The 144,179-nt window shown below is 40.6% G+C and overlaps 4 protein-coding genes and 4 long non-coding RNA genes across 13 annotated transcripts in view; 6 read left to right on the plus strand and 2 right to left on the minus strand.

The window, feature by feature from the left end:
• The window catches only part of LOC309697814 (suppressor of tumorigenicity 14 protein homolog), a 25,809-nt gene extending 13,709 nt beyond the window's left edge, over positions 1–12,100 (plus strand). For 4 of the 5 annotated variants that reach the window (XM_082519991.1, XM_082519989.1, XM_082519988.1 and 1 more), the window contains 7 exons: positions 730–834; positions 5,298–5,402; positions 6,787–6,903; positions 6,991–7,174; positions 8,840–9,111; positions 9,337–9,473; positions 10,362–12,100. In XM_082519991.1, coding sequence (XP_082376117.1) covers positions 730–834; positions 5,298–5,402; positions 6,787–6,903; positions 6,991–7,174; positions 8,840–9,111; positions 9,337–9,473; positions 10,362–10,523 — 1,082 coding nt within the window. In that variant the 3' untranslated portion in view covers positions 10,524–12,100. The remainder of the gene's footprint in view (positions 1–729; positions 835–5,297; positions 5,403–6,786; positions 6,904–6,990; positions 7,175–8,839; positions 9,112–9,336; positions 9,474–10,361) is intronic. The other variant, XM_082519992.1, reaches the window with a different exon arrangement.
• A 9,482-nt stretch (positions 12,101–21,582) lies between these two features.
• On the plus strand, positions 21,583–63,003 carry LOC309697817 (suppressor of tumorigenicity 14 protein homolog). Its single transcript, XM_082519994.1, has 17 exons — positions 21,583–21,706; positions 38,982–39,108; positions 40,133–40,263; positions 41,241–41,311; positions 42,671–42,864; positions 45,659–45,694; positions 45,890–46,118; positions 47,420–47,556; positions 48,430–48,534; positions 48,861–48,965; positions 49,779–49,883; positions 51,145–51,249; positions 53,954–54,073; positions 54,152–54,335; positions 56,806–57,077; positions 59,725–59,861; positions 61,454–63,003. The coding sequence occupies exons 2-17, from the start codon at positions 39,024–39,026 to the stop codon at positions 61,613–61,615; spliced, it is 2,178 nt and encodes a 725-aa protein (XP_082376120.1). The 5' UTR covers positions 21,583–21,706; positions 38,982–39,023; the 3' UTR covers positions 61,616–63,003.
• A 1,294-nt stretch (positions 63,004–64,297) lies between these two features.
• On the plus strand, positions 64,298–82,622 carry LOC309697816 (suppressor of tumorigenicity 14 protein-like). Its single transcript, XM_082519993.1, has 19 exons — positions 64,298–64,691; positions 67,113–67,260; positions 69,551–69,681; positions 70,204–70,274; positions 70,547–70,740; positions 71,609–71,644; positions 71,796–72,024; positions 72,474–72,610; positions 73,315–73,412; positions 74,039–74,139; positions 76,242–76,375; positions 76,460–76,564; positions 76,688–76,795; positions 77,546–77,659; positions 77,799–77,924; positions 78,008–78,179; positions 79,187–79,458; positions 80,175–80,311; positions 81,058–82,622. The coding sequence occupies exons 1-19, from the start codon at positions 64,650–64,652 to the stop codon at positions 81,217–81,219; spliced, it is 2,517 nt and encodes an 838-aa protein (XP_082376119.1). The 5' UTR covers positions 64,298–64,649; the 3' UTR covers positions 81,220–82,622.
• Positions 82,623–94,211: 11,589 nt separating this feature from the next.
• On the plus strand, positions 94,212–97,153 carry LOC309697415. Its single transcript, XR_014273823.1, has 3 exons — positions 94,212–94,731; positions 95,808–96,104; positions 96,302–97,153. It is a non-coding gene; the product is annotated as an uncharacterized lncRNA (long non-coding RNA).
• Positions 97,154–106,888: 9,735 nt separating this feature from the next.
• LOC309696360 lies at positions 106,889–111,668 on the minus strand. Its single transcript, XR_014273441.1, has 3 exons — positions 111,301–111,668; positions 110,852–110,885; positions 106,889–108,346 (listed from the first exon to the last, which is right to left on the minus strand). It is a non-coding gene; the product is annotated as an uncharacterized lncRNA (long non-coding RNA).
• A 3,952-nt stretch (positions 111,669–115,620) lies between these two features.
• Positions 115,621–116,165, minus strand: LOC309696493. Its single transcript, XR_014273514.1, has 2 exons — positions 116,083–116,165; positions 115,621–116,031 (listed from the first exon to the last, which is right to left on the minus strand). It is a non-coding gene; the product is annotated as an uncharacterized lncRNA (long non-coding RNA).
• Positions 116,166–120,632: 4,467 nt separating this feature from the next.
• LOC309696323 (uncharacterized protein) lies at positions 120,633–124,034 on the plus strand. Of its 2 annotated transcripts, XM_082517511.1 has the most exons (3): positions 120,633–121,613; positions 121,712–121,916; positions 122,882–124,034. In XM_082517511.1, exon 3 carries the CDS (start codon positions 123,212–123,214, stop codon positions 123,905–123,907), a length of 696 nt encoding a protein of 231 aa, XP_082373637.1. In that variant the 5' UTR covers positions 120,633–121,613; positions 121,712–121,916; positions 122,882–123,211; the 3' UTR covers positions 123,908–124,034. The 2 variants fall into 2 exon arrangements, with proteins under 2 accessions (XP_082373637.1, XP_082373636.1); XM_082517510.1 differs by having other exon boundaries at positions 120,633–121,916.
• A 14,981-nt stretch (positions 124,035–139,015) lies between these two features.
• Positions 139,016–144,179, plus strand: part of LOC309697822 — a 6,662-nt gene continuing 1,498 nt past the window's right edge. The window contains exons 1-4 of the long non-coding RNA XR_014273924.1: positions 139,016–139,496; positions 139,600–139,971; positions 140,276–140,309; positions 142,800–144,179. The exon at positions 142,800–144,179 is cut by the window's right edge and continues 1,498 nt beyond it. This is a non-coding gene — a long non-coding RNA (uncharacterized lncRNA). The remainder of the gene's footprint in view (positions 139,497–139,599; positions 139,972–140,275; positions 140,310–142,799) is intronic.

Here is a 144,179-nt window from a genome sequence, read left to right on the forward strand (position 1 = left end):
GTTGTAATTTTATCAATAAAATACCTTTAAAAAATTCACAAAGGGAGCGAGGCTTGTGGCAATTGGTCAAAATAAGACCAGACAAGAAGGCGGATTTAGCAGCTTTCATAGACTTCTGATATTTTGATAAACAGTTTTGAAGGATTTTCAGTGGCACTTGAAGCTTCAGAGCACAGGTATTTTCATTCAGCCAGAGTTGATGTAAAGTGTGTGTGTGCGTGTGTGTGTGTGTGTGCGTGTGTGTGTGTGTGTGTGTGTGTGTGTGTGTGTGTGTGTGAATGAGGACCCCAAATGCAGACTGTCAGGCAGGGATTAAATTAAATTAACTCTTTATTGAAGGCAATCCAAACCCAAAAGGTAACAAAGGAAAGTATTGAAAACATTGAAAAACCAGGAAACACGAGGGAACCCAGCTGAAACTAATCAGGGAAACAAGACAAAATAAAACAGAACACTAAACACAGGTGACTAGGGTTGGCAAAATAAAGAAGGAAGCGATTAAACAAGGAAAAATCACAGAAAGAAGACTTCATAATACATGGTTCTTACTGGAGAAGCAGTGTTACTGAAAGACAGACTATCATAATCACAACTGGAGCCAAAGCAGAAACCTTGATAACAGCTAAGAAGAAAACTAAAGATAACCCTGCAAAAAATAGAATGCAGAAGTCTAAAATTCTGGTACCATGACATAAATAGATGACATGATTTTTGTTTTTGTCTTATTAGCTTGTCCAGGAAGGTTCCAGTGCAACAACACCCTGTGCATCAGCAAGATTTCTCAATGTGATGGCTGGAACGACTGTGGAGATAAGAGCGATGAGATCAACTGCAGTGAGTCCAGACACAAACACGGGTTTTCTTTGTGACTGTGCTTTGTGTGTGACGTGTCTTGGATACTAACAAAAAAAAGAAAAAGAAATCACTCGCAGTAAACCAAAATCATGGCTTTGTAATAGGTCGAGCATCTGTGGAGTATGGCGTTATTTCTGTGCCACTATTCAGAGCGTATATAAATATTTTTAAAAAAAATTGTATAAGTGTTGCACTTTGAGCAGACATTTATTTTGAGTGAAGAAATGAACACAGTTTATGTTGTGACCCAGAAAGAGTAATATTTCAAACTCCGCCACTCTGCGTTCCTCCACAACTGCCTCGTTTGAGCTTTGGACAAAATGCATTCTGGGATATTTGCCTGGGTTTAGCTACAGTGGCTAGTGAGCTGACTGGAGACCAAAACAGCCAATCAGAATTTTTTGCATCCAAGTCTGTGATTGGTTGGTTTTGTGGCACAAATATAACTGTCAGCCACTAGGTTGTGGCATTTCATGTATGCCCTGCCTGCTAGCGTAGGGTCTTCCCTGTTGTGGTAGACCCCAGTCTCTATCGATCTTGTGCTTAAAGCTTGTTCTTGTGCTGTGATCAGTGTCTCTGTGCTGTCGTTAGGTCCAGCTGTTGGGAAGATTTCTCAGCCACTTCTTCTGCTGTTGCTACATGCCATGCAGGGGCCCGTCCTTTCACGATGGTTCACTTTCTTGCTCCTCTTCTTTCTTGGGTTTCTGCTGCCTGCATTATTCATTAAGCACACGGGCAGTTGTGGCCACCAATGTGTGACACATTAATTCATAGGCTTTCTTCGTCAATCCAGGCAGTGCACAGGTTGAAAGGAAGTGAATGTGCTATCTGCAGATGGTGTTTTGCCCCTCTGGTGTTTCAGCCAATTCCTTTCTGGGCACTGCTCATTTTTGAGCCATGTGCTTGTTTATCCTAGCCAAATGGACAGGACCTTCCACATGGTGCTGCCAGAGGGGGATTGTCTGTAATGCAGTATTCAGATATTCTAGTAGAAGACCTCATAGAAAGTAATAGCAGTTGCTTCTTATGGACTCTTACAGATGTTGGAACAGTGAGCAACTATATGTTTGAGTGTAAGTGTAAATTGTGGCGTTAAATAATTCATAGGTCCCAAATCCTCATGTAATCTCTTTCATAGGGGTAACTGGTGTAGTAGCATTCTGATAATACCCTTTCTCATAGCTTGTCCACTGGAACCATAACCTGGTTCCAGTGGCCACTCATTAACATGCCGTGCCCCTCAACACCTGATGTGGATCTTGTTAATATAGGCAACGTCCGAGCGGGCATTGCTTCATTTATATATTTCTTTCTCATATACTGAAGTAGGCTTTGGATAGCTTTGGTATATGTAGCCTGGGGGCCTTAGCCTCTGACCACCACCTTAGACTGGTGGTGGTCAGAGGGCCCGGTGGCGCCAGTGTCCGGCAGCCTCGCCTCTGTCAGTGCGCCCCAGGGTGGCTGTGGCTACAATGTAGCTGCCATCACCAGTGTGTGAATGTGTGCGTGAATGGGTGGATGACTGGATATGTAAAGCGCTTTGGGGTCCTTAGGGACTAGTAAAAAAGCGCTATATAAATACAGGCCATTAGTGGTTGGGATTTAAACTCCTGATGTACTGCTCTGAAGACAATTAGTGTTACCACTGAACAGCACAAGATTTTGTCCCATGCTTATTAGGAATTCCTCATTCATGGCAAAAACAAAACAGGAGCACCAGAAGGTCAAAAGACAAAAAGAAAAACAAAACACGAGTCCAAAACCAAAAGAAAAGAAGCACACCAGAGCACAGGAAAACAGAGTCCAAAACAGAAGATGTCAGGGGGCCGGCCAGCACAGGAGTCAGTTCAGGGGGCCGACCATGTGGAAGGCAACGGTGACGACGACAGCACTGGTCCGGGGGCCGGCCGTGCGGAAGGCAACGGCGGCCACTCAGGCGATGGCGGACCGGGGGCCGGCCGTGCGGAAGGCAACGGCGGCCACTCAGGCGAAGAGGGTCTGGGGGCCGCCCACGACGGCGATGGCGCCTGGCCAGTGGCCTAGAAAGTGGCCGGTTAGCTGCAGACTCAAACGAGGCAGGACCAGGCGACGCTGAAGGCGAAGACACGGAGGCAGGACCAGGCGAGGCTGAAGACACGGAGGCTGGGCCAGACGAGGATGAAGACACAGAGGCTGGGCCAGGCGACGCTGAAGCAGAGGCTGCAGCTGGCGTGGATGATGAGGCTGCAGCTGGCGAGGCTGACGGCTCTGAAGCTGGACCAGACGAGGCTGACGGCTCTGAAGCTGGACCAGACGAGGCTGCAGGCGGCGGCGTGGAAGCCGGGGGCGCTGCAGACTGGACGGATCCCTTGGACCCTCCAGCGACGACAGGAGACGAAGGCCGGACGGGCCCCTCGGACCCTCCAGCAGAAGTCACTACTAAGCCAGCAGTCATGGAGGCCACTAGCTGACACAAAGGCGACTAGCAATGCACTGAGCACTGGCTCTGCCCAGGCAACGCTGACATGGTGCAGTTCTCAGGTGGCTGCTTAAACTTCAGGGGTCCAGAATGAGCTGGGGACTGAGACCTAGCCTCTGGGGAAGCCCTGGAGCGGCAAACTGTGCCAATGGCGGCTAAACTATGAAAAGCACCTTGAGTTGAAATTAGACTTTCTCCCTGCATGGAGTGAATGAGTGAAACTGGTAATACTGGAGCCTGAACTACAGGTGACACTGGAGGCACAGGGGCCTGAACTGAAGGTGACACTGGAGGCTCTGGAGACTGAACTTAAAGTGACACTGGTGACACTGGAGACAGAACTGAGAGTGGCTGCAGGGCAGCTAACTGAGCTGAGAGTGGCTGCTGAGCAGGTGATATGCTGTTCACAATATCATCTGCCGCACAGAACACCGCCCCTGAATGAACAGTCACACAGTCCGAAAACGGAAAAGAGTCCTCACTCACCACAGCCGGCGAATTAGAAGCCCGAACGTCCGGCTGTGGGGTGGCGCGCCGGCGGCGCGATCGGCGTTTCCTCCCCGCAGACGGCTCCAACGGGCCGGGCAAGATCACATCCGGCGAGTTGGGCAGCGAGGCAGGAGTGGCTGAGAGAAGGTGAGGTGTGTGCCGGAGAAAAGCCTGCATGGTCAGAGGAAGCGATTTTAGAAGCAATGGCAGGCCGGAAAAGAGCCGTTGTAGCCGGTTTTCAACAGTGCGGCGAAGCTCGTACGGAGGATTCTCCAGCCACAGCCCGAGGAGGATCTCCACATTGTAGCTGATGTCATCCTGGAGCTCCTCGGACGGATTGAGTGCTGCAGGGTCCATGCTGGCTGGTTCGTACTGTCACGACCGCGGTGTGGCAGACGTGTGGAGTTGTAGAAATGACCCAAAAGGTGGCAGCTCTGGTGCAGGTGAGTATTTATTTGGGCGATCGTGACTCAAGAGTTGGGAGTTCGCCTTGTAATCGGAAGGTTGCCGGTTCGAGCCCCGGCTTGGACAGTTTCGGTCGTTGTGTCCTTGGGCAAGACACTTCACCCGTTGCCTACTGGTGGTGGTCAGAGGGCCCGGTGGCGCCAGTGTCCGGCAGCCTCGCCTCTGTCAGTGCGCTCCAGGGTGGCTGTGGTTACAATGTAGCTTGCCATCACCTGTGTGTGAATGGGTGGATATGTAAAGCGCTTTGGGGTCCTTAGGGACTAGTAAAGCGCTATATAAATACAGGCCATTTACCATTTACCATTTATTTAACAAAAGAAAATACAAACAGCAATGGCGTGGGTGAAGGTGAAACAGGAAAACCTAAACTGGGTAAAACTAACAAAACAAACCAGAAACGAAGATGCAGGGAGGTCTGGGGAAATACATACGGAGAGACCCAGGGAGACCGAGGGGAAACAACACAGACGAACCAGCAACTACTATGACAGAAGACACAACTTAAATACACTCAGAGAACACTGAGAAGCGCCTTGAGGCGACTTTTGTTGTGATTTGGCGCTATATAAATAAAATTGAATTGAATTGAATTGAACACAGGGAGATTACACACAGGTGGGGAACACAGCTGGGAGTGATTAACGTGACGAGACTAGGGAGGCAAACTGAAAACACTCACATAAGACGCAGACCTTCACAATAAAACAGGAAACACATACACGCAATGACATAACACACCAACTTAACACAGACTGGGGGACACAGAACATAGGAACATGAACCATGAAACAGAAGAGTACAACTACCCAAGGTAACCAAAACCACAGAATACTAATAAACTAAACATAAACACGGAGTCACAGACTCTGGACCATGACATGAGCAGAGAGGTGGAGATGCCAGGAGGAGGCCTGAACCCAAATCATTTTAAATAGAATTATTTATTTATTTTATAAATGTTTAATTACAGGATTGCAGCATTCTCTGAACTAGGCGAATAGATGAAGGGATTTTTTTTCTGTCTTGTCAGCTTGTCCGGGAAAGTTCAAGTGCAGCAACAACCGGTGCATCAAGAAGACTCTGCAGTGTAACGGCAGGGATGACTGTGGAGACAACAGTGATGAGCTCAACTGCAGTGAGTCCAAACCATCAAAGATCTCTTTGTGTAAAAGGAGTTAAAGAAGGTTTAGCAAAAAATGTGGATTAAATCTCAACTTGAATTGGTCTCAGAAGAGCTAAAAGCTACACAAAGCCTGTTTAAAAGAAGATGAAGTAAATATTCTGATAGAATCCTTCCCACCCCCCCAACTTTATCTATAGAACAGTTTTTTCTTTTCTTTATACAAAAGTCCCAGACATACAACTGATAGTTCATTTCACAAGCAACAACTGCATGTCAACACCCCGCCCACCTCCCTACCCCGCCACTTACCTACCTACCTCCCCATGTCAGGTTCAGGGCACGAACAGGACCCAAATGCAGGACTTTGTGGTTAGTGACAGTTAGTTTGTTTACTCACTATTCATTATAAATAATGTAACAGTTTCCAAAGACGTGACTTCTTCATGGTACTCCCGACTCCCGCACAGTGCTCGTGGTCCATGGTGTGAAAGATGAAAACCCAACACTCGATATTTACAATAATGCTCTTCTCCTGTGACACACTCCTTTTCAGGTTCCTAATAAAACAGGATATGATGATCAATTTAGCGTTCACACAGACAAGAGCAAAAGACAGGTTCATATCAGAGCCAGGGCTGTACTGACTAGGTCACTCAAAGATCCAGTGTCGATTGAAGCTCAGCCACACACTGTTAAGTTGTGGACCACTGACGAGGGTAATCATCAGGACCCGGCAAAGTTTGTAGACGACAGTTGTGCGTGTCTTCAGCGCAGGAATTCCTTCCGACTATACATACATTACACAAACATCACATGGGGAAGACAGGTCAGAGAGTTATAACAATGGAAAATGCACAACATGAAGAAAGACGAGGAGAAAAAAAAGAACTCCCCCAGACTGAGCTCCAACAGGGAGATCAGTTTGAGAATAGAAAAAAAAATCAACTCGGCACATGAATCATCACACAATATAGAAGACATAAGCTTAAGATCCCTTCCCAGACCCCTTAACGCCCACTCACACCCTGGGCCATATGACCTCAGGAAATCACATGATAGGGTGGGGCCAGGTTTCACAATGAGCTCACTCGAAACCCTGGCTGATTGTGACCCACACCCGTTTTCACACCTTGGCTCATGTGATTAGCTACAGGATCATCAGGGGGTCCTTTGTCCCTCTTTGGGGGAAACTCCCACTGGGTTTAAATCTGGGACTCTCCACCATTTGACCCTTAGAACTGAAGAAGCTTCTCAGATGAGAGGTGAAACATCTTCAAGCAACTTTTCTTTCCAAGCTCCTTAGACTACGATGACCTGGATGACTGAGAACCTTCACAGACATGTTAGATTAGAGTTTTCTTAGGGACTGATATCATGTGTGTCTCCTTTCATTTAGCTTCAGTGTGCTCAGCGTTCACCTTCCACTGCAGTAATGGACTCTGCATCAGTAAACTGAACCCAGAGTGTGATGGAGTGCAGGACTGTGAGGACGGCTCTGACGAGGCTAACTGTGGTACGTTTACCACACACACTCACCCACAGATGGTTGCAGTGTGACTTTTCTAGTTACTTGGACATTGAGATCTGTGTTTGCTTTCAGATTGCGGGACGAATCTGTACAGTAGCACTCGTATCGTGGGAGGTCAGTCAGCTAGTGTGGGTGAGTGGCCCTGGCAAGTGAGCCTCCACTTCAAGGGGCTAGGACACGTGTGTGGAGCCTCTGTGCTGAGTGACCGCTGGCTGCTGACTGCTGCCCACTGCGTCCAAGACACTACAGTTTACAAGTAGGAGCTCCTCCATCTGAAGTACTGAGTGTTTAGTAGTGTTCAGATGTTTGATCATTGATTGTACTTGGATCCATGATCAGACATCTAAAATTTTAAAACCTTGCCTGAGTCTCTCGTTCATAGTCATCTACTCTGGAATTTCTAGACAGCTTCCAGTGCAATGCTAGTTTTCTCTACCTGGGATTCCAGTTCTCACTCTTTGGTTGTGTCGTCTGAAATTCCATCTCAGACCCAAAATTTTAACCCCGAGCATCCAATGTGCCTCACTTTGGATGCTTTTTTTTCACAAAAACAAAAATGTTTTTTAATGATTGCCATTTAGACACACTGAACGAGATTCAGAAGATGACCTTGAATGACAGATCAGCTTAATTTATTTCAGGTAAGGTTTCAGTCTGTAGTCTGAGGCCAGTCACAGATCCTTTTATAACAATTCATGTGTGACAGACACTGTTAATATGGCCTTGAAAAGGGCTTTCACTGCCAATAAGTAGTGGACTATATTAAATAATATGTGGAGGTTATGTAACTCTATCCTAAGAACCCCATTATGTTTTTGAATTATTAGTTATTATTGTATACTTTCTCTAAATGGCATTCCTATGGCTTCCTGTGAGGAATCTTGGAATTTTTCACCACCATGTGTACTTCAATGTGTATGTTAAACAGAAATGTAGGAGTGCTTTCTTGCAGTAGTAGCTCTACAATTAGAAATATCCTGCCTGAGAGTGATGCTAAAAAAAATAGCCTATGCATTTATTAATTCTAGGCTGGACTACTGTAGGTCGTTATTATCTGGCGGTACTAAAAACTTCCTGTAAAGCCTTCAGTTGATCATAAAAACTGCAGCAAGAGCACTGACAGGGAGTAGAGAGCATCTCTTTCTTGTACTGGCTTCTCCTTATTGGCTCCCTGTTAAATCCAAAATCAAAATTAAAACCCTTCTAATCACACACAAGGTCAATTCAACTTTCATTTCAATTTCATTTTATTTATATAGCGGGGAAATAGAACAACAATTGCCTAAAGTCTTGAACAATCAGGTACCTAAGTCTTGTACTCCTGGCTTACCTTTGTTCCCAGGATATTTAAAAGTAGAATGGGAGTCAGAGCCTTTTAGCCACCTCTTATGTGGGAACCAACTCCCAATTTGGATTCAGGAGACAAACTCTGTACTTTTAAGACAGTAAAAAACCAAACAAACAAACAAATTTACTCTGAGTTTGGAACAGTTCAAAACATTGTTTTAACGTTTGCATACTTTGACAGTTTTACAGTGTCAACAGAATTCGGAAAGTATTTAAACTAATTATACAAAAGTGACTTATTACAGGCAAAAGGTAGTTTATTGTGCCATCATTAAATACTAAGAAAAACAAGAGGCTATGCAAGTCTCTCCTCAATCCTTTTAATGCTTTGTTTAAAACCACGTAAAAGTAAAGATGCCTTTAAATATAAGTAGAAATAAATTTAAAATGATCTATTTATTAATTTACATGATTAGCCATTCAGTAAAAGGACTAGCTGTTAGAATCCCTGACAGTTAGTCTTTTCACTGAATGGCTAATAATCATTGATCTAATTCAGTATTTTATTTTAAATTCAATTCCAGATTTGAGGTTAAAGAAGTTGTTTACAGCCTTGTCTGTTTTATTGATACAGGCTCTCTCACGCTGACCAATGGGAGGCCTTTTTAGGCCTCCATGTGCAGAACCAGACCAATGAGTGGACAGTAAAGAGGGGTGTGAAGCAGATCATCGCTCACAGGTACTACAACAGATACACTGAAGACAATGACATCGCTCTGATGGAGCTGGACACCAGAGTCAGCCTAACCCAGCACATCAGACCCATCTGCCTGCCTTCCTCCACCTACTACTTCCACTCAGACCAAGAGGCTTGGATCACCGGCTGGGGGACTACCCTGCAGGGAGGTGAGCTGATAATAAAGAAGTACTGAAACACTGCCCGTCTCAAAGCTCTTTCCACACTGGAAGTGATGAGTTTGAATAAAATAATGAGAAAGACAAACATTTGAGTAGTTAGTGGGAGCAGATCTGTGGAGGTAGTTTGGTTTAATATAAACTTTTACAAACAGAATCTATTTTTTTTGTTATTCATCCACAAGCTCTACATGATTTGATCTTGTTGTCTCTCAGGTGTCTCAGCGAGTGTCCTCCAGATGGCGGAAATTCTGATCTTCAGCAGTCGGTTGTGTAATCTCCTCCTGTATTACAGGGTCACAGATAACATGTTATGTGCCGGATTCCTTTCAGGAGGCGTGGATACCTGTCAGGTACAAACCATTCACACATGCTTGCAATCTGGTTGTTAGCACCTTTTCTTTAGTGCCTACTCTGATCGACTGGCCACGACTCGACTCGACTCAGATCGACTGATTTGATTGTAGAAATTATTGTAGTTGATTTGTAGAAATTTCCTTTGTTGCCAGTGTTGTGCCAAAAAGTGATTTCCAATGGTTGTCTGTGGGTTTTTCTTTTTTACGTCTGATATATTTACTTATATCAGTAAAAAGACTGTCGTGAAAAAGATTTATGACAGGGTTACATATAAAACAAAGAAATTGTCTGTTTTTGAAATATCTTCATAATATTCATAATATTCTTCAAATATCTTCTCTTTTTATTTGTACCCATATTCTCATCAATCCAGGTCTTTTTTGATCACTTCAAGTAAGCTTAAAATACATTTTTAATGTCAATGTTAATTTTACCTGGATAATTAAAGCATATATAAAAGTCACTTTCTGGCTAATTGATATTCTTCATGAGAGATGTGATTGACCTATTTTTGACAGATTTTAGGTCAACAAGTTATTTATAAGACCTTAAATTCCTGCAAACACCAGAAATCACTTTTTGGCAAAGACAGCAGTAAAGCTGTCGTACACATTGCAAGGCAGTTTGAGCTCTTGTTGGCAGCTTCATCTGATTTCCAAAATCAGCGATATGATTATTCGGATCAGAAAATCGAGCCTGGTTCAAGAAAAGAAATTCCACAAATCCTTCCAGCAAAATAACATCAGTTTTTAGTGTGTAAAAGCCTTCAGAAATTCACATGGTTTGTATTGTGATGCTTGTTGGGATTCAGTCGGAGATATTTCTCAGTAAATTAAGTGAGCTGAATGTCAAGTTCTGCTGTGACTCTTCTTTCTAACTCTCAGGGTGACTCTGGCGGGCCCCTGTCTGTCGCCAACTCCCATGGGCGTTTTTTCCTGGCAGGCGTGACGAGCTGGGGCAAAGGCTGTGCTCTAAGTTTCAGACCTGGTGTCTACACCCGAGTTACCAAATACCGCAGCTGGATAAAAGAGAAAAGTGGAGTGTAGCAGCAGGAAGGTGAACAGTTCTCCGGATTATGGATATTTTTGTTGGAAATCGAACCAGATGTTGACATTTTGAACCCCAGCTTTGTTTATTGTTTGCATGAAAAGTGCTAAGGAGCAATCACAAAGACGTAAAAGAGAGCTCAATAAAATCAGCCTTTCAATTATCTATTGAAAACTAAAACACATTATTATAAAACCCCAAGTTGAAATGTTTTATTCTGCCATTTACTTCAAAGTTTACTATGTAAATACTCTGCATTTTCATTAGTTTGGAAGTTTAACCTAACCTAACCCTGATCCAAGTTTAGCCAGGAATTTAATAAATAGATCCAGTAAACTTTTTGTTATTCAATATGAAACTAAATCATCATAATACACCATGTACTGCCTGAAACTAAATTGCTTTTAGCAGGAAACCACAATTTGTTCACAGGTTTACATTAGCAAGTGAACTTAGATAGACTATAGATTAATAAGTGTTCTATACTGGTCAATCATACGTGTGTGTGTGTGGGTGGGTGGGGGGGCTCCAGATATTCCCTTACTCTCAGTGTACAGAACACAGTTGACAGCAACAGTACTGACAACCTGACATCAAAATGTCACAGACAATAAAAACACATATAGCACATTTATGGTGCAGAGATTCTCGATTATTTATCGAATACATATGCCTAAACGCAAATCTAAAATATGCATAACTAGTTCATATATATACAGTATGTGTAAGGTATGTATGTATGGATGCTTGTGAACTTTCTGTTTTATTTTATGCCATGTCAGCTCAGTCCCTGCTGCCACCTCCTCTCCTATCAGCTGCTCCGATCGGCCATCCTGGCGTGCACTGCTCTGTAGCAGGGAGGAGCTGGATCAGGCTGTGAGGAGGGCGTGATGGCTCTGCAGTGATATTTCCTGCTTCCTGATACTGGATTTGTAAAAATCTTGAATCGAGAGCGAGTCAGCACAAATTATTTTTTCTGCAGACATCACAGTGCATTGCAGTGTTTTTTTTCCTGCTTGGTGGCTGATCTAAAGTATACAGTGATAGATGAGCACACTGGGTTACTGCATAAAAACTCCTGAGGCAGCTGGCACAAGAAGTACTGCTGGGCCTTTGAGATTCTGCATCTCAGAAGTCTGAACGTTTTCCAGAATTATATTTTTTAAAATTATATGAAACAGCAACATAGTTTTAGCTTGCTCAAAAAATGTATTGTACTTAGTTTGTTTTCTTTACATGAGATAAAATGTCAAAGTGTTGTTTGATGCCATCACTGTTCCTTTTAATGAAGTTAAAATATGTTTAATATATGTTCACTCTTGTTACTAAGACTTGAATCATGCTGTTTGGTCAGTTTGTCATTTATCATGATTTTAATTACTTGTGACGATTTAAAGATTTCATATTTTGGTTATTGATTAATTATTGTTCTACGCTTGCTAACTTGCTAAGCTGATTAAGTGGTTGATTGAATATCTTAAATAAGCCACAACAAACTTGCAGATGATGTATTGTGAATGTCTTTGAAACATGTCATCTTAATCAATCATAATGTGTTTACACTGTTTCAATAAAAATCTTTACCAGTCAAACTATTTTCAGCTGAAACTGTCAGAAGGGTTTTTTATTTACTTTAAAAGGATTTTAGTGGGCGCAGAATCAAATAATAGACACGGACATGAATATTGTAAACTCAAGCTCTTTTAATTTATGGAAAAAAACAACATTTAAACTACATTCCGATTCAAAACAGGGAAACAAAAATAATATCCCTGGACAAAACTGGGCAGACTTAAAAATTAAGTGTTATTTTAAGTACTTTAAGTACATTTTTTGTTACTATGTGACCTCCAAGTGAGAACAGTCACTCACATGGGACAGAAGTGGTGGGACTAATCAAATACTTGCGGGCCAGTACAGACAGCTGTGGGTGGGTCCCTGCTCACCTGGACCCTCACTGCAGCAGGCAGTCGTCTAGCTGATGGTGGATTCTGCTCTGCACAAGCTCAGGGCTCAGTTATACAGGGCTTCCTCATCTGAATCAGAGAGGATGAGGCTCCTTGTCTTTGGCTCCTTTGTGGTGGCATCTTTACACTGTACCTGCAGCAGGGCCTCAAGGCTGGTATAAACCTCTTTTCACTCTCCCCTTGCAAGACACTTTAATATAAGGGGCTACGGCTCCTTCAAATCTGTTTCGGTCTTTCCTATACAACTTACCATTCATTTCAGATTCATTATTCTCAAAGGCAGCTTCTAAATGTGTCTCAGAAATATTAACATGAGCTACTGAAAAATCTGTTCTGGAGAATCTGGGAGTAGTATAGTATATAGAAGTATAGAGTCGGCCATTTACAAACAGACAATCATAAAAGCTACAAATGACAAAATTACTGACGTCTGACGGTTTGACAATTAATTTATCATATTTAAGGACGGCAATATCACCTCTGCCTCTGGCCACTCTCAGCTGTGGTAACAGTAATTTTCTCTTCTTCCTGATGGACTCTGAAACATCTTCATTGATGTAAAGACTGTAAAGCTTTCTTTCGAATGAGAGGATTAATTGTCTCTTTTTACATCTGTCCACAGTCTGCCAGCTCGTCCATTCTACTTGTATGGACCGACTCTGTGAGCGCGTTCAATTTCAGTGCTGTCACTGGCCAGGCCCAGCTTCTTCTTCTGCAAGTGTCGGACTTTATCCTCCGATGTTTCCCAAGTTTCTGCTTTTTCTTCTATTAATCCTCCGCTACGTCCTCCATCCATCCTCCTCAACTGATTTTCTAAACAATCCATCTTGGTTGTTAACTCTTTGTTTTTCTCGTGCATGCTGCTGACCGCTGATTCAAACTCGTTCAGTTTGCTTTTCACACGCTTCTCTTCAGTTTGCAGCTCATCAACAGCACCATCATTCCTTCAGAATGCTGTCCAACCTCTTGTTAGTTCTATCTATGATTTGAATTTGACAAATGGCTTGAAGCTATCTTGCTGTTGATGAGTCAGATCCTCACGTTGCTGTTCCAGCATAGCTTTTAGCGTGCAAACACTGACATAGCTGTCATCCTCTACCGTTAGCCCCTTAGCGGTGTGGAGCAGGGAAATTATTTTACTGCTATTGTTAAATAATCATCATCATTACCATTGTATTAATAATATAATCTGCAGCATTGATATTGTATTCAGAGGTTTAAACAGTGTGTCTTTCAGAAAGACTAAGTTGCAGGCAGGAGTTGACAGGAAGTTGCAGAGAGTTTGTAGAACTGAAAGCAGAGTCTAAGTTATTCTGAGTAGCAGGTTAGACGAGGCTATTTGAATTACAAAGCTTATTCAAATTGTCTGTTATACTTTTATATTCTTTTACTAAGCTTTTAGTAGAGGTTCTTGATTAAAACATTTATTCAACATAGTACATGTAGTTTCAGTTAGGTTATTACACATAAGGATGAGCCTCTGGTCTGGTAAAAGGTCAGAAGTGCAACGGGTGAGATGAGAGAGCATGTAGGGTCAACACATACACACACACACATTAGTAGACTCATTTATAGGTGAGAGGTTGGTCATGTTTGTCTCTGGAAAGAGGAACAGCGTCTGGCAGGATGTGGGGCTCGTGTTCCAGACGAGACGAAGACATCCATCCATCCATCCATCCATCCATCCATCCATCCATCCATCCATCCATCCATCCATCCATCCATCTTCATCCGCTTTGTCCGGGGCCGGGTCGCGGGGGCAGCAGCCTAAGCAAAGAGGCCCAGACCTCCCTCTCCCCAGCCACCTCCTCAAGCTTATCCGGGGGAACACCAAGGCGTTCCCAGGCCAGCCGAGAGATATAATCTCTCCAGCGTGTCCTGGGTCTGCCCCGGGGCCTCCTCCCGGTGGGACATGCCTGGAACACCTCACCCAGGAGGCGCCCAGGGGGCATCCTTGTCAGATGCCCGAACCACCTCAGCTGGCTCCTTTCGATGTGGAGCAGCAGCTGCTCTACTCTGAGCCCCTCCCGGTTGGCCGAACTTCTCACCCTATCTCTAAGGGAGAGGCCAGCCACCCTTCGGAGGAAGCTCATTTCTGCCACTTGTATCCGCGATCTCGGTCTTTCGGTCACTACCCACAGCTCGTGGCCATAGGTGAGGGTAGGGACGTAGATCGACCGGTAAATTGAGAGCTTCGCTTTTACACTCAGCTCCCTCTTCACCACGACGGACCGGTGCAGCGTCCGCATTACTGCAGCTGCAGCCCCAATCCGTCTGTCAATCTCCGGCTCCCTTCTCCCATCACTCGCGAACAAGACCCCGAGATACTTGAACTCCTCCACTTGGGGCAGGAACTCATCCCCGACCCGGAGTGGGCACTCCACCCTTTTCCGGCTGAGAACCATGGCCTCAGATTTGGAGGTGCTGATCCTCATTCCCGCTGCTTCACACTCGGCTGCGAACCGTTCCAGTGCGAGCTGGAGGCCCTCACCCGATGCAGCCAACAGAACCACATCATCTGCAAAAATCAGAGACGAAGACAACGTTCCTTTAAACTGTGTTAAAAGTCATTGTGGTTTTGATTTGACGTGTGTATATATTCTGTCTGTGACATATGAAGGGGCGTCGTTAATTTAAACCCTGATGCTATAAAAATCTGTGTATGCTTTGATTAAGTCGAAGATCAAGTGCTGTCTGCGTACAGAATGGTCTTCCCACGCGTGTATTCATTAAAATCAATTGTTTGACCAAGATCTTCTGGACCATGGTTGTTTGTACTCTCCTTCCTCAATATTTGAACCTTAACAGCGGCCTTCGGGGGCATAGTTGTTAGACAGTTTCGCCTCCCTACCAAGATCTCTGTTTCAATCCCAAATTGTGGAATGCTGCAACGTGTTTTGCATTTAGATGGTACTGTAAGGTTGAAGTGCTTCGGTTGTATGCAAGCTCCATTTTGCACAATTTGCACAAAACCACGCTTTTATCAAGGCTTTGGTCAGGTAGTCTTTTGAAATGAAATTTGCCTCAGATCAGTTCAAGCAACATGCTTTCTCCTGATTCTTTGTAGCTCTGATGTGTGCATCAGTGTAATCAGTATACCAGGAAATCTTGCATTGACAAAAGTTCCCCTTTGCTTGGAATGCAAAGTGCAATTAAATTTTTTCAAATTAATTAATCGCAATTAACGCATTAAATTCCCAACCCTAGTATTTAATAAAAATAAGATTAAAACAAAAATTGTATTGTTCATACATAAAAGTGATTGTTCAGTTTCAGTATTTCTTTTTCTTTAAAAAATTGAAAATGTCTCATTTTGATGAAAATTAATTCAAAATTTAATTAAATTTTTCAATTTTATTTATAAACATTATAACATAAAATGAATTCGTCGTTCATTTAAATTGTCTTCAGTGATTTTAATGTATGCGGTTGTCAGAATGAGGACACTGCATACTTCCTGTGGGAGCAGAGGATTCAGCTGAAATGAGTGTAAGAAAGTACTACTTTGTTTTGCTTTCAGTTAACTCTCCTTCTTTGGTTTCATGTGGTTAGGCAGTGGACTCACAACCACTGTTGGGTAAGTTACTTTAAATTAGTAACTTAGTTACATTACCAGTTACTTCCATCAAAAGTAACTCAGTTACTTCAAGTTACTCGTTACTTTCAAAGTAACTAGTTACTAGGGAAAGTAACTTTGGTTTTACTCAGACTTCTCTTGTTAATGTGTTGCTTCCATAACTTTTCCAGTCTTCTAGCTTGCTTACTTGCCACAGTGCACTGTGCCACCTACCAATAGAAAGGAAAAGATAATGTGCATATTTCCACGAGAGAAATCCCACGCCTGGACCGTCATTTACTGCTGCCATGATTCTAGCCTACGTCACAGCGTCATGTGCACTTTTTACATCCAACACAAAAACTGCAGTCGTGGTGCTTTGATTGTACTCAGAACTCAGAAATTCTGCCGTCTGAATAGGAAGATGTAGGTAACACCAGACTGCAGATGAGCTGCTTACAGGGCTGGACTGGGACAAAAAAATAAATAAATCGGCCCGGGCATTTTGACTAGAGACCGTCCCGCCATTATAGGAAAAATCATAAAGCTTTTGAATGAAAACAAACACTGTTGTGACAGTGATGTGCACTGTTCTGATGGTATATATGCATCAATCTATCAATCGTTTGTTGTAAGATTCAGATAATTATTTATTAAAAGTGAGACATTTTAAATGAGAATAAGAAAGAAAAGTATTTCTTTGTGCCCCCCTCTCCCTGTTAATGTCCTACCTGCCCCCCTGGCAACACTTTGCTAGACCCGTCCCTGCACAGTTACCAGCTGTCAGCTACACAGAAAAGGATCCTGGTGTTATTTGTCTCTCAGAAACAGTTCATAACTTCAACTCATTCATGTCACCTAAAAGGTAAACCTGTTTCTCCATCACAGCTCTGATGATCCAGTAAGGACATCTCCTGGTTTCATCTTCATGTTTCCCTCTCACCACATATCCAAACCATATCATGACCAGCAGCTTTACAGCTGTGGCTCCAGCAAACATCAGCTGATACTAGAAGTTAATATTAAATAAATTCTAACAACAGCTGATCATGCTTAAACGTGCTGCTGTTGTTTAGTGCGACATCCACTGGGCGATAAACAAACAAGAGAGAAAAGCCGATCAGCTGATCATTGATCAGTTTTCATGATTGAAGTAGAAACGGGAGAGGGAGGGGAGAGGATGAGAGAAGAAGAGGCAGCTGTGCAGCAAAGATGCAGAATAAATCCAGCTTTGTGTCTTTTTCATTGTAGCTGAAGTCCGGGACAAACTGTGTTCCTTTTCACCTCAATATGAAACGAAAATATTTTCTCTGAATACGAGACGACTCAGTTTTTTAGGGGACGGTTGGAAACTCTAATAATTAACCTTATGAACAAAATAAAGTTTAACATCAGTAACATAGCACCCACCCAGCTGTATAGAAACTCCGTCATGCTAGCTAGTAAAGAAAAGTCAGCATAACGAAAATAAACTCCACCTAAACTTGGTTTATATCTGACCCAGATAGACTGCAGGTCATAACTTCTTACCTGAAGTTCAGTTCACCTGACACTCGGACCGGCGGCCGCTTCGGGTCTCTCCTCCTGCCTCCCCTTTCCCTCATCCACCTGCTGGCCTCCACCACTTGCTAATGTTACTGAATCTGTGGAAGCTCCACGATAGCCACCACACGAAGCAACGAATAACGAGCCTATCTAAATCCCAGTAACGACTAACGCGTTCCTGATTTTGGCATAATAACTAGTTACTGTGCTCGTTACCACAATAATAACGTAGTTACTGTAACGCGTTACTTAATAACGCGTTAGTCCCAACACAGCTCACAACAGTAACCATCATCACTGCAGAAGACGCCAGCTCAAGAGGAAGACAAGCACGTGAATAGCTTAAGTGCTTTCATAAACCATAGTAATATTAACATAAAGTGTAGTATGATAATATTACTAATGAAATGTTATAATAAAGATAACCTCACATTCACATAAACAGTTTAACCTGCTAGTAAGTGGTGTCAGTGTCTTCATCACAGTATGTGGGACACAGTTGGTGACAGAGAGCGGTACAGTACATGCTTCCTGTCTCGTGGTTGCACTGCACTACAGACTAGTCAAAAGTCATCAGTGTCTGAACATGGCCAGTAAACAGTTTAGTAATGCTGGTATCATTTACAAACTGGGAGGGGAAGTTTGTAGTGACCAACATCACTGTCTCCTCCAGTGGTGATAGGCCGAGTGTTCAGATGTAATTTAATACTATTACTTGAGTACTTTCCTGTGCAAAATGAATATGTTTGTATTTTAAGCATCTCTGTGTTGTTCTACTTTTAACTTGTACTCTGGATGGCTGTACTGTATTTGGAGGCCAGTATTTTACTTTGCTTTAGTTCAAAGCTTTGATTACTTACTATTTTACATATTTCATAATGGGTAAAATTATTGAAATCATCTCTAGCTGATAGACATAAAAATCTATTGCATAATATTCTGCCTTTTCTTATTGCTTAAAGTGAATTATGACTTTTAATAAATACTTAGCAGGTAATAAATAAATTATTTAATAAATAAAAGCAGGTAAAATTAGTTATTCAATTAAAAAACATGTTTAAACTCTTGTTCAACCCATTTTAATTCATCTACATAAAAGAACAAATCTTCACTTGATCCTGAAAATCATGTTGGTGTTTCTACATAAATGGTCCACACTGTTTCCACACTGCTTTATTCTTTTCTTTTTTCTTTCTTTTTTCTTTTTTTTAATTCGGATGGCCCATTTAAAAAAAACAAAACATTGATATATCTCTGACCTACATAATGAGTGAGTCACTTTGATGGATTTAGCAGAAATGACAAATGTGTCAAGTACTGGTAAGGTGCTGGTGTGGTTCCCATGAGTTTGGTTGAAGGCAAATGAGCTATAATGCAGATCAAACCACAAGCAACTGCAATGGAAATTCAAAGAAAAAGAAAACTGGTTTCATGCTGGAAACCACAGTTGTTCACAGGTGTCAGGCTGCAGGCTATTTGTTTCCTCAGTAAATTCTCACCTTTTATTAAACATGCAGTCACAACGAATCATGTAGTGATCCAGTCTGTTAAAATACCGCCATCTATTCTCTGCATCATGTCCCATCATGTCTTATTTGAAAATGATTTTGTGTGGATGTGCAGACCACCGTTCCCTGTTTATATATGACTCGGCCTGCGGTTGTCCTATTTCTCTGCATGGGATGAATCTATCAGAGGTTCTGGAATTACACATGTTTAGAATTTTCAAGTCTCTCTATTTTCTTTTTATTATATATTATATCGTGGCTCAAGAGTTGGGAGTTCGCCTTGTAATCGGAAGGTTGCCGGTTCCAGCCCCGGCTTGGACAGTCTCGGTCGTTGTGTCCTTGGGCAAGACACTTCACCCGTTGCCTACTGGTGGTGGTCAGAGGGCCCGGTGGCGCCAGTGTCCGGCAGCCTCGCCTCTGTCAGTGCGCCCCAGGGTGGCTGTGGCTATAATGTAGCTGCCATCACCAGTGTGTGTGTGTGAATGGGTGGATGACTGGATATGTAAAGCGCTTTGGGGTCCTTTGGGACTAGTAAAGCGCTATATAAATACAGGCCATTTACCATATGAAATTTTATCGGTCTGCTGTGGTCTGTATCTAAGGTAATCAATGGACACAGTTGATGAGGTAACATTTACTTCTCAAACTCTGTTTGATAATGAGGATGACGACCATTATAGATATAATTAGGCAAAGAAAAGGGAAATTAACTTTTTCAGTTATATACATAGATATATAAAACAAATACCAAAAATTCAGTAGATGTAAAAGCCAAATCTTTGTCTCGGTCAATGTAACAGTGAGAGCTGGGGGTGTGTGACTGGGAGGAACTGCTGGGCCAATCTAAACCCAAGTGGTGTTCTGTTATTAGATTTGTTAGACTGTGCTAATCATGATTTATGCAAATGTCAGCATAAATGCACTTGGCTACAGGACATCAAAGGTTGTAGTGAGGCTTTACTTTGAGCAGAGGCTCAGTCCAACAAACAGCATTCCAACACTAAGTGTGAGCGGGTCATGTTCTTCATCTCCATTTCTCTGGCTGCTGTACTGAGTTGTGGCCTTTAGTGAGTTGGAATGTTTTTGGATGTTTTATACCTCATGAAGGTGAGTTGGAACAAAACACTGAGACTCATAAAATAGTGATAAGTAAGTCAATGTGCAGAGTTTTTTTCTTCCTATGCATCTCTCACACATTCAGGAGTGCAGAGATTTTGAATCGGTTGTCCTCTTCACTTATTTAAATAGTTAAGACAAATTCACAACAACAGTCAACTGATGTGTTTTATATTGTAAGGCAAAGACCAACGATAATGCAGAGAAAACCACAACAATCAGTCGACCCCATGAGCAAACACTTGGTGACAGTGTCAGTAAAAATCATCCATTTTAACAGAAGGAACCTTCGGCGAAACCAGGCTCAGAGAGGCGCAACCATCTGCTCTGATGGGTGAGGGGTGAGGGGAGGAAGAAAGGACAAAAGCAACACACCCAGAGATCAAAATTATTTTTAATCATTATCAATGATTAATTATTTAATACAAACTGCATCATAGTAAGCCACCAGCAGCCTAGGTCTATTGCAGCAGAACTAAGAGAGGGTTAATGGACACCTGATCCAGGCCTGACTATAAGATTTATCAAAAAGGAAAGTTTGAAGCCTAATTTTAAATGTAGAGATCCAAGGTCTCCCGAATCCAAACTGGAAGCTGGTTCCACAGAAGAGGGGCCTGAAAACTGAAGGCTCTCCCTCCCACTCTACTTTTAAATACTCTAGGAACAACAAGTTCAACAAGATAATACAGGAGATATAATAATGGATTGGATTTATACAGCGCTTTTCAAGGCACCCAAAGCGCTTTACAATTCCACTATTCATTCACTCTCGCATTTACACTGGTGGAGGAAAGCTACGGTTGTAGCCACAGCTACCCTGGGGCAGACTGACAGAAGCGGCCCCTTTCGGCCCGCCAGTAGGCGGTAGGGTAAAGTGTCTTGCCCAAGGACACAACGACCAGGACAGAGAGCCTCTGTTGGGAAGCGCATCTGTAACCTTCCGGTTACAGATGCGCTTCCCAACCCCCTGAGCCACGGTCGCCCACATATGGGATATATGCTCTCTCTCTGTGGTCCCTGTCAGGACTCTTGCTGCAGCATTTTGGATCAGACTTTACTGTATCTGGACGGTTTCACTGATATTTGCATTGATTTGTTTCTTTCTCCCTTCATGTAGTTATTTTTATTTTCTCTCTTCCACACCAAACATGAACACCAAGTCTTAAGTCTCACACCAGTACTACAGACAACAGTAAATGAATGCACATCTCACTACGATTCATGTTTCGTGTTTTGTTTTTTTTGTTTGTTAGTTTTTTACACTCTAGCAGTGGTGGGTGGTGAGAATGTGTCAACTGAAGTCACACCCCGAAGAAAGACTTGGTTTCCTGTTGGTTCAGATGTATCAGGATCAAAGTGACTTAGTTCTGTAGATTACAACCTGCCATATGTGCAGAGTTTTAAACATCTGCTGAAGTTTTCTAAAACAAGGAGCTACATCTACACCTGTCAGCCACACAAACACCTCTGAGCTGTAAAATAAGTCAAAGGTGAGTTGTTGATGTTTTTGTCTCAATGCATACAATTATATTCATTTTGTACATGCAGTCAACTAATCTGATGTTTAACATGATTAAACCTGCTAATGTTCTTCAGCAATCTATTCTGACTCTCTCTGAATGGTACAGTTACCTTTAAAGTATTTTCATGACTTGGTGCCTCTTGTACCTTTGACTGATGGTTCTAATGTACCTGTTGGTCTTTGAATGATGTGTCAAAACAGTAAAACAGTATATGGTGCACAAATGAAACTGAAGCGCTACAGAGGTCAACAGGCACAAGATTTGAAAAAAAGGTGTTATGGTGGTGCAGTGGTTAGCACTAGGGCTGGGTATCGTCACTGATTTCTAGAATCGATTCAATTCCGATTCACAAGGTCCCAAATCGATTCGATCCATGATTCGATTTAATTCGATTCGATTCGATTCGATTTAAATCTGGGAAATTTTGACAGTCAGAAGTATAATTCAGATCAGAACATTTACATATTTTTGTATCTATAAAAAGGAAGCTGACACTCTCAAGACTTTATCCAAGGTGTGAGCATCACAGCAGATGCCTTTGTGTCAAAGTAGCTGAAGATAAAACACAGAAAAACATGAAGGTGGTTTTCCTTGCCTGGGATTTTATAAAAATATTCTGCAGTACATCAAAAACGAAAGAAAACCATTAATTAATGAACATTGCCTCTGACGTTACAGCGGTTTTATTAGACACACGGCTAAGCATTTTGCATTTTGAATAATATTAAAAAGTTTAAATTTGTTCAGTATTGAACAGCAGAAATGAGGTTTTCTTTTCGGAAGAATGTAAAAGGGAAAAAAACAGCGGCCGACAGCGCTGTAAACAACGGTAGACTTGTGCGTAACAAGCAAGCGAATAATGAAGAAAGCGAAACTGTTCGAGAGAGGGGGGGGGGGAGGGAGAGAGGGAGAGAGAGAGAGCTGCGCATCGCAATGGAAGCAAAACAGTAAAAGAGTGAATTCATGACGATGTTTATGTGAAGCGTTTGGATCTTCTTTAGCTGCTGATTCGGTCAATATTGTTTGGAGAGAGATCAAACTAACAGCTTTAGAATCAGCGCATAAGGGGCGTGAACACAAAGCGCGGACCCGGATCAGCGAGCTGTCGGCTTTCAGCCCCGACTGTGAGAAAGGCGACATCTAACTGATTCTGATCCGCGGGTCGCGCTGTGTGTTTAAGTCTATGTGCAGAATCCCTGTACCTGCTCTCATTTACTGTTTGGTGGTTCTTGAAATTTTGTGAGATGTCACCAGAGATTCTGGCATTTCGGACAAAATAAATTTATATTAAAAAATCGATTCAGGATTTTAATGAATCGATTTTACGTTATCCAAGCCAGAATCGATTTTAATCGATGAATCGATTATAAAAACCCACCCCTAGTTAGCACCGCTGCCTCATATTAACAAGGTTACTAGTTAAACTAGTGATTCTAAATCAGCTTTGGCTGTAAAATGTTCTAGAAGCATAAACATAAAAGAGCTTCATGAAGGTATTGTTAAAACTGCTCTGAGTGGGCAGTAAAGCTAGAGAAATATTCTGTATTTATGCTATATATACAAATGAGTATATTAAAGTTTCACCTGCATGGACAATCACCCACAATGTAGCTCATTCTGAGATTAAAACTAGACCATTCAACAGGGGGAAATTATGACGACCGCCGAGCAGCCATTTGCCCCCCTCCCCCAGTTTGTGATTTGAAAGCACAAACTAGTTTTCAAAGTGTTAATTAATACTGAACTTATATTTATTGTTATAAATGGAAAGTAATAGGATGTTTTTGACGATACAGCAGTGAGAGGTTCAGAACGTTCATGCCACTTTTCATTTTTGATAAAAATATATTTAAATCATTGTGGCTGCTATGTTGTCATGTCTTTAGTAAAACAGGACTTGATGTGGTCTTTTTCCAATAACAAGTGTTGTAAATTCTAAAAGATAGACGTTCCCTCCTCTGAAACATTAAGGACTCACATTAACATCCTTTTAATAATGTCAGATAGCTTGTTCTAAATGTATCCACAGTCCTAAATTTGCTATAGATACTTATGAGGGAATTCTTGGCACAGGTCAGAATTGACCTAAACTGTGCAATATTGTGTATAGGCAGAAAATATGAACTGTATGTAAGTTTCAAACAAAAGCTTTGTGAGCCTCTGCACCATGCATGCCTTCATTCCCTCAAATCCTAAATTCGGACATCCAATTAAGGCGAGCAGCATGTTCTATTCAAATAAATTGCTACAGGTATAAAACGAAGTGTAATTTAGTGCAGTAATTACTCCTGGCTCATAATTTTTTGTATGACAGATTTATACTAAATTATGTTAACTCTGGTTTACTGTATAATACTTTCCTGCTTTGTTTATTGTACATTTAAAATGCTGTAAAAAATATAAAAAAGCCGAAATTATTGGCTTTTTTGACATGCCTGTATTTAGAATCTTTTATGAAACAGTTCCTACGTGTATACAGGAAGGCTCATAATGTGTTGAATTAAGACACTAATTTTGTAGTTTTGCCTCTGTACACCACCTCAGCAGATTTTAAATGAAGCAGTTAAGATGTGATTAAAGTAAAAATAAGCTTAAATTCAAAAGCTTTTAATAAATACAAGTTCTTAGTAAATTATAAGGAATAACAACCATTTTTATAAACAGAGTAACAAAATTAACAAACATAGTTTTTAAATATAAGCATTGTTTTTAATACTTGGATGAATATCATTTTCAGTCGATGACTTCCTGAAGTCTAGAAGCCATGAATATCACAAAACAGGCCTACGCCTTGATTTAAAAATGAGGATAATATATTATTAAAAAAACAAACAACAATAGTAGCTGAATTAAAAGGTTTGAGCACCACGGTCAACTGCCAATATCTAGAGTATCAATGTAAATATTACAAAACGCATTAAACTTTCTAAATTCAGTCAGTTATGGGATGTTTCATACATGCTACCCTGAAAATGGTGTAACCGGCACCTGCTCAACTTCCCTGTTTGATTAAACCACACAGCAGGAGTGGGCATCCTCTCTAATCAAGGCTTTCCACGTCAATGTGCAAAAGGATTGAAACACTTCCTAATACAGAACACTACCCAGCTAACAGGGGAGCACTGAGGGAACATTGTCCCACGTTACATTCAGGTAAATTTTCAATTAAAAAAACAGACGTTCTGAGAAATTTCACCGTTTACAGCGCTTCTCCCACTCACACACTGTAAAAAAAGTCAGTAAAATATACAGCAAAACACCGTCAAATTCCAACGGTAATGGAGCGTAAAATCAAAAACTTCCTTTTACTGTATTAAATAGATTGAATAACCGTTAATTGTGAGACTGGATAAAACTTTGTTTTTTACTGTAATAAAATGTTGAAATTATAAATATTTTCTGTGAAAACAAATAAATATGCATACATTTTACAATTACATATTGTAATGTTGAAAATGTCTGAAAAACTTAGATTTTATGGTATTATTTGAGTAAAACTACATCTTTTGGGGTTGTGCACATTGGAATTCACAGTATAAAGCTGTAGATTTTTAAGCAAACAAAAACATTCATTTTTACAGAAACAAGATGTTAAAAAATTAGGGTCCACCGTAATAATACAACCAGTACATACCATTAAAAAAAAAGCAAATATCAGCAGTGAAAGACAATAAAACTGATAATATTTTTTTATTTTAAAATTCAGATACTGATATACAGATTAAAAGTTAGGCCTGCAGTATATCATTGTTAACCTTCTGATAAAAAAAATCAACAGCAAAAGAAGATGTTAAAAATAAAGTTTATGGTTGTGAATAAAATTGATTTCAATAATCTTTTTTAATTATTATTTTAAAACAACTTTATGTTGTTGTGTTTCACGCCATATTATCAGACCACCTTAAGTGGGTCGGCCTTAAATTTTGAATTTGTGTGATCGCTGTTGATTGGTAGCTAAACTGCTGGTAAACTGTGTACAGACGTTTTACGTTCGAATTGCAGAGAAAAAAAATCTGGTAGCAACATTGTGCAGTATGAGCGAACCATTTCACCAAAAAAAGGGGAAGCAAGGTAAGACGTGGCTGCAGCGGTCTGCAGACGTGACTTCTGATCAAATTCGAACCTCCTAAAGAAACAAAGAGCGACGTTACATTGCGGGATGACGTCACCTGAAAATGACCAATAGCGCGGCGCGCTGCTGAGCTGTGTGCCAACCGCTCTTTTTTTCATGCAGGAGACTCAAGTTGGCTTCGCTAACGGACACAGTTTTGAACTCGTATATTAGCGCCATTTATTGCTGCTTGGACCACAGCATCTTCGGAATTTGTAGACATCCTGGCAGCTTACAATTAGTTCGAGGTGAGGTGAGTACATGCAACTTCAAGTTATCTCTGTTATAAAAATCCACCAGCCCAGCGTTTATAGATAATTTTAGCAGTTCGTTTTTTATGAGTGAGGTTGTGAATTTAGTTAGCATTTGTGAGTTGAGTTAGCATTACTGTTGCGAGGGAAGCATTGCTCTGGATTAGTTTCTGTATATGGCGTGCTTAATTCGCTAGGGAGGAATTACCAAAGTACATGGAGTTATGTTAACGTGTAATTTCTGTGGTAAGGTAGTTCAGTCATCAAGGGGCTACGTGCTTCATTGTAAACTGCATCGGAATGAGCCACGTTGTTTCTTTCGGTGTATTGAAGCAGGCTGCAAGCAGACATACACCAGGTATGGCGCGTTTAAGGCTCATTTTTACCGAAGACACTGCCCCCACCCATGTCACTGGTGTGGTGGTGGTGGTTTCTTCGTTTACATGTGCAATGGCGATGTGTGAACGTCAGTGTCAGAACTCTAAAGAGTTAATAGCTCATCTGAAGAGCCATATTGTGGAAGGACACGTGGTCACTTGTCCAGTAAGAGGATGCACAAATACCTTTAGAGTTAAATCATCTTTTACTGCTCACATGTCACGTAAACACAGAGTTTTCAGACAGCAGCATTGGTGATTTATATAGAGAGTCTGCATGTCAATCATCATCTGTTCCAACCACATCAGATGACTTTGTACCCTTGATTTCCAAGCCTGCTGCACAGTCTATTACACATGAAGATAACATGGAAATGCCCCCTGAATTCTGTGATCTTTTTCTGAGAAACGTTTCACTATTCTACTTAAAATTGCAGGGTCAGTTTCTACTGCCTGCTTCAACCATACAGAACATTGTAGAGGAAATGCAGAACATGCATGAGTTGGGACAGACATACAGTTTGGGTAAACTTGCATCACTGTTAAAAGATGACACATCATTATCAGAGGAGGACATCAACAAAGTCTGTGAGTCTGTCAAAAGCTATGATCTTTTTTCTGCATGTCATACCGGGCCATTGAGGACAGTGCACTCCAGAGCTCAGATCTTTAAAAAAGCCTTCAACTATGCGGAACCAAAGAAAATATTTTTAGGGAGAGATGAAAACAGAAAAGATAGGTTTGCCTATTATGTGCCTTTAAGAGAGACTTTGAGATGTCTGCTAGAGTCTGATCTGTGGCAGAAATCAGAAGAGCCCTCTACTGAGCCTCCTGCTGATGTTCTGTGTGACATAAGTGATAGTAAGCTGTTTTAAATAAAATGATTTTTTTGGTCAAAACCCATTGACTTAATTGATTTCTATCCATTAACATCTTACATGAAGTATGGGTACCAAATGGTTCCACTGAAACACAGTGTGCTGTCACAATAATGGTGCTGTTAGTTTGGTACTTACGAAACACTGTATAAAAGTGTAGTATCAAGCAAGATCAGCTTCATATTTTAAGACCAAAGGTACCACTTGGTGTAAATTGACCTTTATTCACATTCTTTTATCAGACATCTTGGAAATGGGGGGCAGCATAAGGAGTTCCATTACTAAGGTGCTGCCGGACCTGTCTGCCTCAATCCTTGAAATTGTACTGGAGGCACTACAATCATTAGGAGTGGAGACATCTGAGAAACAAACCAGTAAGTATTATGATTTCATTGCACAATAGCCATGAAGGACTTTCTGTTTTTTCTATTATGCTTTGGCCAAGGTCCAAAAAGTACAATTAATCTATTGTTTGTGATATTGTTTTACAGCACCAAATATGGAAATTTCAAGCCAGGCCAGCATATCGTCTCCATCTGTTTTAAGGTTTAAGGGTGGTGGCACAGCTAAGACCCAAGAGTCTCTTTCAAGGTTAGTAAAGTAAACAGATTCAAGAAGATATTTTACACATTTCTTTGTCGTCTGTCTCTAAATCTTATTTTGTCTTTATTATGATTAAAAAGGTTTGTTTTGTTCCTGCCCTTTTCAGACACTGAATTTGAGCAGAAACCATAAGGATACTCAAAGGACCTGTGACTCTCAGGAAATGGTGAGATTTCAGGTCATAATCTTTTTTTTTTCCATTAAATTAATTTTCCTTTTTCCCTTTACAATATTGCTGTTTTGTTTTTGTAAACAGCATCAAATGAGAGAGACAGATGAAACAGTTTCAAGACAATGGCAGGAAAAAAATGCTGAAGATTGAAACAAACCTTGGCTGGAAATATTTGGTATGTGTTTTACCGTAAATCAAATTGTTGAAAAACATTCAGCTACACTGTAACACAGGGAAACTTGATTTGCACTTATTTTGTTACTTTAATTTCTTGTCTCATTATTTTTGTCAGTTATTATTGTTTATGGTGTATGCCCTTCTTGTTTTCCTTCTGAATGCAGAAGGTATCTAGCCAGTCCACAATGAAAGCTTCGTTGCACCCAATGAGTCTTCTGGCAGAAATGATGGCGGCTGTATTCTTTGGTTTCCCTAAACATCACACCCTGCCTGTTTATACGAGGCTCTTCAATTAAGTCTGCACCCAAAGATTCAATAAGAGGTAAGCAGTGGTATTATTCAAGTTTTGCTAAAGAAAGATGGACAGGAGACACTAATCTTAATCAGCCGAGCTCAGGTTCATGTCCAGGTGAGCAGTTTCATACGCTATAAAATGTAGATTGAATGATAGGTCTCATCACCATGCATTCAGCCATTAACTTCAAGTTCTATGATAAATCAATACGAAACTTAAATACGTTTTCCAACAAATTATGATTGTGATTAGGGCTGCGTTGTCTATGTATAACTTTTACATAAGTAGATTTAAAGTATAACTATTGCCAAAACGCAACCTGGGCTGTTTTTTTTTTTTTTTTTTTTTTTTTTTTACTGTATCGATTTTGATGTGCTCAAATTTATGCCCCGGCCCCCTAGTATTCCCATTCACTGGCTATTGACCACAAAACAAAATCACGGTCAATCTCAAAAACGGCTTGTTTGTTGTAATTATGCTTTTAGATATATGTTTGTCTCGTTTACAGTAAAAAAAAAAAAAAACTGAAAAAAACAGCCCAGGTTGCATTTTGACAATAGCTATCCTTTAAGAACTGTATATTTTACACTTAAGAAATCATTTATCATTAGATCTGGTTTTGGCAGCACGTTTTGTTCATTTCTGTGCATTTTGCTCAAGCACTGATCAAACTTTGTCCATTTTTTTTGCTGCAGAGGGGATCCTGCCAGTCCAAAGTGAACTCCTGATGGACATTGAAGTACTCCTGCAGAGCTTGTATCTTCAACACCATGCGCATTAGAAACTCCACCGAGTCCTTTCCTTCACCAAGGCAGGACCCAGTGACTCATTACTGTTGATAGGTCAGGGGCAGGTAATATTTTGTTTCATGTTTATTCATTCCTCCATGGATTACCAGCCATATATATGGACACATGCTGTATTCTCAAGATCTATGCTGTTTTGTAGGAATAGAGAAAATAATATGTTTAGTCTGTTTTCAAATGGTATGTCAAATTTTCTCATTGTTTATCAGTAATATTCTCTACCTTGGTTGTATATGAGCATCTTTAGATTTTTCTATATTTAGCGGTTGCAAATGTAAAATGTACGGTAAACCATTTATGTTCCTCATATTGTACTGTATTTTTAGCGGTAAAATACCGGCAGCTGTGGTTGCCAGGAATTTACCGTAAAATGTATCTGGTCAAAATAAAATGCTGTAATTTGTTATACAATTTCACTGTGTTTTTTACTGTCAAAGGTTTTAATAAGGTTTAACATATTTCTGTTATTTTTACAGTTATTTACAATAATAGGGTCTATCCTATTACTGTTAAATTAACAACAAATTACTGTAAATATTATTATATTATTACTTTTTTTTACTGCAAATATCTGTAAAAAGCTATGGAAAGTTGCATTTTTTACATTAAATTGCTGTATAATTGACAAATATATTTGGTTTTTTCTATCATGATTTTGGTAAAATAATACGTTGTCTACCTTAAAAATTAGGGTTACAAAACCAGTATACCGTATTGTCTTTTACAGATTCCACATTTTTTACACGGTATATTCCTGGCAACCACAGCTGCCGGTATTTTACCGTAAATTTGACAGATTTTTTTTTACAGTGCAGCCACCTTCCAGCTGTTTCTGCTCCCAGGAAATTTAGCTGTGTTAAGTTACCAGGATCACCATTACAGACTAAATGCCTTATCCAGGGGCGGATCTAGAGAAATTTTCTTAGGGTGGCATGAGGGTGCCAGCATCATGAGGGAAGTCAAATAGGGTGTCTTTTTTTTTCAAACACATATGCAGGTGGTTGCATATGGTTAAAATGATTCAATTACAGTAAGTATACACGTTTTTCATATAAATATAGTCTATAACTGAATTATTTTCTGTAGCCCATATAATTAAACACTTTAGTTACATAACACATGCAAATTTTGATTTTATGTACTGTATAGCCCAGCGGTCTCCAACCTTATTCGCGCCACGGACCGGTTCATGCCCGACAATATTTTCACGGACCAGCCTTTAAGGTGTCGCGGATAAATACAACAAAATAAAACTAGTTCCGGTACCGTAAAAAAGAAGATTTATTCACACGTGAAAAGACCCAGGAAAACCGAGTAAACGATAAAAACGATAACAAAATAACGCTGAAAACCGATAAAAACCCTGAAAACTATACATTTCACACCTGAGCCTCAACTCTCGCGGCCCGGTACCAAACGACTCACAGACCGGTACCGGTCCGAGGCCCGGGGGTTGGGGACCGCTGGTATAGCCTATATAATAAATGACTAAATATGTAGCCCAATAAGTATAAAATCCAGAAAGCAACAGAACATGGGGTGGTTGCTTTACAAACACAATTCTAACTTCAGTTTCACACTGTTTTTGTTAGAAAAAAAACAAATTGTACATGCTTAAATTTACACAAAATGTCAGAAATCTGCAGCGTCATGAACAAAAATCTAAACCTAACTTTTCATGACTAACTTTGTTAGGTTAACCCTCTGAGATACAAAATAACAAAATATAAATGGACATTTTTGACTCCTTTTGATTTTACATTTGTATTTCACCCTCAAATTGTTTCATTGTATTTATTTTTTTCCTGCCTTGTTTTCCTGCATCATTCTTTTCAGCTCAACCTCTTGTGTCTGAATTTAGTTGTTTTTTTCATTGACATACTGTATTAACACAACTGATCTGAAATCACACAAAAAACATAAAATCCTAGTAGTTATTTTTTTACTGTCAAAACCACAGACATGTTGAGTAAATAATTTTTATAACTTGAAATTAGAGATGGACCTATCCGATATTACGTATCGGTATCGGTCTGATACTGACCTAAATTACTGGATCGGATATCGGAGAAAAATAAAAAATGTAATCCGATCCATTAAATATCATGAAAGCACCTCACAAAACTTGCAACACGCTGTAACTCACCTCAGAACATTAGCATGTCGGAGCAGTATGCATCACGTGATAGAGCGGCTGTGGCATGCGGGACCTGTCAGTGGTCTGGATAGCATTTGGAGCAACCCGGCATTTCATCTCCGACAAAGTTATCCCAAGAGAAGTAAAGCAAGTGTGTAAGTCCATCTCTGAATGTTTGTAAAGCATTCCTGCGTTAAGCTTAACAAGCGATATATGGAGCGACTGCCTCTTCTTGCTGCTACTTCAATCATGAAACTGCTTAACGATCAGCTGATCAGCTTTTCTGTCGCGAGTCCGTGTCTCTAGTTTGCTTTTGGCCCACTTTGCACCAGAAAGAGGAAACCAGCGGATAAACAACAGCAGCACGTTTAAGCTTGATCAGCTGTTGTTAGAATTTATTTAATATTACTTTCTACTCGAGGATCTTTTTCTACGTAGCTGACGCTGGTAACTGTGCAGGGGCGGATCTAGCAAAGTTTAGCCAGGGGGGCCGATAGGGCATGAACAGGGAAAAGGGGGCACAAAGACATACTTTTCTTTCTTATTATCATTTAAAATGTCTAGCTTTTAATAAATAATTATCTTACACCCAAAGTTTTAATTTGATGTAAAATGAATAGAAGTCAATTACTGTATATAGTAACTATTAAGTCTAATATATATACCCTAGTAAGCTATAGTACTTTTTCCTTTGGGAAGGTACCATCTGTGCAGTCTGCAATTTTGTTGAAGAAAGATGTTGAATCTATTTAATATTTCTTGAAAAATAATTGATTTCTGTGCATTTTTTTTCACACTGCATCAAATTAAGGTTGATTACGTCGATTAAGCATCATGAGGTGGAGCGTGAGGGGTGGTTCCCTATTTTTTATTTATTTATTTTTGTTGTTGCTGGGAGTTGGAACCCTATTAGTTAGGTTGCTTAATATTTATGCTAAGTACTCTTTAAAATACCAGAATAGGGAGGATGGTGTAGGTCTAAGTTTATTAGATTGATCAGTATTGCTGTACTATGAAATTTTTTTTTTGCATACAGGTATAACAGAATAGCTTTAGTGTAGTTGTTGTTTTAAACTTGAGTATGAACTTATACAAAATGCAGCAAGATATTTAAAAAACAGTTTTGTTGATTAAAAAACACTATATCGGATTCATATCGGTATCGGCAGATATCCAAATTTATGATATCGGTATCGGACATAAAAAAGTGGTATCGTGCCATCTCTACTTGAAATGCAAATATAAATTGTACATTTTGAAAACTTGTGCACACATTTTGTAAACATATACAACTTTATCTGAAAATGCAGCCAATACAGCTGGCATTTTTAAAATTTGGCACAACCATTTAAAAATACTACTAAAACTAAAATGAGAGAACAATCAGGTGTCACAATAAGATGCCCCACAAACTACTTGTGCCAGTAAAAAAAATTGTCCGCCACAAGACAGAGGAGAACAGCACAAGGACAAACCTAACACTATGCAATAAATTCAGTTTTAGAATTTAGATTCACTGTAAACTGTAACTGCACTCAAAGTGTTAATGCTATCTTATTTTAACAAACAACACTGTCATATGCAAAACTAGGGTGGCACCCCATGCCACCCTTCTAGATCCGCCCCTGACCTTATCTAATACCTTAAAAACACGTGGTTTCACACATCTTGCTACATTTTTACAATTAATTTGTCATCTTAATTTGTTGATTATTGTTGCGGCAGACATTTGCACCTTTTGATTAATTTATTTATTAAACATTTTTTTCCTTTAGCAAGTTCCACTGTTGCATATGTGAGGCACTGTTTAAATTCTCTACAAGCACAAAGATTGTGGAGTACATACATCATTAAGCACTCTCAGCACACTACTCGCTTAACAAGTATGCTTCTCAGAAGTGGAAGAGAAGCTTAATTACAAAGAAAGAAAAGAAAGAAAACGGGATTTCCAACACTGTTCATACCAAATCAAAAACACTGCAGTTTCCTGCCTTCATGACACATTTACACAGTGAAATTTGTACTTCTGTGGTTCCTCTACATTGACTGGAGGAAGAACCTGAGCCGGGACAAATGATGGCAAAAGATGGCACTTGGAACAAAAAATAATGACGTCACAGTTACCTACAGTCACTTTGTGGTTAGCCAGAGAACCAACGTCATCTATAAGAAAGACAAAGGGAAATTTGTTGAAACGAAACATTTTTACAGAAAAGTAGTTTTATTATTTTCAGGTCATTAAAGTCTGTGGTTGAAACAGATATTTCTAATGTTTGTCAGTGACTCAATCCCAGCAGATTCATAAACCCTTTCTTAATAATATAGCTGCTTTATCCTGACTACCAGGAAAAAAAATGTTGTCCAATCAAAAAAAATTTAAATCCCCCAATGTTTGTAAGGTAATTAGAAGACTGAAAAAAATTTTTGGGAAAAAAAAGTTTACATTTTTTAGATATCACACGTCCACTGCAGAGGACATTGGAAGGCCGAACGTGTAAAAATGAACTTTGATGGCAAACATTTTCTTCAACTCTTCACCAAGGAGAAGTTTGAACTCAAGGAACTGTAGTGGTTTCTTCCCCCAAAACTGCAAGTCACTGCTATACTGAAGCCACGAGTTGGTGATTGCCAGATCAAAAAGTAGAAAACTGCACATACTGTCAATTTCTGAGTGTGAGAGACCATCCTGTAGAATCTCAACATTCAATATGGTCCACGTCACCTATATTGGTAGTGTACTCAGCAATTGCCAGTGGACTTGGCACATGGACAAACCTTTTGTTTTTCTTAGACCATCTTGTGCATCTGTCCTGAGGTTGATTGCCATAGGCAGAGGATGCCATGACAACTGTCCAACCACTTAATGACAGCAAGTTCAGGTCTGAGTACCATCCCTGATGCTCCTCCTTCTTTCTTCTTCAGGGGCTTATTCCCTATGATCTTCTTCATCAGACAACTCAAGATCTGGGTTTCCCTCATCAAACTGCAATAAGTTTCTTTCTGCTTCTAAAAAGGACTCCTTTTCTGGTCATTTAAAAAAACAGAACAAAATGGAAGAAATGACTACAAATGTCCACTATGGAGGCCATTTTTTAAACACTTCAATACTATACTAAAATGAAGTTAGAATTAAGCATACTATGTTTTAATGTGTTATTAAGAGACTTGTTTAAAATATGCTAACAACATTTATAGCTAAAAATTGCTCAATAAGAAGTTTTATGCACTTACTTTTCTTCTTCCCATAAAATGTGCTTGCAGCGATGGCTGCCATGTTGAAAAAACTAAAGTTCCCAAAGCTCCACCCCTTCACATTTGGTATCATTGGAAAGCCCTAAATGTCCTCTGTAGATACCAAAAGGAGGCGATTCTGTAGTATGCAGTGCATGGGAGATATTCAGGTTTAGAAAGGTGCTCTACAGAGGACAAATTTGCATTGCTGGTAGTCAGGAGAGGTTGGATGGTTTCCAGAGACGTGTCCCAATTCTATCCAACCGAACACAAACTCTAAATAAATGCAGGTGCAGTATTTTTATAGAATAAAGGAATGTATTTGTCAGTATCATATGTAGCACTGATCACATGACTAATCAGCCTATAATAGTTATTACGCAAAAACTATTTAAATGCACATGTCAGTAGCATAGTGTTGCTGTGACAATGAGGAAGAAGAGTAGCCCTTTATTTTCATTGTACATGTAAAACAAATTTATGGGTGCTCCGAGGGAACTGTGCAGGAATAAAACATAAATAGTAAGACAGAAATATATACAATCAAGACCAGTATATACAAACTAGAGCCTGCTGCTTAACTCAAAGAATGATTGAAATTTCCTACTCCAGGGTGGGTAGGAAGATATATTAAACACAGCAAACTATATCGCACAACATCCAGGTGCGAGTGGTTGCTGGATGAGAATGGTTGTAGCTGGATCTCTGCAGTGCTGCTCCCACACTGACAGAAGTAATGGACAAGTAGGATGTTCTGTGCTTCAAACGAAGAAATATTGAAATCTTTCAATCAAATGAGCCATTTTAAAACACAAGATTATTTCGTAGCATTATTACATTTATCTCTTATATTTGCATATTTATTTATTATTTTTTCTCTTTCAGTAAGTTTCCAGAATCATTTCAGTTTTTATTATTAAAAACATTTGACTTTAGTTTGCTTTTAGTTTTAGTATTAGTTATATTTTTCATACGTTTTGTTTTTTGTCAGAAGCAAATATCTGAGCTGATCTTGAGTAGTGGCCGTGCGCGGTCTCTTATCTGCATCTCTTTTTGGACCTCAGCTTCTTTCAGATCATCTGGCTCATTCTCAAACCCTCATAAACCGCATGCACTTATGCATGTGTTGTACTGCTCACTTTCCATGCTGTACTTTGTTTAGAAATTATTCTGGTGTTTCCACTTTGACTGTTTGTGGTTTACTGATATGCGTCACATTTTGTGAAATGCTTGAATTCAGATGCTGAGGTTTTGTGTGTTTCAGTTCAGTTGGTTTCTTGAGTTGGTCAGGTGTTTTCCAAAGACCTGATTACAGATTTATCCAGGTCTGTTGGTATGGATAGCAGTGGCCCTCTTTATTGAATGCAAAATTGATATAAAAAATCCACCGTATTACCAGGTGGACATACTAGCCTGTATTAGAGGTTCTGTACAAAGGACTTTTAGGTGACTGTTAAGATTTAGTGCTGTATGAATAACATTGAACCGAATATAACTGCACAGGCATTTAAAGGATGCATGTGGTTCCTCCTCTCAGCTGTTTATACACCAGGAAATAGTCTGTGCACAGTCTTATAGTCTTTCTCATAAAGGATTCCAATGAGTTGCCTGTTGTTGGCAGTCACCGATGAATATCACTATAGTTTACTTTAAAAATGACAATTTCCCAAATAGTTGTTAAACTTTTCCCCCATCTTGCTTAGTTGTAACAATTTTTTAGAATAGGTAAAAGAAAAATGGCTCATTTCTTCTACTTTCCATTCAAAAATGTGCAAATGATGGTTATGACATGAACCTTTCCTCTCTTGCTTCACAGGATTAAACAAAGGAGGTAAACTAATCCCTGTGTGTCACCATCCTGGGTTACTTGACCCAGTGTTTTGAGTTTTCTTGTTTTTTGATGTCATTTTGTATTATGTTTCATGTTTAAGTCCTCTTTGGTAGTCTTAAGTTCATTCTCTAGTGTCTAGGTCTCTAGTGCAGAGGGGGGAGGGGCCGTGGTTACGCTCGCAGTAGCACAGGAACAGAGTGGGAGTTAAAGAGAGAGAAAGAGAGCAGGGACAACAACGTCACATCAGAAGAGTATAGTAATCATCCACAACTATTTTCATTTGTGGATGATAAAGCATTCAGAAAGTTTATTCATGCAGTGAATCCTATGTATGCAATTCCAAGCAGGAAAACACTCTCCCAAAAAATCATCCCAGGCCTATGTGACAGAGAATGTGCATCTTCTTTGCATCTTTTCATTTATATTTTATTGTGTTGTGGTTTGCAGTGTTTTGTGTTGTTTTGAAGTTTGTACGTGCTTTGTCTGTAGGGGCCACCGTAAATATACTTGTATTTATTCACTCCACATAAAATGTAATAAATAAATTATAAAATACAAAAACCAAGTATTTACATTTCAACTTTTAACTATTTAAATTTTCAGCTTTTTCCTTTTAAACAAATTTAAAGTGAAACAACACAAAACACTGCAAACCACAACACAATTAAATATAAATTAAAGTGTGAGAGTGTTTTCCTGCTTGGAATTGCATACATAGGATTCACTGCATGAATAAACCTTCTGAATTCTTTATCATTTGCAACTGAAAATAATTGTGGATGATCAACATGGACGATTACTATACCTTTCTAATGTGACTATGTTGTCTCTGGTTGTTGTCCCTGGCTCTCTTTCTCTCTGTGCTTTGTCTCCAGGGGCCACCGTTTAGATTTATATGTTTGTTTTTACATTAGTAATAATAATGGATTGTATTCATAAAGCGCTTTTCGAGACCCTCAAAGTGCTTTACAATGCCACTATTCATTCACTCTCACATTCACACACTGGTGGAGGCAGCTACAGTTGCAGCCACAGCTGCCCTGGGGCAGACTGACAGAAGCGAGGCTGCCATATCGCGCCATCGACCCCTCTGGCAAACACCAGTAGGCGGCAGATAAAGTGTCTTGCCCAAGGACACAATGACCAAGACAGACAGAGCTGGGGATCGAACCAGCAACCTTCTGGTTACAAGATAAGCTTCCCAACCCGGAATTCCTTTTGTGCATTATTTCATATTGTTGTTGATAATAAATTAATTAAAGCAACAAAACAACCTGAAGAGCCGGTTGGGAGCCGAAAGAGCCGGCTCTCTAAAAAGAGCCTGAGTTCCCATCACTAGTTGTGTGTAATTTGCTCCAACTGTGTTCCCCATGAGTTTCCTGTTCCCTCGTCATTCCCTGTGTATTAAGGTCTTTTGTTTTCTTCTGTCCAGCGTTGCGATCTCCCTCATTCATGGCTGTGTGTTTCCCAGTGTGCCTCTTCATTTACTAGTTCACAGACATGCCCCAGTATAGTTTGGTATCATTTCCCTTGTGTCAGCAATAAAGCTGCTTTTGAGTTTACATTTCGCCTCCGTGAAGTCTGTGTTTGGGTCCTTTCCTGCCTGCGCACAGCCGTTCTGTGACACTGTGCTACTTGTGATGTCACATAAAACTGAATTACATTTCACTTCCTTTTCATAAAAGGTGTGATACCTCCTAATAAAGAATTGTTCAGCTGAAGGTTAATCCTTTTTGCTAAGCACAATATGAATATAAATCATATTAAAGGCAGAACTACAGTCAGTGGCATATGCAGACACTTTAGAACAAAGTGCATCGTTGTGGAGATGGCACCACCTGTGCTGTGATTTCTTCTACAGGCGTTATAAAGCACAGCACAGTGTCTCAGTCAACAAAGAACTAAATGCATCTGTGCTGGGCTGCAGTGGGTTCCTCTGCAAATGTTCTGAAAAGAAATGCAGACATGCAGCCCGACCCTATAGCTGTGTTAGACAGATATGTGTGCATAGTCTTGAAAACCTGTTAACATTCTGTCATCATTGATGCTACACTTTACTTCATCTAAAATTTCAAGGCACTCCTCAAATATCTTTTTCTTGTTGTTGTTGTGGTCAGTGTCCCTTTAAAGGCTTCCTTTCGTAGTTCATATTTGTCATAGCTTAAATGTTTTAATAGCCAAATCTTGTATGTGTTCCTTTAAATATCCTTGCAGCACTCTGTGGCTGATAAAGTCCTTGTGTGCCGTCTTCAGTTCTGCAGTGTCTGCGTGTCATTGTCTTCCTCATAATACCATTTTTTGTATTTCAGTGGAATATTTTTTAGTCTGTAACAACTGATAAACTCTAACAGTGGTCTCCCTCTCTGTCTACAGTTACATAAACTGTAACTGTTTACGTAACTTCATCTCTGCAGGATGAAGGTGTGGATAGGAGTCACCCTGCTGATAGCAGTCGCTATTCTGCTTGTGATGAGTCAACTGCTGCCCTGGCCCTTTCACTGTAAGCTGCCTTTATACAACATAATACAATACAACTTTATTTATATAGCACATTTAAAAAACCAACAGTACACCAACGCCCTTTACAATAGAAACAGGGAAATTAAGACATGATTAAATAAAATGCTCTTTAACAAAGTACCACATATCTCAGCAGGTTGAAGGCACTAATTACACTACAATAAAAGGGAATATAAGAACAAACTTACTAAGAACAGATATATATATATAACTAAAAGATAAGTAAATAGATAAAAATGGAGCCAAATATAAAATAAGGACACTAACTAGAATTTGAACTTTGCTGTTGTGTGCAGTCCTTTCAGATTCATTTTGCAGAGCTGGCATTTGTGACCCCATAACTAAAAAGTGACAGCAGTCAAGTCAGGTTAAGACCCAGCAATTCATTTTTGTCTTCTGTGTAGGACATGAATCCGAGACCTCTATGTCATTCACCTTTTACACAATCTATTTCAGTCCTATCGTACTGTCAAGAGGACATGCTGGGTTTTCTATCAATGCCACATTTGTGGGGGTTACAGAGAACATGAACCTTCTTTCCAGGATGATGGGAGAACTGTAAATAAAGGATGGCTCGTTCTGTAATCAGTCTACTGCTGACTATAAGCTAATGGCAAAACAATTCCCCACTGCAGCCAGTTTTGATAACACATTCATTTCTCTATTTGCTATATAATTGCAGTTCTTCAAACTATCACAAGTCATGATGGAGGCTGTGTTTCAATATTAAGTATTCTAATATTTGTGTATGTGCTGTATTATGGTCTGTGTGTTACTTTCCCACAAATATTTTGTATTAGTTCCTGTTAATATAAAGTGAAACTTGCTGCAGTTGAAGGTTTTGGTATAACTCGGGTAACTTTTCTGAAAAACATGCTTTCACAGCTAACTGTGACATTTTTTATCTAAGTGTTCAAAAATGAACTTTTTCAATTTAGTTGAGTAAATTTTGAAAAAATTCCAGGTTGTGTATAAAATATTTTAAACATTTTGTGTGTCTTTAGTACACAACAATGACACGGTGCAGAGAATTTACATCGGCTCCATGGGAATCAGCAACCAGCGATTCCTGCCAGAGCATGAAGACCCCAGCAGCTCAGAGTTTACTCAGCTGGCCGCTCAAGTCAGCCAACAGGTGAGACCTAACAGACTCACAGCATATATGCTTTATGACACGTTTTGGACTTTATGATGATTCCAGTTTTTATCTTGTGAAGAAAGAATTATTCAGGAAACAAAGAAGAGTAGTATGAAATATACACACCTGTCATAAAAGTGAGAAAGAGCAGCATCACAAAGTGCTTTAATGCAGACGGTTTCCTTTTCAGTGAGTTCTTTATATTTGACCATTTTGAACAACAGTGAGGAATTTCCAACTGAATTGACATTTTTATACCCAAATTTGAGGCAGCACACTGTCACAAGTCAGAAATTAATCAAGCATAACATTCAACCACTAAAACACCAACAAAAGTAAATAACAGTAATTTAGCATCTCAATGACATAAAAAATGGCATTAAGATGAAAAAATATAGAATTTTTGTCACAGAGCCTGCTGATACTGGTTGACTAACCATGGGGGAAACATAAAAAATAATTTGGGTAATTACCGATGCTGCTAATTCGGTAATTCGCATACAGTTTCATAAATTGGCCTGTAAAATCAACTCTAAGAAATTCAAAAAGTCTTGAATTCTAAGTCTCTGTTGTGACATTTGGGTCAGAATTTGGTGTAAAACAACAGGAAACCATGACTCCATCATCCCTTCTGTCAACACTTCAGGCTGCTGGTGCTATAATGATGTGGGGGATATTTTCTTGATACATCTTGGACCACTTCGTACCAACTGGACATCATTTAAACACCACAGCCTGTCTGAGGATTGTTACAGTCTCTTTATGACTACAGTGTACCTACCTTCTGATGCTTCCATAAAGATAACGCGCCATGCCATCCTGTCGATTTGGATCAAAATGACTGCTTGCTATGAATCTGTATTGTAATCTTGATGTTATCACAAACCTGTGGCTTCCTCTGTTGTGTGTTTCTGTCTTTGTTGAGGCAATTAAAGGAAGTCACTGCAATGATGTGTGACTTTTTTCTCTTTCAGCTCAAACTGATTTACTCCAAAAACTCAGTGCTGGCCAAATACTTCAACCGCAACTCCGTCCAGGCCTTCAGGTACTGTGAAACAGGAACTTGACTGTGCCTGTCAGTTGGCCATGGTGTCATGCTGACTGCTAAGTGTTGTGTGTTTGTCATTTGTTCACTGTGATCAGCTTATCTAGTTAAAGATGTTAGGGTGCTGAACTGTCAGTTCTTGAAGGTAATGTTTCCTAAGATGGATTAGAGTCAGTGCAACTCTGACATGTATCAAGATGTAATGGTTATGACTGCGCTTCCAGAACAGCTGGTCTGTTGCTTGCTCCTGATATCCAGTAGTTCGTTCTGACCAAAAGGTCAAAGGAAGGACAATCACTGCTGTGTGCCCGGGGCTCAGTAATGCTCAGAGGCATGCGTAGATACATTATACACAAAAGTATTGAGACATTAATACATTGCAGCTACAGGAGTGCCTTGGCCATGGAAACCTATGCCATGTAGCCCCACCCAGTTTCTGTGCTGGTTATACATGCAAAAGTTTATGAATCTGCAGATGATTTGATCTTCTTCCTCCTAGCATTATTGCCACTCTGCCGGATCCGCTTTTCTGCAAAGCCGCCTCCATTCAGCACGATCAAGGGCATCGTTCAGGTTGGCACCTATCTTCTTCACGTCATCTTTGATTCTGTCCATCCATCACCTTTTTAGTCTGCCCCTTGATCGCCGGCCTTGGGGGCTGAGTCGCAGTGCTGTTCTTGCCACTGAGTTTTTATCACTTCTGACCATGTGCCCATACCATTGCAGTCGCGCTCCTTGCATCTTCTCTGTGATCGGTGTGATGCCCAGCCGCTTTCGGATGCTGATGTTCATGATGTGGTCCCATCGTGTCAGGCCCAGGCACCATCGCAGCAACCGCATTTCCATTGTGGGAAGGGCCTGTTCGTGCGTTGCGGTTGCCGGCCAACATTCGGATCCATCAAGGGCCACAGGGCGCACTACACTCTTGTAGATATTTCACTTGAGGCAGTCGGGGATTCGTCGGTCACACAGAACACCAGTGACTTAGCGCCACTTCATCCAGGCCGCATTAATCCTGGCTTGTACTTCTGGCAGGATGCTGCCATCGTTGCTGATCATCGATCCGAGGTACTTGAAGTGAGACACCTTCGCCAGATCTTTTCCATCAACGCTGATGTTCCGGTTGGTTTGGGGGCCGGCTTCTAAGTACTCAGTCTTGTTGGTGTTCAACCTCAGCCCGTCACTCAGGTGTGTCTTCCATTGCTAAGTTTGGCATTGCAGCTCCATTCGGGATTTTGCAGAGTATGATTGGTTTTAATATGGTGGATTGGTTTGTACCTAAAATACTGAACTCTCTTGTTCAGTGGGGCACTTTAAAAATAAAGTCTGTATAAATCCTCTCTGTGTTTTGTGGAGCAGTGAGGGTGACAGCGGGGACAACAGCATTGTGGTGTATTATGAGTCGGAGTTTGATGTCCCCGTCCCTGAACGGACCACTGTGGATGAAGCCATTGAATCTCTGGAGCCTCCAGCAGAAAGTGAATGGAGCCAACAGGGACAAGGGCTGCTGAAACCCAGTGACACCCTGAACATCAGCAGCATCATCTCACAAGGTTTGACAGCTCACAGATTTATTAAGTTCAGTTTTCCACAGGTTTTTTCATCGTTTGTTACCAACTTTATTGCCAAACAAATCCTACATCTAGTGACTGAAAGAACAAGATCATACAAAGTGAGCTTCCTTCGAAGGGTGGCTGGCCTCTCCCTTGGTGATAGGGTGAGAAGTTCAGCCATCCGGGAGGGGCTCAGAGTAGAGCCGCTGCTGCTCCACATTGAAAGGAGCCAGCTGAGGTGGTTTAGGCATCTGAGAAGGATGCCTCCTGGGCGAGGTGCCCCGAACATGTCCGACGTGAAGGATGCCCCAGGGCAGACCCAGGACACGCTGGAGAGATTATATCTCTCGGCTGGCCTAGGAATGCCTTGGTGTTCCCCCGGATAAGTTGGAGGAGGTGGCTGGGGAGAGGGAGGTCTGGACTTCTCTGCTTAGGCTCCTGCCTCCACAACCCATTCCCGGATAAGCGGAAGAAGATGGATGGATGGATCCTACATCTTTTCAATAAATTTGCCATAATTGAGATAATGTGAAATCATTGAGAAATCCAAAACTGAGTAAGAAAGAATGCAATTGTTAAGAGAAAAAATGATCAAACACGATAATTGTTGTGCTTGTAATGCTTCATAAATATGAATCATAAGTATTATACTTACAAGCATCATTGGTATCTTTTGATAAGGAGAGTCTCAATGTAAGCACGGCAACCTACATCCATAGACCTTGAACAACAATACAGTCTTGTGTGCAAGATAGTGCTGTTCAATGTTGTTTTGGCTATTAAACTGTTTGGCACTGCATGTTTGAATGCAAAAGTGAGTTACTTCTCACAGCGTGCTCAGATCTGACAAGTGAAAATACACCAGGGAAGCTACATTCAGCATATGCAGTCCATATATTTTGATGACGATGAGCTGGGAAGCAAAATTCGCTTTCTTGCAAGAAGAATAATGGCCTACTAATGCCTCCTAGTAAATTAGTAAAACTACTAAATTTGATAGATGTAAAGTTTGACGCAAGCAACTACGTGGAAAAAAAAAGGAGACTGTGTACACTTTGCATGAAGCATGCTATATACTCAGTAAACTGCAATGTTTGTTTTGCACTTACAGCACTTAGGCAGTATGTGTGCCTTGAAGTTAATTGTGTTTAGTGGAGCCTCAGACAAGAGCACTCAGCGAGGACACTGTATTAACTTAATGGGGTGAGGTGGAAAGTTCTCACCCCTTGCATGGTTGTGAGAGTCAAGAAGGTTGTATGCAGTATTAGCAGGTGAAATACTCGCAGTGTCACATGGACTAGACAGCGCCATCTTTCCATCCACATTAGACTGTGATTTTACTACTTACACTTATAACTTCTGTCACAGTCAATGTCATCTGCCTCCCATTCTACTTTTAAATACTCTAGGAACAACAAGTAGGCCTGCAGAGCGAGAGCGAAGTGCTCTAATAGGGTGATATGGTACTACAAGGTCATTAAGATAAGATGGGGCCTGATTATTTAAGAGAGGATTTTCAATTTTATTCTAGATTTAACAAGGAGCTAATATAGGAGAAATCTGCTCTCTCTTTCTAGTCCCTGTCAGGACTCTTGCTGCAGCATTTTGGATTAGCTGAAGGCTTTTCAGGGAGTTTTTAGGACTTTCTGATTATAAGATGAAATCATCTGGCCTAGAAATAATAAATGCATGAACTAGTTTTTCAGTGTCACTTTGAGATTTAATGAATTAATAATAGAGATATTGTGCAAATAAAGGAGGCTTAGATATTTTTTGATATGCACATTGAAGGACATGTCCTGGTCAAAAAAGGTTCCTCACAGTGCTACTGGAGGCCAAAGTAATAGCATCCAGAGTAAGAATCTGCTTAGATACCATATTTCTAAGCTTTTCAGGGCCGAGTACAATAACCTCAGTTTGATCTGAATTAAGAAGCAGAAAGTTAGCGGCCATCCAGGTCTTTATGTCTTTAAGACATTCCTGCAGTTTAACTCATTGGTGTGTGTTATCTGGCTTCATGGACAGATAGAGCTGGGTGTCATCTGCATAGCAGTGTAAATGTATGCTATGTCTTCTATTGATGCTGCCTAAGGGAAGCATGTATAATGTAAACAGAATTGGTCCTAGCACTGAACCTTGTGGAACTCCATAATTAATTCAATTCAATTCAATTTTATTTATATAGCGCCAAATCACAACATAAGTCGCCTCAAGGCGCTTCATTAACCTCAGTGTGTGAAGAGGACTCTCCATTTACATGCACAAACTGGAGTCTATTAGATAGATATGATTCAAACCACTGCAGCACAGTACCTGTAATACCTACAGCATGTTCTAATCACGGTAATAATATTTTATGGTTAACAGTATTGAATGCTTCACTGAGGTCTAGCACAACCACACAGATGAGTCCACTGTCAGAGGCCATAAGAGGATGATTTGTAACCTTCACTAAAGCTGTTTCTGTGCTGTGATGAGCTCTGAAACCTGAAACTTTTCATTAACATTAATTAATGGTAGGACTTCCCTGAGCAGTCTTGTAGGAATGGGTATTGGAGGAAGTAATTACTGAAGTTAACTCAGAAAGATCAATTGAATAAAAAGACTCTAAATAATTACCAATGGTAGTGAAATTAGCTGTAGATAATGTTACATCTGTAAAATGGTTACAAGTTATTTATTTTTTCAAATGGCCACAATTTTAACAGGAGGAGAGAAGAAGCAGAGAGGTGTTTAGGACTGCAAAGTTTATTATCTATGTGATTTACTAATACATTTATCTTTGTGTTTACAGTTATAGATCCACGCTTGACCAGGTCCAAATTAACTAGTGAGTACTGGGTTTTCTTCAAGCATTTCTAAATGTAAAGCTTAAATTTTCTTAAAATAATTTAAAACAGATTTAAGTTGCCTCAAAATGTAAAAGAGTCTATTTATTTAGGTGAATACGTTACAAAGCATAAGACCTTCATATCCTGTTGCACAGTAACAATGATGCAATGTTACTTTGTTAACATATTTTTAGAGAGGAAGTTCTTCAACATCCATGTCAGGAATCGTGGAATTGTGCATTCTCCGGGGTTTCCAGACTATCCTTATCCTCCAAATGCCAACTTCCAGTGGAGGCTTCGGGCGGAACCCGGCCACCGAGTTAGGCTCGACTTTCACACTCTGATCTTGGAGGACGACTGTCAGCGCGACTTCATCAAAGCCTATGATTCGCTGGCTCCCATAGAGAAACATGCTCTGACAGAGTGAGACAAATAATCCCTCTCCCAGAATTTAAACTGTCAGTTATCTCAAAGTTTCTGTTTGTTGCCTGAGTAGACTGAATGTTTGGGTTTTTAGGTCAGAAAAAATAAGACATCCATCCATCCATCTTCATCCGCTTTGTCCGGGGCCGGGTCGCGGGGGCAGCAGCCTAAGCAAAGAGGCCCAGACCTCCCTCTCCCCAGCCACCTCCTCCAGCTTATCCGGGGGAATACCAAGGTGTTCCCAGGCCAGCCGAGAGATATAATCTCTCCAGCGTGTCCTGGGTCTGCCCCGGGGCCTCCTCCCGGTGGGACATGCCTGGAACACCTCACCAAGGAGGCGCCCAGGAGGCATCCTTGTCAGATGCCCGAACCACCTCAGCTGGCTCCTTTCGATGTGGAGCAGCAGCTGCTCTACTCTGAGCCCCTCCAGGATGGCCGAACTTCTCACCCTATCTCTAAGGGAGAGGCCAGCCACCCTTCGGAGGAAGCTCATTTCTGCCGCTTGTATCCGCGATCTCGTTCTTTCGGTCACTACCCACAGCTCGTGGCCATAGGTGAGGGTAGGGACGTAGATCGACCGGTAAATTGAGAGCTTCGCTTTTACACTCAGCTCCCTCTTCACCACGACGGACCGGTGCAGCGTCTGCATTACTGCAGCTGCAGCCCCAATCCGTCTGTCGATCTCCGGCTCCCTTCTCCCATCACTCGCGAACAAGACCCCGAGATACTTGAACTCCTCCACTTGGGGCAGGAACTCATCCCCGACCCGGAGTGGGCACTCCACCCTTTTCCGGCTAAATAAGACATTTAAAAATTTATGTATGTCCATCTTAACTGAAGGTCTTGCGTTTGGTGACCTCTGTGTGTTTGACGTTTCACCTTATTATAGGGATGCACAGATGTACCATGCAGGCCAGATGCATGAAACATGCACAAATTTTTTAATTGATGGAATTATAACATTCACAATGAAGTAGATGTGTTTGGAAATTAAATGCAAACTTCTTTAATTCCTGTTTAACTTACGTAAAAAGACAATTATAAAAAAACATAACAAAACCATGTATAAACCTTGTCTAAACTATATGGGATAGCTGTGTATTTTTAAAACACCAGTCTTTTACTATAAATTCCAGTGTATGTTCAAGAAGAGGAATTTTGTTCACACACATCCTTTATGCATCCTGCCCCAGGACTGTGGTATCTCTGCTGTGTGTTATCAGAAATAAAACAGGCTTTTCAGGCTTCTGTAAAGTTCCTCTTTAAAGGTTAACCTTTCTGTCTCTGTGTTCTTTTCTCAGACAGTGTGGGAATCCTCAAAAGTCATTGTCCTTCTTCTCTTCTGGAAATGTCATGTTACTGACGCTGGTCACAAATGAGAAGGAAAACTTCCCTGGTTTTGAAGCAAGCTACTCCCAGATTCCTTTGGCTAAACAAAGTAAATTCAGATACAATTTGTATTGTTTTGTTTGTTTTCTTTTTAAAAACAAATATTTTCACTGGGAATATGTGACGAAAATGCATATAACAACGGGTTCCATTTATATAGCGCTTTACAATTGCACTATTCATTCACACACCGGTGGCGGCAGCTAAAGTTGTAGCCACAGCTGCCCTGGGGCAGACTGACAGAAGCCAGGCTGCCATATCGCACCATCGGCCCCTCTGGCCATCACCAGTAGGCGGTAGGTGAAGTGTCTTACCCAAGGACACAACGACTGAGACTGTCCGAGCCGGGGCTCGAACTGGCAACCTTCCAATCACAAGACGAGCTGCCAACTCTTGAGCCACGATCGCCTGTATGCCACATATGTGAAATGTGAAAAGTACAGACAGTAATTTTTTGAAGGTATTTAGCAGAGTCTATAAGGAAACTTAAAGAAATCCAGATGCTTTTCTTTCCAAGCTCCGTAGACCAGAGAAAAGCAGATATTCATTTGTATCTAACACTGATCTGAGGTCTAGAAGGACAAGCACAGAGATGAGTCCATTCTCAGAGGCCATAAGAGGATGAGTTGTAACCTTCTTGCATTTGCGCAATATCTCTACAGTTAAATGTCCAGTCTGCTCACCTTGTGCTGTAATGCTATATAATGATCTTCAACAAAATCAACAAGCAACATGCTGACCACTAAGTTTAACTCAAACTCCTCTTAGGTGTCACCCAGCATTTCATTGTGGACTTCAACCCAACTGATTGCTAAGATATTTTTGTCTTTAAAAAAAAAAGTTTGACTGAAGGACTGCAGCAATTTCTAAAGTAGGTAGAAACCAGGTAAATAGATTAACTGATTTTTTTTTGTCTTATCAGCTTGTCCAGGAAGATTCCAGTGCAGCAATAACAAGTGCGTCAGCAAGAGTTTTCAATGTGACGGCTGGGACGATTGTGGTGACAACAGCGATGAAATCAACTGCAGTGAGTCCATCAAACTTCTCATTGTCTAAAGTCTAAAAAGAGTTAAAGAAGGTTTAGCACCAAATGTGGATTTGTTTTTTACTGAGATAAATGTGCATCTACAGTATAACGGTCACTGTCAAAAGCAAAAAACAACATAATGACTACTAAGTTTAAGTTTTGACTTGTTCCACATCTCAAGCAGGATTTCACTGATGAGTACTGACTTCAACCCAAGTGATCGCTAAGATGATTTTTTTTCTTTTTTAAATGAATGTTTACATGGAAAAAGTAACAGATTTTCTGAACCAGGTAAATAGATAAACTGATTTTTTTTGTCTTTTTAGATTGTACAGGAATGTTCCAGTGCAGCAATAGCAGGTGCGTCAGCAAGACTTCTCAATGTGACGGCTGGGACAATTGTGGGGACAACAGTGATGAAATCAACTGCAGTGAGTCCATCAAACTTCTCCTTTTGTGAAGTCTAAAAGGAAGGTTTAGCAGCAAATGTGGACTAAATCTCAACTAGAAATTGTTTAAGAAGAACTGGCAGTCACACTCAGTCTATCTAAGTCCGTTCTTTACTATCCCATCTTTTGGAGTGTCAGCTTAGGGTGGGATACTTCTAAGATACAATATAAAAAAAAGTCCATATAAACCAAAATAATGCCTGTGTCATGGGTTGGATCTCTATGGTGACAACACAGATAAAGAAAACTGTATCAAGACCAGCAGAAATTGAAACTATTCTGCTTTGGGCGATCGTCGCTCAAGAGTTGGCAGTTCGTTGGCTCGGACAGTCTCAGTCATTGTGTCCTTGGGTAAGACACTTCACCTACCACCTACTGGTGATGGCCAGAGGGGCCGATGGCGCAGTATGGCAGCCTCGCTTCTGTCAGTCTGCCCCAGGGCAGCTGTGGCTACAACTGTAGCTGCCTCCACCAGTGTGTGAATGAATAGTGCAATTGTAAAGCGCTTTGAGGGCCCCGAAAAGCGCTATATAAATGCAATCCATTATTTGTACTTACTGAGATAAATATATATGTAAAGTATAGTGGTCACCATCAAAAGCAACAAACAACATAATCAACACTTAGCTTAACTCATTCTATGTATAAACCAGGGTTTCACTGATGAGTAACGACTTCAACCCAAACGATCACTAAGATGATTTTTTTTCTTTTTTAAATAAGTGATTACACGAAAGACTAACGCATTTTCTGAACCAGGTAAATGGATAAACTGATTTTTGTTTGACTTTTCAGCTTGTACAGGAATGTTCCAGTGCAACAACAACAAGTGCGTCAGCAATACTTCTCACTGTAATGGCTGGGACGATTGTGGTGACAACAGCGATGAAATCAACTGCAGTGAGTTCATCAAACTTGTCTTTTTGTAAAGTTTAATCAATCAAGCCTTTTATTTGTTACATGCAATGTTTACACCTGCATCAAAATTGGATCCCACACACACACACACACACACACGCACAGACCCGTGACCAGTGTTGGTCAAGTTACTTGAAAAAAGTAATCAGTAACTAATTACTGATTACTTCCCCAAAAAGGTAATCCCGTTACTTTACTGATTACTTATTTTCAAAATTAATTAATTACTTAGTTACTTTTTAAAAACATGATTTACAACCTGAATAGGTGATAAAGCGATAGATCTTTCAGCCCAATTCTACTTTTTCTGCATAATCCATCATACAAAATGTAATCAAATGGAAAAGTCTCTTTTTTTTAAACTTGTTTTATTAGTTTTAATCTTTTTAAACTTTATGCATCAAGCAAAAATTAAATTATATGCAACATTCTCTGACTGGAAGAAATTAGTTTAACATTTAAACCTATTTTCTGCACATTCCAGCACATAAAATAAAATATTTTTGTGTTTACACTCAGTCTTTCAAATAGATGCAAGTAAAACACAGCAGAAAATAAATAAAGTCAAAGACTCAGCGGTCCTGTTGCTCTATTTTCACCTGTAAAGCAGGAGTGGGGTAGGCGGAGGTTTACCCTGGTGCAGGTGTGGAAGAATCCGCGAGTTTCTCTGTGAGTTTCCCATTACGTCGTAGCTACTCGGTGCTTGCTCGGAAGTTTAGGGGTTTTTTTCGCTGTAAAAAGAAGTTTTCTTCCCACACACAGCGGACACTAATGTTTTTGTCACTTTTTATGGAATCAAACTCAAAGTAAGGTCAGTACTTCCACGCTTTAAACGCTGCACGCTCATACTCTCTCTGCACTCGATATATGATCCATTGTTGATCTGCACACAGCTGTTGTCACCAACGTCGCACTCGCTTACGTCACTGTCACTGTTACAAGTAAGGCGTTACTGCCCATCTCTGCCCGTGACCATACATACATAGCAAAGACATGACGTGGGAAGACAGGTCAGAGACAGGTGGTAATTTGGAAAAAAAGATTGAAATGTACAATACAATGAGCAAGTGGAGGAGGGCAAAAAGAGACATCTACTCATACTGGGCTCCTTATGGGAGGTCAGCATGAGAGAGGAAAACAAAAACTTGATTTACTTGATCGACTTGATCTACATGTCTTGTAAGACTAACATATTTTCTGAATCAGGTAAATAGATGAACTGATTTTGTGTTTGTCTTATCAGCTTGTCCAGGAAAATTCCAGTGCAACAATAACAGGTGCGTCAGCAATACTTCTCAATGTGATAGCTGGGACGATTGTGGGGACAACAGCGATGAAATCAACTGCAGTAAGTCCATCAAACATCTCTTTGTCTAACGTTTAAAAAGAGTTAAAGTTAGCCCCTAATATTTAGTGCAAGAAATGACTGGTTTCACTGTAACTTCCACATGTATGCAATGCAGGGACTCCAGCAACACTTAAAGGGAAGAGGAACAACTTTTTTGACTGTCCAACACGTTTTGGCTTGTGGCCTTCATCAGGGTCAAAGTAACACATAGTAGAAGTTTGCTTAAATAAAAGGCAGGAAACTGAAAAAAAAATTAAATTAACCAATCACATCTTCATAGATAAACCAGCTGACATATAACAGGTTGGTATTGGTTAATTGGTTAAGTCACGCCCAAGTAAATACTGGACTAGATCCTTATAATTCTACAACTGTTTATAACTGTTTATAACTTGCATATTTCTGTATAGCTTTATATTTCATATGTATGTATAGTTTCATATTTATATCCTGTTCATAGCCTGTACATAGCTTGTATACCAACTACAGCCTGTACATACTTATAGTTATAGCATATTCATAACATACCTTCATACCGTGTACATTGTAACAAACCCATAACAGTCCCATTTCTGTAATATATCTATATACCTATATTATTGCTAATATATATTTTGTAATATATCTATATTATGGCTAATATGGATGGATGCAAACTGCATTTCGTTGCCTTGTACTGGTGACATGTGCAATGACAATAAAGTTGAATTCTATTCTATTCTATTCTATTCTATTGATGGGGGGAACACACATAATCTCCACCTGTCTTAAAAGCCAAAACGTGTTGGTCAGTCAATAAATTTGTTCCTCTTCCCTTTAAGTGTTGCTGGAGTCCCCGCATTGTGATTTTTTTTCATCCTCTCCATGCACCTTGGAAGCATGTGAAGTTGTGCCAGAAATTTTTGTTGTGATTTATTAACTTCCATATGTACTCAGAGCTTTCTGGAAATGAGAGCAGCCTAAGCTGTGGCATTGTAATGAAATTGGCTTTTTCAAAGGAGCTTTGGGTCAAAGGTCTGATAGAAAAAAACACTTTTCAAATAGTTTTTGAAAAGTGAAAAGTTTTGTTGGTGAATGGGCAATATTGATGCAAAAATAGGATCTGCATCTGTCGTGGAAAAGACGGGTGTCTGATGCAGTGTTTTTCAACCTTTTTTGAGTCACGGCACATTTTATAGATTAAAAATATCCCACGGCTCACCACCAACCAAACCAAAATGACACATTCTAGCCTAATACAGTACACATAATGGCAAGTTAGTCTCTTGATCTTTTTACACTGAGTGTGAAACCTGGGCCTGTTTAGCAGAACACAAAGATGACACTCTGGCAGGAATTGAAGAACGGCAAACATGAAGCTCTTCCTCAACAGCTCTTAATCGCACTCTGTTTTTAGTTTTTAGAAAGTCTGGCAATTGTGTTATCTGAGATCTCTCATAACACAAGTGCTATCTGAGAGCCTTGAGAGCTCTTTCAGACACCTTTGTGTTTTTTCTCATTAAAGTTACCTGTTTCTCAGCATGTTCACGCAGGCAAACAACATAGTCTGCGTCCTTGTTTTGAAGTGAGGGATGCTTTGTGTGCAGATGGTGTTTAACCTTGCTTAGGACCATGGCACTGTTTGAGAGCTTTTCCCCACACAAACATAATAGAATTGGTGCAGTTGGATCTCCAGTGAAAGTAAATCCAAACAAAAGATAACTTTCGCTGTACTGCCTCGAGCCCACCGATTTTTGCTTTCTTTTGACCACCACTCATACTCGGCTCTTCTGGACTAGAATGTTGTCCAGGCCCCAGTTTGGAGTCTACAATTTTTCCTTTCAAATATTTATTCAGCTTTGTTGTATGTCTTCCAACTGCCACGTACCACATGCATCACTAATTCTATTGTCTTAACTTAGCAAGCTCACTTTTCGCTACCCACTGCCACCTACTGACATGAAAGAGTAATTACTCTACCAGTCACTGCATTGAAAGCACAGATGCCCAACAATGATTTTAGTATTTGCTGTAATCATTAAATTGTATTTTTTGCACCAGTTAATTAAAATTAAATAATTTTAAATAAATAACACCAGAGCAAAATAATTGCTCTGGTGCAATTATTTTATAGGGCAGCACGGTGGCACGGTGGTTAGCACTGTTGTCGCACAGCAAGAAGGTCCTAAGTTCAATTCCACCATCAGGCCGGGGTCTTTCTGTGTGGAGTTTGCATGTTCTCCCCGTGTTTGCGTGGGTTCTCTCCAGGTACTCCGGCTTCCTCCCACTGTCCAAAGACATGCACTTAGTGGGGATAGGTTAATTGGTTAATCCAAATTGCCCATAGGTGTGACTGTGAATGTGAGTGCGAATGGTTGTCTGTCTCTGTGTGTTGGCCCTGCGACAGACTGGCGACCTGTCCAGGGTGTACCCTGCCTCTCGCCCTATGACAGCTGGGATAGGCTCCAGCGCCCCCCGCGACCCTGAAAAGGATAAGCGAATGGATGGATGGATGGATGGAACACCAGAGCAGTGGTTGGGAAACACTGGCCTGATGAATGTGAAGAATGACAAAACTTTAAGCTAATATAAATGATTTGGAGATACTAAAAATTAAGATTAGATTTCATGAAAAAAACATTTTAATTGATATTTTGACCTAAAAGATGCCTTTGTATTAGAATTTTCTTAGAGACTAATGTCATGTGTGTCTCCTTTCATTTAGCTTCAGTGGTGTGCTCAGCGTTCACCTTCCACTGCAGTAATGGACTCTGCATCAGTAAACTGAACCCAGAGTGTGATGGAGAGCAGGACTGTGAGGACGGCTCTGACGAGGCTAACTGTGGTACGTTTACCACACACTCACCCACAGATGGTTGCAGTGTGATTTTTCTAGTGTATTAAGATCTGTGTTTGCTTTCAGATTGCGGTACGAGTTTGTACAGTAGCACTCGTATTGTGGGGGGTCGGGGAGCTAATGTGGGCGAGTGGCCCTGGCAGGTGAGCCTCCACTTCAAGGGGCTAGGACACATGTGTGGAGCCTCTGTGCTGAGTGACCGCTGGCTGCTGACTGCTGCCCACTGCGTCCAAGACACTACAGTTTACAAGTAGGAGCTCTATTTTAAGTGATAAATATTGCTGCAAATGTTGTAAAGTGTAAGGATTTGAGAAAATTTGTCAAGGGCCAAATTGTGATGGCTAGGTGACTGCGTCAGAGCATCTCCAAAACTGTCTCTCCTGTAGTTCCCAGTCTGCAGTGGTCACTATGTACCTTGTGGCGGGGAGTGGTTTGTAGATGCCACGCAGGTGCGTCCATTGCGCCTGCAGCAGGAAACTCGCCACATACCTATAATGGTCCAAGGAAGGAACAGTGGGGGATTAACGATCTAGCATCTGTGGGATGTGCTGGACATAAATGTCCCACTTTGAAAAAACTTCAGTTGATCCAAAGTGCAGCAACGAAAGTACTGACAAGGAGTAGAAAAGAGAGAGCATGTTTCTCACTCATTGGATCCTTGTTAAATCCAGAATTAAATTTAAAATCTTTCTCATTACATAAAAGACCTTGAATAATGAGACCCCATCTAATGCCCATAGTATCATATCACTGCAATAGAGCACTTCATTCACAGACTGCAGGCTTACTCCTTTTTCCTAGAGTATTTAAAAGTGGCCCCGCCCCTCCCCGAGCCTTTTTCTGCCCGAGGTTTCTTCCTATTAAAATGGAGTTTTTCCTTACCATTGTCACCAAATGATATTGAGTTGTCTTACTGTTTGGGATTTTTTCTTGATTATTATTGGGTCTTTACCTCACAACGTGGTGCTCTGAAGCAACTGTTGTTGTGGTTTGGTTTTACAAATGTGTCACAGTTGAATTGAACTGAAAACTAGTAGCCACCTCACCTGCTCTTTCTTGTTGTAAATGTAAAACTTTTTGTCGCATCCAATGGAGCTGGCAGGACTCGAGACATGGGACTTGCTTCTTTCTTAAAACTTCAAAGGATTTATTTTACAGTCACTTAATCCAAAAAGCACAGACACAGGGGATTGTTATCCAAAGGCTCCGGGGACATAGAGGGAAGGCTCACACATCCAGTTCACAATAAAAGCTCTCTCTCAGACGTAGGAACACTCTCTCACTATACACCAGGGATGAGACACTGGGAAAGTCACTAACGAGGTAGGTCAACGATCCAGCAAAGAGGTCGCAGCAACAACTCGTCAGCACTAGGTGGGTGATGTTCCTCAGGTGTGCAGGGCGGGAACCCAGGCAGAGTACTCGCATGAATACAGACACCAAAACAAACAACAGAGTGAAAAGAGAAAGAGGCAGAGTGTGGCAAGATGCTTGGAGAGAAGGCGGGACCATAGCAGTGCACCCCACCTCCCCACCCCTTCTTCTTCTACCCTTAATGGGAACCTCCTGGAAGCCGCACATGCTCACAATGGAAGTCTGTAGGCATCACTTTATACAAGGTGGCAGCCTGGGGATGCTCCTCCAGTCTGTACCCCTCCCACTCCACAGGATATGGAAGGCCCCTCCCTCGGCACAAGGATTCAAATTCCTTTAAAGCAGGGGTTTCAAACTAAAATCAGCCGCGGGCCACTGCTGGCACCATCATCACATTGGAGGGCCACTTCAGTGTTCAAGTAGTACAAACAAACAAGAAAAGACTCACAAATATTTCCTAAAATGTAGTGTTTGTTTGATTTCAGGGCGCAATTTCAAATATTGTATAACAAAACAAAACTGCAACTGAAGCCTTTCATTAAACTACCAAATAAATAATTTGGTCCTCTCTTTCTGGCCAGACACATGTCAGCACTTCTACTATATTTGTTTGTATTTAACAAAATAAAAATGCAGACATAAGTGTACACATTCATTTTTGACAGCTAGTGAAAATAGTTTTCTTTTTGTTTGTACTCTTTTGTTACCTCGGCCACGTCTGCGGCTCTGAACCGTAGTAAAGGGACCTCTGGCTAATACTTCGGGTTCGTGTCGGGCTCGTAGCCGAAAACTAGCTTTACTGTCTGGTTCAAGTTTGCTAGCAAGAGACAGAGAGAGGTGTTGAAAGGCTGCTCCAACGGAGCTTATTGTTTCAGAGGAAAACACGAACACGGTGTACAGTCGAGTCTTAAAAGCTTACTTACAACTGGGCTCGTCAGGCTCTCTTTTTGGCTGCAGTGGTTATTATTATATTTACATGCTTCAAAAAATTCTTTGTGTCTAAAAATCTTTTTTTTTTTTGAAAGCAAGCTTTATGTCAGTTTACTATGAAGCTGCAACAGCTCCAAACATTGTTTTGGTGTTAAAAACTAAGAATTTAGTCAGTTAGTTACAGTGACAATTTTAGAAAGTAGAGACATCAACAAAATTACAAGAGAATTTAAATCAAACAAATGTGACCTAATGAAGGCAAAAGATAGTTTACTGCGTCATTATTAAATACTGCATGTCTTTTCTCAGCATTAATCCTTGTTTAATATTTTTGAACCATCTTCATTTGAAGTGTAATTACATTACAATTGCAATTAAAGCATTTGTTTACATCCCTGACTGTTTTCATGGTGCAGGCTGTCTCAGGCTCACAAATGGGAGGCTTTCCTGGGATTGCAAGTGCAGAACCAGACCAATGAGTGGACAGTAAAGAGGGGTGTGAAGCAGATCATCACTCACAGGTACTACAACAGATACACTGAAGACAGTGACATCGCGCTGATGGAGCTGGACACCAGAGTCAGCCTAACCCAGCACATCAGACCCATCTGCCTGCCTTCCTCCACCTACTTCTTCCCATCAGGCCAAGAGGCTTGGATCACCGGCTGGGGGACTACCCTGCAGGGAGGTGAGATGAGAATAAAGAAGTACTGAAACACTGTATCAAAGTTAATATCTTTCTACACTGGAAGGTGATGACAATGTAACACAGTAAGGGGAATTACTGAATAGATTATATTAATGGGCCAATAGGTTCAACTATAGGAGCACAGGGGTGTGTTTAAGAGAGACAGAGACAGGAATGTGACTGAAAAGAACCAGCTGCCTTTAGCGAACCATAAGTTTTGACAACCACAGGGATAAGGCACTTTACACAAGTGTGGAAAAAATTCAATTCAATTTGATTTACATAGCACCAAATCAAAATAAAAGTCTCCTCAAGGCGCTTCATAGGTAGAGAAAAAAACACAACAATCATATGACCCCCTATAAGCAAGCACTTTGGCGACAGTGGGAAGGAAAAACTCCCTTTTAACAGGAAGAAACCTCCAGCAGAACCAGGCTCAGGGAGGGGCGGGGCCATCTGCTGCGACAGTTGGGGTGAGAGAAGGAAGACAGGATAAAGACATGCTGTGGAAGAGAGACAGAGGTTAATAACAAGTGTGATTCAGCAAAGAGGTCTGTTAACACATAGTGAGTGAGAAAGGTGACTGGAAAGGAAAAACTCAATGCATCATGGGAATCCCCCAGCAGCCTACGTCTATTGCAGCATAACTAAGGGAGGATTCAGGGTCACCTGGTCCAGCCCTAACTATATGCTTTAGCAAAAAGGAAAGTTTGAAGCCTAATCTTGAAAGTAGAGATAGTGTCTGTCTCCCGAATCCAAACTGGAAGCTGGTTCCACAGAAGAGGGGCCTGAAAACTGAAGGCTCTGCCTCCCATTCTACTTTTAAATACTCTAGGAACAACAAGTAAGCCTGCAGTGTGAGAGCGAAGTGCTCTAATAGGGTGATATGGTACTACAAGGTCATTGAGATAAGATGGGGCCTGATTATTTAAGACCTTGTATGTGAGGAGCAGGATTTTGAATTCTGGATTTAACAGGAAGCCAATGAAGGGAAGCCAATACAGGAGAAATCTGCTCTCTCTTTCTAGTCCCTGTCAGGACTCTTGCTGCAGCATTTTGGATTAGCTGAAGGCTTTTCAGGGAGTTTTTAGGACTTCCTGATAATAATGAATTACAGTCGTCCAGCCTGGAAGTAATAAATGCATGAACTAGTTTTTCAGCGTCACTCTGAGACAGGATATTTCTAACTTTAGAGATGTTGCACAAATGGAAGAAAGCAGTCTTACATATTTGTTTAATATGTGCATTGAAGGACATGTCCTGGTCAAAAATGACTCCACGGTTCCTCACAGTGTTACTGGAGGCCAAGGTAATGCCATCCAGAGTAAGAATCTGGTTAGATACCATATTTCTAAGATTTTCAGGACCGAGTACAATAACCTCAGTTTGCTCTGAATTAAGAAGCAGAAAGTTAGCGGCCATGCAGGTCTTTATGTTTTTAGGACATTCCTGCAGTTTAACTCATTGGATAGATAGAGCTGGGTGTCATCTGCATAGCAGTGAAAATGTATGCTATGTCTTCTGATATTACCAAAGGGAAGCTTGTAAACAGAATTGGTCCTAGCACTGAACCCTGTGGAACTCCATAATTAACCTCAGTGTGTGAAGAGGACTCTCCATTTACATGCAAAAATTGGAGTCTATTAGATAGATATGATACAAACCACTGCAGCACAGTACCTGTAATACCTACAGCATGTTCTAATCGCTCTAATAGGATATTATGGTCGACAGTATCGAACGCTGCACTGAGGTCTAGCAGGACAAGCACAGAGATGAGTCCACTGTCAGAGGCCATAAGAAGATGATTTGTAACCTTCACTAAAGAAAGAAATGAAAAATAAACAAATAAAGGTAAAAGCACATAAAACTACTAATATAAAGACTTGGCCAAGTCTTAGCTCTCAGTTCTCAATGTTGGGTGCACCCTGGTAACCTGAATCCTAAACTGTTATAGAAAACAGATTTCTCAAATTCAGTGTCCATTCAAAGGAAGATCTCACACACCTTTCAAATGTGGAGAATATTTTCTTATTATTGACAGTCCCAAATAAAACTTGTCCAAGGGGTAGCCTATAGTCCAAAAATGCAACTGAGAAAATGTCAGTCAGTGGTCTTATGTATAACCAACTGTGTGTGAACATGTGGGTGATACAGGCCTACAATACCGTAAGGTGCATCAGATCCTCAAGTGGAAAACGATGGAAAATCCGTCAAGGTGGGAAGGCTTGTCATCTATCACTTGAGGAATCCACCTCAGGAGCAATACAGCATGCTAAAAAACCTGACCTAGCAACAGACAGGGTCAGAAGAGTAATTATTCTAGCTATAATCCACAACTTGAGCTTGTGTTGACATCATATTTGTTTTACAGCTGCCTATAAATGTGTTTGCCTAGCCTGTATTTCTTACTCAAAAGTGTGTACCACTGGAAGCAAGGTTTTCTTGACTTGAGTAAAGAATAGAGGGTAACCAAATGAGTTCAAGGTTTTAGCAACTTGTTAGAAGCTATGATTGATTATAAACCCCACTTTGAAATTAGGATTTATGTGCTGCCTTTAAAACAGCATAAACAGGATCAAACAGTAGTGAATTGCTTTGTCATTCATCAACAAGCTTTATAGAACACGACTTTGTTGTCTGTCAGGTGCCGCGACGGCCATCCTCCAGAAGGCGGAAGTTAAGATCATCAAAAGCTGGCTGTGTAATATTCTACTGAATTACAGGGTCACAGGTAACATGCTGTGTGCTGGAGTCCTTTCAGGAGGCGTGGACACCTGTAAGGTACAGATAATTCACACACACTCGTAATAGTGAGAGGAAAGGTGAAGTACTTTGCTGCTGTTTTGGTTTTTACAGCTGCATTTGTTTGATGAATTTACTAAACAAGGGTGCTTAGTTCAAAGAGGAACCTATAGACTGTATATAAAAGATGCATACAGCCACTTCACTGCCACCTACTGGTTTGTGAGCTACTCATCAGCCTCAGTGTTAGCTTCATAGCTCTATAATATGTGATTTTCTGGAGCCAAAAGTGACCATGTCTGGAAGAGTGTAGGAAGTGCATGAAGAGAGTAGGTAGTGCTAGCTTGGTTAGCAAGCTAAGTCCATAAGGCTCCACATAGCTACATGCTATGCTAAACAGGTTAAAAATAATATAGCAGAAGTGAAATGTATTGGGAGTGTGGTACCACACAGCTATATGATCACAGATGAGTCCATTTGATGATGTAGAGTCTATGCTGCCTGTGCTGTTAAGGGGGCCATGCCTAAAACTTTAAACCTTAAAAAAAACCCACTGGGTGAGTTATGCAGCTCACAATAGCTTCTGATTATTTTTAAGACCAGTCTGCAAAGGTAATTACTAATAAATGGTATAAAGGTTTTCGGCACCAGACGTTGCAACTTAAGGGAAACTTACACAGTAGAAGCAACCAATGTATGTATATGAAACATAATAAATGAATTTAGCCTTAACGGCAACTATTGTTATTTATTTATTTAATTTTAAGTTTTTTGTTTTTTAATTGTGATGCAGTTTACATCAGCAGTAGCTTATTATAGACACTACCAGCTGCAGTACTGTTCTGCTCGCAGGTTGAATCATCTGGAGAAAAACAGGAAACAGACCAGATGTGTTCATTGTTAAATGATAGCTATGCTTTCTTGAATCCTTTCTTCATGTGAGCTTCTGTGTCACAGTATCAGGGACATGACATGTATAAAGGGAATGAACTGATTAAACAGTGACCTCTAGTGTTTCTTATTCATATTACATCACATAGTCCTGGCACATTTTACAACAGATACAACTGGTTGGTTTTCAGTACAGTGGTCCCTCACCATAACGCGGTTCACCTTACGTGGCCTCGCTGTTTCGCTGATTTTTTTTTTTTACAGCGCATTGTGTTGTGTGTCCTGATTGGCCGTAGGCCACTGTCAATCAATCTCGTGCCGTGTCTCCTGTACAGTACAGAATGCGTTCAGCTGGTCAAATATACATAAGTCTTCAATCGCTAGCAGTGTGACTCTGAAGTGCTGTACTGTAAGTTTTCTACCCAACAAACACAACAATGTCGACGAAACGTTTTGCACCGTCAAAGGCACCTGTAGTAGCACCCAAAAGCTAAAGCTGACTATTATAATAATGTAGGATCTGTTGAATAATACAGTATAAAGTGCATTGGGGTGACTGTTGCTTCAGCACTGATTAAATACAGTAGCATTTTGTATAAACACATTGACAATATCAAAAAACAGAATATTAAGAATACAGTGGATTTCAAAATTGTTTGTAATGTGATGCTTCTTGGGACGCAGCTCAGTCGCAGATATTTCACAGCAATAGTTGATTGTAATGTTCTGCTCTCTCTCAGGGTGACTCCGGCGGGCCCCTGTCTGTCGCCAACTCCCGCGGGCGTTTTTTCCTGGCAGGTGTGACGAGCTGGGGCAAAGGCTGCGCTCGCATATACGCACCCGGCGTCTACACTCGGGTTACCAAATACCGCAGCTGGATAAAACAGAAGACTGGAGTGTAGAAGCTTATGGATTACACACATTCCTCCTGGAAATGGAACCAGATGTTGACATTTTTTGAACTTTTTTTTTAATGACCCTAATACCAAAAATGATGACATGCACATTTACAAGGCATCAAATGCAGTATTTTAACAGTTAAACTGTTACATTAAGATAAGATGCTCAGTTGAATGGCAGCATCTCTAATAAGATTTAAATATATTAACCTCAGCTGGCCTTTGATTTTGCAGATGTAAAAATTGCAAACAAATGTTTTATAAACTATAAATAATCCAGTATGCACAAATTCTAGAAAAAGCAGGACCAAAGTTATTATCAGGTTGCAACAGCTCAAAACATTGTTTTGGTATTAAAAATCTTTAAGGACTAACTCGACAGGCACAGAGACAATTTTACACCTCTGAGGCATCAACAGAGTTAGAAGAGGATTTAAATGAGTCATAGAAATGGGACTTAAAGGCAAAAGGTAGTTTATGCAGGCATGAATGCTCCTAGTGGGCGTTGTGTTGTGCAGGCTGCAACTCCCACTAGGAGCACTTAGAAATTCGTGCATGAGCAGCATGACTGAGCAGACATAGTGCGGTACTGTATCTTTTAAAAATATGTGAAAAACAGCAACATAGTTGTAGTTCGCTCAAAGTATATATCCTAGTTACTCAATTTAATCTCATATAAATAAACTAAATGTGGTGCTTATGTGTGTTAACCTAACTGAATTCAAAACATCTCCACCTCTCTGGGTAATATTGTCGCTGTATTTTTATTGTTTTTAAAAATAAAAAAATACATTTTTATGTTTTTTATGGATGACTTATGCTATTAGCATTGTATTTGATCTGATTGTAATTTTCATGATTTTAATCACAGAATGACTTCATAATGGCCTCCTTATATTGTTTAGTCATTAGTTATTGATCCACTCTTGCCACCTTGCTAAACTGATCGATTAAGTGGTTGATTGTTGTCTGGTTTGATCTGGCTTTTTCCAAGTTATGCACTTCACAGGTGATGTAGGCTGAACTTGAAACATGTAATTCTTTATCAATGTCTTTACACTCTTTGAGTAAAAATCTTTTTAAATATCACTGAAGAAGATATTTTCAGCCATACTTACCAGGTAGATCGGAAATAAGCGACTGTGAAATTGGACGGTCTAGCCTTCAGAATTACGTCACCGTCTGCTCCTTGCTGTCTAAAATATAACCGGACGCTGGCGTAAATTTTCGACCATCTCACACTTCTATTTGACGGGGGGACTGAAATTCGGGATTCTCCCGGAAAAATCGGGAGTTTTGGCATGTTTTCAGCTGCTCCCTTGTCACAAGGAGTCCCCACAGTGGACCACTCTGCATATCTGATAAATGAAGGATGCCTATACGAACCACAAATGCCCAGTTAATAATAATAATAATAATAATAAATATTATTATTATTATTATTATTATTATTATTATTATTATTATTATTAGTCAATATTTCATTTTCCAAACGGCTTGAAAAATGTTTCCATTTACAAACATGATGAAAATTATTTCATAATGTAAATAGAATAAGCAGTACAGTGATTTGTAATTAATGAGCATAATTTCAATAGATTAGCAGTTTAATTGGCCTCTTAATTAACTGAGGAATAGAGCAACATTTTCACCTGCAGATCGCTCTGTACTTGAGGAGGCAATATATAAATAACACAATCATTAAAATCACAGTTAAAAAAATAACTTCTCCGAATTACTTTTATTAATGGTTGCTTTAGGGTTATTGCATCAGTATATTAATATGATTTAGTCCCTTTTATAATTGGCTGAATAAATAACCCAACAATATGTTTTACATTTATTGATCAAATAAATGAATTTAGCTTTAATAGCAACTATTTTTTGATTTATTTAATTTTAAATGTCAGATTTTCCTTTTGGTTTTGAATCAAATATGGATTTTTTTGTTTTGTTTTTATTTTTATTGTGATGCAGTTTCCATCAGGAGTAGCTTAGACTCTACCAGCTGCAGTACTGTCCCGCTAACAGCTTTAAAGTAATCAGGTTTAATCATCTGGAGGCAAACGGGACACACACCAGATGTGTTCATTGTACAATGGCTACGACAGAATAAATGAAAAGGACAAAAATGCTTTCTTGACGTGATCATTTGTGTCACAGTATCAGGGACATGACCTGAATAAACACTGACCTCTAGTGTTCCTTATTCATATTACAACATTTTACTTGCTGTACATACAACTGGTTGGTTTTTAATACCTCATTTTGAAGTGAAATGCTGCGTGCACATGGGAGATCATCTGATTATTGGATTGAATTTAATGTAATATCATAATAACGCAGGATCTGTTGAATACTGCAGAATAAAGTGCATTGCTGTTTTAGCGCTGTATAAATAAGGTACACTGTACACACTGTATAAAAGATAAGATAAGATAAACCTTTATTAGTCCCACAACTGTGAAATGTGCTTGGTCACGGCAGAAAGCGGACGGCACAAAGTTAAGAGCAGCATAAAATAACAAAAACAATAGAATAGAATAAAATAAATACTATGTCAAAACTGCAATGAAGCCAGATACGAGGTGCATACGCTGATGAGTTTAGCCGCGGCTGATGGGAAGTCTGTAGATGAAGTAACAGGTGTGTGCTCCACCCGCAGCACACAGTCTCCTCCTCTCTGGCCCCCCCATTGATCTCCGCCCTGCCCTGTTTCCTCATTCTCGCTGTAGAACCCGCTCTGACACCGACCCAGAAACACCACCGACTCTGGCCAGGCTACAGCATCTTTAACTAACCTGTCAGAAAAAGACAAAAATCCAAAGAAGAAGAAGAAGAAGAAGAAGAAGACAGCTGTTTACGTTTCTGCTCAGCTGGGAAGAGAGAGCGAGAGAGAGAGGGAGAGAGAGAGAGACACCTGCCGCTGCTCACCTGTCGCCGCCATGACCGCGCTGCGATTTTAGTGTTGGACAAAAATCGATAAGCGACAAAAGAGGGAAAAAAAACGAAAGAAAAGAAAAAGTCAAAGGGACTAATGGATTCCCTGGATTCAGGACAAAAGTTCCGTCCCAAACCGGTAAGTCCAACACCTGTTATGGTAACCTCTCAGTGACGTCACACCAGGAACAGGTTTTAAAAAACATAAATATGATTGATTTATATCGGAATTATGAACGTACTGATATGCACAATGTGCAGAAGGATTTCTGGATTAGCTTTACAACATAGGCTGAACCTGTTCCCACGTCACACTGCGGGTTTTATTAGTTTAAGTGCGATCTGTTCGAGTAATGTGAGCACTGGTTTCTGTTGAACTCCACTGAAACCTGGCGCGCCTCTGGCATTGAACCTGCATATTTTCACTCTTTGAGGGTGGATTTTGGTTTTATTGATTAGTTGTTTAAATGACAGAACGGCGCCTGGTTCAGTTTTAATAATCAAAGAGCTGGAAACGACATCAGCGTTTGTTCTTTTCTGATTTCTGGTGTTTTATATGATAATGAGCTGATTAACATTTTCTGATCAAACATTTAACTTGAGAAACCGACATGGAGATGGATTGAAGCAATCAATCTCAAATTTCCACCCCAAAAGCAGTTATGTTCCAGTGCCTGATTAATGTGGCAACATTATACAGTTTCACTGTAAATGTGTTTGTATGTTTGTTAATGTGAAACCAGAAGTAGACTAAACACTGCTCAGGCATCGAAAGAATGTAGATGGTTTCACCTCCTCCACACCTGTCAGTAAATAATCTGTGGACACAGTTGAAGGTCCCCTGTGATCAGTGACCTGGGCACAAACAACCCCACTGTTAGGCACCCGGTCCAGGGTGTGCACCGTCAGGGTGTGCAACCTTACAACTCTTATCTCACCACCAGTGTTTCTGCAGGTGTGTGGACGTCAGTGGAGTGATTAGTATTTGGACTAGATTGGTTATTTCTTTGCCAGTTGTAACATTAAAAAAATAAGGCTCACAAAGTATTTTCCCCCATGAAAGTAGTAACTAATTAGTAAAGTAATACTGACCTTAACCTCTTTACCAAATGGCTTCAAAAATCCAGAATAGAGCTGGAGCTCATTCAAGAACCTGGTAGAAAAGCTGCGCAAAACTATACTGATATCAATTCTATCTTCTGAAGACAAACAGTGTTTGTTTGGTCAGTCATTCTGGATCTTCTATGTAAGCGTGTAATATCTAGTTTATTAAAGAGATTAATGTTAATCACACATTGTGGTTAGATGTGCACATTATGTCAGGGTTTGTGGAAGGGTTAGTTCACAGTTGCTAGTTGCATAGTTGCTTCACACAATTTTGCCTTTGAGACAAATGACTTTTTGGATTGTTTGAAGGGAGAGCATTTATGTCACACCCTATAATGAGGCACCAACCAGCTCTTTAAAGCACTGCATTAGAGATCTAATGGTGTGTCCAGGATACAACATGCTGGCATTTCATAACAGTCATAGAGACATTCCTGTGCAGCAACACCCTGCTTGACACAGCTGAACAGGTTTACAGTGCATTGGAAAACACACTGTGTCCTCATTTGCTGCCTTTACAGTCATAAGTACAACTAAAAACTGAAGGTAACACCTTTTCACAAATTTATCATCAACTTTGAACTAAAGTATCAGGTTGGGGCGATGTCCCTGGTGCTTACAGTCTGCTGTGCTCACTGTATATTCTGACTCCACTTTGTTGTAGCACTAGTTAATAGTTCTAGATGTTTTCTCCCATTCACACTGCTGGATCATTACATCTGTTATACAAAATCTGGTTTACCCTGTGGGGCTAGTTTTCTAGTTGTCATAATAGCTGTTTTTATAACTCCTCTTTTTGTTAACTTTAATACTTGAAATTAGGGATCAGATGGAGCACTCCATTTTGCTTGGTGCCTTTTACTGACTATTGTTAATGGACCAGTCAAGGGTGTAAGAGCTGGGATGGGCTCCAGCTGCCCGGAATAAGGATGAGCAAAAGAAGATGGCTGGATTCTCAGTCAGGCTGTGACATGGATATAATAACTTACTCAGGTCACTATGTTTCCCATTAAGTTAGGAGTCCACTCTGTGGTCCAATTTGGACATTTTAATCCTTAAAAACTGCAAACTGCTGGTTCAGGCTTCAAATCTCACAGTGAGTCTTCTACATTTTTATATAGAGTCTGTAGTGAATACAAACATGCTGAACAGCAGCATCTTCAAAAAGCTGGGGGACTGTTGAATTTAGACCGAGCGCTGTGCTGCTGTCACTGGAAAACACCATCCAATACTGCAGTCGAGTAAATAGCCCACAGTCTGCTGTCTACTAACCTGCTATTCCTACCTGATAACGTTGCACGCCAGACTGTGTAAAAAAACACACACAAAAAAACAAAGATAAAAAACAAACTTTGGCCTTGAACAAAACAAAAATGTTGAGGCCACTTTGAGATTTTGTACAGTCCTGAACCAATTGATAAACTTTGTCTTCTCCAACTATCTCTGTATGCAGGACAATGACGTTGAGGAAGCATTTCTGCAGGCTCCAGATCCCAAGGACGTGGAGAAGAAGTCATGCAACAAGAAGGGGGCAGGGATAGGAGTCGCCTTGGTGATTGGTGTTCTGGCTGTGATTGCATTGCTGGTCGGGCTGTTTTGCCGTAAGCTGACTTCATCAAACTACATTCAGCTAACCTGATGCTGGGGGTTGGATTTGAAAATACATATCTGAGCGCCTTGATGTCAGACAGGATATAAGATAAGAGAGAGAAGATAAGATAAGATAGAACTTTATTAATCCCTCGGGTGGGTTCCTCTGGGAAATTCAACTTCCAAAAAAAAGCACAGCAACGACCGAAGTTACAGTTACAGAATTGTTATATATATATATATACACACACACACACACACACACACACACACACACACACACATATATAAATACAGAGACAAATATAAATAAAATATACAAAGGGGATAAATAGAATAAATAGGAATAAAAATAAAAATACAAGTGAATTGCACATTTCAAGTATTGAGTCTATTGCACTGTTGACTATTTACAAAAAGTATTGCACAAGGTATTGTACAGTGAGGTGCAGAGGCACTACAGCTTAGTTGTTCCCCCCTCCTTTGTCCTCCTGTTTCCCCTCCCTCTCCCCTCCAGAGAGGAGTTAAACAGTCTGATGGCGTGTGGGACAAAGGAGTTTTTAAGTCTGTTAGTTCTTGTCTTGGGGAGAAGCAACCTGTCACTGAACAGACTCTTCTGGTTGTTTATGGCCGTGTGCAGAGGATGCCCAGCATTGTCCATAATGTCCATCAGTTTCTTTAATGTCCTTTTCTCTGCCACTGTCACCAGAGTGTCCAGCTTCATGCCGACCACAGAGCCAGCCCTCCTGATCAGTTTCTCCAGCCTGCATGAGTCCTTCTTTGCTGTGCTGCTCCCCCAGCACACCACAGCATAGAAAAGTACTCCAGCAACCACCGACTGGTAAAACATCCTCAGGAGCTTCCTGCAGATGTTAAAAGACCTCAGCCTCCTGAGGAAGTACAGTCGGCTTTGGGCTTTTTTATACAGGTGCTCTGTGTTGCATGACCAGTCCAGTTTATTGTCCACCCACAGCCCGAGGTACTTGTACTTGTTGACCACCTCCACCTCCTCCCCCTCTATCTGAACCGGCAGTGGACCTTCTCTGGACCTCCCGAAGTCCACAACCAGTTCCTTAGTCTTTGAGGTGTTGAGTTGCAGGTGGTTTGTGTGACTCCATGCGACAAAGTTCCTCACCAGACTTCTGTACTCCTCTTCCTGATCATCCCAGATACACCCCATGATGGCCGTGTCGTCTGCAAACTTCTGAATATGGCATAATTCAGAGTTGTAGCAGAAGTCAGAGGTGTACAGGGTGAAGAGAAGAGGGGACAGCACAGTTCCCTGTGGGGCTCCTGTGCTGCTGACCACAGTGTCAGACGTGATGTCCTTCAGCCTGACGTACTGTGGTCTGTCGGTGAGGTAGTCGGAGATCCAGGCCACCAGGCAGGGGTCCACCTCCATCCTGTTCAGTTTTTCCTGAAGCATACAGGGCCGGATGGTATTAAAGGCACTGGAAAAGTCAAGAAACAGTATCCTGACCGTGCCTTTTCCCCCATCCAGGTGTGAGTGGGCTCTGTGCAGGAGGTACAGGATGGCATCCTCCACTCCGACACCCGCCTTGCATGCAAACTGTAGTGGGTCCTGGGCATGTTGTACCTGTGGTCGGAGGAAGTTGAGGAAGAGCCGCTCTAGAGTCTTCATAAGATGTGACGTCAGTGCCACCGGTCGGAAGTCATTCAGCTCATTGGGCCAGTTCTTTTTGGGGACCGGGACGATGCAGGATGTCTTCCATAGGGCGGGCACTCTCCCCAGTCGCAGACTGAGGTTGAAGACTCGTTGTAGCGGCTCCCCAAGTTCAGCAGCACACGCCTTAAGCATCCTAGGACACACCTTGTCTGGCAGGTGTAAGGTCTAATTGAAACAGAGCAGCTACCTGGACTGGATTATCTCATTAATAGTGTTACGTCCTCGCTGCGTATGACTCTGGATACTATGGCTCCTATGAAAACAAAAGCTTCAAATTCAGAATAATTGACTCCCTGATATAAATCTCAATTACACAGCTTGATGCAGATAATGGAGAGGAAATGGTGTCTCGCTAATTTAGAAGATCTTCATTTATTGGAAAGAAGAGTTTGTCACTATAAAAATACCCTCGGCAAAGCCAGGACGTCTCACTAATGAGTGAAGAAACTACCCCAGCTTTCCTCTCACGACTGTAGCAGTGTTATTTGTCCTGTAAGAGAGAAAGGTCCAGTCCACAAGGGAAACTCACCCATAAAATTGTCATAACAATTATATACAGTTGTGATCAGAATGTTGTGTATAAAGATATTGGAAACATCTCTGTGTGTCTTCAGAGCCCCAGCATGTGAAAATGAAGAGAATTTATATCGGCTCCATGGAAATCAACAACAAGCAATTCCTGCCACAGTATGAGGAGCCTGGCAGTTCTGAGTTCACTAACCTGGCTGCTCAGGTCTGCAAACAGGTGAGACCTGACAGTTCCAAAGCATCATGGGAATTTTCCATATATGCGGTGTTATACATTCATCATGAGACCTTCAGGTTTGCTCTGTGATAGAAATAAATATTTAGAAGACATACAAGAACAATCTGAAATATAGATGCATGTATAGTGGTGTGTGTGTGTGTGTGTGTGTGTGTGTGTGTGTGTGTGTGTGTGTGTGTGTGTGTGTGTGTGTGTGTGTGTAATTGGTATCTTGGAGTGTAGCTGTCTTCATTCACCAGCATCCATTACACCCTCAACTTAGAAACACAAATTTCTAACATAGAACCCTCCAACAACTATCAGCACTATCAGTAGGCAGAGGTGATAGCACTCCTACACTTCCACTCTGCGTCACTACATGATTGTGTGCTGTGAGTCTGAGTTGTAACCTTGATGTTACTTCTAACCACTTCTGCTCTGTGTCTTCCTCTGTCACTTGTTTCTCTATTTGTTGAGGCCATAAAGGTAATAGGTGCCATAATGTGACCTTTTTCTCTTCAGCTCAAACTGATGTACTCCAAAAACTCATTGCTGGACAGATACTTCAACCATTCGTCCGTTCAGGCCTTCAGGTACTGTGAAAGAGACAGCGTGTACCAGCCAGCCACAACAATATCACCAGTGACGGGAAAAGTGAATATCAATGAAGATCTTTTAAGGGGTCAGAAATAAAGGCAATAAGTGCAGTCCATGCTCTGATAGTTCAGAGAGCAAATGGACCTACACAGTACTAATCTGATTGTTGTATTGAGGCGGCTGATTGGTACATAGCTGTAATGCGCAGTTGCTTCTCTGTTGCACTGAATGAAGCCTGTACAAATCCTCTGTGTGTCCTGTTGTGCAGTGAGGGCGACAGAGGGTCGAACACCATTGTGGCTTATTACGAATCAGAGTTTGATGTCCCCCCACCCCAGCAAGCCTCGCTGGATGAAGCCATCGACTCTATGCAGCCTCCAGCAGGAAGTCAGGAGGGCGGAAAAGGACGATTCCTGCTGAAACCCACAGACGCCCTGAGTGTCAACGACATCGTGACACAAGGTTTGACGGCTCACAGATTAGTTTTCTACAAGGTTGTTCATCCAAAACAATTTTCAAGCTTTTTTTTTTACATCAAATTATTATTAGCTTTGTATTCACTATGGGCACTTAACCACCAGCTGTTCTCCATATGTCTGTTCTTCATCTGCCTGCACTGAAAAGTAAAATCTACGCTCTGATATGACCCTTTAAACCTGGAGCACTGTGCTGTCTTTGACAACTCTTGGAAAAATTAGTTAATTAATTAAAAAAAAAATTTATTAAATTAATTTAAAAAGTATATTTAACTTACATGCAGACATTTTAACGATGAATGGTTCTTCTTCTAATGGTTAATGGATTCTTTAACTCAGCTCTTATCTTTTCTTATGGGGAAACATCTTCTAGAAGCTTCTTTGTCTCATACAAACATGATGCTGGACACTGTTAAAGACTGAGGAGCGAATAGATTCCTAAAGTGGTGAAACTGCATAAACCCTTGGAGGATATATAGTTATATGTAGTAAGAGTCATAGTCCTGGTGTATATGTATAATCATAACTATAACATTTGGTGACAGACAGGAGCTTACTTGTGTCTCACTGCGATTCACAAATGATCAAAAAACTGCAGCACTGCTGCTTGTACAGCAAAACTAAGCAGTAAGCTTTTGTTTCCAATGACGACAGTGAGACATCAAGACGTCCCGCTACGATACGTCTGTTCTCAAATATTGACGCTACATCTGCTCTGAATTCTTCCTCCAAGGTTTTGTTAAAAACATCGAGTAAAGTTTAATCAAAAACGCAAAAATGATTATTGTTGTTTTAATTAGTAACGAGGAACTGATATATGTGGTTTACTAACACATTTATCTTTGTGTTTACAGCTATAGATCCACGCTTGACCAAAACCAAGCTTTCAGGTATAAACCAGTTTCGTGGTGGGAACTTATTTTTTTTCTGTAATTCTCTATGTAAAGTTTGACTTGTTAAAATGTTCCAAAAAAATTAAAGTTGCTTGTTTCACAACTGGTATACTTCATCCAAAACATGTTCTTCTCGTCATATTTTCAGAGAGGAAAAGCATCGACATCCACATCGAAAACTCCGGGCACGTTGAGTCTCCGGGATTTCCAAACTCTCCGTACCCTTCAAACGCCTACCTGCAGTGGAAGTTTCGGGCAGACCCGCAACACCGAATCCAGCTCGACTTTGATGACTTGATCCTGGAGGACGACTGTCAGCGAGACTTCATCAAAATCTACGACTCGCTCGTCCCCATAGAGAAACGCGCTATGACAGAGTGAGACGAACGATCTCTTCCTAGAATTTAAAGTGTCAGCTATCTCAGAGAAAACAAGACAAAACAGGCTGATATTCTTATTCTGTGTTTTAATAGCTGCTCATTTTTAACACAAAGGGATGTTCAGACTAAAGTAACCGGGTTCCTGAATATTGTTTACCCTGAAACACTGGCTCAGGTTAAAAAATTGGCAGAGACTATGGAACGAATGTTAAGATATGGAGATATATATTTAGTTGTTTCAGAGTGACCATAATTGGACAGGATACGGAATGAGGAAATCAGAGGGACATGTCAGGCATACGCAGAGGAGGGAGAGGGCATGCCTCGTACAACACCAGTTTGTGTTGGGGAAAAGGCATTAAAACGTTTTTGTGCCGACACATGCGTTATGCACCCGGCCCCAGGAGCACTAAAGGTTTCTTTCTGTCTCTCCCTTGTCCGCTCAGACAGTGTGGATACCCTCACCAGCCGCTGTCCTTCATCTCCTCTGGAAACGTCATGCTGCTGATGCTGGTCACTAATGAGGAGAAAAACTTCCCCGGCTTCAGAGCAAACTACTCTCCGATTCCTCAGACTACACTAAGTAAATCAAACGTCTTCTGAACAGCTGTCAGCTCTTTGTGAAATATTTCCACAGGGCATGAAAGACTTGAAATGTGTGACTTAAATGTGTGTTGGGAAAAAATGCAACAGCAGCAGAAATCTTAAGACTGCCTAATGTTTCCAGCCCAGAGATTACAGTAATAATTTTTCAATCAGTACATAATAATAATAGTAATTGTGTTAAAGGCGGCACGGTGGTTAGCACTGTTGCCTCACAGCAAGAAGGTCCTGAGTTCAATTCCACCATCAGGCCGGGGTCTTTCTGTGTGGAGTTTGCATGTTCTCCCCGTGTTTGCGTGGGTTCCCTCCGGGTACTCCGGCTTCCTCCCACCGTCCAAAGACATGCAGCTTGTGGGGATAGGTTAATTGGTTAATCCAAATTGTCACTAGGTGTGAATGTGTGAATGAATGTGAGTGCGAATGGTTGTCTGTCCCTATGTGTTAGCCCTGCGACAGACTGGCGACCTGTCCAGGGTGTACCCCGCCTCTCGCCCTATGACAGCTGGGATAGGCTCCAGCGCCCCCCGCGACCCTGAAAAGGATAAGCGGAAATGAATGGATGGATGGATGGATGTGTTAAAGGTCAGATCTAAAGGATGCTATCTCGGCATAAACTTTATTAATTCTGCAGCTAAAGTCTTTGTAGATGATCTAACATGTCAGTATGAACTGTGCGTCCCTCAGACTGTGGCGGCACGCTGACTGGAGAGAAAGGCTCCATCTCTTCACCGTTCTTCCCGTCCAACTACCCTCCTCGCACCACATGTGTGTGGAACATCGAGGTGAGCCTTCATTTTACTGAGGCTTCTGCACAGCATCCTATTTGTTCCCACGACCGCACTCCAGCAGACTCATGGTAACAGACACCTGAACAACCAGCAAAGACCAGCAAACTGCCAAAACACCTGTTTTTATAGAGGCGCTCACTCTGGATGATGCTCAATTACTCGAGTACTCACTCTCTTAATAGGAGTGTACTTATTTTTCTATGCACTCTTGCATTTTGGCTTGATTATTGTTTAATTAATAATTTGCAGGACATTTAGTGATTGTATGCAACTTTAAATTCTGCCTCCAGGTGCAAATGCTTCACTGCCAACCTGAACACAAACTGAATTTCATTCCCTCCACTGAAATGACACTTTTCAGTTAGCTGACCTAGAACCAAACGAACTTTTCTCTTACACTGACCAACTGAGTCTTTAGCAAAACAATATAATTATTATTTATAAAGATAAACCCCATAGATGATGATGATGACGACAATGACATTTTTCCATCATTGCTCATTTTAAATTTATTAAAAGCACAAATCAGAAAATCTATTTATTGGACTTATTTTTATTAGTTGATCATGTTTTAAATATTTTACACTCCTGTTTCATTTGTTTTTTACTTTGTTTTTCAGGTTGCAAACAACAAATTTCTGAAGGTTCTGTTCAATAAGTTCTCGCTGGGAAATAAAACTGAAGGTTGCGGCCATGACTATGTTGAGATCAATGGTGAAAGGTCAGTAACGAGCAGTGTTATGCCTTTTAAAGAAAGGTTATTCTTAGTATACAGTGCTGTTAAAAGGTCTTACATTACCACCAATGTCCTTATATTTAGCTTGAAGAATGGGAAATAGCTGAAGTGAAATACATGGAAATACAGTATATAGCTAGGTTCACACTGCAGGTCTTCGTGCTCTATTCCGATTCTTTGATCAAATCTGATTTTTTGTCTGCTTCTTCACACTACAAATAAAATGTGACAGCAAACGCGCTCTAGTGTGAACCCTCAGAGAGCTCCGCATGCTCAAAAGAAGACGTCACACACAACGCGCTCTGTTTGGACCCAGACCAAACAGCATTGTGTGACTGATGACCCTTAATATAAAGACTTGTTTCGGATTTTACGTTTCCCAATTTTGCTTTAAGTTATAAAGTTATTTTGTTATTTACATATGGCCTAATAATGATCATTATTGCTGTTTTAGAGGAGCGCTGCTTCACAGGATAGCTGCAGATTTCTGTCAGAATCTGCAGATTATATACAAAGAAAATGTTCGCATTTCTCCAACGTTGTCTTCGCAACAATTTCACTGGATGGCCAGGAAGCGTTCACGATGTTTTCTCAGGTGCTGATAATTGGTGTCTGTCTTGTGTCGGTGACGTAAAAGACGGATTTAATGCGACACCACCTCCACAGGACAAGACTCAGCAGTCCATCTGCATCTAAAGGTCAAAGGTCACTCTTTTGAGGATGCCAATGTTCACATTTTGGACAGAGAGGACAGATGGTTTGAAAGAGGAGTGAAAGAAGCCATCTATGTCCACTGTGAGCGACCATCTTTGAACAGAGGCAGGGTTTACGACACCAACTGTCTGCAATCTATAATCCAGTTTTGAGATCCTTCCCAGACGCCTTAACGCCCACTCACATCCTGGGCCATCTGACCTCAGGAAATCACATGATAAGGTGGGGCCAGGTTTCACAATGAGCTCACCCGAAACTCTGGCTGATTGGGACCCACACTCGCTTTCACACCTTGGCTCAGGCGATTAGAGGATCATCAGGGGGTCCTTTTGTCCCTCTGTGGAGGGATACTCCCACTAGGTTTATATCTGGGACTCTCCACCATTTGACCTTAGAACTGAAGAAGCTTCTCGGATGAGAGGTGAAACGCCTTCAAGCAACTTAAAGAAGTCCAGACGCTTTTCTTTCCAAACTCCTTAGACAGATATGTATCGGATTCAGCACCACATACGAAAGTGACCCAGGTCGAATTTGAAAATCAGATTTGTGCCGTTCACGATGTCACACCATGATCGGGTATGGTCAAAAAAGTCGGATTTGACACGCTTTCGCCTGCAGTGTGAACGTAGCCTATGAGGCAAAAACCTGGAATGGCTACTTTTTATTCTTGGGCAAGTGTTTTTATCATTTCTTGAAGTCGTCTTCAGGAATAGTTCTCCAGGCTTCCTGAAGATCATTTCAGAGGTCTTTGGATACTTGCTGATTATTCTGATTTCTGTCCAAATGTTTACTGACTGTTGCAGTAATGTTGCTGCATGAGTTTGTTGCCTTGATGTTTGAATGGTTGATGAGTTAGTCATGATTAGTCACTTATGATTAATGAGTGGCTTAATAAACCAAAACATTTTGTCCCAATGGTCGGGTACAAGGACCGGACTGAGAATGACAGAAAAAGTAGATAAGTGTACTACTGTAAATGCTGTGTAGACAATCATACTGTCCAATACAATAATTACAGTTTTATAACTGTTTACAACTGTTTAACCATATGTATAACCTGTACATAGCTTGTACACTCACTACAGCTACAGCCGGTACATACTTAAAGTTATAGTATCTTCATAACATACCTTCATATGTGTAACATACCTATAATAGATCTATATCCTGTATTATATCTATATTATTGCAAAAGCCCTTTCTGGATGGATGCAAACTGCAATTTGTTGCCTCATACTTGTGACATGTGCAATGACAATAAAGTAGAATTCTGTGTGTGTGTGTGTGTGTGTGTGTGTGTGTGTGTGTGTGTGTGTGTGTGTGTGTGTAAAATATGTAACCTAGTTACATTGTTTTGTGTTTTTTTGTTATAGGCTGTGTGGCAGCGACTTGAAGAGCCCAGTGTTCACCATCAACAGCAACAAGATGACCATTACATTTAAGTCGGACTCCTCCTACGTTGATCAGGGCTTCACTGCTGAGTACGAGGCCTTCACCCCGAACAATCGTAAGGATACATGCTTAATTTAAGGACTGTAGCGTTCTCTGAAGCCGGCGAACAAATGAGGTAATATTATGTTTGTCCTATCAGCTTGTCCAGGAAGGTTCACGTGCAGCAACAACCTGTGCATCAATAACACTCTGCGGTGTGACGGCTGGGGCGACTGTGGAGATGACAGCGATGAGATCAACTGCAGTGAGTCCAAACCGTCAAACTTCTTTCTGTCTGAAAAGAATGAAATTAAAGGAGCACATCGAAAATGGTCTTTCACCTTTTCTGTCCCTAACAATGTTGGGTTCTCTTTGTGTGCCTCATTAGAGTGTGATGCGTCTCAGATACAGTGTAAAAATGGTCACTGTAAACCAAAATTTTGGCTGTGTGATGGGGTGGACGACTGTGGAGACAACACGGACGAAGAAAACTGTGGTGAGTGCAGCGAAACAATAAACTGGAGCTATTTCAGCGGTTGATGTTTATTTTAAACATCGCTTAAAGTTTATTGCACTAAAAACTCAGGCAGTGTTGTCAGTGACAGAGGATATCCCAAATATGCTCTTGTTAGATAAGTAGGTCTGACTGCATTTGCACTAGCCCCACCTGCCTGCCAATCAAATCCTTTATATTTGGGAGGGGCAGCCAATCAGAAGAAACCTGAGGAGATTAAAAAAAGGAGAATAAACTGAGGGTCTGCATTAAAAAAATGTATAAAGACATTCAAGTTGAGGGAAATAATAAAAGCCAAAAAGATGTCTTTTTTCAATAAGTACTGATACAAAGAATTAGTTGAAACTTCGCCAAAGCAACGGGCAAATTTTATCACTTTTCTCCATACATTTTAAAGTAATATGTGCATAAACAGTACTGTAATAAAAACTGGACTATAAATGCAAGGTGGCAGATAATGCAAGAGGTTGTTCTGCCGGTATAGCCAGTTTTGTTGAGGAATGTAGGAAGCCCAGCAGGCAAATCAGACCAGAGGGTTGTGCAATCACATTTCCATAAGAATCTGTTGACATGCAGAGGCAGTGTATGTGGAAGAAAGGTGGAAGACTAGCCTGTGTTTGTCTTTGTTGAAACTGACTCCTTTAAAAGAGCTCTGGAATTAAAATAGCAACAGGTCAAATTAAACACTCGAGTGGAGGGTAGTAAATAAGTGATTTTTCTCTTGTTTTACAGAAACATGCAAAGGGCAGTTTTCCTGCAAAAATGGCCGCTGTATTGCAGAGAATTTGAAGTGCAATGGAAAAGATGACTGCGGTGATGCGTCTGATGAGTCCAAATGTGAAAAATGTAAGAAGTAAAGTTCAAATAAGAACTTCTGAAAATGTATGGTTTTCATGAAAATCTTTAATCAAACAGCATTTTGAGGTAAAGGATACCTGTGGGTCAGAGTTGCTCACTGATACTGCACGTGTCTCTCGTCTTTCAGCTTTGGTGCTGCAGACATGCTCAGAGTTCACCTTCCAATGCAAAAACAAACTCTGCATCAGTAAAATGAACCCAGAGTGTGATGGAGTGCAGGACTGTACCGACGACTCTGATGAGGATAACTGTGGTAAGTTAACCACACACTTGCCTACAGATGGTTGTGGTATGGAGTTTAGTGGCGGTAACGCCTGCACATATGTGTGCTTTCAGAGTGCGGGATAAGGCCGTACCGCAGCTCTCGCATCGTGGGAGGACAAGCATCTCGGGAGGGCGAGTGGCCCTGGCAGGTCAGCCTCCACTTCAAGGGAATGGGACATGTGTGTGGAGCCTCTGTGCTGAGCAACCGCTGGCTGCTGACCGCCGCCCACTGCGTTCAGGACAAGTAGGAGCTCCTCTATCTGAAATGACGGGGCTGAGTGTTTACTGATATGAAGTGTGATTAAAAAGTTCCAGAAACAGACCGCAGAAAAACCAAAAACCTTATTTAAATTTTGCCCATCTCTCTCTCCTGTTCTCACCACTTACACTGAGTGCTCTCTATTTTTAATGTGGACGTCAGACTTGTGCAGACATCAGCTTTTGTTTCAGACCAAAATTCTCTGTTAAGCATCACCGTTGATGAGAATTCAATCTCCAACTATAACAGAGACATTTTGTCCTTAGAGGCTGAATTCAGACTTTCAAAGTGTGAATATGTGAATATGTTACAAGTGAGCAGCAAGACCAGCGGCCTGTGGAGCACTCATCATCCGTGGCACTTTGTACTGTGAATCCCTGTTTAGATTGTGAACACTGTGTCAGAGATGAACTTTAGGTAGAAACGACTGGGACTGTGGTTGTGCCGTCATCTGTCAGCTTAGAGTGCACTGAAAACACGAGAGCCTTACTGATACTGAATCAATCTTTGCTCACCACCAGTGCTGTTCACCACATTTGAGTCACTGTGACTTTTTCACCGCTGTTGAAATAAAGGACACTCCTTCAACTAGATTGCATACACTTTGTAGAGGCATGGGTATAAGTGGGGGACATGTGTAGAGTGATCGAAAACTATGAGATGCACTCAACTGTTTCTTTGCAGTTCAGAACCCAATAACTTCATATATATCACAGAAGCATGATTACAGACCGGCTGTTTCAGTATCACTAACTACAAAATAATGTCTTTTCCTGTATATTATACATCCTGCTCATTTGATCTCTAACTACTCCTCCCAAAACCAGACACAAGTCACATCCTTTCTAGTGGAGCTCTAGCTTTGAATTTTGTGTACCACAAATTTTACAGTTTTTTGTTTTTTTTAATGTACTTGTATATGCTTTTTAATGTAAAATCAGACAAATTACATAAATGAACTGAAAGAATTCCTTGGCTGTTTTTTCATGTAGATTCTCTCAGGCTAACCAATGGGAGGCTCTTCTGGGTCTTCACGAGCAGAGTCAGACCAGCAAGTGGACCATGAAGCGGGGCGTGAAGCGGATCATCGTTCACCCGGGCTACGACCTTGAGACCTACGATAATGATATCACTCTCATGGAACTGGACAACAGCGTCACGCTCAACCAGAACATCTGGCCCATCTGCCTGCCCTCCCCCGCGCATGACTTCCCAGTAGGAGAAGAGGCTTGGATCACTGGCTGGGGAGCTACCAGGGAGGGAGGTGAGATGATGAGAATGACGAGAACACAGCTTGTCTGAAACGTCCGAATATCCCACACTGGAAGTGTTGTGGAAGTTTTTAAATGTGTCTGCAATGAAACATTCCCACAAACAAACTTAACTGATCCCACAGATGTGTCTGCCCAGCCAGCCAGTGGATTCAACACTAAGCATTGTTCTGAAAGACCTAATAGTAAAGATAACAATGTTCCTCAACATAAAATTCACCCTACCACAGCACTTCACTCTCAGACTGCTGGTTCAAATGTGCGATATTTACATGTAAAATGAGATGCACAGCCTTCATTTTTCAGGCCCTCTTCCACGGACCTTTCAGTTTGCAGACACACTCTCTGCTTTTAAGATTAGGCTTAAAACGTTCCCTTTAGACAAAACTTAAAGTTAGAGAGAGAGCCTAAACTCTCCCTCACTGCAATAGGACTGCTGGGAGCTTCTCAAGTTGCCCTGTGTTTATACACCACTTTACATTTTACAGGTATAAGAGTATTTTTGTACCCTAAAAACTGTTAGCCGAAAATTTAACATGGCACGGTGCACAGTGTGTCCGTTAAAATGTTTTTGGGTAACTGGATAAGATGAATAAAAGAGGTGACTGATCTAAAAAACAAAAAAATAAACAACAAACTTTAAGCATCTGAAAGTCAGATCATGACAAAGAACCAGAGCGCTGTTAGAAGTAATTTTGCTGTCTATCAGGTTCCGGGGCGGCTGTACTGCAGAAGGCAGCAGTCCGGATCATCAACAGCACAGTGTGCAAGAGTCTCCTGACAGACCCGGTGACCGACAACATGCTGTGTGCTGGAGTCCTCAAAGGAGGCGTGGACGCCTGCCAGGTACAAACTCGAATGCTTGTAATAGACAGATGTTTTATTTAAAACAAATAAACTACATTTCTGTGTTTGTCACACTTTAATGTTTCAGATCAAACGAATTTGAATATTAGACAAGATAACACACAAAATGCAGTCTGTAAATAAAGGTGTTAATTATTAAGGGGAAAATCCAAACCTGCATGGCCCTGTGTGAAACAGTGAACCTAGTAACTGGTTGGGCCACCCATGGCAGCAGCAGCTGTAATCAAGCATTTGCAATTAATGGCAATCAAAGTAATTTACAGCGCTGTGGAGGAAACCTGGCTCTCTTATCTTTGCAGAATTGGGGTAATTCAGCTACACTGGAGGGTTTTCAAGTAGGAAATGCCTTTCTAAGGTCACGCCACAGCATGTCAGTCAGATTCATGTCAGGACTTTGACTACTCCACTCCACAGTCTTCACTTTGTTTGTCTTAAGACATTCAGAGGTGGACTTGCTGGTTTATCTTGGATCATTGTCCTGCAAAACCCAAAAGTACTGGTATAATGTTCCTTTTCTGAAATGCTGTTACTTTAACGCCAGATGTTATGGGACACAAAAAGTTCAGTTTATGTCTCATCAGTCCACAGAGTGTTTTTCCAAAAGTCCCAAAAAAGGGGATCATGTCGGTTATCGGGGATCGGTTAATATGTCCTTTTTTAATGCTTATTGGGACTCACAGAAAACCTTCAAGCTGAAAATAATCTCTCTCCTCTCTGATTCTCAGGGTGACTCTGGTGGACCCCTGTCTTTCACCAGCACCAAGGGGCGGGTCTTCCTGGCTGGTGTGACGAGCTGGGGCGAAGGCTGCGCTCGCAAGAACAAACCTGGCATCTATACCCAAGTTACCAAATATCGCAACTGGATAAAAGAAAATAGTGGAGTGTAGGAACAGGAACGTGCACAGGTTCTCTGGATTACGGGTGTTTCTCTTGGATTCACTGTGGAATGCGCAGCACCAAAACGGCTCTGCATGTATTTTCTCTGCAGCACATGCACAAAACTTTGCAACATCCAACATAAACTGTCTTGTTGAGAATTGCGAGTTCCTATCAGGACTTTACCCTTACATCAGAACATATCCATTCTCATCCACTGCCTGTTTTTATATGAACTGCCTTGTTGTTTCCAGAGTGTAAAAGCTGCACTTTCACCATGTTATTTTTGTAAGGATATTAATCACCCATCAGGTCTGCTCTTCTGTGCCCTGCTAATTTGCACTGCTTTTGGTAAATTGTGGTGGAAGTTTGTGATGCATCCTGGTCCCACATATGTTCTTTGTGAAGGTGAGCTGGCTTGTAAAAAATGGTGCTTGAAATATTCTCGGGGCTTAATAGGATATTCATAATGGAATATTGTGAATATTCATTGCTTACTTACATTCAAATTGCAAATATCTTCAAGGCTCAGGATTTCTATTTTAATTATAACAGAATTACAAATTTAACTGATTTAGTTGAACAGGATAAAGGCTTGAAGGTAAGGCCAAATCAGAAATATGATCTCATAATAAAAGGTTTACTTTGGGGGCTCAGGGTTTTTTGTCATTAGCTAACCCAGTTCTTCAAATTCATCTAGAAGTCTAATTTATTTATTAGGGAGAAAAAGTTCTCTGTTAATGTTAATTAACTTTTAAATTAACATTTGAAGTAAATATAATGAGAGGTGGCACTGGAATAGAATAGAATAGAATAGAATAGAATAGCACTTTACTGTACTGTACATGTATAACAAAATTATAGGTGCTCAATGCCAACTGTGCAGTTTAGAGCACTGTGCCGCTACATACGCCCGAATGCTTCGACATCTTGAACATAAAGAGGTTCTTCTACAGGTGGAGTTTATATTGCAGCTACACAACATTTAATTGAGGAATAAATTTAAAAATGTTCCAAATAAGCAGTAAAATGCTGTAAGTTTGGAATTCAGATGAAAACTTGAAAGATAAAACACAGCAAAAATAAATGCATTCAAAATTTTGAATGAGGGGATAAAAACTTTCATCTAAAAACTTTGATCTAAACAAAATGCTACATCCAGAGTCAGCTTTCTGGGAACTCTGATGTATTTGTGTATCAGAGGTGAGCTTTAACAGAAAAGGAGCTGACAGAACAAAACCTCCAAAATTCTCATTTTAAATGTTGTTTTTCTCTAGATTAGAGCAGTTAGTAATGTGAGATAGTAGAAGTTACCTTTAAAAACCTTTGTACTTGTCATTTTTGGGGGCATTTTATAAGTTTGTGTTGTTTTTTAAGGTTGTTAAAAATTAAAGCCTTTGTTGTCTTTCTTTAAGCAGCACTTCCCTAAAGAAGCTGATTTTGCCACAGTCTTATCTTTTGTATTTACACTCTTTGCTGTGACGTGTCTTTTGCTGGCTGTATTTATATATGCAGCGTATATATACATCTCAGTATAACAATAATAGTAATAACAATAACAATGATGATAGTAAAGAATATCACTTAGCAGCATTACTCCACAATGTAAATGCTCAGATGTGCCCACTCCAGATCGGGGATGAGTTCCTGCCCCAAGTGCAGGAGTTCAAGTATGTCGGGGTTTGTTCGCAAGTGATGGGAGAAGGGAGCCGGAGGTCGACAGATGGATTGGTGCTGCAGCCACAGTGATGCAGACGCTGCACCGGTCCGTCGTGGTGAAAAGAGAGCTGAGCGTAAAAGCGAAGCTCTCAATTTACCGGTCGATCTACGTTCCTCACCTATGGTCACGAGCTGTGGGTAGTGACCGAAAGGACGAGATCACGGATACAAACGGTGGAAATGAGCTTCCTCCGAAGGGTGGCTGGCCTCTCCCTTAGAGATAGGGAGAGAAGTTCCTCCACATCAAAAGGAGCCAGCTGAGGTGGTTCAGGCATCTGACAAGGACGCCTCCTGGCCGCCTCCTGGAGGTGTTCGAGCATGTCCCACCGAGAGGAGGCAAAATAACTGCCCATGAACTGAGAAAAGTCAAGCGTGCAGCTGCCAAGATGCCACTTGCCACCAGTTTGGCCATATTTCAGAGCTGCAACATCACTGGAGTGCCCAAAAGCACAAGGTGTGCAATACTCAGAGACATGGCCAAGGGAAGAAAGGCTGAAAGACGACCACCACTGAACAAGACACACAAGCTGAAACGTCAAGACTGGGCCAAGAAATATCTCAAGACTGGTTTTTCTAAGGTTTTATGGACTGATGAAATGAGAGTGAGTCTTGATGGGCCAGATGGATGGGCCCGTGGCTGGATTGGTAAAGGGCAGAGAGCTCCAGTCCCACTCAGACGCCAGCAAGGTGGAGGTGGAGTACTGGTTTGGGCTGGTATCATCATAGATGAGCTCGTGGGGCCTTTTCGGGTTGAGGATGGAGTCAAGCTCAACTCCCAGTCCTACTGCCAGTTTCTGGAAGACACCTTCTTCAAGCAGTGGTACAGGAAGAAGTCTGCATCCTTCAAGAAAAACATGATTTTCATGCAGGACAATGCTCCATCACACGCGTCCAAGTACTCCACAGCGTGGCTGGCAAGAAAGGGTATAAAAGAAGAAAAACTAATGACATGGCCACCTTGTTCACCTGATCTGAACCCCATTGAGAACCTGTGGTCCATCATCAAATGTGAGATTTACAAGGAGGGAAAACAGTACACCTCTCTGAACAGTGTCTGGGAGGCTGTGGTTGCTGCTGCACGCAATGTTGATGGTGAACAGATCAAAACACTGACAGAATCCATGGATGGCAGGCTTTTGAGTGTCCTTGCAAAGAACGGTGGCTATATTGGTCGCTGATTTGTTTTTGTTTTGTTTTTGAATGTCAGAAATGTATATCTGTGAATGTGGAGATGTTATATTGGTTTCACTGGTAAAAATAAATCATTGAAATGGGTATATATTTGTTTTTTGTTAAGTTGCCTAATAATTATGCACAGTAATAGTCACCTGCACACACAGATATCCCCCTAAAATAGCTCAAACTAAAAACAAACTAAAAACTACTTCCAAAAACATTCAGCTTTGATATTAATGAGTTTTTTGGGTTCATTGAGAACATGGTTGTTGTTCAATAATAACATTATTCCTCAAAAATACAACTTGCCTAATAATTCTGCACTCCCTGTAAAGGAGACTTTGATTAGCATTAGCAGATGATATGAAAGCAATCATCACTGACAAAGTACAGGGAGAAAGATGGAGAGAATGTGTTGGTGTTGCTGGAGGAATGACTGAAAACGCCAGTGAACCAAGACTCTCTGATCAGCAAAAAGAGAGAATTAGACAATGGCTAATGGAACAATAACAACAGGACCAAGACCATCAACAACAGCCAAGGCATGAGTTGCAGCACCTGGAAGGATGAGGAGCACAACCTGATGGAGGAGCAACTGGAGAGATAACTACAGCAACTGCAAGAGATGAAGCTTATGTGCTTAAGTTCAATAAAGAAGGTCTCTAGTCACTCATATGTCTGCTCCCCAGGTGTTTGCAGCTAGTCTAAGCTTTACATCAAGCTAAAAATAAACAACTGCTGAAGTAGCTGTTGGTTTCATTTAACATTTTCTGGTTCCTTTTCAGACTATTGGCTCTCTTTCTGCTCTTTGGTATCATTTCTGTGCCCTGTGGTCAATAATTTAATGGAAGAGACCTTCGAGCTCAGAGAGGAAACATTTGTATTACAAACTGACATTGGAACAGCAGGAAAGTGTTCTGAAAGGTAAGCTGAGGAAATATGCAGGTTGAGCAATGAAGTTGAGACCAAAATACGTGCTGAACAATGGGAAGAGTGTTTCGATGTTGCTGAGGAACTGATTAGAGCGGGTGCTACACCGAGGATTTCTGAATAAGGAGCACGAGCAGCAAAGAACCAGATTAAATAATCACACTGTTAGATGCTTCATTACATTATTAATAACCTCTAATCAAAGCTGTAATCAAAAATGATTTCTTTTTTTAACACTCATGTGAAAAATTCTAAAGTACACAGTTTTTTTTTCACTTCGGTGGCCTCAGAATCTCATCTCTGCTTTTTGCGGATGATGTGGTTCTGTTGGCTTCATCGGGTGAAGACCTCCAGCTCGCACTGGAACACTTCGCAGCCGAATGTGAAGCAGCGAGAATGAGGACCAGCACCTCCAAATCTGAGGCCATGGTGGAGGGTGGAGTGCCCACTCCGGGTCGGGGATGACTTCCTGCCCCAGGTGGAGGAGTTCAAGTATTTCGGGGTCTTGTTCGCGAGTGATGGGAGAAGGGTGCTGCGGCGGATTGGTGCTGCGGCCACAGTGATGCAGACACTGCACCGGTCCGTCGTGGTGAAGAGAGAGCTAAGTGTAAAAGCAAAGCTTTCAATTTACCGGTCGATCTACGTCCCTACCCTCACCTATGGCCACGAGCTGTGGGTAGTGACCGAAAGAACGAGATCGCGGATACAAGCGGTGGAAATGAGCTTCCTCCGAAGGGTGGCTGGCCTCTCCCTTAGAGATAGGGTGAGAAGTTCAGCCATCCGGGAGTGGCTCAGAGTAGAGCAGCTGCTGCTCCACATCGAAAGGAGCCAGCTGAGGTGGTTCGGGCATCTGACAAGGATGCCTCCTGGGCCCCGGGGCAGACCCAGGACACGCTGGACAGAGTATATCGCGTCCTGGGCCCCGGGGCAGACCCAGGACACGCTGGACAGAGTATATCGCTCGGCTGGCCTGGGAACGCTTTGGTGTTCCCCCGGATAAGCTGGAGGAGGTGGCTGGGGAGAGGGAGGTCTGGGCTTCTCTGATTGGGCTGCTGCCCCCACGACCCGGCCCCGGATAAGCGGAAGAAAATGGATGGATGGATGTTTTATAAAGAACAGAGAAAAAATGTGGTTGGTCTTGTTTTGTCAGCCTAAAAAAATTGTTTTTCTTTTGAAGAATAATATTTTTTCTTTCTTTTTCAATTTTAAGCTGTAATAAACTCACATGGGGATTGTTCATGTGTTTACTTTTAGGAAACAGCTGCCAATAATCATGCAGTAAAAATAAAAACTTCTCTACTTAGGCTGCTGCCCCCATGCCCTGGCCCCAGATAAAGCGGTAGAAGATGGTTGGATGGACATTTTTTTTCATTGTAATTATTCATTTTCTTTCATTTTGTTAATCGTGCATTTCAACCTTTGTATGTTCGATCAGTATACTCTGGTCCTAAAAGAAGAAGAAGAAAAGCTTAACACTATAAAACCCAACATATCAAATACTGGCCATTCATTTATATACATATAATATATATCATGTGATAAATTGAATTTGAATGGAAATTTACTGGTTTAATTAAAAAAAATTTAATCTTGAGCAAAAATTGTTGCATGAAAGAAATCCCCAAAAGGTCATTCTGTTCATCTGGACAGCTTTTTCAGGGGGTTTGATATGCAAATTGTCATGACCATTGATCAGTGTCTGTTGATCAATGGTCATGACAATTTGCATAATAATGACCAAGGAACTGACATTGCGCAAATGTACTGTTTATAAGGTTGGAGAGACCTGCCGTCAGCTGAGACTGAAGAAGTCACTTGAACGAGTGAAGAAATTTTCTCCCACTGATGAACAGAATTAACTTTGTAGATTTCCTTACCTGGATGATTGAGCATGCATACAGATTAATAAATAAATAAAAACATAATCTCATTCATTTCAGTCTTTAATTCATTTCAACAAATAATCAACACAGGTTTTATGGTAATTAGAATGCTGTAGTTTTGTAGTATTTAGAGGCAGTCCTATGTTACTCAATGATGTGCAGAATCATTTAAAGAATTAGATTACTGAACAGTTACAGTAATTACTCAGTAATGTGATTCAGACCACATAAATACGAAGGATGCAGGATAAACTACGTAGCAATGAAAGTTTATCTGCTTATAAATTCAGATCATTGCAGCTTTTATCTCTAAAAAAATGTCAGGATATTCAGTTCCTGGGGTTGCAGAGTTCACAGGATACTGCTGTGTAGCATCTTTTTGTCTATAATGCCTCCCTGAGGGTAAAAGCTCAAAGTGCAGGTAGTTATCATTCACAACTCAGGGAGGTTTCCCCTTTAGGTTTAAATTCACCAGCTGAGACCACATCTTACTTTTAGCTCTGACAGCATTGTGAGTAGATTATTGCAGATGGCTTGGGCATGAATTGAGGCTGCTTTGTTGCAAATATGGGGAAGGAGCGACAGAAGAAGAGATCAGAAGAAATTCTGATGAGAGGGGGGAACCTGAATAAGGTAGCGATGGGGCTGGACTGAACATAAGCTCTGGTGGTGAAGCATGCTGGGAGTTTCGAGGCTTGAGGTAATGGGCCTGCCAGCTCAGCTTGAGTTTATCATAAAAGCAGGAGATGGAGAGGGGGTTGACTTACTGTTTGTTTATTTCATTTGAACTGAACTGCTGTAACATGAATCCAGTTGAATTTCCACCTCAGCATGCATTCAAGTTGTACAGAGTCTTGCTAATGATCTACTAATTTTATTCAGGTGTGTTCAGGGATGCATGTAAAAGTTTCAGGACACCGGCCCTCGAGGACCGGAGTGTGACAACTGTGACAGATGATGCTGGTGAGAGCACATGAGAAATGAAGGGAGCATCTTGAGGAATTATGAGGGGAAGGATTTGGAACCAGTGGTTTGGGAGGATGAACTGCTGTTAAGTCAAATTGTTAAATGTGTCATTGTGGTGTTTAAATTTGTAAAGCCTTAGTTCACGCAGTAGGATCAAAGCCATCCCTTTGTCTTTGACCACCTCTCCAGCCACTCTGTGCTGGGGGAGGTTTTATTGTAGATGCATCCTATCTGAAAGATCTGTTTCTTCTGTTGTAAGCTTCCTGCTTTTATGACCCTTTTGGTGAGCAGGAGGTCACACAAACGCACCCCCATGACACACACGCATACACGTGCACACACATACACACACATAGTGCCTTGTCTTTGTAACCAAGGGGTTTTTTATGTAGGGTGGTGCTTACTTGTGTTGTATTGTGTGAACTGTAACTGTAATGGGAATAAAAGGCTACGAGGACAGCTGCTCGTTCAAGGATTTGGGCTAGAGACAGGTGATGAACATGGCTCCACTGCCTGGTTTTGACCAAAGCTTCCCTCGTTAGTGAGTTAAAGACCGGTTGAAGATGTTCTGTCTTAATTTCGCTCATCATGAGGAATAAGTCTCTAAACTAGCGGGGCCTGTGGAAACACAGACTCAGCAACTGCTGTAGCAAAGAGAGGCATGAATAGCATTTGACTGGAAAAAAAAGGCCTGAGCTGTAAACTTGGCCACATGTTACTGAGAGCTGCTCTGACTGTCCGGTGCCACAAAGGTTAGCTGCTGCTTTTTGTCAAGAAGGGAGCAGTAACAGAGAAACTGGCACCCTGGTGTAGTAATGAAACTACAATGAAACTAACTCAAACTAAACTGAATTAAAAAAAAAAAGTCTGATGGATTCATAATAGATGATATAGCAATTCTTAAAAAAAGGACTTTTATCAGTAGGTCATGAGCCCATAACTAGGATCGTTTCTATTCAGAAGCTTTGGCTGCAATAGCTGCTGTTTTCAATCTTTGTTTTTATCTCTTCATATTTACATAGTTTGATTTTCTTTGTTTTTCGTGTGAAAGCTCTCTTAGCTAGATTGGGAAGCCTTGGGTTGGTCATTGAGTTGATAACCACTTTTGTGCCACCACTTACACAGATTACACATAATGGGGTAACTTAACCCAGATGTGTAACGATATTATGTGTTGTGAGGCAACAGTGCTAACCACCGTACTGCGCTGCATACAGACGAGTGAGGGGAAATGTAAACAGCATGCACTGCAGAGCTGGAGAAGCTGGCACCTTCAAGATGAAAAGGTATTAAGCAAACCCGTGTGGTTTTAATGCCATTTCCTCCTTGCACAATAAGATGTAGAGTATGTGAACATAAAACGCCTCCCTCCCGTCTCTGTATCTGCACCATCTTCACAGCTAAATACTTTGTTATTTTCATGTATTCTGAAAGAATAGAGGGAACAATTTATGTGTGAATTTTAGTGTAAATATTCAGCATGTCCTGGTACTGGGTGAAATCTGTTATGTCAAATAATGCCTGCATCCTCCCAGTATACACAACGTGGCCTTTGCTGTCTGCAGTTCTGTTTTAGAGACCCATAAGAGCCATTTGAGAAGTTTAGTTACAGATTTCAGCTAACTGTGCTTTGTATTTTTTGTTCCGCCCTTTTCCTACTTACAAATTTGTTTTATTGTCAACTTGCTTCTGACTTTCACTTTCACTAACTCTTTAGGTTTATGCACTGAATAGTAGGAAATACTAGGAAAAAATTAGGAAACATTTTTAGATTGTGGTCCACTGAAAACTGACAGACCCACCTCAGCGACGCTGATGGGATGAGACCATCCTCAGTCATGTTGTAGCTTAACAGAAAATTAAAGCTTAGATACAGTTAAAGTGATGTAATCTATCTCAAGTCACCTCACTATTTTTCAGGATATTACTAGAAAATAAAAGGTGAAGGTCTGTGAACCTCTTAAGCCCCAACGCTCCCTGATACGGGTGCAAAAGGCAGGAGATCAGGTAGGCTTGGGGCATTAACCTGAAATTTATTGTGCTGACACACAAGAACAAGGTTTGGAATTCACTGATGGTCTTTTTAACATCCATGTTTGTTATTGTTTTTCAATCTGGAGGCTATTAAGGCTTAAACTTTAGCGTCAGACTTCACAACAACAGTTGCCTCAAGGCGCTTTATATTGTACAGTAGATCGTACAATAATACATCCAAAGATTTCGGTTTTGGTGAGTAAGGTATTAATATTTTATTAGATTGTTTCTGCACTGATGAACAGCTTGTTACCTAAGTCTTCTATCATTAGTTTGTAGCTTAGTACTGTAAAATGGTCACTTCCGGTTAAAATAAAAACAAAAAACAAAGAAATAACAAACAACTGGCAGTCACACCTGCTCTTAAATTAAGACCTGATAATGCCAAATCTAGCTGATTGTACAGTGAGCACATCCATCATTTAAATTAGTGTATAAAACATTAAACTAAAGGAAGCACAGGCATGATCACGAAGGAAAATTGTAGCAAAACTCTAATTTAATAGACAACAAGAAAACGTTTAAAGATTGAGATTTTATACATTAACAATAACTCAATGAAATGCAAATATGCTTTAAGAAAAAAAAAACAGGAAATCCACGGTTTCCTGTGCATATATGCTTCGAAGGTATATACTGTTGCTCTGAGCAGATGCAAGATGCAAACCTCAGCCACTTTACATAATCTGCTACACTGACTGCTGTTTTGGGTCATCTCCATGAACAAATATCAAGCCCATCTACTGCAGCCTTTGCCAGTTGTCCCATGATGAACAGCAGAGTACACCCTGGGCAGGTCTCCAGTGTATTACAGGGCTAACACAGGGAGACAGACAACCTTCATTCATGCTCACATCACAACTGCAGGAAATACATGAATTGCATGTCTCTGGTCTGCGGTAGGAAGCCAGAATCCACAGAGAGAACCTGCAGGGAACAGGGAGAACATGCAAAACCAGCCCATAGATTCAACCTTAGGACCTTCTTGCTGTGAGGCAACAGTGCTAACCACTGCACCACCATGTAATCCCATTTTATCCATAATTCAAATAATAGTAATAAGAATGGTAAAATGTATTACATATGTAATAATTTTAAGTTATTTTCATTTTTTATCATTGTATTTAAAAATAAAAAAAAACAATATTATTCTGATGATCAGAAATGTTGCACAGAGAGCTGATTTTTCAAGAATACCTCTTGACGTTCTCCAGAGGCCTGGTAATGAACTTGTCATGTGATTCAGCTGTGTTGACTCAGGGTGAGATCTAAAACCTGCAGGACACCGGCCCTTGAGGCCTGGAGTTCCCCACCCCCTGCACACTACATTGCCAAATGTATTCACTCAACCATCCAAACAACTCAATCCAGATGTTCCAATCACTTCCACAGCCACAGGTGTATAAAATCAAACACCCAGGCATGCAGAACATTTGTAAAAGACTGGTCACTCTCAGGAGCTCAGTGAACTCCAGTGTGGTACAGTGACAGGATACCACCTGTGCAACAAGTTCAGTCACGAAACTCTTAATGCTTTAGGATACCACCACAATTTGGACAATTTCCTGCTCGCAACTTTGCAGGAAAAGTTTGGGGATGGCTCCTTCCTGTTCCAACATGTCTGAGCACCAGTGCACAAAGCAAGCTCCATAAAGACATGGGTGAGCAAGTCTGGCCTTCACAGAGTCCTGCACAGAGCACCTCTGGGATCAGAGTGGAGACTGTGAGCCAGACCTTCTCGTCCAACATCAGTGTCTGCCCTCACAAATACGCTTTTAGAAGAACAGTCAAAAATTCCCATAAACACTCATACGCAGACAGACACTCACGGACTGGCGCTCTCTCACTGTCTGCGTTCTGTATTTATACAAGCTGGTTACACGTGTGTACAAAAATAACAAAGTTATTCCAAGAACTCAGAGCTGAGGTTGCCCTTTTCTACATCTGTATGTTCTCAGAATAGAGGAAGCTGTTAGTTGCTAAAATAAGTTTATCACTCAAAAGTTGTTATATGGCAGGTCACATAGACATGTGGTTTGCTTAGTGATCCTAAAAAGGGCACATTTCATGTAGCTGATCACACTATGTACAATTTTCTTTTAACACATATACTCGTCTGTCTGATGTTCTGTGGCATTTAGGGGTCAGTTAAGTCTGGCCTGACTTTGGTACCACAGCTTCTACAGAGTCAGTTGTGCATTGGTACCCTTTGAGAGCCACCCCACATCTAGACCGCTCTGAGAGCCAGTTGTTACATAAGAGATATCAGGGGAAATATATTGACTTTCTCACTGGGATAAAAGACCCAGTGTTATCTCATTTCTTTCTGATGCTAACGTATGCACCTTCAACCTACTTTCATTGCTCTAAACTCTGTATTTTCCTTGTTCTGCATTTCCTCAGTTCTGATGTATCTCCACGTCTCTGCTGCTGCTGAGTATCAGTTGAGTGGGATGAGACTGCACTTTGCTGCAGAAATGATATTAGCTGTTCCTGGTATTCAAAATGCAGTTATTAAATAGTGAGATACTTTGAGAGCACATAAAAATCAGATCCCAAATATCAAGTGGAGATAATTTATCTGAATTTCAGGAGTGGGATCACACCTCATACACTCCCCTTCCAGTCCTGGGTCTATATTTGCCGCCTGCACTGTGGTTAGTTGGAGCACTTGCCGTGACTTTGTTATCACCTTTGCTTGATGTGTTGATACACAGGTGAAAAAAAATACCTTTACAAATGTGCGACCAAGACAACAGAAAAGAAATTGGGCCTTGCTTCAGGTGTGTGGCAGCAAACCTGGAGACTCGGCTCCACCCGGGGACGGAAACCCAGTAGAATCCACCCTCCAAGCAACATGCAACTGAACACAGAGAGAAACAAAGACCTGCCCTGACCCTGACAAAGCCTAACTGAGCACCACTATTTTAATAATGACGTTGCAATGCAAAGAGAGAGCTAAAAAGAGCTGTGAACACAAACTATAACAAAACAAGCAGCTCTGCATTTCATTGTTATACAGAGATATGACAGTACATATAAACTAATTCGAAAACAGAAACTTTGTGGCATCTGTGGTGCAGATGTGGTTGTCACATCTGCACCACAGATGTGACAGTGTGATTAGTATCTGTTTACTATTGTGACAATAATTTTACTTTTTAGAATTTTGTGTTTGACAGCAAGACAGAAAGAGAACGTGAGAGGAAAGCAGGAAAAAACACATTTGTCTTTTCTATAGATTGTTCTCCTTCCTGTCACCCGGAGTCAGCCTCAGTACGCAATGCTGAAGGAACTTTTAGTTTAGTTTAGCTGAGAATGCACAGCAGAATGAAAGCTCGATCATATTGACTTCTCATTATATCATATCAGTGCTGTATAGTCACACCAGCACTTTTATTTGATGTTTTGCACCCTCTGCATGCTAAGTTACACACTGCACATTTTTTTAACTGAACCAAAGTCAAAGTGCAAACAGCATAGTATAAAAATAACTTCACAGACATGTTTTAAAGATGTTAAAGCCAAAATTCTCCTCCTGCAACTAGGTTAAAAAAAAAAGCAGAAAACAACAGGCTTTAGGTAGTAAGAAAAAACAAAAGATTCACAAAGCTGTGCACCTGTAACCATGAACACTTGTGGTTTATGTTCAAATTTGTTCTCAGCCCAAATAGTTCCTCCTGAATACAGTTTCACACTTCCTGTGTCTTCGTCTTTGTGCCATCTTCATTTCTTCTTCTGAAGTTTTAAGATTCACTCAAACAAATTAATTTGAATTCACTGAATTATTCCATGTGCTGGACCCTGATCTTCATCCTCTTTTGCCCTACAAGTTACAAAAGTTTTTTAAAAAGTCAGCTGTCAATCCCACATCATATGTCTTTGTTTGCATATTGTCTTAAATGATGACAATATTGTCTCCATAGCTTGGTTAGCAACACTTTTGTTTGATTTAACCAAAATCTTTCCAAGTGAAGATTCTTTCTACTGAGATTTGAAGGACTGGGTCAAATGTGAAAGTGGTCACAAAAACATGCATGTTTTTAAAAGGCTTTACATTGTGCTACATTTTGTTCACTCTTTGCAGCTGCAGTGTTATCTGGCTGATTTCTTCAATAGTTTGTAATTTAGAAGCTTTTTCTTTTTCTTTTTTTAAGAACAACATACAGAAGAAATATTCAGAGAAATAAGAAAAAATGCTGGAAGAACTTCTCAAGATCAAAGCCCAGGAAGATAAAAAAAAAAGAGGCTGCAGTTATTCTTCTGTGTACAGGAAGAGCACAGTTTCCTCTCAGAATATTTAGTTTAAGTTTCAGCTCTCAGCAGACGCCAACTTCAGCACCCAAGATGAAGACCTTCTTCCCAAAATTTGCCATCAAACAATACAGCACGTATGTCGCAATGATTGTGATTTTTGTTCACAATTATGTGCTTGACGAGGATTTAAACTGCACTTGCGATGCTGATATAACAACCTGCTCTTTCTACTTGGTTCTACCTTTTTTAATTTTATTTTCTTTACAACTCTGGACAGACGAGCCATTCAAGAGAGTCTGGAAATACACATGTCCTACATGCACATGTTGTTGTTGTTTTTGCAAATGCAGGTGCAAACTTTTCTTGGTTTTGTGTTTACAAATTATGAAGGCAGTTTGCATTGGTCTGCTTTGGGTATTGTCCGTGTTCATCGATGGAGACTGGTTTGTTTGCTGTTGCAATACGTATAAAGAACATCCACAGTTAGGCTGCAAAGACAAAGAAAACATTACAGCTGAGGAACGAGTCCTGATTGCGAAGCTGAAAAACAAATCCATGGTGAGTAAAGTTGTTGTTCTTCACACATCATACAGTACCACTCTGTGTTGCTCTCTCGACTTATTGTGTTTTTTTACTCCTTTATCTACGATAAAGCTGAATATCTGCAGATATAGGGAGTTTGTAATAAGTTTATTTCACTTAAATTTTAGATCTCTTTCACTAATTATACTTGTAAATTACAAGTATAAATGGATGGTATGGATGGTTATATCTGACCTTGAAGAGTCCAGTTACCAATACAGGAAGACTTTGCATCAGAGAGCTGCTGAAACCATCCAATGTTTGGAACAAAACAACCAAATGTTGATATGTTTTCACGTGACTCTACACACTACACTTAATGAGCTGTTTTCTGTATGATTTTCATATCATTGTGGTCCAAATCCCTGGTCCACCTTTCTTTACAACATTGCTTCAGTTCATTGAGGTTCACAGATATTTGTTGATGAACGGCTCTCTTCGGGCAGTTCAGTCAGGTTGAGGTCTGGAGTTTGACTGGGCCAGAGCAGCATGTTGGTTTTTTCTTTTTCAACCACTCTGCTGGAAATTTGCTGCTGTGCTTGGAATCTCTTTTCTGTTGTATGACTCAGTTGGGGCGAAGCTTTAGCTGTCAGCCAGACAGCCTCACATTAGGATACTTTAGCATACAGAGGAAATCACGGTTGCTAAACAGCCTCAAACCCTCACAACTCCACCACCATGCTTGGTAGTCGATTTCAGGTGTTCACCACCTAACCCTTGGGTCGCATTAATCCAAAGGATGTTGTTCCAGAAGTCTTCATCAGCTGATGAGGCTTTTGCACTCTAGTCTGTTCCACTTAATTTTTTTCTCTCTACTCTGACTTCACACCTACTTTATAGGAAGGGGTTAATTAGCAGATGCACACCAGATTTGCTGGTTTTTGTAACTGTACTGTCAATTGTCGATGAAACTGATGAGTTGAAAAGAAAAAAAGAACACAGACTGGATTCTTTCCAGATATCACCTGTTTAACTAAATACATGCCCTCTTTTACAGTTTTGTGATTTCAGAATATGAGTTTAAAATATAATCTTTGTTTCTTCTCCTTCAGCTTATTGGCTTGGGTGCACTCTTGGTTGGCTTTGTTTTTGTTACCTTTGTGTTACCACTTGGATGGAAGAAATGCTGTGAAGAGAGAGAGAATTGCCCAAGTTGCTGCGACAGAAAACTTCTCTACGACCAAATGATTTTGGAAGAGGAAGAAAATGTACTCACAGAGATGATAAGAAAAGCAGCAAAAGATAAGCTGACCGAAGAAATGCAGAAGAAACTTGGCAGTGGAACATGGGGGGAATGTTTTGATGTTGCTGAAAAGCTGATTGAAAACAAAACTCCACCAGGACAGAAGGTAATATCATGTTGCTCTATGAAGACTCCAGTGACTTTTTAAAAAAAACATGTAAACCACTTCAGTCCAGATGTGACTGAAGAACAAGTAAAATACATGATCCTCTGTTCTGTGCTGACTTTACTTTGTTTTTCTTTGTTTTCTATTCAAACTTAAGTAATCTAAGTTGTGTGTGTGTGTGTTTTAAATTTAAACAGGAGGACAAACTAATGGAGGAGTCTGATTCAGAAAAACGCACAACAGAAATGTGAGGAAATTATCGTCACTGCGACCGTCTTATCAGAATTCAGAAGTTTCATTTTCAGTTTATCAGAAAAAAAATATGTCTGTACGTCACAAGTGAAAGGAAACTATAGTAAGATTGTTATGTTATGCTTCTAAATACCATGTTATGGTGATACATGTATGTTTCATATATTTCAAAGTTTTTTTTTTTATGTCACATGAGGGTAGATTTTTAATGGTGCTATTTTTACGCTATGATATTGTTTGAATTTCACAAATGTGAGCATGTTATAAGGAGCTTCTACAGAAAGCCTTAGAGTCATTGTGCATCACTTGGTAGCTGACAGCTTGTCTCTATCTTGTAGCCTTTGGTTGGCTTGGGAACACTTTCCCTTTATATTTGGATCAGCTGTAGTCTTCACTCTCCCTCGTGGCCACTTTATCACTCTGTTAGTTTAGTTTAACTTTTGACCTGCTGGCTTCACACTGACGTTGGCTATTTTGTTTCTAGTTGCTTTATGTGTGACCGTCTCTTTAAGCTCAAATTTTACCAGTAGCCTATTAAAGACATTAATAAGATAGTTTTCACTGTTCCTGTAACATTTAATGCCACCTGTGTATAAACAACATGCTCAAAGAAGCTGTGAAGTTTCAGGTTTGACAGAAATCATAAAAATGAAGCTTTTGGGTCTAGAAAGAGAAAAACAGAGATTTGGATTTTAATGTGCTAAGCTGATATTTTAATAAATACTTTCAAATGAAATGCACAATTTGAACTGTAATATGTGTTTCAGTAAAAATGAATAAAAAAAACATGAGCTTTGCATTTTGTTATTTGTCGTTCCTTTTTTCCACTGAACATTTAGCTGTTTGTGCTGTTTGTGGTTTAATACGAGATCGGCGGTGACATTCTGCACCTCAAATGTTTTCATGCTTCAAGTTACAGGTAATGCTGAACTGTAACTGTTTCTGCTAATTGTGTTATCTGTATCTATAGGTTTCCAGAGGTTTTTAAGAGATGATTTCAGACCACATGAAGTCTGATGTTTTGGACACCAAAAGATTTCAATGGTTTTCAGCTATTATGTCAGTTATTTTTTTATTAAATGGTAGGAGGTCCTAACTGATGAATTCAATATTTAAGTATTTATCTAATCATCAGTTTAAAAAAAAAAGAATCTACTGACAGATCTCTTATTTTGGCGCCTCCTGGAGGACAAATGCTCAAAGTGCAAATATTCTTACCTCATCATCCAGGAAACTTTGGTCCATTTTGTATGTTTATATATATTTTTATTATTATTAATTGTCAAAAACAATTATTATGTATATTTAGCATATTCCTTCAGGTGTTGTGGCACACAGACTCACAAGGATGGCTTTTCAGTCTGCACTGCATCGAGAACAGATTCTGTAATGGCGATCACTGCATGGGCTCCTGAAAACCACTGAGTGTGAGTATATGAGATGGTGTCTCAGATACTGCAAGGTGGCCAGGTCCAAAATTTGATGTTTGGAGACAACATTATGATCTGTTGTTTGAGTGACAGCAGATGGAAGGGAAAATGGAGATGTGGGGCCATGTACTGCAGAGAAGAGGAATGAGAGTCAGTAGATGAAGACAGAAGATAAGTGTGTGAATGGGAGGGAGAGAGTGCACGTAGGGCGGAGTTGAGATGAGTGCAAGGAGTAATTTGTGAAAAGCAAAGTTTACAAGGTGGGAGTGAGACCTTGTATGTATGATGTGTGGTTTGTCTGTTTCCGGGACAAAAAGACAGGAGGTAGAGTTGGAGATGTTAAGATTTTCATTTGAAGTGACCAGAATCACTGGATTAGAAATGAATGGGTCAGAGGAACAGAGGACAAGTTAGAGAGGCAATGCTGGTGAGGTTTAGACATGTGGACAGGATTGATGGAAAGGTGGAAATATTGGACAAAGCCTTACAGCTCCATAAAACTTCATCATTCTGAGATGGACAGAGGTGGTCCTTGGTGGCGACTCTTGAAAGGAGCAAAAGAAGTCAAAATTCATAAAACCTTAGATATTAAAAAGGGTGTGCTTTTTTTTTTTTACCTTTGGCCTCCAAGGTATTACAAAAAGCCCCCCGAACATGACATGTGGACATCAGACTACTTCAAGATTTATATGTACACTGCCAGCCAAATGTTTGGACACACCTTCTCATTTAAAGGTTTTTCTTTATTTTTACTACTTCCTACATTGTTGATACATACTGAAGGCATTACATATATGAAGCAAGATATATGGAATTACTGTATGTAGCAATGAATAAATTGATAAATAACTCTAAATATGTCTTATATTTTAGATTCCTGAAAGAAGCCAGCATTTGCTTTGTTGACAGTGCTGCAAACTGGCCTTCTCTCAATGAGCTTCATGTTGTAGTCACCTGAAACGGTTTCCACTTGCCTTGTCAGGTTTTACATGTGAAATTTCTTTCTTTCCTAATGAGGTTTGAGACCATCAGTTGTGGAGTGCAGAAGTGCAGAGGATTAATTCATCCGAGTCACCAGCCTCAGAAATCGCAAGTTAACATCAGCTCTGATCAGAGCCCAGATAAATGCCACACAGAGGTCCAGTTATCAGAAATATCTCTACATCAACTGTTCAGAGGAGACTGTGTGAATCAGGCCTTTATGGTCAAAAACACCAAGCAGAAGTGATTTGTTTGGGGCAAGAAACAGAAGGAATGGACATTAGACCAGAGGAAATGTGTGCTTTGGTCTGATGAGTTCAAATCTGACATCTTTGGTTCCACCTGGCGTGTCTCTGTGTGATGCAGAAAAAGTAAAAAGATAGTCTTTTCATGCACAACCGTGAAGCATGGAGGAGGAGGTGCTTTGCTGAATTTATTCCAAACTGAAGGCACAGTTTGGAATAATAAACATTATTTATTTTTCAACAGCAAAATGAACCCAAACACACCTCCAGGCTGTGTAACGGCTATTTGACCGAGAAGGAGAGTGATGGAGTGCTGCACAGGATGGCCTGGCCTCCACAGTCACCTGGCCAAAAGCCAGTGGAGATGGTTTGGGATGAGATGGAGCGCAGAGTAAAGGCAAAAGGACCAACAAGTGCTCAGCATCTCTGGGAACTCATTCAAGACTGTTGGAAAACCATTTCAGGTGACGACCTCATGAAACTCAATGAGAGAAGCCCAAGAGTGAGCAAAGCAGTAATTAAAGCAAAGGGTTGATATTTTGAAGACTCTAAAATCTAAAACATGTTTTGAATTTAATTTTTCTATCAAAATATCAGATATGTTGAATGAAGAAATCACTTATATAAAATCCTTCTAATGAAGCAAACAACAACACATCATGCCAAAATCTTATTAAACAGCTGAGAAACAAAGTCTGCGATATCTATCAGTCTGGAAACGATTATAAAGCCCTTTCTCTGCCTCTGGGACCCCAGTGAACCATGGTGAGAGCTATTATCCACAATTAGAGAAAACTGGAACAGCAGTTAAACTTTCCATTAATAGTTGCTGACCAAAAGTACTTAAAGAATGAATAATGACTCATTAATGACTCATTCAGGAGGTCAAAAGAACCCAGAACAATAGAAGAACTGCAGGCCTCAGCACAAAAAACAAAATGGGCAAAATCTACACACATGCAAGGGTTCCAACATGAAAATGACTTCTGAGCAACAATAGTTTAATAATAGTTTAATAATTTATATAGCACATTTAATTACAGCAGGAGCATTGACCAAAGTGCTGAACAAGAATACAACATACATAATAAAATAACTTCGAGTATTGATAGCAAACACCAAATATGGATTAACAAATAACTCTCATGCTGTATTAAAAGCCGGTAAATAAAAATGTGTTTTAAGATAAGATTGAAAAGATTGACAGTAGGAGCCTGTCTGACGTATAGGGGCAAATTATTCCACAGCTTAGGTGCTGCGACTGCAAATGCTCGATCGCCTCTATGAACCAGCCTCGACCTTGGTACGGCTGAAAGCCAAAGATCACTTGATCTAAGAGATCTAAGGGGGTATAAGTCTGCAAGAGGTCAGACAAATACCCGGGAGCCTGTCCATTCAGGGCTTTGTAAGTCAACAATAAAATTTTAAAATTAATTCTGAAGTGGACAGGGAGCCAATGAAGACAGGCAAGCACCGGGGAAATGTGCTCACATCTTTTATTACGTGTCAGAAGACGAGCTGCAGCATTCTGGACTAACTGCAGCCTTGCCAGGCAAGTCTGGCTGACTCCAGCATATAAGGAGTTACAATAGTCCAGCTGGGATATAATAAAAGCATGAATCACCCGTTCAAAAATGATCTCACCTTAGATAAAAGCCTCGGTTTGAAGAAAGACCGCTGTACGACTGAGTTTATGTGTTTTTCAAAGGTGAAATTGCTGTCAAATATAACCCCCAAATTTTTGGCATGTGATTTGACAAAAGGTTCAAGACTGTGCAGGTTAAAATTAGAGGTGCTGGGATAGCCGCTTGGTCCAAACATTATCACTTCGGTTTTGTTCTCATTGAAGTTAAGGAAGTTAGAGGTCATCTAATGGGGAACACAAAAGCTTGTTTTGTATTTGCCAAAACTGTTCATGCTCAAACTCTCCAGTGTGGCTGAATTAATGCAATTCAGCAAAGAAGTCTATTGCGGCCACCGGTGGCACAAGCAGTCTTTTTCAGACAGAGCTAGGAGCATTTAGTTGGATTTCCACTGTCTACTATTAAAATTTGTTTAAGGATCTGAAACATTTAGGTGTGGCTGGCTGCCTCTATGTCACAGCTAAGAGTGGTTAAAGTATCAATATTTTATCATGGTTAGATTGACACTTTTAAATTTGTTTCAGTAACTATACTTCAAAGTACCGTTGAAAGTATTCTGGAGTCCAATAAGGGCTTTTTCAAAGTGGAATCAACAGAGCACCACTGTGATGTTGAACAGGAGATTCTCAACATCTCAACAAGTTCTGAAGGCAAAAGGCGCTCCAACATGATACTAGCAAGGTGCACCTAATAAAGTGTCAGGTAAATGTTTAATAAAAATGATAAAAATAATAGAAAATAAACAGATAACAGAGATACCAAATACAGCTGTAGGTATCTCAATATATTTGCTTGTATTTATACTTCGTATTTACACTTATTGAAAAAAATGCAAAAACTGATTAAAAAAACACCTGATCAATATGCAGCACACACTCCATATTTGATTATAAATACTAGGATCTATGACCAAATAACCACCCAAATGCCACAGGTTCCTATTTCAACCAATTCATCTGTCAGTGTAGCAAATACTAAATCTTCATATTTTTCTTTTCATCCATTCAACTTAAGAGTAAATGTGATCATAAATCCTTAATATAGGTTGTCAAAGGATCTTGCAAAGAAAAGCGTCTGGACTTCTGCCTTCTGAGGCCCTGGGACCATTTTTGTACATTTTAGTTTTTCGGTTACAAGCCATTTGCACTGTGTTGAATGGAATATAGCCAAATTCTCTAAAAAAAAGTTTGGCATAATTTCATTTCAAAATTCAAGTCTGACTTCCTTAAATTAGCTTCAGTGGCTAAGCTAACAATACACATCCTCTTAGAGCCCTAGGGGCCGTTTGCGGCCCCATTGACTTCCATTATAAACGCTATTTTTCACTGCAGAATTATTACCGTTAACGTCTTGGTGATTACTTAAGTTTCGGTTTCGTTTTGGACTAGGGGCCTTAGAATTGTAATTTTTTTATTTGTCCACCGGGTGGCGCCCTTGCTTCACATTTGACCCCTGCTGGAAAACAGCGGGCTGCTTAGACAGACCTGCGGGAAAGGAAGCCTCATTCCCGGCGTGCAGCAGCGGCTTCGCCCGCTGATCGGGCGGGACCATTTTCGGTCCCTAGGGCCATGAGAGGGTGCATTTTTTTTTTAGTCAACAGGAAATGACGTATTTGTTGTCACGTGGTATCGGACGTGTGTGCTGTAGAAAGGAGTCCCACGCAACATGCCCCGGTGATCGTCGCGACTTACCCCGGGAAGATGCACTCCTTTCGGCCTAGAGGAGCAGCATTGGCCGCCTGGGGACCATTTTCTGGTCCTGAAAAAAAAAAAAAAGTGGATCGAAATTAATGTTGGTGCCAATCTTTAGTCCATCTAAAGGCCTAATTATAATAACAATCAAATATTACTTCAAATGGGGGTTTTTTTGAAAATATTTTGTTTTTTTGTTTTTTGGGGCTAAAAAACAGGGCGCTCATGTAATACAACTGGGATTTAAAGGGTTAAAACAACGAAAATATAATTAAAGCTTTGTATGAATATTTCAGGGAGAGGTAGTTTTAAAAGACTGACCAATTTAAAGTGAAAAAAAATATGAATATATAAAGTTTTTATAGCACTTTTTGGGGAATTGTCCTTAGGCATAAAGGTGGATGCATTTTTTTAAAATCTGCTCCTGCAAAAAAAATAAAAGTGGATCGAAATGAATGTTGGTGCCAATCTTTGGTCCATTTAAGGCCTAATTATAATAACAAACAAATATTACTTCAAATGTTTTTTTTGGAAAATATTTAGTTTTTTTGTTTTTTGGGGCTAAAAAAACAGGGCGCTCATGTAATAAAACTGGGATTTAAAGGGTTAAAACAACGAAAATATAATTAAAACTTTATATGAATATTTCAGGGAGAAGTAGTTTTAAAAGACTGACCAATTTAAAGTGGAAAAAAATATGAATATATAATCTTTTTATTGCACTTTTGGGGCGGGACCATTTTTGGTCCCTAGGGCCTTAAAAGGATGCATTTTTAAGGGCCAGTCAGGATTAAGTTGCTTGAAGACGTTTCACCTCTCATCCGAGAAGGTCAAATGGTGGGGAGTCCCAGATTTAAACCTTGAAGGACATGTCCTGGTCAAAAATGACTCCAAGGTTCCTCACAGCATTACTGGAGGCCAAGGTAATGCCATCCAGAGTAAGAATCTGGTTAGATACAATATTTCTAAGATTTTCAGGGCCAAGTACAATAACCTCAGTTTGATCTGAATTAAGAAGCAGAAAATTAGCGGTAGAGTTGGATGTCTCGAGACCACTTTTATGTACCTGCAGGGGCGCACGTGTTCATGAAGTTTTTAATTTGAGGATCGATGAAAACGGAGTCACTTGGACAGGAGGACGTGATAATTTCACAGCAGTACAGGACTGAGGCTGAATTTTTAAATAGTCACCATGTTAACAAAACCTGTGATACTTAGATACAGGAAATAATTTTACTGCTTTAGTTTTAGAGGAAGGAAGCTTCACTCTCAGCACACAGGATGGTAAATAAACAAAAACAAAAAAAACCTCTTTCAATGTATTCGTCGTGACCCATCCTGGTAGGTATTGTCGTTTTTTTCATTACCAGTACCTCTCCTGTTGCAGCACCAAAACTTTCCGATGCACTGAAGCTATAGGTGTGCAGTTTTTAATATTTAATATTTTTCTTAATGCTGCTGACAAACACGACATTCCGAAGTGCTGCAAAACACGCTGGGACGCTTCTGTTGTTGTCAAGCGCGTTATCAGAGCCTTTTTTAATTGCTTTGCTGTGGGTTGCAGCTGTGTTAGTTCATGGTGTCTGGTACTTCTGCTGTAAGACTGACGAGAAAAACATCAACAACAGAGCAACTCAGGCTTGTTAAATTTGTCAGGCAACTGAAATTACAGCAATAAGCATCCTGAGCAACATCCATTATCATAGCATTTGTCTCAATACTGGCTAAATTATTACCATAATAAGCAGATGCATTTAGTGGAATTATTGAAACAACAAACAGATGAACAGCTGTTCTCTTTTTTTTTTCTAGGGCAGTGATCCGCCTGCACCCTTTACAATATACCAAGACCTGTCTTGGTTTAGTAACACGTCCATATCGAGTTGTGTATCTGGGTGTTGTAGTGTCTTTGTCAGGGGGCTCCACAGGCGGAGGCTGGGATACCACAGTGCTGTCATGACTGTTGACTGTCGGTTGAATGGACTCCTCTCTTCCTACACTGTTTCTGCCTTCGCGGTGGTGTTGGCGGTTACGATGATAAACTTGTCCTGTAACTGTGGTTATGTTGTAGCTTCTGAGCGTGTCGGCACAACGCGTGACCACAGCTGGTTTCTAGGAACCTTCTTGTTGAGGGAACTAGACCGGTGTGCCAGGATGTAGTTGAGGCAGAGGTCGGGCCGCCCTGTTGAAATAAGTCTGCTGGCGCTGCTGGCAGACTTCTCTCCTCTCACGTACTGTTTGCTGGCAAACTACTTGTGGTTCCAGCTGTTTTGGTGTTGCAGGGAGGATGGAGTGGAGTCTCTGGCTCATGAGTAGTTTTGCAGGCGACTTTAAGTTGTCCACAGGGGTGTTCCGATATTCCAATAGGCTCAAGTAAGGGTCCTTATGTTCAGCTTTGGCCTTGTGTTCTACGTTTTTTTTTCGGCTAGGCCGTTGCTCTATGGGTAATGGGGGCTAGTAGCGGTGTGGGTGAAACTCCATGTCTTTGCGAACTGTTGGAACTTACTTGAAGCCATGTGGTGTAGCTCTGGTCCCTGAGACACCCTTTTGTATTTTGGTTTGGGTTCTTGCTACAAACAACAAGACTATCTACTATTTAGCAGAGATCTGTGCTGTTTGTGCAACAACCACAGTCTGTGGATTCACTTTGCTAGCCTAGCTAACTTAGCATTCCACCCTCTCATCCAAAACAGTGACTTCTGTTGCCGGTCATCTTGTGAAGTATAAGTATTGTAAATAATGCTGTGAAAATAAATTGAAAAAGGAAACAGTTCAAATTTTGCTCATTCATTACAGGTACATATGTGTCCTACTGCTTGCCTGATTTTTATGTCAATACCTGCTATGTGAATGTTTTTTGTCCTCAATTGTAGTCAAGTTACCATTTTCTTTTGGACTGCAGAACCTGCCGCTCATTTCATAGTCTACAATATAACCAGAAGTAGAAATATAAATGTTCTGAGGCTGAATTTTAAAAGTATCACAAGAGAAATTTTACTTGAAAAACAGCATGCGTGTTTTCCCATGATTATAACTTTAGTGAACACAAGCTGCAGCTAACTACTCAGGATGAAGCATCACCTGAACAGAGTTAGTTTTGACAAAAGTAAGAACTAAATGTGAAGATTATTGGCCATTCAGACTAACAATTGTTATTTTCTTCTAAAATTCTACATTTAAATTAATTATTTCATTGAGCAGATGATACAAATAACCAACAAACTTGTAGTCAAGCTGAAAAAAAAATAAAAACAAATTTTTACGTTATGCACAAACTGTGTGTCACACAGTGGAAATTTGTGTTTTTATGTTTTATCGATCTGTGTATTGGTACATAGTGTTGATTTTATTTGCATGAATTTATTGTGAAATTTATATTGCATGTTTGTTTATTGATATTTATATTGCATGGTTTTATCCTCATCTTTATATAATATTATGTATTTTAGTGTTGTTGCACAATATTCTTCTAATCCACTGTGGACGAAGAGGACAATTGTAGGCACTTGTGAGGTGGGGGCGTTCCCCGAGGTGGCCTATCAGCCGCCAGATTGACCTTTTAAAGGGGATAGTGAGCGCAGAGACAAGAGGAGCGACGCACGAAAGGTGAGCAGGAGATAAAGAAACGCGTGTAAGCCCGCACATGTGTTGGAGGAACTGCTGCCTGACTGTGGGGGGCCACGAGTCGTTCGGCGATCCAGTCCCAATGGCAGGAACAACAACAGTGAGTGGCGATGGCCGCAATTCACAGCAGGGCAGGGGTGCCCCTCTGCCTGCATCTGGCTGTGCTACGAGGGAGGCCGTGTTCAGGTGTGGAGTGGGGCGGGACTGCAGTGACGCGCTGTCAGGAGGAGACATGTCTGCGACAGCAGCCCCCTCCTTGTTCTTCTGGCCGGCGTGGTTTCCACCCCAAAGAGAAATTCCTGTCCTGTTTCAGAAGAGCAACATGCTGGACTGTGGGATTATGGGACCGTGGGAGCGAATTTTAAAACTGTGTGTTTAACTCTGTGCCCTGAGCGCTGACTCACTCACTCCCCTCCCTCTTGTATGTGAACGGACTTGGAGGTGAACATTTAGGTCCACCAGCTTTAGCAGCCACATGTGCATTCACAGGAACACTTGTGGTTTAGGTTCAAGGTTCCTAAGCCAAATGTTTCCTCCTGCAAATATTTATTCAAGTTGGTGCATCATGTCCTGTCATCTTATCTTTGCACAATCTTGACTTTTTCCTCTCCCTGGGTGAGGGTGGATGTCTTTGGTATTCATTTATGTTCTTTACTTCTTTCACATCTTCATTTGATCCGGCTGCTTTTTCTATACTTTATGTTCTAAGTTCTACTTAGAGAAGTTAGAAGTTCTACTTAGAACATAAGGTAGAACTTAAGTTTTACTGTTCTAAGAAGTCATTTTCTAACATCAAGAGATATATAATGAAATCTTCTCTGCCACTCTGAAGAAAAACAATAACTTTAAATAGGCACAAACTCAGTGCTGAAAATGTTGGGAAGGTGTGGAAAATGCAAATAAAAACAGGGTTCCAACTCTCACAAACTCATATTTTACTCAGAGCAATACACAGAATCAGACATTTAAACTGAAATATTTTATTATTTAATGAAAAATATAAGATCAATTTGAATTTGTAGATACATATCAAAAGCTGCGATGGTGGTAACCCACCACTTGAGAAAAAAGGGCTCCTAAAAACAAATCGCTGGATGAAGATTTTGCAATAATAACAAGGATGCCCCTTGGGCGCCTCCTGGGCGAGGTTTTCCAGGCATGTCCCACTGGGAGAAGGCAGACCCAGAACACGCTGGAGAGATTATATCTCTCTGCTGGCCTAGGAGCACCAAGGCGTTCCCCTGGATAAGCTGGAGGGGGTGGCTGGGGAGAGGGAGGTCTGAGCTTCTCTGCTTGGGCTGCTGCCCCCACAACCCGGCCCCAGATAAGCGGAAGAAAGAGGATGGATGGAACATTTTGCAACCTGGGCCGGTTCTAGACAGGCATATATGAGGGGGCAGACGGAAATGTAAAGGAGGCAAAGGATGGCAACAGAGACAGGAAAGGGGTGGGGTGGTGGTGGGGTGCTCTGAATAACTGTTTTTGTCATGTAATTCGATTGTCAGGCATCTACCCTAAGAACTGACCAATGTTGGTGTCCCACCTGAAGACTAAGCCTCTGCTGGTCCAGCTCTTAGGGTCATTGAGGCACGCAACCCCCCCCCCCCCCCCCCCCCCCCCCCGCCCCCAACCATGTCAAGGGGGCTAAGAAACTGAAAAACACTTCTCATTATAGCCAACATACTAAAAAGTGTAAGCCAAGTTGTAAAAATAAAGGTCAATTCACCAAGTCTTGAAAAATAGAACTGAAAAACAGGATAAAAAATTACAATAAAGAATAAAGTAAAAAATAATCCAGATCTTTAGAACCAACAAAATAACATTTATCCTAGGATAGCCTAATTTAAATAAATTTGCAAAATAAAGTCAAAATAAAATAAGAGTTATCCATACATTATAGCCAATATTTACAAAGCTAAAAAGAGTTGGCATAGGATTTAAAAACAAAAACAAAAAAAATATGTCTTTTCCTATTTCCTTTTCCAATTCTCGAATAATTTGTAGAACACAACAGATTTAGAACAAAACATTTGAACTTTTTTTCTTCTTTTTTCTTCTCTTGTTTTAAACGTGTTTGCTTTGCAAGGAACTGAACTCTCTGTTTGCAACTGAACAGCTTCAGTCTCATCAATCTACTCTACAACAACAGTCTCCTGCTTCCCTTTCCAAAAACCTTTTTGCAGATTCATCCCAATCCATTTATAATCACATAAGGCTGGATATTAAGAACTTTTATCCGACCTCTCTCTCTCTAGACCTCACGTCGCCTGACAAGGTGTATAACATGTCTGTGGTCACTTGCGATGTTTCTGGAGCTGCATCACTTGATGTTCTTTTAGGTGGATTCGTTAAATAACGGCATGGTGTCTCTGTTTTCTACAGGGCAGAAAAATGTTTTTGTCAGAAAACAAAGAATTGTGTCTGTACAGAGCAAACTTATTATATTTAAACTGGAGTGAAAACCAAAATGAACTGTTTAACTGAATGAAAATAAACAAGACTTGAAAAATGAAATCCAAGAAATGAACATAAAATAAAGATATACTGGAAATGGTTTGACTGTTTAACTTGAGCCTGAGGAGTCATTTACTGAGCCGTGTACAGGGTGTTTTGTGATCTTCTAAAGTTGTACTTTGAACTGTGTACTTCTGGACCCTGTTACAGGAAGCATGCTGAGTTAAGTACATGGATGACTAGAAGAGGAAAAGATTCATCAGAGGAGCTCTGATATCATGATTCACCATGGCAACATGTAAAAAAACAGAGCCTCCATTTTAATAGACTGAGGAATGTGAGCATGTGACACTGTGTCATTTAGAGGGAATAAAAGAGTCTTTTTAATCATGGTCATCATCATCATCATCATCATCATCATCATGAGATATTAATATCCAAACTCCGGTGATTTTTTTTTATTAAATAAAAAACTATTGAAAAACTATTTCATTTTTTAAATAATTATTCAGTAAGAACTTAAACATAACACCTCTGTTTTTAAGAGCATTTCAATATTTCTGTCATTACTGGATTAACCTCCTAGGTGGACGCCAGATTTTGGGATGTCTAGACCAAAATACAAAATTTTACTCCACAAGGGCCTGATATCCACTTACGAGAATGTTATACTGACACTGTTCTATCGAAATTTAAAGAAAATGTCCTCATATGTTGATATAGGGAAAAAAGAAATATCTGGAAATTCTTTGTTTTTACATTCATCAGGTCCCAAACAGCCCAAATAGCAAAGAGAATTTAAAAATGCATGCCATATAAGAGTTCGGGTCTTAGGAGGTTAAAATGTTTTGTCCCCAGTTTAAATATTTACAATCTGATCTCATTTCTGCCTCACTGATATATGACGGCTGTCTTACACCATCTCTGCTATAGAGATGTTTTACTGAGTTACTGTTAATGGTCAGACTTCAACTGTAGTAACTGTTTCAGGTGTAGCTGAAGAAAAATACAAAAAGTTTTTAATTGATGTAAAGTTTAATGAGTTAAGGCGCACATGTGATGAGACGTGTCTGAGCTTTTATAGAACTATCTACATGTCAGTCACTCAATTTAAGATATTTCAGTATAATTTTAGAAGGATGAGACATTTTGTCTAAATCTGAGACTTTTATCATATTTGGATCCATCCTGCAGTGCAAGTGGACTCTGACCATGTAAGAGCACCTGAGCTGCCATTTCAGGGAATGTCACACGAGCAACTCCTGCACATATAAGGTTTCCACTGTTTTCAATCCACAGCCTAGTTTTAAAAATGTTAACTGTTATTATTATGATGATGATGATGATGATGATGATGATGATGATGATGATATAGAAGTGAGGACAGTGTCAACAACTGGAAAATATTTACACAGTTAAAAAAATCCTAACAGTTCCAAAATGTTCTTGCTATTTAACCTTTTATATATTTATATTAGTATGGTTGTTTTGCTGTCATGTCTCCAAAATCAAGTGTTGCAAAGGACCCAGAATTCTCTCTGCTCTCAAAAAGATTAATTTAGGATCAATCATTAATTTATTATAACGTCAGATTATTATATCTGTAGATAAAAATTTATTATAGACTCTCGTTACGAAGGAATTCTTTGCCTGGGTCCAAACTACCCTGAATGCTGTGAATATGAAGAGTAAGGAAGGGTAAACCAGAGACTGTTGCAGTGATAAACAGTAAATGTTTTCAGTGCAGAGAAACTGCCTCACAGTCTGTCGTCTGCATTACTGTCGACAGAGTTGTTAAAAAGATGGAGACCATAAATTTTATTTTACAGATTTTATTCTGATTCCAACAGACTGATCATCACATCAGTCATCATAAGTAAAACAAAAGGGGAAATAAGAGGACTGGGAGGTGCTAAATACAGATTTGCTTCACTCTGAGCTTTGATAGCAACTTTATAAATGAAAACATAAATGGTGCAGCAGGAGACAAACAACGTGTGAAAGTTTTATACAGTAACACATTGTGGCCAATCTCTAAAGTGATTAAAATTAACTCCAACCCTCAACAGTGCAATATTAAAAATCTCATTATGAGATATAAGATATTTCAACCCTGTGAAAGAGATTATTATTGTTGTTATCATTTTAGTTTTTAAAGTAAATGGCTAAACTGAGTTACAGCTCCTGACAAAATTTAGACATTTAGAGTCTGTCGTGTCTTTATGCAAAAGAGGCTTTGCATGGAGCTGGGCCAAAGCAAGCCCTCAATGTGAGACAGTCTCAGTGAAAACAAGAAAATGCATAGTGCTAACTATGCAGACCACCATCCTCACATCAGTGACAGTTTTTAGTATTATCACTGTAAAAGTGAAGTTAGGTGATGTTAAGGGAGCTGTACGGTGAATTAAGGAGTGTTGGTGCGTTTACCTTGTGCCACTGCTTCAAGTTCATAGTTTTGTGCCTGCAAAAGATTTTTATCAATTAGCAAGAAAGTTAACTCTGATAGAAAAAGTAAAAAACAGAATCTCTGTGCACTAATTGTTCACTCTTCATTGTATTTCTGCACAGTGTTAGTAGTTAGAGCAAACATAGATCATATTTGCAACCAGGCAGGAAACACAGAGTGCTCTAATGATGGTCTCAAGCCCAGATTAATCAGAGAGTTACATCAGGATAGCATAGCAATCTGTGTCTTTTTGGTTTCATAGTTAACTAAACAACAACAACACATGTTAATGCTATTAATAATGAGTAGAGTTGGATTCATGGCGACCTGGATGACTGTGCAGGTCAGAATGCAACAATGAAATAGTTTCATTAATTTAGACTGACAGAGTCTGGCAGCTGTAACATCTGTATATAACAGAGCCTTTTACCTGCTGATGTGCTGCTGCTTGATGATGCTGCCCCCCTCTGCTGGAGCTCCCCTCACTGATCCAGTTGATCTGCTGGTTGGTTGCTTCTGGTTTTTGATGTTTTGCTTTACTGATCATTTGTTGAGCAACGTTAAAACAGCCGTCCCAGTCTTTCCTTTTTATGTTGCTCGTGATTTCTTTAGTCAAAGTCTCATTTGCTTCTTTCCTCAAAAGCTCCTCCAGAACTTTTTTCTCTTCTTCCAAAATCAGTTTGTAGTAAAAAGTTTTCTTGTTGCACCAACTGTATTTTTTTATAAACCATTTTCTCCACCCACTCCAAGTCATGAAGAAAGCGACAACAGTCATGCCCAGGAGCAGAGAGTAACCAGCAAGCTGAAAAAGAAGCAACAATGCAAAACATAACAGCATTAATGTGTGTTTGCTGTAAATTTGTAAATTAAAAGTAGAATAAGAGCACATATATATACAAGAAGAAATCCTCACCTTTGACTTGATTTGCGCTTCAGTTTTTTGAGCTTCTTCTTCAGCTGTGTGGCTCCCAGGTTCACAGAACAGCTTACTCGTGTTTTCATCAGTGGTACAACAACCATACCAGTCTGTGAAAATCAATACAGCTACAATCCACAGCAGGCTGATTAGAAACGCTCTGATAACGCGCTTGAGTACAAGGCATAAAAACGTGGATGGATGTTTCGCGGTGCTCCGAAATGTCTGGTCTATCAGGAGCATCAGGAAAAATATTAAAAAAACAGGCACGACGACGATTTCATTGCATTCAAAAGTTCTGCAAGCGCACATCATACTCCGCAGAAAGAAAGCCATGGCGACCATCCCGATGACTGTCCCGGGGGTACCGATTTTTTCAGTACGAACATATTGCAGGAGTTTTTTAAACATCTTGAGCAGTTAGGTGCCTGCTGAGGCTGCAGCTTCTGTCCTGTAAAATTACAGCCACGGAAATATTTCCTATTTTCACACCAAGTATCACAGACTCTTTGAAATTCAGTTTAATATCTCAGTCCTATAGCAGCTGTGAAATGTGATGTGAGAATGTCCTTCAGTCCAACTGACGATAAGAACCCTCTTCTCCCACCCTCACATGAACGCTGCTCCCACAGGCAGCAGGACGCTAACGCAACGTGACGTCATGAGAAGGCGTTTATACAGCATTCAGTTCAAAACCATTTAAACTGTCGTGTCAATGAATTTCACGCTTTTCGTTCAGCATCTAAGGTGATTTAATCCACATAAATTTTATGCTGTGAAGAAATCACGTGTCACAACGAACTTTTTATTAATAACGAAAAATCCCAGAAGACAGAAGTGTGACAGATGGCAGAGAGACATGTTATGATGCATGGTTTAGGGCAGGAGGCAGAGCTGGAGTTGACAGATATATTTTAACTTAATGTTTGCACTGACTTTAAGTACATATGCTAGAAAGACTTCGTTCATTTGAAATGCTTGGACATTTGGCTAACAACAGCAGCAAGTCGATCTATAAGTGCTCTTTGGTTTGTCAGCGTTTTACACTGAATCTATCCCCAACACCACAGGAAGACAAATGTTTCCTGTCTTTCATACCAACTATCACCGGATGATCTCTAATTTCCTGCTTCTAATTAGGAAAGACTGAGCTCAGTCTGGAAGATTTTTAGGACAATAACCTAGGTTATTGTCCTAAAAATCTTCCAGGTCAACAGTTGCCTTCAGACCCTTTATTTTAAAAGATAAAGACCCTAAAATAATGGTGTAGGACAGAAACGTGGTTTCGAACTAGATACTTACTTCAGTAAGTAAAATGACAGTATGTGAAAGGACTGTGATGCAGCAGCGACCTCGAGTGGCTGCTGTCTGAATTACAGGTTCTCCAAGTTCCTCCTTCTCTTACAGCTGCTTTTAAAGTGTAATGACAACCTTTCACTTTTTAGGTTTAAATGCCATGAATAAGAATTTTCCTAAACATTTTATTTTTGCCACAATATTTGATCCATTTGATATCACAAAATGCTAAATGCAAAAAAAGGGAAGCAAAACATCAACATAGCCTAAAACAATTCCACAAAAAAGAAAACGGATGCAGATGGAAAAATCTCACTGTGTTCAAGCAAAATAAAATGATGAAAAATGTGCACAACAAAGCAAAATAAATACATATAAATAAAAGTGATGGCGATGGCTTTGCATGTGCACATCAAGGAAAATAAACTGAAGGCAAACATCCTGGTAATTGTGCTGAAGGTCCCTAAAAAGTTCTTAAATGTTTCAGTACAAAAAAACAAGTTTTTTTTACAGCACTTTCTTGATTTGTTTTTTACACATTTCTCACACTTAAATGTTTCAGATTATTAAACAGATTTTAATATTAGACAAAGGAAATACAAAATGCAGTTTTTAAATGATGGGTTTTTTGTAAAGGGGAAAAAGTTATCTAAAGCTAACAGAATGTTCATTGGGCAGCGCCAGAGGAGGCTGACAGAAACAGCTCACTCCTGTCACACTTATTATGCTTTCCCCCTATTTCACTAGCTGTTGGGGTCTGAGGTCTCTACCAGAGAAGCGGTTTCACCATCTCCCCATGTTTTTAAGAGGTTGATAAAACTGAGTGGCTCCTCCCATGTCTGACTGTGCCACTTCATAGTCGGCATAGCCCACTAGCCATGTGACCACAAAGGGCATCTCGATGCATGCTCAATCATCCATGTAAGTAAATCCCATAAATTCATACAACTCTTGCAGTGTGGCCCTTTAAACATCCACAAAGCTGCCCCTCGATACCAGCTGCAGGCTCACTGTTACCGTTTGGGCTTTGCCCTATAAGAGGGGCAGCAGCTGCAATACCCAATCCTCTGGAAGCCATCGTTGCCTGAAACTCCTCTATGAAAGACTAGGTAACGTCCCCCTGTCCCATCTTGTGTAGCACCACTGCTGAAGCAGGAGGGAGTGAACAATGATCCCAGACTGAGTGATCATGTTTTCGAGCACCTGCATCTGCTGCTCAATCATGGCCATCAAAACATAGACACATGAGAAGGTGGCTGTAGCTCAGGTGGCAGAGCAGGTCAGCCACTAATCAGATGGTCGGTGGTTCGATTCCAGCCAAATATCCTTGGGCAAGATACTAACCCCATGTTTGCCTACTGGTGGTGGTCAGAGGGCCCAGTGCTGCCAGTGTCCGGCAGCCTCGCCTCTGTCAGTGCACCCCAGGGCAGCTGTGGCTACAATGTAGCTGCCATCACCAGTGTGGGAATGACTGAATGTAGTGTAAAGCGCTTTGGGGTCCTCAGGGACTGAGTAAAGGGCTATACAAATGCATTTATATCAGGGACCATTTGGAGCCAGAAAGTGGCTGAGTTCTTACAAACTTCTCTTTCTAATCACCATCTTTCTTCTTCGTTTTACTATCTCCTCATGTATAACTTACTAACTCTCAGCTGTCAACACTGTAAAGCCCCAGTGTTTACCACCCGGGATGCACAGAGTTGATTGACTCCAAACGGTTTATCCATTTATTAGAATGTTTTGATTTTAAACACACATTCCAAAGGGGACATCCTCGAGTTGATTTTTTTTCCACAGAGTTTTCAATGTCACAGTTGCAATGTTCAAGATGTGACTGTCTCTGATCATTACTGCATATTTTCAGAAGTATTTTGTTCATCTGTCAAAAAAAAAAAAATACAAACCAAATTATCAACAAGTATCATGTCAGTGATAGCAACGTGTACATTATCATTATGGTCATAATGTGAGGAAATGATGGAGAACTTCTCTAATACAATTTCCCAGATTATTGACCACATTTATCCTGTCAAACTGTAATGTATGCTGCCCACCAAAAGCTCCCCGGAGAAACAATTCAAAGGTAAAGATGCCAAAAAGAATCTACAGGAGCGATGAAAGAATTTATTAGTCCTTTATCTTTCCAGGTAAAAATTTCCCTTGAGGTTAAAATCTCATTTCCAAGAGAGACCTGGCATCATGGTCATGGCAATAAATTACATTTTGAAAACTACAAAAATGCACTTTACTGCTACAACAATCAAATCAAATCAGCCAGCCAATCATCTCCCAGCTAATCAACTGGTCTAATTCTGCTTTTTATTTTCATTCATTGATAAACTGAATCCCTCCAAAACCATACCAACTGAATTTCTTTCAGTAAATAATTGTGATGAATTTGGATCTTTCTACAACAACAACAACATTTCTAATATTAGAGGTAATATCCACATTCTGTGGAGCTGAGTATTGTTAAGATTCATTATTGAGGAAGGGTACAAGAGGTGATCGAAGAATAACCACACCGATCCGGCCGGGTGAAGTCAAACGAAGATTTTAATGAATACACGCGTGGGAAGACAACTCTGTACGCAGACAGGAAGTAGTCTTCGACTTAATCAAAGCATGAACAGATATTTTATAGCATCAGGGTTTGTTTACTGACGCCCCTTCATGCGTCACAGATACATTTTATACATAGATCAGATCAACATCATCATGACTTTTCACCTAGAAAATCATCTTCTATTTTCATGGCTAGCCCTTCCTGTCTACCTTTCAGTTCTTGTCTTGTTCCTCTTTCTTGCCGAGACACCAAGAAACGGTTCCTCTTTTACCAAGACAATTTTGCAGTTACAGCCAAACATAACTAACCTCTTCCTCTAAATAAATCTAATTTAAAGTGTGTGTGTGTGTGTGTGTGTTGACCTCACATGCTCTTTGTGTCACCTCTTCACCTACTGTCTGTGTCTCGTCCTCAAATGCTCTTTCTCAATTCACCTGTTGCACTTCTGACCTTTTACCAGACCAGAAGCTCACTGAGACTATGTGTATGTCTTCTACTAAATAAATGTTTTAATTATACATGCATGTGGTGCTGCTCTCTCTCCCACTCTCTTTCTCTCTCCCTTTGCTCTCTTGAGGACTCAGATGCTGCTCATTATCCCCAGTTGGTACCTGGGCTCACTCAATAACCTGTATGGATTTTATGTAGTGCAGGTAGGGGTGGGCAACTCCAGGCCTCGAGGGACAGTGTCCTGCAGGTTTTAGATGTGTCCTTGATCCAGCACAGCTCATTCAAATGGCTGAATGACTTCCTCAACATGTCCTGAAGTTCTCCAGAGGCCTGGTAACGAACTGATCATTTCATTCAGGTGTGTTGACCCAGGGTAATCTCTAAAACCTGCAGGACACTGGCCTTCGACACCTATAAAGCACAGTTCCTGTGATTTGGTGCTGTACAAATTAAATTGAATTGAATTTAACCAATTCAGACATTATAAAGGCTAGGTTAGGCTTCCGAACAATCTGAAACCCATCTCCACAGGTGTTACTGTGGAGATGGGAGACAAGCCCTGCACAATTCCAATCAAAGCTATTTATTACACCAGCCAGCCAGCAATTGTGATCGATACTTATTTTGAAGAAAAATAATGTTAACATTCGTGTTGCTCACAATAAGTCAATTTAAAAAGAAAAACATTAGGAAATGATGCTGTGTTTACTGTAGTAACCACGCAGGTTTACCGCCGTTCGTGGGGTCAGTCGACTTTCCTTCTGTGCACAGCCCTCAACTTTGGTTGTGTTTAGCTGATTTTTGAACTTTCCAGGTGTTCGTGTCACCAAGTCTGTTCTTCGTACTATCAAGCTAGAACCTGGCATAGTTGTTCTAGCTTGATAATGTTCTGAACCATGAACAACCTTTCCTGTTGTTTATTCTGCAATGAATGCTGCATCCTGTAACACTGGCATGAAGTTTTCCTGTGAGTCTGGTGTTTTGGTTAAAGTGTTTCTGAGATATTCAAACCAGAAGCATAAGGGAGAATTAAAAAAAAAGGAAAAGCGAAAATCTGATTTTCCACTAAAAATGTTAAGAGATCACCTGTAATTATTGGATTTGTTTTCTTAATATGTTTTAACAGTATAAATATATTCCTTATGGCAGCACAGTATGTGAGTAATGGATCATAGTGAGGATGACATCACCTGATGCACCAAATAAAGTTTTCTGGTGAAAGTTGGAAAAAAAAAACCCAAAAAAAACAGAGAATAGCATCGTATCTGCCGGCGCCTAGAAGCAGTCTGTACGCCACCTGTTGAAAATGGGGTGACGCGCTCCAAAAACTCATTTAGTCATGTTCGCATGATCTGGGTGTTTTGAACCTGCGCTTCAGACGCTCAAGACAGTGTTGAAACATCTATTTCGAGCTTACCATCTCTATCTACTGTGATAAAGTCTACTCTCCACTGCTGTGTAATCAATTATTGTAAATGTAAATGTTATCAGGAAATGATCAGACAGGAGAGGGTTTTCAGGAAACACTGTTAAATGTTCAGTTTCTATGCCATATGTTAAAACAAGATCTAGAGTGTGATTAAAGTGGTGGGTGGGTTCTTTTACATTTTGAGAGAAGCCAATTGAGTCTAATAACAGATTAAATGCCATGTTGAGGCTGTCATTTTTAGCATCTACATGGATGTTAAAATCACCCACAATAATTATTTTATCTGAGCTCAGAACTAAATTAGATATAAAGTCTGAGAAATCAGAAACTCTGTGTAAGGCCCAGGTGGGCGATAGATGATAACAAGTAAGACTGGTTTCTGAGTTTTACAGCTGGCACCGAAATAAAGCACCGAAATGTGCGCTGCTTTTCGGTCTGGTTACTACCGTTTATGACAGAACCGGTGCCATCATGGCACTGGATACCGGTACCCATCCCTACTTCGCTGTGTATTTTGTCTTCCAGGTTTCCTTCAGTTGCGCAATTTTGCTTCCTTGGTTGTTCCGGGTCACCTTTTGTTAAATCAATAAAATCTGTAAACTGGTGCGAAATGACGTGCACCTGCACTACAGCGATGTTAAGAGTTTACTTCTATGTTTAGAAGATAAATTATTGAAATTAAATAATGATATTCAGCGAGTTTAATTATTTTACAATGTAACGCAAGTACATTGTAAGTAACTGTAATTAAAATACCTAAAAATGAACAGTAATTAGTTACTCTACTTTTTCAGTGGAAAAGTAATTTAATTACAGTAACGCTTTACTTAGTAATGCATTACACCAAACACTGCTTACAACACTTTATACCTTAAAATATAAAGTGCCTTGAGGCAACTGTCGTTGTGATTTGGTGCTATTTTGACCCGTGGGAGGCACCTATTGCAATAGGATGGAGCCGTAGCCATACAGTCAGTTCACAAGGCTTTAATATTAATATGAAACTCAACAGGTAACGGTAGAACCTAAAAAAAATTAAAACTACTTTATTAAATACGGGTAAAACTGTAAAATTGTATGATTGTAAGTGTATGTAAATAAGATTTAATTTAATTAAATGTTGACTAGAACTATAAACATTAGCTGAGTAACTAAATCCATGAACACAATTCAAGGGTTAACAGAGACTGTGATACTTGGTATGAAAAACAGGATACATTTGGCTTCCTGTGATATGGAGTTGTGTCAGGAAGAGCATCCGGGGTAAATTTCTGCCAGATCAAACATCACTTTCAAACCTGACTGAGCTGCTGCTGTTAGACAAATGTGCCACTGCTTGAAAGGAAAACTGACCAACAGCTAAAGTCTAAGTATTATTTTCATCCCTCACTCAGATTTATTTATGGCATGATTTTATCAATTTTGGATCAATTCACCTAACTGAGATTTAACATGTAATCATATAAAATAGTGTGTCTATACTGGTAAAGGTAAATGTGCTTTCTGGCCTCTGCTGGGTCCCAACAGGACCCCTGAACACTGATGGGGACCTCCCTGTATGTTTCCTGCTCAACACGCTAACACTCTTTGTCTTTACTGTTGGGGTTTCTGAGCACACACAGGTTCTACCGGTGCTCTATGTTCTCATATTTAAATGCTAGTGATTTATGTGACCTTGGTGGAGGTGAAAATATCTTCACAATATAAATCTACCTGTTGATCTTTGTGTGTTCCTCCGTGTCCTCTGATTTTTTTGCTCTCTTGGACAGGAAATAAATAGGTTACTAGCTAACGTGGATTCACAAAGACAAATGACGTGTGAGGAAAATGACAGCTGGCTCAACCTGTATTTGATCTTCTCTTGCAGGAGCAGGACACTTGTCAATACATCCCTGAAACCCATTAAAATCTAATAATGATAAAAATAAATAAACAAGTAGCCTATACGAAGACATAACGTTAACGATGACTAGATTACTGTATTCCAATGCATTTTAGATAGCTGTACACAATACGCGTGCATTTTAAATTTATCTGCGGAGTTAATTCGATAATAAAACATAAATAAGTTATATTGTAAGATATGTATTGGAGTAGTACTTTGATAAAGAAGAATGATCTGTAACCCCTTACTGTTTGTCTGTTTGGGGCTTTTCATCTTTATCCATTCCTGATCTGGATTTTTAGTTTCAACATGGTTTCATTAATAAAAAGTCGGTCATGTTACGCCATCTTTTCACAAAATAAAACAGGAAACATGGAAACTAGACATGATAACACAAACTTAAACCTAAAACACATAAAACTAGACAAGAACCCAAACATAGAGACCAAGGACACAATAATAAATAATTCCTGCCTTTAACCTCAACTAAAAGCTAAATATGAATAACACAAGAACTATAATCACAAATCTAACATGAACTGAATACAAAACTATACTCAGAGCGCTGGGACACCAAAAATAACTGGATCAACTTATATTACTGTTACAGGTTACATGATTGTTTTGTCCACGACATTTGCACATTCCTTACCTCTACGAGAATCCTCCACTGCTCTGAGGATTACCCAGAATTTCTTACCCTTTGTAAATATTGCAGGGTGACTTTTGCAACAGTAGGTGGTGCCAATGTCCCATTTAGCGGGATTTAACTTGAACTCTATTTAACTATGTTACACTTCCATGGCCTTTAAAAAAAAAAAACTGTTCTAACAAACCGAATCATAGACTCAATGCTTTGTCATGCAAACACATTTTCTTTCACAAGAGGAGCACTATGGCACTATCCACTCTTTGTAGGCTCATCTTTTAATCTTGTTTTCATAATATTATCTGTGTGGAAAATGAAAAGAAGAGACAGAAAGAGAGAAAAGAGGCAGGAGGTGGGTTGAGGCTGAAACAGAGAGACATGCTGCATCTTTAACGAAACACACTCAAACCATACACAGCACCTGAAAGATAAAGACAAAGAAAGGTACACAAACAAACACTGCGTTTTCTGTGTGTGTAAGACAGCGAATGTTCTTGAAAACGAGGGTGATAGACTGCTATAATGCCCCCAGTGAGGCAGGTAAAGACCCCGGATACATGGCCTTCCACAGCTCCACAAGAGTGCCAAAGACCTGAGGCCACAGATCTTAAAAAAAAATGCCGCCCTGTCGTGCTTGAACATGTTGCTGGTTTTTCAAAGTAGCATGCTGATGGTCTAAAACTGTGGGAGCAATAGGTTGGTATTTTATGTGTGTGGGTGTGTTCCCTGTCTTGCTTCAACATGCTGATGCCTCAAATAACAAATGAAATGCATCCCAAAGCATAAACAGTTTGAACATCTAGGTTTGTCATTAAAAGTAAAAGATCCTAAAGAGAAACAAGTAGTTGGGGATGTTTGGTTTAAATTTATGGTAAATGGGCTGATTCTTACTCTCGGGCAGCACTCAAAGCGCTTTATACAACATACCACATTTACACAATCCGTTTTTTCTATGCTTTTAAGTGCTTCCAAAACAACATTCAAACATTGACACACCGATGGATGCATCAGAGAGCAACTTGGGGTTAGTATCTTCCCCAAGGACATTTAGCATGCAGACTGTGGGAACCAGAGATCAAACTACCAACCTTCTGATTCGCAGATGACCTGCTGTACCTCCTGAGCTATAGCCATCCCAACCTGTATCTATTCATGTAGATACAGGTTGGTTTTCCAAAGCATTTGTTTTTCCTACCTTTTTCATAACATTATTAAACATATATAGTTCTACTGCCTTGTGCTGAATGAGCCAATCACATGACCAAGTCTTGATTGGAAAATGTATTTATTTATTTATTCAAGTTCAAAAAGTAATGGTGTACTTGAGTAAGTACAAATTAGTCTTGATGCGTGCTCAATCATCCAGGTAAGTAAATCCCAAAAAGTTGATTCTGTTCATCTGGACGTTGCGTTTTCAGTGAGAGAAACATTTCATCAGTCATCCAGGTGACTTATTAAGTCTCAGCAGACTGGCTCAGCAGGTTTCCCCAATCTTATAAACATTTGCACAATGACTGAGACTAGCACCACCGAATGAACAATGGACTGTGAGGTCAGTTCTTTGATCATTAATATGCAAATTGTCATGACCATTGATCAACAACTACTGATCAAAGACCATTGATTAATGGCCACGAGTACTATTCACAGAGAGTTGGGGAATGGCTGCAAACAACCTCTGGCAAAGCAGATGGCACAACACAGAAGAGCTAACTCATCAGGCCAGGACTCTGCAGTCTGTTTACACCTACAGGCCAGTGGACAGTCTTCAATGATGAGGATGTAACATCCTGGACAGGGAGGAACGCTGGTTTGAGCGCGGAGTCAAGGAGGCCATTGATCAATGGCTAGCCAAGTGGGGTTTTTTTGTTTTTGTTTTTTAAGTTTGATACTTGCCATAAATCTCTAAAAATCAAACCTTGGCTTAATTTCTTTTCCTAAATCCCTCTTCCTCCTCATCTGTCTGTAGCTCTGATGTATCACAGGTCAGTGATGCTTTTAGTTTTTCTCTTGACTTTAGGTAATCACCTACTCAGAATTCACAAAAGATTAACAATTACTTCGTTGCCACAAATTCACATAAATGTTCTGATGCAAAGCTCTACTTCAGTTTCTTTGAAGAGGTAGGGAATGTGACCAAAGTGAAGCTTTATGGATAACGCAGAACAAAGCAACTGGTACAATTTTCATCTCTAAATGAATATTTACCAGTTCTTGGGAGGACTGGAATCGTTCTTGAGTTTCTAGTCTTCTCCTGTCCTCATTTTTTTTTCATACGTTTCATACGCAACTACAGCAAGTTAGCTACACCACTCACCACGCTCACATCCACTAAGAGACCATTTCTTTGGACTCCTGAGGCTGAAGCTGCCTTCGAGAGATTCAAGGACCTGTTTACCTCTGCCCCGGTGTTGCAACACCCTGACCCTAATAAACCATTCGTCCTAGAGGTAGACACTTCTGACATTGCTGTTGGTGCCATTCTCTCGCAACGCACTGGGCCACGAGCCAAGTTAAAGCACTGTGCCTTTTTCTCACGGCGCCTGTCGCCTGCCGAACGCAACTACTGTGTTGGTGATCAAGAGCTGTTAGCCATAAAGTTGGCCTTGGAGGAATGGCGCCACCTTCTGGAGGGAGCAGAGCACCCTTTTGTTATTTTCACTGATCACAAAAACCTCATTTACCTCAGAACGACGAAACGGCTTAACGCCCGCCAAGCCCGATGGTCTCTGTTTTTTGACCGTTTCAACTTCTCCCTCTCTTTCCGCCCAGGTCATAAGAATGCTAAAGCTGATGCTCTTTCCCCGCAATTTGCTCCAGACACGGACCAGACCGTACCTCCTTCAGTGCTGCCCATGGCTTGTCAAGTGGCGTTTCTGGCCCTCCAGGATGAACCCGACCCAGGAACACGGCCTCCCGGACGCTGGTTCATTCCTTCGGCTGCTCGTGCTCCAGTGATCACATGGGCATGCGACTCTCGATTCTCCTGTCACCCTGGAACTGCCCGTACCACTGCCCTGATCAAGCGCCACTTTTGGTGGGAGTCCCTGGAGCGCTTCATGTCCATGATTCTCAAGTGCTTTACTAACCCAGGATTCTGGGAAGTAGCTAGCCGGTCGTCACGGCAAAGCTACGAGAGCGTCTCTCAGCATGGGCCCGAAAAAAGTTCTGTCAGCCGAGGAAGGAGACGATATTAAGAAGTCGCTGGAGTTTATGACAGAGGAGATTTCTACTGTCAAACTGCAGCAGAAAGCCATCCTGGACCTGGTCGAGGAAGTTAAGGCTCTCCGCATCCAGAACGCCGAGAAGGATCGGCGGCTGGCGTACCTGGAGAACAGAGTGGCGGATTTGGAGCAGTACACCTGGATGAACGATGTTATCATCACGGGGCTTCGCATCAAACCCCGGTCATACGCCCGGGCGGTCGCCACTGACAATGTAGGAGGGCCAGGAGAGGAAGATGTCAACTCCACGGAGCATCAAGTGGTTACCTTTCTACGGTCCAAAGGCGTGGAAGTGGATTATAACAACATTGAGGCTTGCCACCCTCTACCCCGAAAAAATGACAGTAACAAACCAGCCATCATTGTGAGATTTGCAAACAGAAAACAGAAAACAGCACTGTTAAAACAAGGAAGGAAACTGAAAGGATCCGATGTCTTCATGAACGAACATCTGATAAAAAGAAATGCGGACATTGCCAGGAAAGCACGTTACTTGAAGAAACAGGGAAAAATTCAAAATACATGGACCACCAACTGCGAAGTATTCATTAAACTCAATGGAACACCGGAACAAGCCAAAGTGTTGGTCATCAGAAATATGGAAGAGCTGGACAAATACTGAGGTCAACTTACTCTGGAGGTATGAATACACATGTGACGTGACACACAACACAACACATGGCACAGTCCAAAAGAACTTCATCTGCATCCGGCAACAATATCAACATAACTCATTAGAATTCTCTTTATGATAATCTGGAACTGAGAACATTTCGATACACAGACCATAATGCTCTAGACTTAGAAAAGGATATAGACCCGGAAAATAATTTCTTCTACAACATCAGCTGTAACTGCTGCTACTTCACTGATGAACAGTTTAAGCACACCATCAACACGGAAAATAAATTATCAATAATCCATTTTAATAGCAGAAGTCTGTATGCCAACTTCAACAATATAAAGGAATATCTAAATGAGTTGACAAATCCATTTGGAATTATTGCCATTTCTGAAACATGGATCAATGCGGAGAAAGGAATGGACTTTGGACTGGAGGGATATGAAGTGAATTTTGTAAATAGAAGGAACAAGAGTGGAGGGGGAGTAGCTGTGTATGTGGATAAAAACCTAAACTACAAGGTGGTAGAAAGTATGACAACTGTAATTGATAATTTACTAGAATGTATAACAATTGAAATTTATAAGGAAAAAGAAAAAAATGTAATAATTAGCTGTATATATAGAACACCTGGCTCTAGTATTCAAGTATTTAATGACTTCATAGAGGAAATATTCTCTAAAACAAATCAAAAAGTTATGTTTATCTGTGGTGATTTTAATATTGACCTGTTGAATCCAAAAAAGCATAAAATGAGCGACGAATTCCTAAACACTATGTACAGTTTGAGTTTACATCCTAAAATAACCAGGCCTAGCAGAATTACACCACATTGTGCCACCTTACTTGACAATATTTTCACTAACAATATGGAAAACAACATTGTGAGCGGAATATTAATTAATGACATCAGTGATCACCTACCAGTTTTTGCAGTTTATGACACTAATTATAAGAAAAATCAGCATGAAGAACAACTGAGATACAGACGTGTAAGGACAGAAGAAACTATGAATGCATTTAAGAACGATCTATTAAATCAGGACTGGGACAAGGTGTACAAAGAAGCTGATATTGATATTGCATATGGCATATTTTTAAGAATATTCATGGAGTTGTACGATAAAAACTGTCCAACAATAAAATACAACAGAAAGCACAAATATTCAGATAGACCATGGCTCACTAGGGGTTTACAAAATGCATGTAAAAAGAAAAATACACTCTATAGGGAATACCTAAAACAAAGAACAAAAGAAGCTGAAAATAAATATAAAAAATACAAAAATAAGTTGACCAATATTATACGTGTATGTAGAAAGGAGTATTATAGTAAAATATTGAACAACAATAAACATAATATGAAAGGAATATGGGATGTTTTAAACGGTATCATTAAAAATAATTCTGGACAACAAAGTTATCCACAATACTTTATCGATAATGGCAATATTATGGAAAACACTGCTGATAAGGTCAACAGCTTTAATCATTATTTTGTAAATATTGGACCAAAACTGGCAGAACAAATTCCTGAGTCACTGCCATCAGTAGAATGTAGTGAAAACCTGATTGATAGGAACCCTAACTCAATGTTCCTCACATCAGTGGAGGAAAAAGAAATAATTGACATTGTACACATGTGTAAATATAAAACATCCACTGATTGTAATGATATTGACATGAAAATCGTCAAGAAGGTCATTGAAGGAATTGTAGGACCTCTAACATATATTTGCAACTTATCATTTCAGACGGGAAAAGTGCCAAACAGCGGGATTTAACTTGAACTCTATTTAACTATGTTACACTTCCATGGCCTTTAAAAAAAAAAAACTGTTCTAACAAACCGAATCATAGACTCAATGCTTTGTCATGCAAACACATTTTCTTTCACAAGAGGAGCCCTATGGCACTATCCACTCTTTGTAGGCTCATCTTTTAATCTTGTTTTCATAATATTATCTGTGTGGAAAATGAAAAGAAGAGACAGAAAGAGAGAAAAGAGGCAGGAGGTGGGTTGAGGCTGAAACAGAGAGACATGCTGCATCTTTAACAAAACACACTCAAACCATACACAGCACCTGAAAGATAAAGACAAAGAAAGGTACACAAACAAACACTGCGTTTTCTGTGTGTGTAAGACAGCGAATGTTCTTGAAAACGAGGGTGATAGACTGCTATAATGCCCCCAGTGAGGCAGGTAAAGACCCCGGATACATGGCCTTCCACAGCTCCACAAGAGTGCCAAAGACCTGAGGCCACAGATCTTAAAAAAAAATGCCGCCCTGTCGTGCTTGAACATGTTGCTGGTTTTTCAAAGTAGCATGCTGATGGTCTAAAACTGTGGGAGCAATAGGTTGGTATTTTATGTGTGTGGGTGTGTTCCCTGTCTTGCTTCAACATGCTGATGCCTCAAATAACAAATGAAATGCATCCCAAAGCATAAACAGTTTGAACATCTAGGTTTGTCATTAAAAGTAAAAGATCCTAAAGAGAAACAAGTAGTTGGGGATGTTTGGTTTAAATTTATGGTAAATGGGCTGATTCTTACTCTCGGGCAGCACTCAAAGCGCTTTATACAACATACCACATTTACACAATCCGTTTTTTCTATGCTTTTAAGTGCTTCCAAAACAACATTCAAACATTGACACACCGATGGATGCATCAGAGAGCAACTTGGGGTTAGTATCTTCCCCAAGGACATTTAGCATGCAGACTGTGGGAACCAGAGATCAAACTACCAACCTTCTGATTCGCAGATGACCTGCTGTACCTCCTGAGCTATAGCCATCCCAACCTGTATCTATTCATGTAGATACAGGTTGGTTTTCCAAAGCATTTGTTTTTCCTACCTTTTTCATAACATTATTAAACATATATAGTTCTACTGCCTTGTGCTGAATGAGCCAATCACATGACCAAGTCTTGATTGGAAAATGTATTTATTTATTTATTCAAGTTCAAAAAGTAATGGTGTACTTGAGTAAGTACAAATTAGTCTTGATGCGTGCTCAATCATCCAGGTAAGTAAATCCCAAAAAGTTGATTCTGTTCATCTGGACGTTGCGTTTTCAGTGAGAGAAACATTTCATCAGTCATCCAGGTGACTTATTAAGTCTCAGCAGACTGGCTCAGCAGGTTTCCCCAATCTTATAAACATTTGCACAATGACTGAGACTAGCACCACCGAATGAACAATGGACTGTGAGGTCAGTTCTTTGATCATTAATATGCAAATTGTCATGACCATTGATCAACAACTACTGATCAAAGACCATTGATTAATGGCCACGAGTACTATTCACAGAGAGTTGGGGAATGGCTGCAAACAACCTCTGGCAAAGCAGATGGCACAACACAGAAGAGCTAACTCATCAGGCCAGGACTCTGCAGTCTGTTTACACCTACAGGCCAGTGGACAGTCTTCAATGATGAGGATGTAACATCCTGGACAGGGAGGAATGCTGGTTTGAGCGCGGAGTCAAGGAGGCCATTGATCAATGGCTAGCCAAGTGGGGTTTTTTTGTTTTTGTTTTTTAAGTTTGATACTTGCCATAAATCTCTAAAAATCAAACCTTGGCTTAATTTCTTTTCCTAAATCCCTCTTCCTCCTCATCTGTCTGTAGCTCTGATGTATCACAGGTCAGTGATGCTTTTAGTTTTTCTCTTGACTTTAGGTAATCACCTACTCAGAATTCACAAAAGATTAACAATTACTTCGTTGCCACAAATTCACATAAATGTTCTGATGCAAAGCTCTACTTCAGTTTCTTTGAAGAGGTAGGGAATGTGACCAAAGTGAAGCTTTATGGATAACGCAGAACAAAGCAACTGGTACAATTTTCATCTCTAAATGAATATTTACCAGTTCTTGGGAGGACTGGAATCGTTCTTGAGTTTCTAGTCTTCTCCTGTCCTCATTTTTTTTTCATACGTTTCATACGCAACTACAGCAAGTTAGCTACACCACTCACCACGCTCACATCCACTAAGAGACCATTTCTTTGGACTCCTGAGGCTGAAGCTGCCTTCGAGAGATTCAAGGACCTGTTTACCTCTGCCCCGGTGTTGCAACACCCTGACCCTAATAAACCATTCGTCCTAGAGGTAGACACTTCTGACATTGCTGTTGGTGCCATTCTCTCGCAACGCACTGGGCCACGAGCCAAGTTAAAGCACTGTGCCTTTTTCTCACGGCGCCTGTCGCCTGCCGAACGCAACTACTGTGTTGGTGATCGAGAGCTGTTAGCCATAAAGTTGGCCTTGGAGGAATGGCGCCACCTTCTGGAGGGAGCAGAGCACCCTTTTGTTATTTTCACTGATCACAAAAACCTCATTTACCTCAGAACGACGAAACGGCTTAACGCCCGCCAAGCCCGATGGTCTCTGTTTTTTGACCGTTTCAACTTCTCCCTCTCTTTCCGCCCAGGTCATAAGAATGCTAAAGCTGATGCTCTTTCCCCGCAATTTGCTCCAGACACGGACCAGACCGTACCTCCTTCAGTGCTGCCCATGGCTTGTCAAGTGGCGTTTCTGGCCCTCCAGGATGAACCCGACCCAGGAACACGGCCTCCCGGACGCTGGTTCATTCCTTCGGCTGCTCGTGCTCCAGTGATCACATGGGCATGCGACTCTCGATTCTCCTGTCACCCTGGAACTGCCCGTACCACTGCCCTGATCAAGCGCCACTTTTGGTGGGAGTCCCTGGAGCGCTTCATGTCCATGATTCTCAAGTGCTTTACTAACCTTGCCATCTTGTGTTCTAGTTACTCCGGGAAATTCCATCACACTGAACAACTCATCTTTGAAATCTGGTTAACCCGCCTGCTTTCAGAATCATCTCCTTGCCTCACCTGCCTGCCCTCCTGCCCTTACACTATTACAGGATCTTCACCGCTCAGGACAACTGCCACACACCACCAAACCGCACCACCTCTCCTTCAACACTTCCATCTCCCACCTGCACAGTAAGACGAAGATTTTCATAGCTTCCACCCTCTCCACAACTCCTCATTGGCTACTGCTCTAACACTGCTCTCCTCTCTTCCAGTACGTACCTAATCACCAGCCAGCTGCCGCTGCTTTCTTGGACCTGTCCCCTTGCTTTATCTCTCTCCCCTGTCCAAGACCCTCACGCCCCACGTGTCAAGCCTGAAGTCAAGTGCCATCGTAAACATCATTTTTGTCCTAGTTAATAAACCTTTGTTAAACCCTTTCCTCAGCCTCCGCTTTGGCTTTTCTGCACGTGGGTTTGATTTTTGGTACTTGGCCTCCGGACGTTTTGTCACAGGGCTTCCACATATTCAAATGTAACTCTAAATTTGTACTATGGTGAGCTTATTGTAAAAAATAAAAAAGTAACAAAGAGGAACATCAGATACCAACACGAACAGGAAGCAGCTTTTAGCAGCTTGCAGTCTCTGTAGAAACTGAATGTGATTGGATAATGCAGGTCAAAACAATGCACTGTTGTCAAACAACAGCCAATGGGCTGCAAGGTGACTGTTAATGCAAATAGAACAATTTAATTGTTTAACATATCAAAAACACTTCCAAATGATCTTCCATCTTTCTTAGAAAAAAAGGAAATTTGTTCTCCTGCTCATATTTCTGACCTGTGTACTTGCTGTTCCCACACCAACCACATATATTACCAAATCAAGCAGAACTGAAATCTCTGAGACTAAGATTTAAGTTTGAGACTTTAAGTTCAACATGAAGGTTTAGTAGTAACACGATGGTCAGTAGTAGTTATATGTTTAACTTACATGTAGCCTCACCAGATACAAGTACTGGAGTTCTTAATGTGCAGTCTTTTATCAATGAAGACAGAATAAACAGAAATGTCTCCCATTTTGTCCAACAACAAGTGTGTGTGTGTGTGTGTGTGTATATGTATTTATATCTATATATATGTATATAGATATGGGTGGGGGGAGCTGTTACGTTTCGGTGTTGTCAGTGTGTTGTTTTTGGCGTGACTGTTATGTGTTTCCTGTTTTACTTTGAAAGTCTGTGTTATCTTAGTGTTTTCAGGTTACGTTTCCCTGTCTCGTCAGTTCTGAGTTGCCCCAGCTGTGTTTCCCTCTTGTTGTCCATTTTCCTGATTGCTCCCTCTAGGTATTTAAACCCTGTGTTTCAGTGTGTCATGGTTGCGATCCCCCCCCCCGGTTGTAAATAGTTTGGTGTTTTGATGTAAATAGCTGTCGATACTTTCGTTTTGGGATATTTTTGTGGAAAACTGTAGTAGTTGTTTTGTTTTTTTTCCCTTATTTTTATTTTTCCTGTGTTGCACGCCGGTTGCCTAGGCCGGGGTGTAACATACCCCGCCCCTGGGCGCCTCCTGGGTGAGGTGTTCCAGGCATGTCCCACCGGGAGGAGGCCCCGGGGCAGACCCAGGACACGCTGGAGAGATTATATCTCTCGGCTGGCCTGGGAACGCCTTGGTGTTCCCCCAGATAAGCTGGAGGAGGTGGCTGGGGAGAGGGAGGTCTGGGCCTCTTTGCTTAGGCTGCTGCCCCCGCGACCCGGCCCCGGACAAAGCGGATGAAGATGGATGGATGGATGTATTAGTGCTGTCAGCGTTAATCTCGTTAAAATCGTTAACGCCATAAGCGCATTAACATGACAAATCTACGTTAGCGAGTTAGTGCGGATCGCCCCGTGCGTTGGGCTGCACAGCGCTAATGTGTTAATGAACTAACTGTGCTAACGTATGAGGGGCCGTGCAAGCCAAAACTCATTCTTTCACTCTCACACACATACATTCTTCTTTCACACACATATACTTTCACTCTCACATATATATATATTGTCATCTCGCACACCTTTATTCTTATTTCATATCCATGTATATTCACTCTCACATAAATCCATTAATCTTCCTTTCACACACATGTATTCTATTTTCCTTAATGCTACATATTTTTATGCTGAAATATATGTATTCTCCTTGCAGGTGCAGCCCTTTCTAGTCATATATATACAGGGAGTGCAGAATTATTAGGCAAGTTGTATTTTTGAGGAATAATGTTATTATTGAACAACAACCATGTTCTCAATGAAGCAAAAAAAAACTCATTAATATCAAAGCTGAATGTTTCTGGAAGTAGTTTTTAGTTTGTTTTTAGTTTTAGTTATTTTAGGGGGTGTTAAGGTTCAAAATTGAGGAGGGAGAGTACAAACCACTCTTGGTCCAGAGGATCTTGGTCCAACAATGATTTTAATGAATACACGCGTGGGAAGACACTCTGTACGCAGACAGCCAGTAGTCCTCGACTTAATCAAAGCATGAACAGATATTTTATAGCATCAGGGTTTGATTTACTGACGCCCCTTCATGCGTCACAGATACATTTTATACATAGATCAGATCAACACCAGAATGACTTTTTACCTAGAAGATCATCTTCTATTTTCATGGCTGGTACTTTCCGTTATCTTAAAGTGAATTGTTCCTCTTTCTTGTCGAGACATAACTAATCTCTCCTCTAAATAAATCTGACTAATGTGTGTGTATGTGTTGACCTCACATGCTCTTTGTGTCACCTCTTAACTGTCTGTGTCTCGTCCTCAAATGCTCTTTCTCAATTCACCTGTTGCACTTCTGAGCTTTCACTAGACCAGAGGCTCACTGAGACTATGTGTATGTCTTCTACTAAATAAATGTTTTAACCAAGAACCTCTACTTAAAAGCTTAATATAAAATGATCTGATATATACAGTAAGTGTTTTGTAAGCATGTATTGCAATTCCTTCTATGGCTCCAAGTCACTTGCACAATAGATTGTCCGAACTTCCACTTCTGCAAAACTCTCCAAGCCTGTTTCCTGTCAGCCTGTGACTTTTAGCTTTTCTGAAAGACACACACTGTTCAACCCCTGAATGCAATATAAACTCCAGATTATATTATTAATGCAATGGTAATGATGACAATTATTTAACAATAGCAGTAAAATAATTTCCCTGCTCCACAGGGGATATCTGTGTGTGCAGGTGACTATTACTGTGCATAATTATTAGGCAACTTAACAAAAAACAAATATATACCCATTTCATTTATTTAATTTTTACCAGTGACACCAATATAACATCTCCACATTCACAAATATACATTTCTGACATTCAAAAACAAAACAAAAACAAATCAGCGACCAATATAGCCACCTTTCTTTGCAAGGACACTCAAAAGCCTGCCATCCATGGATTCTGTCAGGTTTTCTAAAGCAGCTCACTTCATTGCCCTGGAAAAACTACCCACTGCCACGGAAACTGCAAGACTCATGATTGACCACGTCTTCAAACTCCACCGATTTCCTGCAGAAGTCTCTTCGGACAGGGGACCTCAATTTACATCCCAGGTTTGGAAATCTTTCTGCTCTGCCCTAGGTGCGCAAGTCAACCTCAGTTCCAGTTACCACCCTCAAACCAATGGACAGACTGAGAGACTCAACCAGGAACTGGAATCCACACTCCGCTGCGTAGTTTCCCATAAAATAACATGAAACCTGGTCAGCACATCTCCTATGGGTCGAGTATGCGCACAATTCACATGTTTCTGCATCCACTGGTCTCTCCCTCTCTCCCACTGGTCTCTCATCCAGCACCATCTCCAGTGATGCCGCCACGTCTGGACTCGGACTCGGGAGGCACTGCTGAAAGCTGCTGCCCGTCACTGCCACTATGCGGATTGTCTACGATCACCAGCTCCTCAGTAGGTTCCAGGGCAGAAGGTGTGGCTGTCGGCTAAGGACGTTCCCCTTAAGGTTTCCTCCTGCAAGCTGGCTCCTCTTTTTATTGGGTCGTATGTCATCCGCTCGGTCGTCTCGCCCACTGCTGTGAAACTCAAGCTTCCCCCCAGTTTACGGATTCACCCAGTGTTTCACGTTTCCCAGGTTTCCAGAGCTTAAGTCTAATAAATATTGTTAAACCACCTGCTGTCTCTGTCCTGCGCCTGAGTTCAGTTCGGCACAGACCACTCAGTCACGTGACAGTATTTTTATACTGGTTATTTCTGGTTTAAATAATAGTCCCATCCATGACACTGATAAAGAAACTAGAAGTTGTTAAAGCTAAAACACCTGGAATATCCCAGGATTAAAGGTATGTCATCAAAAAGATCATCTCAGAGAGAAAATTGTTGGAAATTGTTAGAGTTAACCACTGTGAAAATCTGCATGGGCTATGAGTTTAAATGTAAATCATTTTTGTTAACATAAAATTGGAAAGAATTTATCAATACTTTTATTTACAGTTTATAGTTAAAAACTCAGAACTGGGAGAAATCTCTTTACAGCAATAACAAGGCTAAAAATCAATGACAAGCGTCTGACCTTCGGACTGTAATGTTGTATGGTTGTGTGTCTTGTACCCTGGGTTTATGATTCCTATTGATTTTTGAGAATGATTCATGTTTGAGTTTTGTCTGGGGTTTTTTGTTTTGTTTTGTTTTTGTCTGTTTGTCACTTTATTTTCTGCTTTGGTTGTTTGGTTTCCATTTATATGTTGAGTCTTCAATCTGTGTTTTGGTTTGAGGCTGTGCTTAGTTAGTTCCCTTTGTGTTTTCATTCCGTTCCTTCTGTCTTGTATCTTATCTTTTAGTGATTCATTGTCTCGTCTAGTCCTTCTGTCTTCCCCTGTGTCAAATGAATTTCAGTCACTTTAGTTTTGTTTTACTTCCTGTTTTATATTGGTAGCTGTTTAATGTGTCCCTGTCTCATTATGTTAATTGTCTTCATCTGTGATCCCCATCTGTTTCCTCCTCCTTCATTACATGAATAAATTGAATTGGCTTACCTTCTCTTTATTTTTTCTTGTTCCCATTTTCTTGTTCTTTTCTTGTTCATCTTCCATGTATTTCTATGTCCATCACTGTGTTTGCTGTGAATTTTCATTTCTATATCATTTCAGATCTTTGGATTAACAGGCTTTGTTCTTTAGACATTTATGGTTTTTTGGACTTTGAGCTGTTAGTCCAGACTAAACACAAAGTTTAATTCCTGTCTTCTGCATTTGTGCCTGCTAAAATTAATGGAAATCCACATGGCAAATTATGACAGATGTTGTCTGTGTGTCATTTCCACATAAATAAAGCTTTAACTATATTACAAACAGTTTTCTTTTTGTTATTTTCATTTGACTCACCATCCTACCAACCTGGAGCGTGAAGCAAATTACAGCATTAGCATAGAAACCATTTCCTGCATGCACTTTGCTTTTCCAGTCAGAAAAAAATTCTAATTTCTCTTACTGAAAAATTACTGTAGTTTCCATATAAATGAAACTAATTCTTTCACTGACACCGGTGACACCTGGAATAAGACATTTTTATTTAATCTGAAAAAAGAGGCCCAGAAAATAAACTTGTTGGTAGCAATAAAAAATTTTTATTATATATATATTTTAAATTGTGCACAGATTACCAGGAGCACTTGTGGTTTGAATTCAAGTTTCTTAGGCCAAATGTTTCCTGTATGAACCTGATATTGCAGAAAAGCGAGTAATAGACACACAGATCTGCAGTGTTCGTTTTACTCTTTGCCTCTACAAAGTGTGAAATGAACACACACGCAAAAGTTGCAGCACCAGCATGGGGAGATAATATATTTAAAGCCAGGAAATCATCATGTCCTGTCATTTAATCTTTACACTATCTTGATCTTTTTCTCGCCTGCATTTCTAAAATCCACTCACCATTGCGCAAATGTTGAAAATATTTAAGCCACATTTAGATTCATGAGATAACATCATCTCTTAACCACGTTGTTTTCTGGGAAAACAATCATCTACGAAGATCACTGTGATGTCACCACACGTCATAAACTTAAAAACACGAGTAGGTGTTGCTGTGCAGGCAGAATAAATATCTTAAAAACAAGAACCACGCTGCCAAATAATCTTTCTTGTGAATATTTTGATGACTATTGTTCTTGACCTCTTGTTCAGATTAAGAAGTGAGAAGATATTGTATGGCTCTCAATAAATAAATAAATTGATGTAAAATAACCATTTGTCTTCCTTCATCTACATTGAAAAAAGATTTTTTCTTTTTCCTAGTAACATGTCATGGGTGTAACAAAGGTAATACTAGTGCTTTAATAAAAGGAATGACTTAGACTAGCTCAATGTGTCGTGATCCTGGGTCATTTGAGTTTTCCGGTTTGAGTTTTCTGTTTTTTTTGTCATTTTGTATTATGTTTCGTGTTTAAGACCTCTTTGGAAGTCTTAAGTTGATTGTGTAGTGCCTAGGTTTTTTCTGTGTAGATTTTAATTGTTTTGTATTTCCACTTGTGGCTTGTTCCTCTCCTTGTGTTTCCCTCCTTCATGTGTATCTGTGTTTCCTCAGCCCGTCGTGTCTCTCTTTTTCTCTTGTGTTCCCTCGCTCCCTCTCATCTGCCCCGTCCCATCAGTTTCTGGGGTGAGGGGGGCTAGGGCCCGGTTGGTCCCTGCTCGGGTTTTCAGGCCGTTTGAGGGTTTGCCAGTCCCTTCACCCGTACAGGCTCCTCAGGTGGGCCCAGCAGTTGCTGGTGCCTGTCACGGCTCCCAGGTTGACCGCGGCCATGTACCAGCTCACTCCTGCACCTGTAGCTACTCCTCGGGGGGGGAGTGACTGGTGTCCAGTCTGTCCCGGCACCCATGCCGGTCCCTGAGGTGAGGCATGCCAGAACACAGCCGACCTACGCACCCATACCTACTCCTAGTGTAAAATCTGTGTGAAACTCTGCACTCAAGTTTCAACTTACAAGTTCGAATTTTGACCCTATTTTTCTTCCTTTCAGCTGATTGGTCAGTGTCATGTCAATCACAAATTGAACAATCCAGTCATAGAACAGATGGGTTTGGCTGTCAGAGGGGCACTTTTTTGAACTGCAGGTCCTTGAAGGGTGATACAGTTTGAAGCTGAAAGATTTCTATGTAAATATCACATAAGGCTCATAAGCTGTTGAAAGGATACAGTTGTGGTATACCAGTGGTCAGATAAACCATTATTACTTTAGCATTACTTTGACTCAAAATCAGGGTTGATCCGGGACCACTGCTATGAGTCACACTATGCTGGGTGACCATATTTTGATTTCCAAAAAAGAGGACACTTGGCCCAGTCATGAAGAACTTTAATAATACTGTTTGCTTAGAGAATATTTGAACATATTTAAACGATGCCTTCTCTGTGCGGTTAATGAACGGTGAAATAAAAATGTCATATAGGCTTTAACATGTCAACAAGGGCAAAACAAAAAACAAAAAAAACCTTTGGAATTAAATAATGGTACAGAAATAAGGCGTCATCTGTATGAGAAAAGCTACCAGTACTGGGTCGGTACGAGGGAAATTTCTTTTGCAGTTCATCTGAAAACCTGCAGTTGCGCTTTGGCATCTTTTAAACATCATTATGATTTTTTGCCCACACACAAATCTTTTTTACACATACAAATCCTGATTTACAAGTACAAAATATTTATGACCACAATTTGAGCCTATACATGATAAACCTAATAAATGAAGAGGCGCACAGTGAAACACACAGCCGGGTATGAGGGAGATCGCAACAACGCGCAAACGAAGACACAGACACTAAAAACAAGAGGGATGATATAACCATAAGGGGCAATCGGGCTCAAGAGTTGGGAGTTCGTCTTGTAATGGGAAGGTTGCCGGTTCGAGCCCCGGCTCCGACAGTCTCAGTCGTTGTGTCCTTGGGCAAGACACTTCACCCGTTGCCTACTGGTGGTGGTCAGAGGTCCCGGTGGCGCCAGTGTCCGACAGCCTCGCTGGACACTGGCGCCAGGGTGGCTGTGGCTACAATGTAGCTGCCATCACCAGTGTGTGAATGGGTGGATGACTGGATATGTAAAGTGCTTTGGGGTCCTTAGGGACTAGTAAAGCGCTATATAAATACAGGCCATTTACCATTTTAATTCCCCTTACTGTGTTACATTGTCATCACCTTCCAGTGTAGAAAGATATTAACTTTGACACAGTGTTTCAGTACTTCTTTATTATCATCTCACCTCCCTGCAGGGTAGTCCCCCAGCCAGTGATCCAAGCCTCTTGGCCTGATGGGAAGAAGTAGGTGGAGGAAGGCAGGCAGATGGGTCTGATGTGCTGGGTTAGGCTGACTCTGGTGTCCAGCTCCATCAGCGCGATGTCACTGTCTTCAGTGTATCTGTTGTAGTACCTGTGAGTGATGATCTGCTTCACACCCCTCTTTACTCATTGGTCTGGTTCTGCACTTGCAATCCCAGGAAAGCCCATTCATGACAAAATAGTTCAATGGGTTTCCTTTTTAATTTGTGTTTTTAGTAACTGTGGATTTCCTACACTGAACACATATGTTCCTTTTCCTGCATGCACTTTTTTTTTTGCATTGACAGAAAATTTGCGACTAATAAATTACTTTTTAGTTTCTAGCCTAATTATTTCATTGATATAATTTGTAACCTGGAACAACAGCTGAATTCAAGCTGCAAAAACACATGCTGCCAATAACTGGCAATAACAAGAAAAAAGAGAAAATCAATGTGCAAAAACGGAAGACTTGTGGTTTATGTTCAAGGTTCTCACGCCAAATGTTTCCTGTCTCACATATTTATACAAATTTGTGCATCACATCCTGTTAGTTTATCTTGGCACCATCTCTCTCCTGCGCTTCACTTAAGGAAATGTATTTGTACTCTACTGTTGCAGCTTCTTTGAAATATGCACTCTATATTGCTCTGGTCAATTCTTTTCTCTATACAATTACAGAAACTTGCATGAAACATGTTGTCTAGAAATAGCTCAACACAATAACACTCTAATATCCACTGTGGCTCAATCTTTACTGTTGGGGTTTCTGAGCTCATACAGGTTCTCATTGTCCCTCTGTGCTCTGATATTTAAACTGTGGGGATTCGAGTGAGACTGATGCAAGTTAAAGTAAGTCATTAAGCTTTCTGTTTTATCTACAGGAGAAGGACACCTGTCAATACATGCCTGAAGTACATAAAAAGGGGGTTAGGGTCATGAATAAATAATGAGATCTATGGGCAAACTACTGTATTTGAATGTATTAGTTGCACTTTGAATAGCTGTACCTAAAGCCAATGCACCTTGGTTGCACTGATTGAATTTATAGGATTATAAAACTTTATTAAATGTCTTGTTAAACAAAAAGCTTGAAATGCTTTTTGCATGACAGTCCAAATGATCCTGAAGTGAGTGCTGTTGAAAACACCTGATGGCATCATGTTGTGTTTGATTGTTAGGGAATTGGACTTTTATTATCCTCAAAAAATACAGGCATTCATGATTTACTGAGACTGCAGCAAATGAAAGAGGAATGAACAACTAAACTTATCATGTTTTCGATTGTTGTCCCTTTCTTTTATATAAGACCTTTTCCATTTTAACTTGACTTGTCAAGCTGCAAGTAAAAGAAATTAAAAATGATACGAGGCCTAAAGAGTAATGGAAAGTTAGAGAGAGGAGGAAACTCACAGTGTTATGACAGTTGAATATTATGAGAATACCCATAATCACTGGTAATCAGGACCCTCTATCCTCTGTGAAAAGCATTTGCAGGGAGACAGTCTACTTTAATTTTTCCTCTCTTAAATTTAACTTTATGGTATAAAAGACATGGATTGATTTCAAAACCAACAATGTAATAGGTCAACCAGGCCTATTGCATTGCTAAGCAGAGTAACGAAAACTATGAACACAACAAACAGGTAACCGGAGATTGTGATAGCTGGTACGAAAAACGGGAAACAGATTTTGTGCCTACAGTCAGTCACACAAGGTGAATACGCCCACATAATCACACATTTTGTCACCTTACACCTCAGCTTGATCTGTACCCGCTCGCTGTTTGAGTGCTTTGGACTTTTCGTTTTGTTTTTTTTTATTAAAAAAAAAGTCTGCGGTGACACGCCATCTCCTCACAGTATTAAGTGAAATAGAACAAGAGTGACTTTCGTTGACACGAAACTTTTAATTCTTCTGAAGTGAGTGCAGTTAAAACTCATAACGTCACGTTGCGTTTGCATCCTGCCACCGAACAGAGGGCTCATTTCATGGCTGCAATTGGACTGAGATATTAAGCTGAATTTCAAAGAGACTGTGATACCTGGTGTAATTTTACAGGACAGAAGCTGAAGCCCCAGCAGGCACCTAACTGCTCAAGATGTGGAAAAACCTCCTGCTTTCTGCAGTTGGTCCTGGAAAAATCGGCACCGTCGCGACAGTCATCGGGATATTCATTGCCACTGTTCTTCTGCAGACCGCGACGTGCGCTTGCAGCACTTTTGAATGTAATGAAATCGTCGTCGTGCCTTTTTTTTTAGTATTTTTCCTGGTGCTCCTGATAGACCAGACATTTCGGAGCACCGCGAAACATCCATCCACGTTTTTATGCCTTGTACTCAAGCGCGTTATCAGAGCGTTTCTAATCAGCCTGCTGTGGATTGTAGCATTGTTGGTTTTAACGGACTGGTATGGTTGTTGTAACATTGATGAAAACACGAGTAAGCTGTTCTGCAAATCTGAGAACCTCACAACCGAACAAGAAGCTCGAAAAGCTGAAGTGGAAATCAAGTCAAGGGTGAGGACTTTCTTGCTCTATGCTCATTCTGCTTTTTTAATGAAATTACAGCAAACACACATTAATGCTGTTATATTTTGCATGTTTGTTGCTTCTTTTTCAGCTTTCTGCTTACTCTCTGCTCCTGGGCATGACTGTTGTCGCTTTCTTCATGACTTGGAGTGGGTGGAGAAAATGGTTTGAAGAAAAATACAGTTGGTGCAACAAGAAAACTTTTTACTACAAACTGATTTTGGAAGAAGAGAAAAAAGTTCTGGAGGAGCTTTTGAGGAAAGAAGCAAATGAGACTCTGACTAAAGAAATCACGAGCAACATAAAAAGGAAAGACTGGGACGGCTGTTTTAACGTTGCTCAACAAATGATCAGTAATGCAAAACATCAAAAACCAGAAGCAACCAACCAGCAGATCAACTGGATCAGTGAGGGGAGCTCCAGCAGAGGGGGGCAGCATCATCAAGCAGCAGCACATCAGCAGGTAAAAGGCTCTGTTATATACAGATGTTACAGCTGCCGGACTCTGCCAGTCTAAAATGGCGGAACTATTTTTTCTTGCGTTCTGATCTGCACAGGCACCCAGGTCACCATCATATGACTGCAGCTCACTATTAATAACTTTAACATATGATGTTGTAGTTTAGTTAAAAGTTAACTATAAACCCTAAAATACATTTGTGTGCAGAAACAAGATAAATGTCTTAAGCCGTTCCTTATTTGAACAGATGGATCTACACATATAATTTGACATAGCGTTTTTACTAATTCGTAAAACTCTTTTGCAGGCTCAAAACTATGAACTTGATGAAGTTGCACAAGGTAAACACACCAACACTCCTTAATTCACCACGCAGCTCTCATAAGATCAACTAAAGTCGCTTTCACTGCAATATACTAAAAACCTTCACTGATTTGATGACGATGATCTTCCCAGTGACCACTAGAGGTCTCTGCTGTTCCTGTTTTCACTGAAACTCTCACATTAAGGGTTCAGGGCTTGCTTTGACCCAGCTCCATGCAACACTTCTTATGCATCTACCAAGCGAGCAGAGGGTTGAAATATCTTATATCTCATAGCTCATAATGAGGCTTTTAATATTGCGCTGGTGATGGTTGGAGTTCATTTTAATCACTTTAGAGATTGGCCACAATGTGTTACTGTATAAAATATTCATGCATGTTATTTGACTCCTACCCTCCTGCTGCACCAGAACTGCCAGAATAACAGTTTTATTTCCTCAATAATAAAGTTACTATCAAAGCTCAGAGTGTAGCAAATTAAGCAAGTTACTTTTCAGAACCTCCCAGTCCTCTTATTTCCCCTTTTTCCTATCCAACGAATGTTGAATGTAAAAACCTACAGCTGCAATCGGGAGAGATACCAATAAAAACCAAAAAAGATCTATCTTATAATAATGATGGATTGCATTTACAATTCCACTATTCATTTACACACTGGTGAATGCAAGCTACAGTTGTAGCCACAGCTGCCCTGGGGAAGAAACGACAGAAGCGAGGCCATATCAGAATCAGAATCAGAATCGAGTTTATTGGCCAAGTATATGTGCAGACACATACAAGGAATTTGGTTCCGGTAGATGGAGGCTCTCAAGCACAGCAAAGTAAATCACACACACACACACACACACACACACACACACACCTGTGTAAACCAACTATAAATAACGAATCTAAACTTATATACATAAAATACAGAAATGAATGAGGTGGAATGAATACTACAGAATGTACATAAGGTGCAGCTGCAGTCTGGCAGTGGGAGCAGTGTGACAGGTCAACTGTTAAGAAGGGAGATGGCGAGGGGAAAGAAACTGTTCCTGTGTCGGGGGGTCCTGGTCTGCAGGCTTCTGTACCGTCTGCCAGAGGGCAGCAGATCAAAAAGTCTGTGTGCAGGGAGTGAGGGGTCTGTGATGATTTTCCCTGCCCGTTTCCTGGTTCTTGAGAGGTACAGATCCTGGATGGAGGGCAGGGGGGTGCCGATGATCCTTTCTGCTGCCCGTACAGTCCGCTGCAGTCTGCTCCTGTCCTGTTTAGTGGCTGCTCCATACCAGACTGTGATGGAGGAGCACAGGACAGACTCAATGACCGCAGTGTAGAACTGGATCAGCAGCTCCTGTGGGAGACTGTACTTCCCCAGTTGTCTCAGGAAGTACATCCTTTGCTGGGTCTTTTTGAGGATGGAGTTGATGTTGGTCTCCCACTTCAGGTCCTGGGAGATGGTTGTACCCAGGAACTTGAAGATCTTCACAGTCGACACAGGGCTGTCTGATATGGTGAGGGGGAGCAGAGTTGAGGGATGTCTCCTGAAGTCCACTGTCATCTCTACAGTCTTAAGAGTGTTCAGCTCCAGACTGTGCTGACTGCACCAGAGTACCAGCCGCTCAACTTCCTGCCGGTATGCAGACTCATCACCATCCTGTGTATGTATCACGCCATCGGCCCCTCTGGCCATCACCAGTAGGCAGTAGGTGAAGTGTCTTGCCCAAGGACACAATGACCGAGACTGTCTGAGCCGGGGCTCGAACCGGCAACCTTCCGATTACAAGATGAACTGCCAACTCTTGGGCCACGATCGCCCCTGTGGTCTCCATCCTTTTAACTCTGTGACTCTGTGGACAGGTAATTTCCTTAGGGATTAATAAAGTATAGTGATTCTGATTCTGATTCAGCTAAACCTGAAATAGTAATACAGTTGAAGTCTGGACCATTAACAGTAACTCAGTAAAACATCTCTATAGCAGAGATGTTGTAAGACGACCATCATATATGAGTGAGGCAGAAATGAAATCAAATTATAAATATTTAAAACGGGGAAGCATTTTATTCCAGTAATGACAGAAATAATGAATTGTTCTACAAAAAATGAGGTGTTACAGCCCGTTGGTAGGTTTAGTTCTTTTTTACATGTTGCCATGGTGAATCATGTTATCAGAGCTCCTCTCATGAATCTTTTCCTCTTCTAGTCATCCATGTACTTAACTCAGCATGCTTCCTGTAACAGGGTTCAGAAGTACACAGTTCAAAATACAATTTTAGAAGATCACAAAACACCCACTGTCCTGTAGACAGCTCAGTAAATGACTCCTCAGGCTCAAGTTAAACAGTCAAACCATTTCCAGTATATCTTTGTTTTATGTTCATTGCTTGGATTTTCATTTTTCAAGACTTGTTTATTTTCATTCAGTTAAACAGTTCATTTTAGTTTTCACTACAGTTTTAAATGTAATCATTTTGCTCTGTACAGACACAATTCTTTGGTTTCTGACAAAAATATTTTCCACCCTGTAGAAAACACAGACACCATGCCGTTATTTAACGAATCCGCCTGAAAGAACACAGTTGACACAGTGACGCAGCTCCAGAAACAACACAAGCGACCACAGACAAGTTATACTCCTGGACAGAGTGGGCGCTCCTTGTCGTCACAGCTGAGAGGGGATAAAAAGTCTTAATGTTCAGCCTAATGTGATTAAAAATGATCAGAGTGCTAAAACAGAACTTTTCCCCTTTTCCCTAAAATCTAAGTTTGATCGACATATTAATGAGAAAAGTTGTTTGAGTAGTAAAAATGACTGTTCTAATGTCATTGTTGTGTGTGTGTGTGTGTGTGTGTGTGTGTGTGTGTTAGTGGCTAGATCCACTGATCTCAATGAATGCCCGACTTTTAAATCGATTTAATAAAAAAGTTGTATGAAATAAACAGTGAATAACAAACAGAGTTTTTAAAAAAAATGCAATCCTCAGTATTTGAATTAAAAAGGGATTATGTTACAATGAATGTTCATGTGAAAATGTGCTAAATAGAATTACATGAACTAAGGCTACGTCCACACGTACACGGGTATTTTTGAAAACGGAGATTTTCCGTTTTCGTTTTAAAAAAGAATCCCGTCCACACGTAAACGCAGAAATGAAGGAAAACGCTGCTATGAACATGCCAAAGCAGCAGGTGGCGATATATTCCTAACCGTGCAGAATTGTTGGCCAATCAGAAGTCTAGAAGCCTCGGTGGGAAAAAGTAAACAAAGCTGGGGCATAGAAGCAGAACCGAGTCGTATGTGTGGACGGACAGTAACTGTGTATATGTAAGCATTTAAACACTGCAGAGAGTACAATTAACAGTAACAGTATTGTAGAAATTCATTTCACCGAAACAATAATGTGGCGCACAGTGTGACGTCAAAAAACATGCACACCTTTGACGCTGCGTTTTCTGCGTTTTTCTCGTCCACACGTAAATGCAAAAACTGAGTTTTCAAAAATATCCACCCTGGCCGGAGTTTTTAAAAATCTCCATTTTCAGTGACCAAAAACACCGTTTACGTGTGGACTAAAGGTGCAAACGCATAGAAAAATCTGCGTTTTCAAAAATTCCCGTGTACATGTGGACGTAGCCTAAGTGAAACATGAAGTGATGACCGAATATTTATATGTGATGTGAATTCTGTTATGAATGACAAAGGAAAAATGATGACCTGATTGTAAAGTTTAAACTTGGTGTTAAATCTTCTACGTCAGCTAGACAGAGATACGATGATACAGTGTGGCTGGAATGATGGATCTAATGAATGATTAGATGTTTGTAATGTGACTGGATGTCCGGAAGGGTGAAGCTGGATTCCATCTCTGAAGATGTGACATTCAGTGGCAGAGGGGGACTTAAGGGTC

This window comes from Aulonocara stuartgranti, assembly GCF_965226115.1.
Source record: "Aulonocara stuartgranti genome assembly, chromosome: 20".
Taxonomy (NCBI): Eukaryota; Metazoa; Chordata; class Actinopteri; order Cichliformes; family Cichlidae; genus Aulonocara; species Aulonocara stuartgranti.

Excerpts from the sequence above, each read along its gene's own strand:
- LOC309697817 (XM_082519994.1), top strand. The coding sequence starts at position 39,024 with ATGAAGGTGTGGATAGGAGTCACCCTGCTGATAGCAGTCGCTATTCTG. Across the intron at positions 49,884-51,144 it reads CAGCGATGAAATCAACTGCA|CTTGTCCAGGAAAATTCCAG; the intron begins GTGAGTTCATCA and ends TTGTCTTATCAG. Across the intron at positions 54,074-54,151 it reads CTCTGACGAGGCTAACTGTG|ATTGCGGTACGAGTTTGTAC; the intron begins GTACGTTTACCA and ends GTTTGCTTTCAG.
- LOC309697816 (XM_082519993.1), top strand. The coding sequence starts at position 64,650 with ATGGATTCCCTGGATTCAGGACAAAAGTTCCGTCCCAAACCG. Across the intron at positions 79,459-80,174 it reads GGGAGCTACCAGGGAGGGAG|GTTCCGGGGCGGCTGTACTG; the intron begins GTGAGATGATGA and ends GCTGTCTATCAG. Across the intron at positions 80,312-81,057 it reads GAGGCGTGGACGCCTGCCAG|GGTGACTCTGGTGGACCCCT; the intron begins GTACAAACTCGA and ends TCTGATTCTCAG.
- LOC309696323 (XM_082517510.1), top strand. The coding sequence starts at position 123,212 with ATGGGCCCGAAAAAAGTTCTGTCAGCCGAGGAAGGAGACGATATTAAG.